General features: G+C 40.6%; 6 protein-coding genes across 9 annotated transcripts in view; 5 read left to right on the forward strand and 1 right to left on the reverse strand.

Annotated features, from left to right (window-relative positions):
• Window positions 1-6,557, forward strand: part of zpld1a (zona pellucida-like domain containing 1a) — a 14,743-nt gene extending 8,186 nt beyond the window's left edge. Inside the window, exons 7-11 of one of the 2 annotated variants that reach the window (XM_061740277.1) lie at window positions 1,720-1,800; window positions 1,912-2,083; window positions 3,247-3,349; window positions 4,918-4,947; window positions 5,363-6,557. In XM_061740277.1, the coding sequence (XP_061596261.1) occupies window positions 1,720-1,800; window positions 1,912-2,083; window positions 3,247-3,349; window positions 4,918-4,947; window positions 5,363-5,538 (562 nt within the window). In that variant the 3' untranslated portion in view covers window positions 5,539-6,557. Of the gene's footprint in view, window positions 1-1,719; window positions 1,801-1,911; window positions 2,084-3,246; window positions 3,355-4,917; window positions 4,948-5,362 lie in introns of both variants that reach the window. The other variant, XM_061740278.1, reaches the window with a different exon arrangement.
• Window positions 6,558-11,971: 5,414 nt separating this feature from the next.
• Window positions 11,972-26,932, forward strand: ska2 (spindle and kinetochore associated complex subunit 2). The gene is made up of 7 exons (XM_061739098.1): window positions 11,972-12,010; window positions 16,201-16,293; window positions 17,795-17,971; window positions 22,791-22,859; window positions 23,318-23,360; window positions 24,017-24,143; window positions 26,660-26,932. The coding sequence occupies exons 1-7, from the start codon at window positions 11,978-11,980 to the stop codon at window positions 26,784-26,786; spliced, it is 669 nt and encodes a 222-aa protein (XP_061595082.1). The 5' UTR covers window positions 11,972-11,977; the 3' UTR covers window positions 26,787-26,932.
• An 8,325-nt stretch (window positions 26,933-35,257) lies between these two features.
• On the forward strand, window positions 35,258-80,137 carry amot (angiomotin). 3 transcript variants are annotated; one of them, XM_061740271.1, is made up of 13 exons: window positions 35,258-35,488; window positions 51,571-51,631; window positions 53,911-54,898; window positions 61,938-62,505; window positions 63,004-63,148; window positions 65,137-65,229; window positions 66,617-66,762; window positions 67,872-68,021; window positions 71,245-71,441; window positions 73,025-73,159; window positions 74,383-74,621; window positions 76,299-76,553; window positions 78,930-80,137. In XM_061740271.1, the coding sequence occupies exons 2-13, from the start codon at window positions 51,571-51,573 to the stop codon at window positions 79,061-79,063; spliced, it is 3,111 nt and encodes a 1,036-aa protein (XP_061596255.1). In that variant the 5' UTR covers window positions 35,258-35,488; the 3' UTR covers window positions 79,064-80,137. The 3 variants fall into 3 exon arrangements, with proteins under 3 accessions (XP_061596255.1, XP_061596257.1, XP_061596256.1); XM_061740272.1 differs by lacking the exon at window positions 35,258-35,488 and adding an exon at window positions 48,954-49,043; XM_061740273.1 differs by lacking the exon at window positions 51,571-51,631 and having other exon boundaries at window positions 35,259-35,488.
• Window positions 80,138-82,574: 2,437 nt separating this feature from the next.
• rrp15 (ribosomal RNA processing 15 homolog) lies at window positions 82,575-90,817 on the forward strand. Its single transcript, XM_061739100.1, has 5 exons — window positions 82,575-82,694; window positions 87,650-88,026; window positions 88,482-88,579; window positions 89,685-89,874; window positions 90,107-90,817. Exons 1-5 carry the CDS (start codon window positions 82,658-82,660, stop codon window positions 90,224-90,226), a joined length of 822 nt encoding a protein of 273 aa, XP_061595084.1. The 5' UTR covers window positions 82,575-82,657; the 3' UTR covers window positions 90,227-90,817.
• Window positions 90,818-104,013: 13,196 nt separating this feature from the next.
• Window positions 104,014-106,900, forward strand: LOC133459230 (glucose-dependent insulinotropic receptor). Its single transcript, XM_061739101.1, has 2 exons — window positions 104,014-104,668; window positions 105,787-106,900. Exons 1-2 carry the CDS (start codon window positions 104,107-104,109, stop codon window positions 106,443-106,445), a joined length of 1,221 nt encoding a protein of 406 aa, XP_061595085.1. The 5' UTR covers window positions 104,014-104,106; the 3' UTR covers window positions 106,446-106,900.
• A 2,681-nt stretch (window positions 106,901-109,581) lies between these two features.
• LOC133459231 (dual specificity protein kinase CLK2-like) overlaps window positions 109,582-116,598 on the reverse strand; it is a 7,218-nt gene continuing 201 nt past the window's right edge. The window contains exons 2-12 of the mRNA XM_061739102.1: window positions 116,513-116,598; window positions 114,768-114,912; window positions 114,032-114,098; window positions 113,820-113,933; window positions 112,554-112,720; window positions 112,088-112,182; window positions 111,861-111,987; window positions 111,688-111,770; window positions 111,534-111,613; window positions 110,822-110,912; window positions 109,582-110,743 (exon numbers count right to left, since the gene is read on the reverse strand). The exon at window positions 116,513-116,598 is cut by the window's right edge and continues 9 nt beyond it. Of these exons, the coding sequence (XP_061595086.1) occupies window positions 110,588-110,743; window positions 110,822-110,912; window positions 111,534-111,613; window positions 111,688-111,770; window positions 111,861-111,987; window positions 112,088-112,182; window positions 112,554-112,720; window positions 113,820-113,933; window positions 114,032-114,098; window positions 114,768-114,912; window positions 116,513-116,598 (1,211 nt within the window). The 3' untranslated portion in view covers window positions 109,582-110,587. The remainder of the gene's footprint in view (window positions 110,744-110,821; window positions 110,913-111,533; window positions 111,614-111,687; window positions 111,771-111,860; window positions 111,988-112,087; window positions 112,183-112,553; window positions 112,721-113,819; window positions 113,934-114,031; window positions 114,099-114,767; window positions 114,913-116,512) is intronic.

The following is a 116,598-nucleotide window of genomic DNA, read 5'->3' on the forward strand; positions in this document are numbered from 1 at the left end:
AACTTTCTTTATGTAGCTCAGTCATGGAAACCAAGCAGCAACCATCAATTGTATAAAACAATGGACAAGGCATTACATTACGTGACCCATTGCTAATTGCAAAGCAGTTTTGAAACCTCTTTTCTTTGTGCAGCCATGTTGCTCAAGAAGCTAATGGCTGGGAACATGCCCACCGCATGTCAATCAAAATTAGGTTTGGCTATCAACTACTTTAGCGGATCCCTGCTGAAATATCTGCAGAGCTGCTGGCATATGTTTACAGCAGAATATATTGTTTAATATCTTGACATTGAAAAAAAAACATTAGTTGTGTTTCGATTGTAAATCAATCATATTAGAAATAAATGTATTGCTTGATATAAACTGTCCTGGCGTGGTACAAAAAAATCACCCTCCTCAGAGTTGTCATGGGTGTAAAATCAAACAATTGAGACCAAAACAGTTTTTTGAAACAGGCTGTAAATATGTTTATTTCTGCTCTAAAGTTTGACATTTTAACTTCAGTGGAGTCAGTGGAAATTGACTTGGTTTTGCAGCCAGCCTCTATCAGCCATTTGAGGAACTGCAACGAATCTTAAGTCTGCATGAGACTCAACCCTGAAGTTAGATGGTTGGCGCTTGGCTTTAGAGCAGAAATAAACATCTCAACAGTCTGGTTATTAAAAAAAAAAAACATTTTAGGTGGACATGTTCCCATTGGCTTCCTAAGCAGCATGGCTGCGCCCCATATGAGTAAAAAGAGGCTTCAAAACCGCTATACAGTCAGAGTAAAGGCGTCAAAGTTTTCTATTGTCATTACATTGTCAAAAAACAATACAATGAAACGAAGTGCTGCTCCCTCAAACAAAAACAAAACTATGTTGTAACCACAATCCTAGAGAGAAGTCATTGAAAGATATGATCTGGGTGGGAGGAGTCCTTGGTGATGGCAGCGGCTTTCTCTGCCGTGTTTCACAGTCTGCAGCAGAGCAGCCAGCATAGCGGACTGTTATGACAGTCTGCCCTCCAAAGCAGAACAGTAGAAGAAGACCTGCAGCTAAGCATCCAGGCCACTCCACTGAAGGAACTTTAGAAATGCAGATGATGTTGAGCCTTCTTCATTGTGGAGTGGTATTACATGACAAGGTGAGGTTAGCAGGAATATAAACCCCCAGATACTTAAAAGCCTGCACCTTACAAATGCACTCATTTCCTGTATACAGGGGAGGAGGCTCAATGCTGCATTTTATGTTTATGAGTTGTTTAGTTATTTTCTTTTTTATGTAATCAGTGCCACATTATTGTTGCAGCACTACCCCACGTCCCCACCAGTTTGTGGAGCTTGTCTCTGAAAACCGAATCATCTCATCCTGATATGAATCCCACTACTGTTGTGTCATCTGCAAACTTGACTATATTTGCAGGGTGGGCAGGTGCACAACCGCATGTGTACGGTGAAAACAGGGTGGGGTTCAACACACAGCCCTGTGGGGCTCCTGTGTTGAGGGGGATTGAGAAGGAGAGATGAGCTCTGAGTTTGGCAGTCGGCCAGCAGTTGTTAAGAAATCCTTAATTCCGTGACAGGTGTGAGTTGTTAGGCTGAGCTCATACAGTTTGCTTATCAGAATGTAAGGAATAATTTTATTGAATGCAGAGACACAAACAACTTGGACTTTGACTTTGACTAAAACACAGTTTGTGCTAATATCAGTCTTCTCAGTTATTTCTCATGTTGAACAGGTGGAACGTTCTCATGGACTACTGTTACACTACGCCGTCTGGAAATCCCAACGATGATCTCCGCTATGACCTTTTCCTCAGGTACCTTCCACTTACAAACAGACTCCTGAAGCCAGAACTGACAGAGTGCCGCTCAGATTTTTCACTCGCTCTTCTTTGATAATGATGACTGATCTTTGTTTACTGAGCTAGCTGTGACAAAGACCCTCAGACCACCGTCTTTGAGAATGGGAAGAGCCAGATGGGCCGGTTTGCCTTCGAAGTATTCCGTTTCGTAAAGCACAAGAATCAGAAGATGTCCACCGTCTTCCTGCACTGCGTCACCAAGCTGTGTCGAGCAGACGACTGTCCAATGCTCATGCCAGTAAGTCAACTGACCCAACACAAAACAAGCTCAAACTTTTTGTCCGTCTCAAACTCAGTTGTAATTTCTTTTTATAAGTAAGCATGTGATTAAAAGACTGAAGATTTAATCAGGATTCACATTGCCTCAATGTGTAGGTGATTAGTACATGTTTAATACCCGCCTAAATCAGAAAACGGTGCATCAAAATAAAAAGTGAAAACTAAACTATACTAAAAAAACTGCAACTCTTCTATTTCTTTTGACTTATTTATTTACAGGCAATAAAAACCACATATATTTCTATATGATTACATATTATGTTTTTTTCCTTGTTACCTTCATTTTGTATGTTAATAAACATCCATTTTAACATTTCAGACCTGCAACACATTCCAGTGATAGTTAGACCAATAAAGCTTTTACTGTCTTGTAATGCCATTCCTTCTCACAACATTTCAAGATGTTCTGTCACTGAAGATACCTGTGATGAAGTGTTATAGGTGTTACGGTAAGTGCCCATTGAACGCGACAAATCTCTATGCAAAGCAAGGAGGCATGTTTATCGCCTGCACAAGGGATCTAGGGAAGCTTTGCCTAACTTTATGCAAATGAGAGTTTCCAGTGTCAGGCAGTTTAAACTATGTTTAAACTGCATTGTCCCTATCAACTAAACCAATAAAAAAAAAAAAAAAAAAAAAAAATTCATTTCATTCCAATTTTATTTATCTAACGTCTATAACAATTCAAGTTGTCTCTAGGTGATTTTACGAGACCCCCGAGGAATTAAAACAGACGTTTTAGTAACAGAAAGAAAAAGACAAAATAATTTATGTAGTTATCCATTCAAAGTTGACATGGCTCTTTCTGTCATTGCATTTGGGAAGGTTCAGGTCTGATGCTCTAACGGTTGGAGAGTGAGTAATTAAAACATTGTGGAGGAAAAGGTTAAAAGGTGCTGCAGCAAGTTTCCCCTCCATCCTATGATCCTTCACTGCTATCAGGACAGTGAGGGGATGAATGAAGCTTGGTATAGGTGTTAGGTAGGTGGTCTCACCTGTGTTTGGATCAAGATAACATCAAGGGCTCGTTCAGTGTTCAGTATGTCACCTACAGTAACATGAGAAAGTAGACCACAGCAGGAGCATCTGTTTCTGGCTCCATCTCTCTGCCTTTTGTCATAGATCTGTGGCAGCAGGAAAAAGAGAGACGTCTCAGAGGGAAGGGATTCAAGCACTTCATCTGGAAACGCCGTTCTGACTGCTGGGCCGATCATCACTCGGAGCGGTACAGTGAGATTACTCGTTTTCTCTTCCACCCAGCCAAACTACGCTTTCACACATTCTCCAAGCAGTCTGTAACTGCACCTCAAAAAAGCTGTGATGGTCTCTGATTCTTCCTGCAATCACGTGTACAAGTGTGCACCAGTACTGGGTCATCCGCTACTTTTTTATTTCTAAAATCTTCACAAATTACCATAGTAGAGGGGTCAATACTGCAGACCAATCCAGTACCTGTACACGGTTACCGGAAAAGATGTGCTCATTAAGGCAGCAGATGTTGATGTAAAATCTCAGAGTATTTTACTGAATTAATGCTGCCATCAAAGAAGTGGAGATGAGCTTTGACAAGATCACTGATACAACCCTAGACCAGGGGTCGGCAACCCAAAATGTTGAAAGAGCCATATTGGACCCAAAACACAAAAAAACAAATTTGTCTGGAGCTGCAAAATATGAAAAGTCTTGTATAAGCCTTAGAATGAAGGCAACACATGCTGCATGTTTCTATATTAGTTATAACTGGGGGGAGATTTATTTTTCATTATGCACTTCGAGAAAAAAGTTGAAATGTCGAGAAGAAAATCGAAATGTCGAGATTATAAAGGAAAGGAAAAGGGAAGAAAAAACAAAAAAGAAAAGAAAAAAAGGAACAAAAGAGGAAAAAAAAGGAAAAAAAAGGTCAAACATTTTTGAAAAGCTGAAGCTCCAGGAGCCACTAGGGCAGCGCTAAAGAGCCGCATGCGGCTCTAGAGCCGCGGGTTGCCGACCCCTGCCCTAACCCATCACAGACTACATTCTACACTGGTCGATAGTCTGGATGATCCTTTTAGTCTATAGTTCACAGCATATGGAGCCCATTTGTTCCAAAAGGTCTTGAATACTGATTTGTAACATAAATCATCTTTATATAAACTAACATTTGTATGAGTGACCATAAGATGACTCTCAATGGGAGGATTTAGTATTAAAGAAGCAGGGGTCCTGTTACAGGGCATTGTGGTACTACTGTGTAATACAATCTGTGTTTTCATGATGATAGTCCATCCTAAATGCCTCCAAGTCAAGAGATGTCTCCTCTGAACAAGGCTGACATCAGACTTCTTTTTTATACAGTAAAATTTTAAGTGTCATTAGTGAAAGGAACTCTGTATTGTAGCTTTGATGATTTTTTCCACGCCAATCCTTGTCCATATTCTATTGTAAACCAGAACCCTTAAACCTTACACAGAAAATCTTCTAAATCTTTTGAATCATAAAATTTTGTAATGCACTTGAGAAAGAATATCCTAATTTTATCTCATTTTTAGCACAATCATTCATGCCATCCTAAACTTTTGTGAATGTGTTAAAGGCCTGAAATGCAGGAACAGATGTGTAATAACGTTTGAAATGATGATACAAAGTTTATCCTGTGTCCAGTGAAATAAAAAAAGTGAGAAGTGAAAAAAAGTAAATGTGAGAATCGCCTCTTTTTCATACTATCCTTTTTTTCTTTCTTTTGATTATGGTGATTGATTTACTGTGCACACAAGTCACACATAATATTATGTTTTCTTTGTTTGTTCTTCACAGATGAAACACCAACTAACAATTCTCAGCTGGGTAAGATATCACTTTCTAATGCATTATGTTGAATTACACCTTCAGAAACCACATTTCCAGTTGTACTGACGTGACTTATTTTGTTAAACACAGCAAAATTATGATTGAGGACATCATGAACATACCGCATGAAGCTAAGTCTAGGTTTTCATGTGAGAAAACGTGCAGAAATTGCTCTTTTCTCAGGAAGAGTTCCAGTTTTATGATACACTTTAAAAACAGCTCAACTTTCACCAAACCATGTTTTTCCATTGATATAATATACCAGGGTATTTCCAAACCAAATAGACAGGATAGAAAAACAGTCTGTGGATCACCTAATGATTTTTCAGTAATTTAGAGTAAAGTAGTGTTATAATGACATGAAGAAAGTGATTAGATTATTAGAAGATTATTTGTGTTTCTGCTGCATCAGCTCATCTGAGATCTCCAGAGTTCCAGATGAACACTGTGACCAGTGTGCTCATCTCAGGAGTGATCATCCTTGGCGTCCTCAGCGTCTGCTTCTTCATCTTCTCCCTCACCCTCCTCAAAGGAAAGAGCGTTCCTGTCAACGGCATGTCTGGAGTTCGAAATCCCGCCTTCAGCTGAGCTCTTGAACGCACTTCCTCCTCATCCTCTTCCTCAACCTCCTCCTCTCAGCGCTGAGGAGCTGTAGAGACGTGATATTTGTACATGTAGTAATTTTGCAAGAGGATGTAAATGTTGAGTTAGGAATTATTACCAAGTCTGTACATTAGAGGTACAGCACAAGTTTTTATACGTTGTTCTTTGTTTGATGTTACAACCGTGCGGTCATGGGAAAACTGCATGGCAAAAATATATAGATGAAATGAAATAATTACATGTGGGTTGAGACCTCCATGTGGTTATTTGACATGCAGCATGAACCCACATGGTTAGAGTACTTTTTAACTTAATCTTATACCTCAGATATGCAGCTGTCATTGCAGGGTACAGAATCAATAAAAGGATGAAAATATATCATAATAATGGATAATCTGAGGGTTGGACTTCACATTCTGCTATGGAACATTGTATCTATTGAAGCAATCTGAGACCTCCTACTTCTGCCATGAAGCATGAAAAAGAAAATTGATCCCGATCCGTGACTGGATCGGCTCTCAGATGCCATCAGCAAACAAAGAAGGTGTTCCAGCTTTGTGATTTCAGAAATATATATCTATATCTGTCTCTATATATATATATGTATATATACCATGTATCAAATGTAGTTTACTGATAAAAAAATTTGACACTAGAAGAAGTCTTTAATCATTTGATAGCTTTATTCTTTCTAAACATGTATTTTGTGCATTCATTTTGGATGCAGTGTGACAGCAATAAACATATTCAAGTTGAAATTGTACATGTGCATATATAATCTTCTGTAACTTTCACCTGATTAATGAAAAAAGCTGCAGAATTTCTGGAATGTATAAATTGTAAACACTTGTGCATGTTTCAAATATTGCAATTTGACTTTTGATTAAAACCCGCCCAATGTCACATTTCTAAACAGATCAAATGAATTTGCTCTTCAAAAATTACAATAAGGGCAACACGATGAATTCAGAAGTTCTTGTACAATAATGACAATACAATAATGATACTATTGATTAAAAAATAATTGTATTAATGTGCCAAGTTGATGTAAAATCCATTTTGTTCATTTGAACATTAAAGTTGTATTTCTATCATAACAGCAGAGAATTTATTGCAGCAACAATTGTGCAGCTCATTATGTGGGCCAGGTCCATTTTAATTTTGTTATATTATACTTAAATAGTGCCAGGTATGCTAAGAGAAACAACACAAAAAATTAAAATACTTTTTCGCAAGCACTTGGTGACAATACGTTTAATAAATCCCTTTAAACACAAGGAAACATTTAACAGAACCAGAGTAAAAGAGGCCTCAGCATTATTTAGTGATATTCAGTGATACCTGACTAAAGGGATAAAGGGACAGAAGCCAAGAAAAGAGAATTATCACACCGAGGGAAATAATAATGAGAACAGAGCCTTAATCACAGATAAGATATATTGATTTTGAAAGTCAAAGATACCTGCTGAAAAGTACAGAGAAAGAACAGATGTCCCACAAGATAAGGGGTAGTTTTAAGGTTTTTTTCTCTGTCACAAGGAATGGCCCAGCAATAACAATTTTCGGGAACTTGTATGTGGCTGAGATAAGTCTATGCATTGTGTTAAGGATCAAAGCCCCAGAACGGTGCTTTGTGAGTATGTTGTTGCCTCAGTGTTGTTCTGTATGTGGGAGATGTCTACGTCAAGTTCAAAGCTTAACGTTTCATTAGGAGGAAGTCTGATGTAATGTGTGAATCTGATAGCGGATTAATTCATGTTCCTCTGGACCGTGGATAGCTCAGTGGGTGGAGCCGGCACCATCTACAGAGGCCATTGCCCTCGTGCAGGTAGCACGGCTTTGAATCCCAGCCTGTTGCTTCTTCCTGCAGGTCTTCCCCTGTCTCTCTATATCCATTTCTTGTCCATCTACTTTGAATAAAGGCCACTAGTGCCAAAAATAAAAATGACCTTTTAAAAAAATGTAATGTTACTCTTTTTTGTTACACATCTTATCAATATGTATACACTATGAACATGACTGACCAAAAAGGACTTGGCAACAAGTCAAGAGTAAATAAAAAAAACATTTTGCCGACTGGTAAGTATCTGGAAAAAATGTTGACTACTGCTGAATATGGAACATAATCACACATTTCTGTAACATTAATCCAATGAGTATTATTCAAAGGCAGATACACTATTGCCACCTGTCCACACCAGGTTAATATGAGTTTGGTTAATGGGTGAATGGCTGGAATAAATTCATCAAATCAAAAAAATGTAAATACTCTCCTCTGATAGTGAGGCAAATTGTAGGTTTGCTAAGATTTTCGGCATCCCTTACTCGACAGCACGTAAGAACATACCACTTGCAAAATCTGAGCCCGACACAGATCACCTGTGTAATGGGGAGGGGATGGCTCTGCTCGGTGCGATGCTGAATTTTGGGACCCAGTCTGTAGCAGATGGCATTCCCAAAAATCATAGGTAGTGCTCATGGAGGTAATTGTAGGGAAAAGCCAGGAGACTGTGGAGTCAAGAATGCTGGAGGTTTCATGTCACTCTTGGGCAGAGGTGGGCAGAGTACTCGACCCCAGTACTTGAGTAAGAGTACAAATACTACTGTTCAAAATTTACTCCGTTACAAGTAAAAGTAGCTCAGTCAAAATATTACTCGAGTAAGAGTAGAAAAGTACTTGCTTTTAAAGGTACTTAAGTATCCAAAAGTAAATGCTTTTAAATTTACTTTAAGTAAAAGTAAGAGTAAGAGTAAGAGTACATTTCTTATTTTCCACATCAGTAAATTACTATATTTTTTCTAAATTAATATAAGGATCTTTTAACTCTTGTTTCTGAGAATTAACTCTTTGAAACCAGCTGCACTGATGTGCTGCTTTTAGAACCACAATGTTATATAAAACCTGCAGAAACACCAAAAACAAATCAAATGAATGGGATCATAAGAGGACAGCAGATGATGCAGAGTTTATTAACAATCATGAACTGAAACCAAATGAACCTGCACCATCCTATTGTCTTTTTGATTTTGTCTTTCTTCTCCTGACGCAGGCGTAGCCATTGTTGCGGCTCTGTCTTGACTTGTTGCGGCTCTGTCTTGACAAACGCAGGCTACTTTGGCGGTATCGTTTTGAGGAGGCTTGACGTATTTCCGCTTTACGTACATCCCAGTGGAGAGCGTTCACTGTGATAGGTCTCCTCCTTTGACAAAAACAGCTTGTGTCCAATAGGATTTTAGGGAAGAAGAAAAAGGAGCAGACCTGAAAGTAACGAGTACTTTTCAGCCTTCCTAGAAATTTACTCGAGTAAAAGTAAAAATATTTGTCTTGGAAATGTAAGAGAAAAAAGTAAGAGTAATAAGTACCAAAGAAATCTAATACTCAAGTAAAGTACAAATCCTCTGGATATGTACTTAAGTACAGTACTCAAGTAAATTTACTCTGTTACTGTCCACCACTGCTCTTGGGGTAATAATTCAATTCAATCCATAAAGAAAAAAAAGAAGGAACACTCATAGAAAATATCATTTATAACAGAACCGAGACGGTGTACTGCCTGAAAACATATCCAGCACATGAAGCACATGACGGAGCTGGTAATTGTCGGGAAAAAGCCAATGGGTCGGACTTGTCCCAAAACACTCTTTCTCGTCAGAAAGCCAAAGGTCCAAGGGTGTCCAGGTCAAGGGAGGGTGAGGGCATGGGGAGCCAGCTGTCCCAGCTGCCAGGGCCAGGTACAGCCTGTTATAACAGCTAACAAAGTTCACCCTTGGACCTTTACTGCTGCCTGCTGTCAAGCTGTGTTTTCCAACTCAGAGCCTTCCAGGCCAACTCACAGCTGATCAGGGTGACAATTTTCAGCAAAACATATATTTTTTAAACTGAAAATGATTGTGACAGCTCATAAGTAAAGTCAAGACAATGTTAATTGCTATGTATATGGTGTTCACTGTTCACAGCCAGCCATTAACTACAACCAACCATCAAACAAAAAGCCACGTCTCCAAAATATTGTTGCTTTACGTAATATTTCTTGTTGTGGTATAAAAAGAATACCTTCTGTACAGTTGTAATGAATTTGAAATTTAACTTTGGAGAACAAAACTGTTATATTTTTTTGTCCCAGACTGTAAATATTTCTGGTGTAAAGTTGGACATTTTAACTTGGATGTCAACGGAGATGAACTCACTGTTCCACCCAGACCCTGGTGGAAAGTAGATGAACTACAGTTCTGAATCCAGATCCAAGTAGTCAGCAAAGAAACTTTTTCTTTGCTCAGCCTTGGCCAGGTGTTAGATTGTTGTTGCTCAACACAGGAATGGTGCGTAAGTTTGCTTTCAATATTAAGAAAAAGGTAAAGGTCTAATCTGAAATAGAAAATATATTGGTTGTAAAACTGGAGATGGACTCTCGTATTGGGCTTCCAAGACAACACTTAACATCAAACATAACATATTCTTACTTATGCAGCGAGGAAGAATATTTTATTGCAGTGGATCAATGAAAAAGTACCAACTGTTAAATGCTGGCAAAGAGTGGTGCTTGATCTAGTGCCATTAGAGAACCTTACATGTATATTACATTAAAAAACAGACCAATTCTATAACGTTTGGGAGCCCTACTTGAACTATGTAGAGCCTGATGTCTCTAATATCATGTTGCAGGGATTTTCTTGACTGGTCATACTGTACATTTTTACTATAACCCAGGGTATTATTTATATGGATCTGAGCTGGTGTTTTGTTTTGTTTTTGTTTGTTTGTTCTGTTTGTTTGTTTGCCTGTTTGGCTTGTTATTTCTGTGGATCATGTTAGGTATCCATTCTTTACTTGTAAAATTGAAAAATGAATAACAATATTGTTTTAAAAAAAGAAAAAGGTTAGGAAACCTTACAGTACTAAACAAATGTTTAACTTTGTATACATACATACTAACAGTGTGGGCAGTAATTTATACTCTGTAGTAAGCAGAGGTGTCAAGTAACGAAGTACAAATACTTCGATACCTTACTTAAGTAGAAATTTTGGTTATCTATATTTCACTGGAGTAATTATTTTACTTATTATTTTACTATTTTACTTTTTACTTTTACTCCTTACATTTTCACGCAATTATCTGTACTTTTTACTCCTTACATTTAAAAAAAAGCCTTGTTACTCTATTTCATTTCGGCCTTTAAAAAAAACTATCCAGTTAAATTGCTCCATCCGGATAGAGTGAATTTGGTTGTGGTTGTTTCAGATGTTCTTGTCCAGTTTTGTTCTTACATCCGTTGCCCTCAGATTCCTGCAACTAAACTTGGATGTACATTCCAATAAAGGTTAGGATAAATGATAACGTGCCTCTGAAGTTTGACTTTTTGCACCATTACAATACTTATAGGCAACTAGTCATCATATCTTCTGCTCTCTGAAACACATGTTAATGCTCAATAGTACACATATATGGTTCTTTAATATATTTGCATTATACTAAGATGCATTCATTTTCAATGGCTTTTGTCCTTAATGGCCTTTTCCCCCTTACATTACTTTTACTTTTATACTAAGTAGTTTTGAAACCAGTACTTTTATACTTTTACTTACTGAAAACATACTGAAACCCATTGTGTATCAGTGAAGGGAGTCAAATTGTGGAATAACTGTAAAGATGAAATGAAATCATGCAAATCACTAAGTAAGTTTAAACAAATCTTTAAAAACACTACTCTGTATGGATACAAAACGAAAATGGACACATGAACTGACAGCCAATGACCAAAGTTCCCTGCTCAGCTGAACCACTTTTTCTTTTCTTTTATGCTTTTCTTTTTGAAGTTGTGTGAAATGAAGAAACGGTAAAAACAGAACATTAGAAGGGGTAGGACTAGAAAGGTTTTTTGAAACTTCATCCTACACCCTTTCAAACAGGAAATATTTATTTACATATAGATTTGTCTCTTTAATTTGCTTTGTTTTGCTTATGGTTTTCTTTGTTGTTCTTTATTTTTTGTTTTTTTTTCGGTATATATACATTTTACGTATTCTGATTATTTGGTTTTTGTTTTAACCTGTTTGAATAAATAAATAAATGAAATGAAATGAAAATGACTTGAGTAAAAAACTTGAGTTGATACTTCAACTTCTACAGGAGTATTTTTAAACTCTAGTATCTTTACTTCTACCTGAGTAATGAATGTGAATACTTTTGACACCTCTGGTAGTAAGCAGTTTTCTAAAACAGTTTTCCTTCTGTTTCAGTGCCTGTGGTTCAATCTTCAAAAGCTCATTCATTTATCCCATTTGAAAAGAAGAATTTCCGAGGTTTTCGTTGTCATTGAACGGCACAGCAGACTATTCGGAGCCCATAAAATCAGCCAATCAGCTTCCTCCGTACCGGAGAACTGGCCAATCACGGGCGTCGTATGACAGTGGAAACTATTCAACATGGAGACAACGGTCGAAAAGCTGGAGGCGATGGTAAGCTGAGCGTAACATTCTTCATTTTCCTTAAAAGACATTTTCTGAAGTATATCCTCTCCTGATCGACCATTCCGGAGAGACATACAAGCTATCTGATTATGAAGCACTAACACAGTGTCGGAATTTTGTGCAGACAGGCGCGGAAACTCCGCCGGCCTTCGCAAACCGCTGGTGTCCCTTTTTTATATTCTGCATTTTCTACTCAAGAATTGTCACAACAGTCGTCAAATGCAGTGCAATTTCTCGCAGCACTATTAAACAATATACTATGTAATAATATATATAATACAATATATACAGTATTATGAAGATTGAATAAATAGAATATACAACTTTGATACTATGAAGTTGTGACCAATTTCATAAGCCCATGTTTTATTCATAATAAAGCATGTAGAATGTTTACACCCAGTAAATGTACCATCTCATTATGAAAAGTAAGGTAATTATGTCTGATTACAGTGGCGTCAATTCAGTTAAAGCTAAGGTATGGCAAGGTTACAAGTCACAGAACTTAACTATAGTATCAATCACACATCCAGCAAATACTCATCACAGAAGTCTATGTAGCTTATCTGTGGTCAAGAAAATTGGAACTTATTCAAATGCAGTCTCGCTCACTGCAAAAACTCAAAATCTTACCAGGAATATTTGTCTTATTTCTAGTTAAAATGTCTCATTTTTAGTCAAAAAATCTCATTACACCTAAAACAAGAGTCATTACCAGAAAAATAATAAAATAAAAAAATAATATTTGACCATTTTCACCTGTTTCAAGTAAATTTTCACTTGAAATAAGTAGAAAAATCTGCCAGTGGGACAAGATTCATCTTCTCATTACAAGCAAAACAATCTTGTTCCACGGGCAGATTTTTCTACTTATTTTAAGTGAAAATCTACTTGAAACAGGTTAAAATGGTTGTTTTTGAGTATTGTCTTAAATGTAATGAGATTTAAAAAAAAAAAAAAATGAGACTAAAAATGAGATATTTTAACTAGAAATAAGACAAATATTCTTGTTAAGATTTTCAGTTTTTGCAGTGTATAATAACTAGTGAAATCGATCATGTTGTTCTGATTTGCATTTGTAGTTATTCTATATGTATTAAGTAATAGAATAATCAATACAAATAGACACAGAGTAATTCCATAAATGTATTTAAAAAACAAACATTTACATTTTCCCTTGAAGCCAAGGTGTGGCGGCTGCCATACCTTGCCATACCCAATTGACGCCCCTGTCTGATTAACAGTCCTGGATCTACTTTGTTGTATTTTTTTCTCCCATGATGTTCCAGATGTTTCATATTGGCAAAAGTTCTGTGCTGCAGACAGACCAGTTCAGCATCTGGACTCCTACTGTGAAGCCGCACTGTTGTAATGGCTTAACTTAACATCACATCCTGCTGAAAGATGCAAGGACATTGTCTGGATGGGAGCAGATGTGGCTAATAGGAAGGAAGAAACCTTGAGCAGGACGGAGATCATAAGGGGGGAACCCTCCTGTCGAAGGCCGGCTGGGTAGAGCAGGAAAAGACACCAGAGAGAGAATGAAGAACAGAGACACACAATGGTTAGTAGTTAGTGTACTACAGGGACGACTGCATCAAAGGATGTTGACAGCAGACATTTAGGTGGTCAAAGGGGCTGGGACTGCAGGTCAGGATGTTGTTAGGTATCCAACAGAGACATCTATATAGACAGGTGGAAGCAGCAGTGGGATGATCTGGGGGGGGGGGCTGCAGGGCAGCATGCAGCTCCTGAGGCTCCGGCCGGCAAACATGCACAGAAGAGAAAAGGAGAGGGCAAACCAGCACAACAAACTACAAGAACAATGGAGAACAATGATGGTTATGAGATACTTCTAATGAATAACTGTGAGTTGTTCTGAAGAAAGGAAAGAGGGGAGGAGAAGGGGTGAGGGGCACCGCTCATTGGATGATGTTGATGTCCCCCTGCAACGTAACTTCCAGCATCTCTGGGCCTCCTCCTGTGCCTGCAACAGGCATTTTGTCTTTATTTCAGCTGTAGTGTGATTAGGGCTGTTCGATTTTGCCCAAAAATAAAATCTCGATTTTTTTTCTCTCAAAATCCGATTTTCGATTACGATTACGATTATTTTGTGAATTGACAAAAGGCAAAGAAATGATTTCAAATATGCTGTTTTTTTATTGAACATTTGCCCCATTGGGCTTTAAGTGCAAACTTTGCTCTTATTAAACCGAAAATGAATGAATAAAGTGCAAAACTCTGTAAAATAAGTTGAAAAAAAGTTTTAAAAAATATAATAAAATATAAAGTTTTATCTCTGAAAAAAAAAATCAGCAAATCAGCACTTGCAAACATACAGTAAGTTATATTTCCAATTAAATAAAACAAGACATTTTCTAATTAAACTAAACTGGGTCTTTGCATGCTAAATAATAATGCAACCCATGAAGGAGGTAGAGGTGTGTAATGTCAGTCATTACATTTGCTGTTCACATTTGCAAGTTTTTTGCAAGGAACACGAGCCGGTCTACCGCATCTGGCTTGAGGGATGCCCGGTGGCATGTTACAACGCCCCCTCCTACACTAAAGAGCCTCTCCGATGGGGCACTTGTCGCAGGTATTGAGAGGTATTTCCATCAATCATTAATATGGTATCAATCATTAATATGTGTGCAGACAAGGTAAAAAAAATAAATAAATAAAAAAAAAAAAAAGTGAAAAATCGATTTTACGATTTTCATGTTTTAACATCGTTCTAATTACATAATCGCGATTACGATTTAAAATCGATTAATCGAACAGCCCTAAGTGTGATGTTCCGATCCTGCTCGTTTACAGTCTTAGTCACACATTCCCAATCAATATATTTAATGTTACTTCTTCCACCAAGGAAATGCCAACAAATAAATTATTTTTTCGTGCTTTCAATTCTCATACAAGTACATCAGTTTGATGTCTGTGATATTTTTCTTATTTTACAACATTTCTGGTGTGTTCGTCATTATTTTGAGAAAAGGCAGAGGTATGCCACATGTTTGTATTCATTTACACAGTTATTGATGTGAGGACACAAGGAGGTCCAAGTATCATGTGCTGCTGGGTTTAAATCAACGACATGTGGGATAAATTGAGGAACATGACAGGAACAAGCGTACGTAGGGATTCGTACATCTGAACACTTGTGTGCATACTTGCTTTTTTTCTAGATTTTGGCATGCGTCATATCTGGCACCAGAACTTTATTCCAGTTAGTTGGACTTTAGATGGCTCATTGAGCTTCTTCTGTTACCATGGTTACTTATCAAAGACAATTTTTTAGATAATAACGACAAACATGTCTCACTCTGTGTTAAATTTCTTTGACCAGGGATGTGAATGGTTATTTTTTTTTTTTTATTAGATTTTTATGTTCCCCAAAGCATGCACTAATGAGCATGCAACAGGAAGGCACCCTGATGAGAAACGGATTGCTCTGGTTGAGGGTCGGCTCAAATTTTCCTTTGTTATGTTTCCAGTTCGGGTCTCGATGCAGTTGGATTAAAGGTGTCAGGAGAGTTGGGGTTGGAACTGTCCAGGGCTGCTGTCTAAAGCGATGCAGGCTTGTTATGCTTTGTACTGTCAGAGGAAAAGGAATTAGTCTCACCTCATCTATTTTCCCAACTGAGACAGAAAAAGAAAAACCAGGAGCCACCACAGGCTGTTTGTTGTAACTGTTCTAAAACACAGGAAGGTTCTTGTTCCAGAAACTGAAACGGCAGCAGTTTTTCATGTTTGTGGCTTCAGCTGTTGGCAGAAGCTCTGACTTCATTGCACTACTGTATCAGACAACTAGTAGTGCAATAGTATTGTCAAAGCATCTGAAAACTGCAACCACCTGGAGACGAACACTTCATGAACACAGAAACATGAATCCATCAACGCAGGAGATTCACCGTGTAATTACACCTGGAGACAGAAGATCTGAAATAGGAGTAAATGCTGTCGAAAAAGAATATAAAATATTAAAATCAGGAGTTTCTCTTTCCCTTGTTGCTGTCGTTCTGATACGTGGTCAGTGGAAGACATCAGGATCAACCTCAACACTGGAATCCATCTCTTACAATCATATGTGGCTTCAGAAGCCTTCAGGTGCATCTATGAACAGAAGGAAGAATGTTTGTGTGTTTCCTCAAGTGTAACCATTAGTTTCTTCACAGTTCCTGAAGTCGGAGGCAGACCTGGACTTCATCGAGAGACGGCTGAAGCTGGACTTTATCAACAGCTCTGCAGAGAATGGATGTCCTGCTAAGGTCAGAACTTCTTTTACTCCGGTCATCTATAACAGTGTTTCTCAACCCTGGTCCTCGACTCCCCCTGTCCTGCATGTTTGAGATATTTCCCTGTTTCAACACATCCTGAAAGACGGGATCATGTCATTAACAGACCATGATGACCACTAGGGCTGTTCGATTTTGCCCAAAAATAAAATCTCGATTTTTTTTTCTCTCAAAATCCGATTTTCGATTACGATTACGATTATTTTGTGAATTGACAAAAGGCAAAGAAATTATTTCAAATATGCAGTTTTTTTTATTGAACATTTGCCCCATTGGGCTTTAAGTGCAAACTTTGCTCTTATTAAACCAAAAATGAATGAATAAAGTGCAAAACTCTGTAAAATAAGTTGAAAAAAAGTTTTAAAAATATAATAAAATATAAAGTTTTATCTCTGAAAAAAAAATCAGCAAATCAGCACTTGCAAACATACAGTAAGTTATATTTCCAATTAAATAAAACAAGACATTTTCTTATTAAACTAAACTGGGTCTTTGCATGCTAAATAATAATGCAACCCATGAAGGAGGTAGAGGTGTGTAATGTCAGTCATTACATTTGCTATTCACATTTGCAAGTTTTTTGCAAGGAACACGAGCCGGTCTACCGCATCAGGCTTGAGGGATGCCCGGTGGCATGTTACAACGCCCCCTCCTACACTAAAGAGCCTCTCTGATGGGGCACTTGTCGCAGGTATTGAGAGGTATTTCCATCAATCATTAATATGTGTGCAGACAAGGTGTGGAAAAAAAAAAAAAAGTGAAAAATCGATTTTACGATTTTCACGTTTTAACATCGTTCTAATTACATAATCGCGATTACGATTTGAAATCGATTAATCGAACAGCCCTAATGACCACCATTAATTAGAATCATGTTCAACTTTACAGCAGACATAAACATACGGCATTTACAGTCTGGTACAAAAACAGTTTTGGTCTGTAGTTAGAGTTCACATCCATGAGTACGATTCAAGAGGGTGAATTTTTATATACTGTATTAAACTACCAATTTATGCATGATTAGGGTTGTTTTTTGAGTGACAGCTACACTGCAGTCTATGGCGTCAAACAGCCAGCTGTCATCGCGTTAACTATTTAGCATGGTCAGTAAACTTGAAGATTTTCCAGTCTTTTTTCTGTGGAGCTGAAAGCTACAGACGTCTCAGTGCTGGTCCCTGTAGAACTGATACTTTACAGCCAGTGGCTCATTTCTGTTTACTGATAAGTAAAGAGTGTGGCTTTGTTCAAAAAGACTTGTATTGAGCTTGTGTTCTTTTTCCCTGTAAATTCACCTGAGATGTCTTTTGTTGTGAAATTTCTATCATGATGAAGACAAATGTAACTGAATGAAGTGATTGATAGAGAGCGGTCTAGGTGCATCTACAAATCCACAAAAAAAAAGACATTTCATAATATCAAAAACCACCGGCTGGGATCTGGAACACTGGCTCATAACTAGATGTTTGTGTTTCAGGAGAACATGGCGGGGATGCTGGAGAACCTGAAGTCCATCAAGGTCAAACACATGCAGCTGTTTTCTGAGGCAGCGGCCGTCACATCTGCCCAGACAGAAGTCATGCAGTCCATCAGGGGCAACTTCAGGAGTCTTGTGGATATGATGGCTGACTGCCAACAGAGCTCCGACGTGCAGGTACCAACACCCCACTCAAACCCTTTTTTTTTTAATTAATCTTATGATGATCATTCTGTTAAATGCCAACCAATAATTAGGGCTGAACGATTTTTGAAAATAATCTAATTGCGATTTTTTTCCTCAATATTGCGATTGCGATTTAATATGCGATTATTTTTTTCAAGGTCCTGTTCTCATGTATTTTTCAACTACACAAGCAATAAATCAGTCTGTTTTATAATAAACAATGCCAGATTCATTTAAAGCACAGATTACAACAATAAAGAAAACAAATTTGTGCCGTTCTGGGTCGTTCTCTCTGAACCCAAACCGGGTTAAACTTTAGCCAAAACGAGGCGTAGTTTAATAGAAAAACACAGAAAAACTCCCACAGGGAACAAAAAACCTTCCTCACAGGCAGTACTCGAGTTGTAAAAAAAAAAATCAGGGGGGGTGGTGGATTTTATCATATGGGGACAGATAATTTGTGCTGATTACAAATAATAAAATATATTACAAATAATAGCACTGACCTGCAGAAATACTGCAGGAATGACATAGCAGCAGTTAAATGCAGCCTTCTGTAAGCTTTAAATATCCACTGGACTTACATCAAATACATCAAAACACAACAATAAAAAACAGTTTTCTGAACTTATCAATATGACTCTGTCCTTCACAGGATAAGTAAAATGGATCACTGCAAAAACTCAAAATCTTAACAAGAATATTTGTCTTATTTCTAGTTAAAATGTCTCATTTTAGTAAAAAAAAAAATCTCATTACACTTAAAACAAGACTCATCACTGGAAAAAACAAATATTTTCACCCGTTTCAAGTAGATTTTCACTTAAAATAAGTAGAAAAATCTGCCAGTGGAACAAGATTTTTTTGCTTGTAATAAGAAGATAAATCTTGTCCCATTGGCAGATTTTCCTACTTATTTCAGGTGAAAATTTACTTGAAACAGGTGAAAATTGTCAAGTTATTTTTCTGGTGATGACTCTAAATGTTGAAATAGCAGTAAAACCACATTCATTGATGAAATGACATAAGGGATGGAAAGGAGGGATGGCAGTTTTACAGGGGGGATGATTTTGACCGTTTTTATTTCAGGAGGGGGTGATTTTGACCGTTTTTTATTTCATCCCTCCTCAACTTTAGTACTGCTCACAGGGAACTCAGAACTTCTTCATAAATAACTCAAAAATCACAGAGAGAAAAAAAAACACCAGCAAACTAACAAATAAATCAATAAAGCTCACAGAGTTAACAAAACGAACCAGAAATGAACAACTCACAGCCGCTCTTTAACTTCTCCTGATGAGCTGAAAGGGCTGCAGCTGGTTTAAGGCTGATTTATGGTTCCGCGTTACACCAACGCAGAGCCCTCGCCGTAAGGCACGCGGTGCGCGCATCGTACGGTGCGCGTCGCCGCGTAACTTACGGCGTAAGCTCTGCGTCGATTTAACGCGGAACCATAAATCAGGCTTCACAGCGCAACTGTCCGCCCGGCGCCGCGCGCAGCTCCTTGCCACGCCGACTCCGCGTTCATATATTTAATACATTTATAAAGCCCATATATTTATAAAGCCCTGCCTGGCCGAGCCCTAACCCTGAGGCCACGGTAGATACAGTAGTTTACAGGCGGACACGCGGCACTGTTGACTTTTTTTCTCTGCCGGCAACGTGACCAGATCACGTGACCAGATCACGTGACTGGTCAAATCGCAGCCTTTGCGGTTAGAAAATCTCGTTTTATCACATCGCGATATTATCGCAAATGCAATTAATCGTTCAGCCCTACCAATAATACATTTTACCATTCTCACAATTTTTTACTTTTAAATGTGAAAAAAATGTAAATACATTTCATACATAAATCAAAGCAAAGGTGTCTTAGGGCATCATTCGGTTTATTCAGAACACTCTCCATATATCTAAAATAACTTATTCAAAGTCCAAAAAGTGCAAACACTGTTTAAGACATCACTTTTACCCCTTTTACCATTTTGTTGGGTTTCCCCTTGAAAAAGTCCTGAACCTGATGCTCAGGTCTGGTTTTAAAAGGTAGAAGTGTAATTGATGGATTGATCATGCAGCATGCAACGTATCAACACACTATCCAAGTCGCCATGTTTACATAATCGATTACATCGACGCGTTGTTGCAACTCTCATAATTTATGAGCATTTACCAGCTAGTGATTAGAGTGGTGCAAATCACTGCCAGACTTTTCAGTTTTAATCGTCTCCATAAAATTGCCGCTCAGACCAGTTTTTTTCCGATCTTTGCCAGACAAATTCTATTTAAAAAAAGAAACAAATTAAAAGTGCAGTTTAAAGAATGGATTATAATAGCCTATTAACTAAAAAAAAAGTTTGTATAGAAGTTCAGTCATTGTCACAGTATCGGTGGCTGCAGTGAGCTTCTTGTCTGCTGTTTGGACACATCCTCACAAACTCTGAATCATGCAAACTGACTGGGATGGTGATGAACTGAGAGCACAGAAGGAAAAACATATCTGTAACTCATTAACATACTTTATATCATACGAGAAGTTTTGAAGCAAGAAAAAAATTCATAATTGTTTTGAAAACTTGAAAACTTTGAACACTTTTTTTGTCATTTGCACTATAAATTCTATTTAGATGATCCAGGTGGACAACAGAGCATTCCTGTTCTGTTGCAATCCCACTAGTTTGGGATCTCTGTCTGTCTGTCTGTCTGTGTAAGTGTCTGTGCTTCTTTGCATAAAGATATTTGATATAAAGGGATCCAAGTTGCAGTGGCAGACTGATGTTTCTGCTGCTGTTCCCCAGAGTGTGATGTTTACTGGTGTAACCTTGACAACAGAGGATATGAGACAGCTTTAGAGAAGCCAGAAGACGGCACATAGGTTCATCATTTAAACAGAAAAAAACAACCTCTTTACCTTTGTGAAAATACTGAATGGAGATTAGGGGTGGGCAAAAATATTGATATGGCAATATATCGCGATACTTTTCCAGCTGATTCAATATCGATATTCAAAATTTGAATATCGATTTTTTTTTTTTTTATTTATTTATTTATTTATTTTTTTTTTTTTTCCCCCATTATATCACCCATCATCCTACCTAAGTGACAGTCCTGGGCATTGCCACTCTCTACCAACCAGGGCCCTGCACTGGGCTCAGGTTTTATTTCACGTTTTATTTCATTTTATAATTTATTTTTTATATAACACAATTGGCTGTCCTTAAAAAATGAAAAATAATGGACAGAGGTTTATTTATTTATGGATTTATATCTATACTGACTGATCACAGTGCCTGTCCTTGGTTTTAGTACCCATCTTTCTTGTGTTTATTATCATTTGCCACATAATTAAAGCAACCTCATACTAAATTTAATGTTAATTTCATATGATGTAAATAATATGAAAAACATATACAAATATGTTGTAACTTTAGCTTGTATAGTTATCATAAAACATTGTTTTGACTCAGTTTGTCCCATGAATTGTCACTATAATCTGATGAACGTGCAACTCGGATTTTAAGATCCATCACTATCATCTGATGTACATATATACAACTTGGATTTTAAGATGTGTAATGCATTTTTAAATTTTTCGGTGAACTATGTAGAATATAATAATCGGGATATTGCATAATCGGGATATCGCAATGTGTATCGTATCGTGGCTCAAGTATCGTGATGCGTATCGTATCGTGAGGTCCTTCCCAATACCCACCCCTAATGGAGATATTTTGTCTGAGATGGCATCCTTATGTCTCACCACTGTGACCCAGACAGTCTGGTTTCTCCTTGTCTTCTGTTCTACCTACAGCCCAAACTCTTGATGTAAAACCACGCTCACCTCTTCCGGTTGTACATGTAGCCTTTCACATGAGCCCAGCATCCCGTTCCTGACTCAGAAAGGTTCTAAAATCGGGGAGACTGCGCTCCGTTCTGCTTTTATACATCTAAAATGGTGCTGAGTCCCATTATGCACTGCAGCATTTGAGACTGATGTCAACAGAGACGTGAGGGGTTTATAACAAATTAATTTCAAGATGAAAATGTTAATTAGCTCTGCTTCTATCAGCGGCTCTATAACGTCTGCAGGTTAGACATTAATTAAGTGAAATATGACTGAGTGGGGGTGTCCAACCTTTTGAGCAAAGCTCTCCAGAAGCAGAACCTGCTGCTGAAGAAGCTGATAAGACTGAAGACCTGCAGCCGTTATTGTTGGTCTCTGCTCTGGTCATTTCTAAGTTGTTTTTATGTGTTTTCGAGTTAACCTGAATCGGTTCTTATCATAAAACGATCTCATCCTGCTGGATTTATCATACAGCAGGATGAGATTGTGTTATAATAAGATGAATCTTTATGCTTAATTATCTCATAAACATTTTATAGCTGGTTACTAACATGTTTTATTTCGGAGGATTTGTTTAAATGTTACATTCCATGTTGAAGTCTGCAGATGGGATCAGACCACCTCAGGCCTGAAGATGACTGAGTTTGTTTGACGCAGGAAGACAAACATCTCCGAGCTTTTAGAGAAACTGGTGTTTACATTTTACAAACACACATCCAGAGTGTTGTTTTTCCATTTTTGGGCATCTCTATCAGTAAGAAAACTTTCCCTCACACAGCAGTTTCATGAGTGGCCTCCTGAGCAGCTTGCTGTAGGACCCTTGGCAGTAGTTTTTAGGACACGTGAAGGTCTCTGCAGTTGTTCTACAGCACATCAGTCGGAGGAGGACGAACAGCTGCTTGACTTCAACAGTGAGTGTAAAAGAGCAGTTTTTAGTTTTACACCCTTCTGTGTTCTTCAACTCCTCAGGCAGGGCCCGTCTCAGAGTTGGAGCAGGAGTCAGCTGCGCTGCTGGGTCTACCCATCACCACAGTTGAGGTGAGACACTTTTACCTCCAGAACATTCTTCATCCAAAGTAGCTGAGAAGCGTCTTCTGTTCAGATGAGATGCTGCTGCAGGGACGACCTGAGCCCTTAGCCGTGTTTGTGCAGAAGGAATTGGGTTTCAGCCGTCCTCATTTACACGGCTGTCTGGCAATAAATGTGGTTTTTGTTTTTAAGACAATTACATTCTAAGTAATTCATAAACGTTTCTTGTGTTGTAGAATTCGTACTGTTAAAATTATAAAATTGTAGTATTATAATAAGTTATAAAATTGTATTTCCTACTATGTATGTGTAACATGTCATCAAAGTTCTCCAAAGACAAGAACTATTACAGGTCATGCATTCTTGCATGACGTGGAAGTATGTTTTTGATCCACTTCAGCTGGTTCCTGTATAATGTGAAGAGGAACATGGATGCTAATTTCTGTTGTTGCTGGTTTCTTCTGCAGGCGTCTCCGGCTGCAGAGGCTCCTGTCCAAAATCAACCTCAGAGTGAGTACTTTGCCTCCTCATCTTCAGCAGTATTTAATGGTCATGCTTCCTCCCTCCTGCTGTTCTGCTAGGGCTGTGTGATTAATCGATTTTAAATCTAAATCGGATTTATTAATCACAATCGATGTTAAAAAAAGGAAAATCGATTTTCCTCTTTTGCAGCTGGCTGCATTACAGACAGAGCCCGTCTAGTCATCTTTGTTTGGTCAAGAAAATTGTAAATGTTGTAACTTTACTAAACTCAAGGAGGATTTACAGTATCTTTCAATTGCACTTCATTCCCAATAGGGAAATTTGTTTGTTATTTTTCTTTAAAAATAAAGATAAAATATTTGAAACAATTTATTCCATTGTCTTTTGTAGTTTTACCAAAAAAATCGAAATCGAAAACCGGATTTTCAGAGAAAAAAAATCGGGATTTTATTTTTGTCCAAAATCGCCCAGCCCTATGTTCTGCTAATGTGTTAAATGAACTGGTTTTGCCTGACAGCAGTATAAATGTTCTGTTACTACAAAGATCATCTCCACCAGAACCTTTTAGACTTGATTACGGATGGAAATGTGGCCATCGACTTCTGACTGTTAACCTCAGAATCTCCCTGTTGTTCATTCTCCGTACCGTCAATGATTAATCCTGTGATCCGTCTGTTTTTCAGGTTGCGAGTATGCAGAAGTGACCGCAGCCATGTTCAAAGCACTTCCAGTCAGCATGCGCTCCAAGATCAAGCTGGAAAACCTGAATACGTTGTACCTGCAGCTGCAGCAGCATCTCAGCAGTAGCAGGTCGGGGCCCCTATGAAATCTCTTATTTCCCACATTCCATTTTAATTCTTTCCATTTTCTCTGCTTTTTGTTTTTTTAATTTTTGAGAATTTGGTTTTTAACATTTTATGCAAATTTAACCCCAAGGCAGTATATAATTATGCAAAGAACTGAAAATGTTCATGTTTCATACTTTTAAACATATTTAAAGGCAAAAACATGGCACTAGTTATTCTCGTGTCCAACAAAACATTCTTTTTCTTGGATATAAACAAAAGAATGTCAGAAGTTCTTTGTATGAAATCAGTAACCTACGCCGTAGGCTCTGCGTTGGTGTAACGCGGAACCATAAATCAGCCTTTATTCTGGCGAGATCTTGGTGAATAACGAGCAAGCGAGTGATTATGTACATCCACTGAGTGAATATTACGAAAGTAAAATATATATTTCTCGCTAGAAATGTAATCAAAATGCATTTTTATGCAGAAACTTACTCAAAATATTGATTTTATTCACTAAAAAATAAGAAATGCCCGCCATGTTGTTTTTTTTTTTATTCAGTCTGCAAATGATGACGTAAAGCATTCTGGGAAGTTTTCTCAGGCCCTAGGTCGCGAAGTCAGCATCTGAAAACCCTCGCTCTGAAGGGCTAGATTGTTACCCACTAGCCCTCGATATGTGCACTACCCCTAGATGCAAAGAGGAATTGGGACACCACTACCCTCACGGGAACGCGCAAAATGTAGGGGTAGGGGGGGGATTGGGACTGGCCCGTAGTTTGTCATGACATAGCTGACATTTTTCAGGTATGTCATTACAAACTGTGTGTCTGATAACAGAAGAAATTAAATAAGCTATAGTAAATATAGATTCTATGAACTTCATTGAACTAATATAACATTTTGAAATTTAAGCGGACTTTTGACGTATCCAAAGCACTGTATGGGTGTATGAGTGCGTGTGTGTCTCTATTAGGTCTTCCACCTATTACAGACATTTCCATTGAAGTACATTATCTTCAGCCTCTTGGTGTTTTTACTTTTATCCTTTTCTCTCTGTAAGTGATCCTAACACATATCCTCTCGTGGCCAGTCAACCGTGTACTGCAAAACTTGCAGAACATTGAATCGCCAGACGCGTAGCAGTCCGGGGGAAGCTGCTCTGCCCCGTACCTGGGAGTAAGCTGGTGGTTCTGTAGCTTCTTCGCTGGTTTCTCAGGCGGCTGCTTTGAAATGTTTCTTTTGATAATGAGGGAAGCGGGAGGGTGCAGAAAAGCGCACAGTGTCCCCTCCTTTTTGAACCCACCTGTAGTAACCCCTCTTGGAGTATTTTCTCGAAAGAAAAATGAATTTAGTCCAGTAAAAAAAAAAAAAAAAACCTTTTACTCAAATTGCTGTTCAGTTCTGTTATTGCGCGTTTAAAGTGAATTCTGTTTTTAATCTCCAATTCCGTGACCGTGAGTTCCATAGGGCTCGACAGGTGACTGAAGCTCTTTGGGTCTGTTGGATCCTGCAGCCTAAGGCCACTATAGCGATTATCCTGGCAAACAATTAGCCACTCGGCTGGGTGCGGGACGGGACTTATTTTTTTAACACGCTCGGCTGGATGGATGAGTGAATGAATGAATGAATGTCCACAGCGACGTCCACTGTCGGGGGAGGTTCCCATTTATTATCGTTAATGTTAATTTCAAAGCATGTTGATATTATGGCAAAACTGTTTATGGAGATATGTGAATAATTGTGATGGTTCTGGCTGGTAGAAAAGGTTTCTTACAGAGCGGTAAAAAACCGTGCGGTCTCCCCGTCACCCATGCATTAATTGGCCGCCCAGTACACCTGCGCCTAAATACCAATTGCACCAATCATGACGTGGACCCAAACCACCATCTGAACTGCCACCTAGTGACAACTTGTAAATAAACAAAACAGACTGAAATAAGCAGACAAATAATGGCTCCTACAGCCACGTTTATACAGTATTTACAAAAACGGATATTTCCCCCTCTACGTTTTGAAAAATACCATCATTTACGCGAACCCACATAAATACGCTGTTAAGGGGTGCCATGAGCAGCCAAACCTACAGGGGGTAGTGTAACGAGAAGCATAAAGTCATACTAGCCAATCAGAATCCTGGAAAAAAACATCAACAAATGACACGAGTAACTACAGTGGCCAAACAAATTGTAAACACGGGTCGCACACATGACGCTGGTGACGTTTTTGTCACATAATGTGACGTTCTGAAGCCTAAATGTCCGTTTCCCTCTATTTACAAGCAAACTTGAAGAAGGATTTTTTGCAAATCTCCACTTTGGCCGGAGTTTTCAGAAATTATCGTTTTTGGTGACTTTGAGCTTCGTTTTCGTGTAAACGAATGGCCAAAATGCATGAAAACGCCACCGTTTTTGCCACGTGTAAACGGGGCCTAAATCTTCTGTTTACTTTGTGCTCGAGAACTTGATCAACACTCTTATTTGTACCTGGACGGATTAAGTCCAGCTTCTGATGTTCGCCTCTGTTTGTCATCCTCAGTGAATCTGTCAGCGTTCAGAAGATGAAGCAGCTCAAGATGAAGGTGAGCGACGACAAGCTGAAGGTGCTGCAGCAGCTCCGGTTGGTGGAGCTGGACCGGAGAGGCCACGTTCACCTCGTCGTCTAATGACGGGGCGCTGTCTTTTGTTTTCTCCTTCCGGAGATGTGGAACTGTTGCTTCAAGTCCAGCATGGAGGACAACTGCACTTTTTTCTAATTTTGGAAAAAACATTTCTCAGTGGAAGATCTTCACTGGATCCTGAAGAACCAGTATTTCTTATTTGAATGCTTAAAGGCACAAATACAGAATTCAACACTCACCCTTCTACGTATGGATGAGCAGCTCTGCTCTACAGGATAAGTTACTGGTAACAGATTTCTTTCCTGGTTCCAGACAGCATTTGGATGTTAGGTCCACACGAGCTAATAGCAAGTCTTGTCTGAGGTCTGTCTGGTACCAACATTGTGCCTGTTCAATCCACAGTTATCCCTCAATACTAACACCATAAGAGACCCGCTCTGGACCCACATGGACCACTTTTAACCCAGATGGTCCCGCATGGACCTGCTGGCTGGTGTCTACTGACTGATCCACGTCTGTCTGTCTTGTTTCATACTGTCCTGCTGCTAAAATGTTCTAAGTAAACCATTTCTACTTTTGAAGTATGTTTCCTTACAGATATTTAATAAATAAATGGATCAATAGAAGAGTCTGATTCCGATTACTTATTTACGTCAAGAAGAGGAACTTTACAGATGATAACCACGGTTACTCTTATTTTTTGTCATTACATTTTTTTTTCTCTCCATTTTATAAATGAATTAATTCATTTGTAATTTTATAAAATAGCAGAACTGTTTTCAAATTTATTTTTTTTTGCCTTTGAGCCAAGATTTATGTATAATGTTAAACGGTTCATTTTCCTGCAAAGATCAAAGTAAACTTCACTGATTTTTCACAGTTTTATTTTGAAATTATATAAGAGCATATAACAATTTCAGAGCAAAAAAAAAGATTTTCCCTGCTTCAACACATCCTGATACAAATGATTGTCCATAACAGACTTGTGCGGGCCCGGATCGCCGGCTGATCATGAATCAGCCGGTGATCCATTCATTTTAATTAGGTGTGTTGATGCAAGGAGACAGCTAAAACAATATACGGGACAGGAATGCCCACCTCCGCTACGGATGGATGTACTTCCAGCCAGGGGCTGAAAGATTAACTTTCCCTTTAATCTGCTGCCTCTCTGTGGTCAGAAGTGGAACTGCTTCTTAGAATGTGTTAGTTTAAACCAGTGTTTCCCAACCCTGGTCCTCAATTACCCCTGTACTGCGTGTTTCAAATGTTCCCATGTTTCAACACACCCTGGTAGACATGGCTGTGACATTAACAGACGTGTGCAGACCTTGATGACAAGCTGATAACTGGCATTAATTAGAATCAGGTGTGTTGAAACTGAACCATCTAAAACAGGGGCAGGCAACCCTGGTCCTAGAGAGCCACAGTCCTGCTCCTGATCCCTGATCTAAAACATGCAGGACAGGGGCTCGAGGAGCAGGGTGGGAAAGCACTGGTTTAAACAACACTGGCATTTATGAAATTCTAGTTTTTAAAGGATTCTGAGATTATTCTGAAAAGGATTCTAAGATTATTCTGAAAAAAGGATTCTGAGATTATTCTGAATAAACTCAGTCTTCAGTAATGCATACCCAGAGGTGGACAGAGTACTCGACCCCAGTACTTGAGTAAGAGTACAAATACTACTGGTCAAAATTTACTCCGTTAAAGTAAAACTAGCTCAGTCAAAATATTACTTGAGTAAGAGTAGAAAAGTACTTGCTTTTAAAGGTACTTAAGTATCCAAAAGTAAATGCTTTTTAATTTACTTTAAGTAAAAGTAAGAGTAAGAGTAAATTTCTTATTTTCCACATCAGTAAATTACTATATTTTTTCTAAATTAATTTAATGATCTTCTAACTCTTGTTTCTGAGAAATAACTCTTTGAAACCAGCTGCACTGATGTGCTGCTTTTAGAACCACAATGTTATATAAAACCTGCAGTCTGGACTTGTCTTGACAAACGCAGGCTACTTTGGCGGTATCGTTTTGAGGAGGCTTGACGTATTTCCGCTTTACGTACATCCCAGTGGAGAGCGTGCACTGTGATAGGTGCAACCATCCATTGACAAAAACAGCTTGTGTCCAATAGGATTTTAGGGAAGAAGAAAAAAGAGCAGACCTGAAAGTAACGAGTACTTTTCAGCCTTCCTAGAAATTTCCTCGAGTAGAAGTAAAAATATTTGTCTTGGAAATGTATTCAAGTAAGAGTAATAAGTACCAAAGAAATCTAATACTCAAGTAAAGTACAAATCCTCTGGATATGTACTTAAGTACAGTACTCAAGTACATTTACTCCGTTACTGTCCACCACTGTGCATACCTTTGGATAATTGCCTTTGGCTTGATTTTTAGAGCAGGGTTCTTCAACCCTGGTCCTCAGGACCCCCTGTCCTGCATGTTTTAGATGCTACCCTGCTTCATTGCACCATGACACAAGGAGCTGTGTCAACAACAGCGCTGTCCAGGCCTTGATTACAAGGTGGTGACGACGTTAATTTGAATCAGGTGTGTTGAAGCAGGGAAACATCTAAACATGCTGGATAGGTGGTCCTGAGGACCAGGGTTGAAGACCACTGTTTTAGAGACTGAATACTCAACATTCGAAGTGAGTCAAAATGTCAAAGTTGTCCTAAGAGAGGAACAAGTATTGTTAAATGTTCTTGCATAACGTGTGTTTTGATCCACTTCAAATGTTGACTACTGTATATTTAAAGGTTAATATTCTTGTGATTGAAGCTTTTTTACTGCTGTGACATTGATTGGCCGTTTGAACTGTTTATCCCTGTCAGAGCAGAGTCCGTCTAAAGATACTCAGGTCCTGGAGAGCACCTATCCAGCATGTTGGATGTTTCCTTGCATTAACACACCTGATTCTAATTAATGGTCATCATCAGCTTGTCATCAAGGTTTGTACATCTATGTTGATGCCTTGTATCACGGTGTGCTGAAAGCAGGGCAGCATCAAACATGCTGGATAGGTGATCTTGAGGACCAGTGACCCCTGGTTTAGACTAATGAATGTTGTTTATTTTTGACAGGTTGTGAAATCTTAATTCTTCCTATGCTGCATTTCCATCTCAAAACGGTAAACTCCTTCCAGAGGTTTGTGCTGAACCGTGAGGACGCTGTCCCTTTAAGAGCTCTTGTTTGTTTATCCAGATAAGAACATTTATTTATAGTGTTTTGGGGAAATGAACTTTCACTTGAATCTTGGTTCAAAAACCTCTCTTTTTACTTTGTTTGATTTTGACCTCATGGTAAAAGTAAATGATTTGGATAATGATCTTTTTTTTACGATTTTTATATCAATACACCGCCACAATGGATGAAATAAAAACAAAGTGAGGGTAATCAAAGTTAAGACTGTTGGATTTAATTTTAAGTGTTGCACAAGAACATAGCATTTAATCTTAAAGAATAAAAATCATATTAAACAAAACCTCAATATTAATGAGTTTTGAAAATGTCCAAATACTTGTGGATCTTTTTTTTTGGAGGCTTGTGTTCATTTTGATGTTTTAACCACTGGGTTTGTCAGATTTATGAGGAGTATTATCTTGACTCTTTGTCTCCTGAGTTATTTTACAATTAAGTAACCTTTCACAAAAAGGGTTGGTAGCCTTATAGGTCAGAGCCACATCAAGAAAGATGTAGGTCTGAAAACGATCCATCGTTCCTTCCCGTCCAAGGCAAGAGCAATACATCTGAAAAAACATCTAAAAGGATGCACATGGATCCTGAGGACCAGGGTTGGTAACTAATCTACTCTATCCCCAGGGATCCATCACTTGTCACGATGACAGAGAAGGAAAATATGTCAGCTGCTTTGCTTTTTTCTTCTGCTCTAAATCCTTGATCTAATCTGCATTTGAGGTCTCTTCTGATCGTTAGCTGGTCTTTGAAAAGCAGATTGAATCTTCAATTCAATCTGCTGCTGGCAAGTAAAAAATAAGAACACTTCATAGGTATCTGAAGGTGTAAGAGTTCCTTCTGAGATGAATAGCGAACTAACAGAACACCATCTGGGTTGACTGGAAGGGTCTAGAGACAGACAGCTCAGCCAGAGTTGCAACCTGACCTGTCATTCGTTTCAGATCTTGTTTCATCAGTGGGATAAGTAGCAATGGATGTGCAAACACAGTCAGAATGACTGTAGGTCAGCATCAACCAGACTAACAGTGGTGTGTTCCCACCAACAACCGGGCTTGGTTGTTCCAACCATTTACCCGTTTTTGGATTACGCAGTCACAACACCCGGGCCTCCAAAATCAATCTTCAGAAAACTGAAGGTGACGTCAGTTTAGGAATGTCCAGCACTGCACCTGATTTCATCCTTTGTTTTAATCTATCCCAGCAGCATATCTGAGTAGGGATAAAGTACATAACTTGCATATATCGAAGTCAATGAAGACAGCAACAAGATTCTCTACTCAGAAATCTGCAGTGATCTTTGAAGAGCAAAAATTTCAGGAAGATGACAAAGGAACATTTCTTAGACATGCTTTCTTGTTTGTGTTACATTTGAGAGCTGGAAAGGTCAGAAATACAAACCTCGCATTTTTTTTAAGAGACTGAGGACCAAAACATTGTGTTTTTGACTTTGTGGTATAAATGAATACTTGTAAAGTCCACCTGGAATGTTCCAGAATATCATCCTGGGGTCAGATTCAGATCGTGACTGAATACATTGTCATGTTGGAACATCTAGCTTCAGCAACATTCATGATAACCAGATAAGTGTATTTTACTCGCTTGACCTGAATTTGAAACTAAAGCTCTCTGAGGAGCAGATAACCTTTAAATTGAAAGAAAATCTGGGAAAAATCTAAATTCGGTCAATATTACTCCAGTAAAAAATTAATATGTGCAGGATTAGGATCCATCCCATAAATATTATATTACTACAGGGTCCTCAATTCTGGTCCTCGAAGGCCAGTGTCCAGCATGTTTTTCAGCGCACCCTGATACAAATGGCTATATCATTAACAGACTTTGATGACATGCTGATGACAAGCATTAATTTCAATCAGGTGTGTTAAAACGGAACCATTTAGACCAGGGGTCACCAACCCTGGTCCTCAAGATCACCTATCCAGCATGTTAGAGGCTACCCTGCTTCAGCACACCGTGATACAAGGAGCTGTGTCGACAAGCGTGTCCAGACCGTGATGAAAAGCTGGTGATGACCGGTAATTAGAATCAGGTGTGTTGATGCAAGGAGACATCTAAAACCTTCTGGGTAGGTGCTCTCGAGGACCATGTTGGAGACCCCTGATCCAAAACGTGCAGGACATCCGGCCGGAGTTGAAGACCCCTGTATTACTACCACCAAATGATCTGAAACTCAGCAAGTTTTTCTACGTATCCGGATCTGGATTCTACGGAAGAGTATTAGGGCAGGGGTGGCCAACCCTGGTCCTCGAGAGCCACACTCCTGCATGTTTTAGATCTTTCCCTGCTTCAGCACACCATGATACAAGTACCTGTGTCATCAACAGAATTGTGCAGACCTTGATGACAAGCTAATTAGGACCATTCATTAGAATCAGGTGTGCTGAAGCAGGGTAACATCTAAAACATGCAGGAGTGTGGCTCTCGAGGACCAGGGTTGGCCACCCCTGTATTAGGGCCATGCAGGAGAAAAAAGTATTTGAGATCGGAAGATTTTTTTGTATTGTGCACTTCGAGAAAAAAGTCGAAGTGTCGAGATTAATGTTGAAATACAATTTCAAGAAAAAAGTTGAAATTTTGTGAATAAAGTCGAAATTTCCCCTTTTTCACAAAATTTCGATTTTTTTTTCTTGAAATTGAACTTCAACAATAATCTCGACATTTCGACTTTTTTCTCGAAATTGTACTTCAACATTAATCTCGGCATTTCGACTTTTTTCTCTGCATTTTGACTTTTTTCTCTGCATTTTGACTTTTTTCTCGGCATTTCGACTTTTTTCTCGGCATTTCGACTCTTTTTCTCGGCATTTTGACTTTTTTTCTCATCATTTTGACTTTTTTTCTCGGCATTTCGACTTTTTTTTCTCTGCATTTCGACTTTTTTTCTCGGCATTTCGACTTTTTTTCTCGGCATTTCGACTTTTTTTCTCAGCATTTCGACTTTTTTTCCCGGCATTTCGACTTTTTTCTCTGCATTTCGACTTTTTTTCTCGGGATTTCGACTTTTTTCTTGGCATTTCGACTTTTTTCTCGAAACTGTACTTCAACATTAATCTCGACATTTCGACTTTTTTCTCGGCATTTCGACTTTTTTCTCGGCATTTCGACTCTTTTTCTCGGCATTTTGACTTTTTTTCTCATCATTTTGACTTTTTTTCTCGGCATTTCGACTTTTTTTTCTCTGCATTTCGACTTTTTTTCTCGGCATTTCGACTTTTTTTCTCGGCATTTCGACTTTTTTTCTCAGCATTTCGACTTTTTTTCCCGGCATTTCGACTTTTTTCTCTGCATTTCGACTTTTTTTCTCGGGATTTCGACTTTTTTCTTGGCATTTCGACTTTTTTCTCGAAACTGTACTTCAACATTAATCTCGACATTTCGACTTTTTTCTCGACATTTCGACTTTTTTCTCGACATTTCGACTTTTTTCTCGACATTTCGACTTTTTTCTCAGCATTTCGACTTTTTTTCTCGGCATTTCGACTTTTTTTCTCTGCATTTCGACTTTTTTTCTCGGCATTTCGACTTTTTTTCTCGGCATTTCGACTTTTTTTCTCTGCATTTCGACTTTTCTTTTTGACATTTCGACTTTTTTTCGAAGTGCATAATAAAAAAAAAAAACTTCCTCCTCTCCAATATTATTTTTATTTTTCTCCTGCCTGGCCGTAACTCTTCTGTAGGATTCTAACAACTGAGCATAATCCCAAACCTCAGGGGCGCGGTTTGAGTTGGAGAGTGGCTCTCACCAGTGTCCCACACTCCGGTGGGCTTGAAGGCACCACCGACTCACAAAGCCTGAGTTTGTTTTGTTTTTTTCATTTTGTATGTAGCCTACTTTGTCTTTTCTGTACTGATCCAACTTCACTTTTTTTTCCTCACAGGAACAAACAACAAAAACATCAAACTGAAGTCAGAATTACCCTTCAAAAAAACGAGTTTATTTTGTCCGCTAAAACACCCCGAAATGAATGCTGGGAAAACAAGCACTCGTGCTTAAACTTTTTTGCTTCGCCCCCTTTTCCTTTTTTCCGTCTGTTCTCCCGAGAATGTGATTGATTAGATTAGAGATGCAGAGCGGAGAGAGGAAGAGAGGAAAAAATAACTTTCGTCCAGATTCCCTGAGATGTAGGAGGTATGCCGCGTTCCATTTGTCCTCGGAAGTGGGGATTTCCCAGTTCCCAGTTAGATTTTTCAACTGGAACGCCCCTCTAAGTGGGATTTCCCACTGGGAAAGTGGGAGAGTCTTCACCACCCCCGAGTTCACATTCCGAGATGGCTGCCCCGGTTGTAAACAGTAGAAGAGAGCTCTGTAAAAATTCGTAGCACTTCATTCTAGTTTTGGTCACACTAAATCAGTCTTATACAAGTATTGTTCAGCATATATATGCTGCTATAGTGTAATTTACATTTTTCATGGTGTATATGCGCAGTACTCGAGTTGTATAAAAAAATCAGGGGGGGTGGTGGATTTTATCATATGGGGACAGATAATTTGTGCTGATTACAAATAATATAATATATTACAAATAATAGCAGTGACCAGAAATACTGCAGGAATGACATAGCAGCAGTTAAATGCAGCCTTCTGTAAGCTTTAAATATACACTGGGCTTACATCAAATACATCAAAACACAACAATAAAAAACAGTTTTCTGAACTTATCAATATGACGCTGTCCTTCACAGGATACGTAAAATGGATCACTGCAAAAACTCAAAATCTTAACAAGAATATTTGTCTTATTTCTAGTTAAAATGTCTCATTTTAGTAAAAAAAATCTCATTACACTTTAAACAAGACTCATCACTGGGAAAAAAAACAATTTTCACCTGTTTAGAGTAGATTTTCACTTAAAATAAGTAGAAAAATCTGCCAGTGGAACAAGATTTTTTTGCTTGTAATAAGAAGATAAATCTTGTCCCACTGGCAGATTTTTCTACTTATTTCAAGTGAAAATTTACTTGAAACAGGTAAAAATAGTCAAATAAGTTATTTTTCTGGTGTAATTTTTCTGGTGATGACTCTAAATGTTGAAATAGCAGTAAAACCACATTCATTGATGAAATAACATAAGTGATGGAAAGGGGGGATGGCAGTTTTACAGGGGGGATGATTTTGACTGTTTTTTATTTCAGGGGGGATGCCATCCCCCCTCAACTCGAGTACTGTATATGCGAACTACAAACTTGTTTTCCGACTTTGTAACTGGAACGCTGATAACTCGGCTGTGACGACATTCCCAGTTCCGACTTCCGAGGTAAATGGAACGCAGCAGTAGTGAGATGTGAGGAGGTTTTCCAGGAGGAGGGGGCTGGACATTCCTGCGGGAGAGTCTCAGGAGTTTCCTGCTCCGCGTCTTTCTGCTCCGCTCAACATGGACTTTGCTGGGAACGCTCTGGACGCTCTGGTGTCGCGGCGCTGCAGGCGCTCCCAGCTCTGAGCAGCCTCGTCTCAGGCTCCGTTCCCCGGCTCAGCCGCGGCTGTCCGCGGCTCTGAAGAGGAGGATGTCTGAGTGAGTTGTGGAGGAAGAAAGGTAAAAAAAGAAAAAAAAAAAAAAAAAGATTCCGACCCGAAACCCACATCTCTCCCGAGACGGCTTTGCTGCACGTCTCAGGATTATCCCGGTTTAGTGCTCAACTCTAATGCTTTGTGCGGAACAAAAAGTGTTTACAGTTGAAACTTTTCCACTTTTCTTTGTTCTGACTCCAGCTGAAATGGCTGCTGGGAAAGAACAGACTTTTTTTTTTGTTTTTTTCTTTGCTAATGTTGGGGAAACTAAAGCCTGAGTTATGGTTCAGCGTTAAATCGACGCAGAACTTACGCGTACCTTACGCCGTAGTCTCTGCGTTGGTGTAACGCGGAACCATAAATCAGCCTTAAAGCTCAGACGACAGGAAGTGAAGGCAGGCTGCTGTCAGCACCCATGGGTGGGGGTGGGGGGTCACAGGGGTCCACGAGGGTCACATGGAAGGTTTGCTCCATCCAGGGCTGGTTCTGACTTTTTGGTGGACTGGTGAGAGGTTGTTTGGGGGCCCGAACACTGTAAACCTCCAGGGTGATGCAGGAGTTTGAGCCCATTAGGATGACTTGCAGGGATGCATTCATCTGTCAAAGTTTCTCATGAGGAAAAAGTCTTTATAAACTTATCCATGGCTCTATACCAGGGGCGTCAATTGGGTATGGCAAGGTATGGCATTACATACATTAATGGAATTACTCTGTGTCTATTTGTATTGATTATTCTATTATTTAATACATACAGAATAACTACAAATGGAAATCAGAACAATATGATCGATTTCACTAGTTATTATGCACTGCAAAAACTCAAAATCTTAACAAGAATATTTGTCTCATTTCTAGTTAAAATGTCTAATTTTTAGTAAAAAAAAATCTCATTACATTTAAGACAAGACTCAAAAACAACAATTTTCACCTGTTTCAAGTAGATTTTCACTTAAAATAAGTGGAAAAATCTGCCAGTGGAACAAGATGTTTTTGCTTGTAATGAGAAGATAAATCTTGTCCCACTGGCAGATTTTTCTACTTATTTCAAGTGAAAATTTACTTGAAACAGGTGAAAATGGTCAAATAAGTTATTTTTCTGGTGATGACTCTTGTTTTAAGTGTAATGAGATTTTGTGACTAAAAATTAGACATTTTAACTAGAAATAAGACAAATATTCCTGGTAAGATTTTGAGTTTTTGCAGTGAGCAAGACTGTATTTGAAAAAGTTCAAATTTTCTTCACCACACAGATAAGCTACATAGCAGACTTCTGTGATGAGTATTTGCTGGACGTGTTGATTGATACTGTAGTTCAGTTCTGTGACTCGTAACCTTGCCATACCTTAGTTTGACTGAATTGACGCCACTGCTCTATACATGTACATTTGTATGTTCCAGATTTTTAAAAACATGCAAACTTGAGAAGAAAACCTTTTTAGATGACAACACAGATGCTGCACATCTGTGTTGCTCTTCTTGACTGCTATTTAGGTAGCTAAAAACTGAATAACGAAGAGCAGGACATGACCCCTGTGACATCACTTGCTCAGGTTTCTGAAGGGAACTTTTCCAGGCTGTTTTTCATTGAATTGCATAGTGACATGTTTGCAAGAACTGGTGCTTGAGCCCATTTAATTCAAAATGGGCAGATCTGGGAACTGAATTGAACAAGAACTTAGCTCAGTTACCACTACTTAGCTATTTTAGTTAGCTTGGCTGACTTGGTTTCTGCTAACCTATGATACTAACTAATGTTAGCTGTCGTTTATTATGATCAAACCCGTCCAAAAATCTTCATTTCAGATGTTGCTTCTGGTTCATGTGCTCCCAAAGCTGAAACCAGGACTAGCTCTGACAGTAATCCTTTCAGATGTTGTTGACTACTGATCTAGTTAAGGCGCGTTTCCACTAGCAGGAGTTCAGTATAAATCCTCGGAACCTCTGACGGGATCGAACGTCCCCTCGGCCCCTTCAGCCGGCGTGCTTCACTGTAGAGCCACACAGGAACCTTTTGAATGAAAAGATAGGGACACAGACCACCAGGTGGGCAGTAATTAGGGAAGGGCGGTATGGACTAAAAAATTTATCACGATAATTTCTGGCATTTATCCCGATAACGATAAAAATGACGATAAAAAAAATACCAATTCAACTCCACCTTTGTAACTATACATCTATCACCACATTCAGTCTTTGGAGCCCCCAAAACACTGCTCTAAAAGAATACTAAATGCTACTAAACTACACTAATTAAATTTAATTTAATAACGGGAATTTATCGTTTTTACCGGGAGATGACAAATTCTTACCGTGGGGAATTTTTTTGACGGTATATCGTGAACTGTAAAATATCGCCCATTCCTAGCGGTAATGTGCATTTGTTGCAATTTCAAAAATGGCCAGCAGAAGAATGAAAAGAAGAAATGCGTAAACAACGGATTTCACTTCCTTTTTTTGGGGGGGTGGGCTTTTTTTTGTTATACATACACCGGCTGTAGCAATTGAGATTAAAAGAAACTCAACCGCCAGACCTGTATATTGGTGTAATATGACAGCAAGTAGGGCTGTTCGATTTATCGATTTTTAAATCGTAATCGCGATTATGTAATTAGAACGATGTTAAAACGTGAAACTCGTAAAATCGATTTTTCACTTAAGAGCAAAGTTTGCACTTAAAGCCCAATGGGGCAAAGGTTCAATAAAAAAAACTGCATATTTGAAATCATTTCTTTGCCTTTTGTCAATTCACAAAATAATCGTAATCGAAAATCGGATTTTGAGAGAAAAAAATCGAGATTTTATTTTTGGGCAAAATCAAACAGCCCTAACAGCAAGACTCTCTAACTGCATCACATATACTTGTAGCTAAATGTCTCTGGTCCAAAATGCTTCAATGATTTCTGGTCACATGATTTAAGTTCACGTGAGTGGGCTCGATGTCATTTACTGCTTTTAGAATACCCAAAGAGACCACCCAACAAGTAGTCCATAAAGCCGAAAAATGGCCCTCTCCTACTACAGGTCTGTTTTTGCACCAGTAAAGGTTCCTGAAGGCCACATTACACGGCTGTTCCTGGAAATGGAGATATGCGCAAAAGGACGGGCCCAGAAAAATCTACCCGGAACTCCTGCTAGTGGAAACGTGCCTTTTGACCTGAAAGGGACCTGAATGAGGAGGAGAAGGTGTCTGGGATGCAGGATCCAGCTGCTGCTAGCATCTACAGCTGGTGATCGAGGACCAGTGCAGCTCTGATGAGACTGACCGGGCTAACAGCTTTTAAACATGGTGAAGACAGCCATTTCAGGCCGCTTTGCCCCCAAACCCTTCCAGAGTGCCCTAGTTACCCAGGGCTGGTCTGTTTGTACAATTAACAGACACACAAGACATTTACGAAAATAAGAATGAATGTGCCCTTTTTAAGCCATTATTCATGGCTCAGAAGTCGAATTAAGATGGTATGTAGGCAAAGTCATGAGAGCTAAGGGTTAATCAAATATCAAAAGTCTATGACCCTTGTATAAATATGTTAATTCTTTTAATATGATATAACCAGGGCAACATAAAAATTCCCTCGTACTGTTGTCATGGATGTGAAATCTAACTACGGAGACAAAACTATTTTTGTTCCTGTATTTCTAAATGTGTTTAACTGCTGTTGAGTTGGACATTTTAACCTGGATGTCAGTGGATATGAACTCACTGTTGCAGGCGGACCCTAGTGATCAGTAGAGGAACTACAGGTTTGGCTCCAGACTCTAGTGGTCAGTAGGTGAACTGCAGGTCTAGCTTCAGATCCTATTGGTCAGTAGAGGAATCACAGGTTTCTTCCTGGTTTGCTTCAGACCAGAAAGCTGGCTGTAGCTCCCTGGAGGCCACAAATGAAGACAGCTCATTTAATTTCTCAAATTCTAGATATTGAAGTTGACCTTTAAACTTTGGGGATCCCCGAGTAACTACAGAGACCCTCTGCATCCACTTAGGCTACATATATGAGGAAAAAGCTCAACCTCTTTGTCATCGTTTTGTAACCATAGGCCTGTGGCGAAACGTCGATGGCGTGGACTTCAAAATATCGTTGTCATATATTGTCGTCGACGCATCACCGCACACACGAGGGTCACCCAAGGGTTTCCCCATAGTCATCAAAAGTATGGGAATACTTTAAATTTAGTCCCAAACGCCTTTTGTAATTGGCATACCAGACCAGCACGACGATGTTTGAGCATCTAAAGCAGAGGCGCCCCCTTGTCTCTCGTGGATGTGACAATAATAATTGCAAAATATAATAAGCAAAATAACTGCAAAAACAAACGTCACATGATCAAATTATGGTATGCATCAGCTCCTACATTTGATGTTTTTTTTGGTCATAACTCATTTACCGAAAATAACTTTTCTTTTTTTTTTGTTCCACCAGCCATAGAAAGGTTCCTTTTGTGATTGGACATTTTTTTATGTAATAAAGATATGTAATTTAGTGTGAAACGGTGCCCTGTTTTACCCAAATGTTATTTTTTAACACGTTTGGATAAAACGCTACAGTGTTTTGCATTGCATCTTTTTAACATTTTTTTATTTTGTACAGGGGAGATTTTTTTTGGACTGTAAGAGTAAACAGGTTGGCCTTTTTATTTTGTGTAATATTATTCTATATTATTTTGCTGTGCTATATTTGTTTAGTAAACTATATTATTAAGGATTTCTATTTATTTGATACATTATAGTTTTTATTAATCGAACAAAAATAATCGTTAGAATAATCATCCAATTACTCATTAGATTAGTCGACTAATCAATAAAATAATCGCCCGGTTAATCGTTTCAAAAATAATCGTTTACCCCCAGTCCTATGTAATCGGTTGAGTAAAAAATGCTTCATTTTGAGCTTTTTACCAGATATTTATGTAATTTGACTCCACAGTGTGTTCAGTGTGTTTAAAGGATACATCATATCATCAAGGTCTGAACAAGTCTGTTAGGAACATTCATTTGAAGCAGGGAAACGTCTAAAACATGCAGGGCAGTGGTCCTCGAGGACTAGAATTGGACACCCCCACTCTAAAACCTGAATATGTATTTCAGTGTCAACATCTACTTTCTGGTTGTTCCAGCTGTCCATTTTATAGAATCCTCCACGCCATCAGGGATGCAGCATTTTGATCTGAGCTGGTATCAATTCAGAATGATTCAGAATGGTTTTCCAGTTCACCTCGCTCGGACCATTTAATTTTTTTTCCCCTTGTCTGCATATATATATATATATATATATATATATATATATATATATATATATTAATGGTTAATACCATAAGTTTGGTAAAACCTAAAGCTGTGTGTGTGTGTGTATGTATGTATGTATGTGTGCGTGCATACAGTTATGTTTAAGACAAATTTCTCTAGTCTTGTCCTGTAGCTGCAGCTATGACTACTGGCCCTAACACACTAGAGTTTACACTAACTAGAGGCTTTACTAAACAGAAAAGTTTTAAGTTTGAATTTAAAGGTGGAGGTGGTTCAGCCTCCTTAACCAAACTGGAAGTTGGTTCCATAGTAATGTTGCCTAATAGCAGAAGACCAGCCCTCCAAATTTACATAGTTATACTCTAGGAGTAAACCTTCCCTCAGAGAACGGAGAGCTCTATTAGGAACATAAGGAACTATTAGGTCTTGCAAATACTGTGGAGCTAGGCCAATTTAGGTTTTATATGCAAGTAATGACATTTTAAATTGGATTCTAAGTTTTACGGGGAGCCAATGGAGGGAGGCTAACACTGGAGAGACGTGGTCTCTCTTGCTGATTCCTGTCAGCACTCGCGCTGCTGCATTTTGCATCAGCTGGAGCTTATTCAGTTGTAGTTTGTGTTTATGTGCAAACATACATACACATCTGTACATATACCTGTATACACATACATTTACTTGTACTTTACATGTGTATATGCATATACATATACAGTAATATGATTTCAATGGTTATTCTTTCGGTAACAATAGTGGTTCTTATCACTGGTTACCACTACCAGCATCCTCGTTATATCAGGCCGTCCCAAGCCCTCCACAACAAGGCCATGACAGGAAGGGACTAGGAATGGGCGATAATCCGTCAAAAAACGGTAAGAATTTGTCATCTCGCGGTAAAAACGATAAATTCCCGTTGGTGACGTTTTTGTGTAAAACTGATTTATAGTTCTGCGTTAAATCCACGCACAACGTACGTGAAGGAAGGAAGGAAGGAAGGAAATGAGCCTAAAAGAAAGAAAGAAAGAAATGAGCCTGAAAGAAAGAAAGAAAGAAAGAAAGAAAGAAAGAAAGAAAGAAATGAGCCTGAAAGAAAGAAAGAAAGAAAGAAAGAAAGAAAGAAAGAAAGAAAGAAAGAAAGAAAGAAAGAAAGAAAGAAAGAAAGAAAGAAAGAAAGAAAGAAAGAAAGAAAGAAAGAAAGAAAGAAAGAAAGAAAGAAAGAAAGAAAGAAAGAAAGAAAGAAAAATAAATTCCCGTTGATGACGTTTTTGTATTGGTATTTTTTTATCGTTATCGGGATAAATGCCAGAAATTATCGTGATACATTTTTTAGTCCATACCGCCCAGCCCTAGAAGGGACATGCAGCCCAGCAGCCGCAGCGAAGAATCAACCCTTGCCTCCAATCAGCCCCCAATTGGGCAGAGAGAGGAGAAGCTGGTGAAGAAGCTCCCATCCCCAGTCCGCCACCTGCACGCAGCCCAGCAGCCGGCACCCTCCAGCACATCATTGGTACGCCTAGCCACTGACAGCTGCCACACCAGCTCTCCCGGAGGCCGGCACACGCACTGTACCCAGCCCCTGAGGGGCATCCCGGACCGCCGAAGCCCCAGACAGCCGGCGGTCCCTAAGCAGGGATGTGCGCCAGATATCCCAGGCACCAAGAGGCACCCACATGGCTGAAAAAGTCTGCCAACCCCCCTCCAGCCCGGTTGATACTTTTTTTTTTTCTCCCTTCCCTTTTCCCCCTCTGTGTTTTATTTTAAGTACATTTATGTTCGTCTTGGGTGCATTAAAAACAGATGGGGGGGGGGGGGGTTATGCAGGACCATATACCTTTTTATTTAACTTAATCTTTTTTATTATAGTAAGTGATTTGGGATGTGTCTTAGGTGCATTAAAAAGAGAGTGCAACGTGGGGTGGATTTTTGAATTGCATTATTACTGTGGAGTTACTGTCCAGAACCAGTACCTCAGTTTGGAATATTCTCCTAAGTTTTTCTAAGTGAACAAAGCCTCCTTAAATTTTCCACTAGTTTCCCCAGCATTTCGGAGGGCATTTGGCTTCGGTTGTGTAAGCAACCATGTGACAGGAAGTTGCATCAAGTAAAAGCTGCTGACATCCATGACTGCATGTCAGGAGAAAAATATGAGATAAGTGGACATTTTCTGGCAAAGGTCAGGTGGATTTTGTTTACTTGTCACATGACAATTATGATCCAAGAATAACATTGATAATCTATCATGAGGGATTTCAGGATTGTGGCTGTTGTGCTGACTTTGAGACAGTTCTGCATATTTTACTCTCTTACATGGGAAATTCCGGCTCACACGTCCCTTCTTCTTTTAATTATGTACAGCTGAAGTTTGCAGAGTAGGAAGAATAGACAAGTTCGCCACTAAGAGCAGATTTGTGCTCCAGCTCTGTCTCTTTGAAGCTCTGATCATCAGGGAGTAGGTGTAGTTTGGCTTGAATGCCCACATCTGTCTCCCATAGCAACCACACTACATTTGGATCCCTGTGTCATCCAGGCTGCGCTCTTCTCATGTCCTGTTAGCAGAAACTTTGTGCGCGTGTGTGTGGTGGTGGGGGGTTGACGTTCGAATTCAAGTGTAGCTGGACTCATGAATTTTGAAAAAAAAAAACCAACATTGAAGAATTCTGTCTAGTCAACTCAGCAAAATTTGACAAAAGAAAAAAATCTTAAATCAAAATTTCAGAAAGTTTTTTTTTTTTTTATTATTGCTGAGTTTGCTGAATCTGAACTTGTGGCTTTTTTCCTCAAATTAACAACCGATCTCAAACTCGGACTTTATGCAACGTATGACTTTACATCACAACTTTTAAAGTAGCTACAACTGAAACCCGCTGGTTGTATTTCTCCATAAATCCTGGATTTTGAGACTGATCTTGTAGCTAGGGGGCTCAGGTGGTCAATGCATCTGTGTAGTCTTGATCTATAGAAAGGAAGATGTCTCCTCTCAGCTGACTACTCCAGTTCCGTGGCTCTAAATGCTCCTGCTTCAAGTCACTGGTTTGAATTCTGTTCTCTTCATTAGGGGTGGGTATTGGGAAGGACCTCACGATACGATATGCATCACGATACTTGAGCCACGATACGATACAAATTGCGATATCCCGATTATGCGATATGTCGCGATATTCTACATAGTTCACCGAAAAATTTTAAAATGCATTACACATCTTAAAATCCAAGTTGTATATATGTACATCAGATGATAGTGATAATTCATTGGACAGACTGAGTCAAACTTTCCATTTTAATATGCAACATCTTTGCATGAAAAAACACACTGAAACACAATAAAAAGTGCAGTGTGTGCATTATTCTTAGATACAAAATACTCAAAATAAAATGCAGTGTCTCACCCACACTGAAATTGAAATCACAAAAATACAGTACAGCTAGGGTTGGGCAAAAATATTGATACAGCAATATATCGCGATACATACATTGAATATCGATATCGTATCGGGAGACTATGTATCGCGATATATTGCCGTATCAATATTTTTGCCCACCCCTACTCTTCATGCGACTGTGGGGTTTCATCCTCCTCCAACAGTCCAAACTATGACTGAGGACCGGTACCTGTCTGGATGTTCCCACCTCCCATCTGCTGAGAGCAGGGATAGGCTCCTTTCCCCTGATCCCGACACAGACCGACTCCAGTCTTGAAGATGACTGACCGACTGACCTCTGTAACTCTAAGACAGACTATTGATCTGAAATTGGGGAATTTTTGTCAGATAGATTCGTCGACAGCAGAGAGCCACATGTACATTGGTGTTAAAAGCAAATCACGTGTTCTTTGAATTTCAAAGTATACAGGTCTTAAATAAAAATGGTAGTAAAGAATAATGAAAACATCCACCTCCAGCAGCAGCAGACCTCGGTAGACGTTTCCTGTCTGACTTCATCAGTCTCTCATGGTTCTGCAGGACTTCTGGTCCATTTTTCTGGCCAATGTTGTCAGTTCATTGAGGTTTCATTCTAAAACTTTGATTCTTTTATTTTTCCCATGTTCTGATAGCGATCTGCTGCTATGTTTGGTATAATTTCCTGCCACATGGTCCAGTTTCAGCAGAACTGTCAGTCAGATGTCGTCACAATTGTTTGTGGAATAGTGCCCAAATTTAGGATTCAAACATAAAAAAAAAAAAATGTTATTGTATTTCTATAACAAAGTTTTGGAGGCACTTATCCAAGACGGAAGACAAACGAAACAAACAAGACGAAACAACAGCTTACGAGATAGTATAAATAAAGGTTCAAAAATAGACTTATGTAAATAAAAAAAAAACATATTGCTGAGTCACATCAGTTTGAAAGAAGCAAACTTTTAGTGACACGTTTTATTTAAAAACAACAACTTTAGAGAACCGGTTTCGTCACTGCAAATTGTATTTTAATGGTTGTTCAGACACAGTTTTGGGATATTTTAAGGATCTGGGTTTTATCTCTTAGTCATCCCATATGGTCGCCATGACGACTGAGAGATGTCCAACCTGTCAGCAGCTCCCGCTGAAAGGTTCATGTTGATCAGAACCGGAGCGTCGCTGGAACAAGTTCAGGGCAGAGATTGTGATTTGCAGGTTACATCGTTGTGCTCCAACCTTTTATATGTTCAGACCATGTGGTTAATTGTGAAATTGTCGCAATTCAGAGACTGTCGTGTTCTTCACGCGTGGTAGTGAACTTATTGTTTATGTCACGTTTCCTCATATTCTGGACATCACTGCATGGCCAGTGAGTGTCGTCAACGGACAAAACCTCAGAAATGTGTGTACCCCAGAGTTGATGTGTGCGTGAAGGACCGCACGTTTTCACGTTCGTCATCTTTTGAACACCCAACCGTGAGCGTAGAAAGTGGCGCCCCACAACTGAAGCTCATTCAGAACTCTGCTACTCGAGTCCTCACTAGGACCAAAAAAGTGGACCACATCAGTCCGGCTCTGAGGTCTTTACACCGGCTGCCTGTCCATCAGAGGATAGACTTTAAAGTTCTGATGCTGGTCTATATAGCTCTGGATGGTCCAGGACCAGAGAACATCAGTGACCTCCTGACCAAGTATGAACCTTCCAGACCCCTCAGGTCATCTGGATCTGTTTTTTTTATCAGTTCCCAGAGTCTGAACCAGACATGGAGAAGCTGCATTCAGCTTCTGTGCTCCACATGTCTGGAACAAACTCCCAGAAAGACTCAGATCAGCTGAAACACTCAGTGTATTTAAGTACAGGTTGGAGAATCACCTGTTCTCAGCTGCCTTTGAATAAAGCTCCAAACCTGCACTGATACTTTTAAACTTAAGTTTAGATCATATTTTAACAGCTGATTTTATCCGACTCATTTTTGTTCTTATTCCTTTCTTTCTTGTTTAAATTATGCTTTTTATTCCTAATGTCTCTTTAAAGCACTTTGAATCACATTGTTGTTGAATTGTGCTATACAAATTAACTTGCCTTGCCTAAGTCCTTAAGGGTCTGGATGTTTTAGATGTCTCCCTCTATAATCTCACCTGATTCTAATTAATGGTCATTGTCAGCTTCTCATCAATGTCTCGACCAGGGTTCTTCAATCACCGTCCTTAAGGCCTGGTGTCCTCCATGTTTTAGATGTTTCCCAGCTCTAACGCACCTGATTCAGATTATAGGTCATCCTTAGCATGTCACCAAGGTCTGTTAATGATGCAGTCACTTGTATCAGGGTGTGTTGAAGCGTGGAAACGGGGGTGAGGAACCCTGGTCCTCAAGAGCTGCTGCCCTGCATGTTTTAGATGTTTCCCTGCTTCAACACAACCCTGGTAGACCCAGCTGTGTGACCAGTTGTGTACACCTTGATGACCATTAACTACACTCCAGTACGTTACAACAGTCTACGTTATCAGCTTCAGGACATTGTATTGCTGTTCACATTTTATGACAACTTGATGCAGAAAACCAGTCATCTCTGAAGAGCTTTTATTTTCTTGAAGACTTTATGAGAAGCAGGTAAAGTTGAGAAGATTTGGTGCTGCTGGGTGGCGCAGCGGTTAAAGCTAGCGACCCATGTACTGAGGCTACAGTCCTCCTGCAGCAGTCGCAGGTTCAAGTCCCAGCCTGTGGCACTTAGCTGCATGTTGTCCCCATTCTCTCTTTACCCCCTTCCTGTCAACTCTTTGAATAAAGGCCACTAGAGCCACGGAATATTTAAAAAAATTGACGCATTTGAAAGACAGCCGCTCAGAAATAATTTTCGTTTCACTGTCTGATACCTCGGCATGATGACAGTGTAAACATGAGCTGGAAAAGTGACACATTTTCCATTTGGGTCAGAGCAGTCCTGGATCTGTCTCAGACAGGTGTCAGATACTGCTGGTGTCTGTCATTCCTGATTCATCAGCTCAACCCCTAATGTCATCGCAGCTGAGGATCCCGTATAAAACAACTGCAGTCATGTCAAACAGCTGGTTCCCCCTATTGGAAACCTCTGTTTTTGTCTTTTTTAATTAAACTAATCTGACTGCTGTGGGTCATAGTCTGAGGCAAGACATCAGTCAACTACCCATAACTGCCTTCACTTTGTTATTATTTATTTCATAGAAATGGACCCAAAACAAAGGCAAATCATGTGGGTAATCTTACACCTTACAGCCTCTGCAGGCTTTAAGAGGGTCTGTTTCAGTCAGGTGTTGATAATCGTCAGATCTTGATGAACTGATCATCAGCACGTGTGCAGACCTGGAGAAAAGCAGATGCTTTTTGGCAGTTTGCTAGGGGTGTAACAATATATCGTGCCACGAAATTTTGCGATACAAAAACGTCACAATACGTGTTGTGGAGGTGACAAAGTGTATCGCGATATTGGGTTATTAATATTAATCTATTGTGTTGACTTGTAATGCGCATCCGACCGCGTCTCGACCCGCGGACCAAAATCTTACTCCGCTCAGAAGAAACTAGTACCGTTTTGCGGCCCCGTTTTGAGCTCTGAACTTTTACTTATGTAAGGCTGGTGTAGAGTTAAGCCTTACCTTATTAAATTAAACCTTTTTCGGGTCGTGAGTAGGATAAACACGGGGACAACTTCTGCCGAGTTTGAGTGTACTTTAATGTCCCTCAACAGTGTAGGATTTTAGAACATCAACACAGCACCTAGTGCTGTATCACTCCGCCCAATCTAAAACCTACTTACAACTGATAAACTGACTAGTGTAATTATAGTCCCTGATTTACATCAGAATATACAGAATATATTTATAAAATAATGAACCCTGAATTACCAAAATAAACTTATTAACAAAAATAAATCTCCTCTTACACTTATAAGGTGAGCATGAATCAATCTGTTTTATGATGTAAAATTGTATGTATTTATTTACTTTTATTTATTTATTTAATTTTAGTTGTTAAATTTCTGGATAGGAAAAAAGTCAAATCACACATGAGAGAAACTATTTATATTTGTACTTGTATGAAACTGAAGATGCATAATGCAAACCTGACATTTACTTTTAGTTCAGTTTGTGGAAAATGGTTGGCCTGGCTTTCTCTTTAAAACTTAAACAGTTATAAAGCATTACAAACTGTAACAATAGGGCAAACGTGCAGTATTTTTTTTTTTGTATTTCGTGTCTTTCAAATAAAAGACAATTTTTTCCAGTCATATGTTCCTCATTCAAGGTTGTTAAAAAAATACTGCTATAATATCGTATCGTTATCGTGACCTCAATATCGTGTATCGTACCGTATCGTGAGATTAGTGTATCGTTACACCCCTACAGTTTGCCAAAGTCCATTTCTATTCATCATGGGTTGAATATATTTGGTCCTTATAGACTTCACATTTAGGGGCTATAACTCTGAAACCATTAAGGATCCCAGACCTTTACCCATTTGAAGCCCTCTGCCCCCACATGGAGCCGCTGGCTGGGTGGTTGTTCACCTGAGGGTGTTACTGAGATCCACCACCCACCAGTACCTGAACATCCTCTTCAGCTGATCACAGAAATTAAGCGCGGAGCCTTTGTTACATCCTGTTGCTCAATTCATAAGTCATGGAAGTAAAAGTTGCAGCGTGACAGATCAAATGCAGCTGAAGCGGTTACAATAATGCGCTGGTATGAAGGTGTGGCGGGAGCTGAATGGCTGCCAGTCCCACCTGTCTACTTCCCAGCCCCACCTGTTACAGCCACTGAGTCGGGATTGGGAACAGGAATGTGTTGCTTCAGATCAGCTCACGGCAGGTCGATGTTGGATACGAGACACTTCCAGTGAAAGTCTGACGCCTTATTTATCACGCCGGCGGGTTTCATTGTGATTTTCTGTGGAAACCGTACAGGTAGGAACATTTTTGGCAGCAGATTTCGTAAGAGAGAGGCAGAATTAGAGCTGAAGTCAACTTTCTGGCGTTAGTAGAAACACGAGTTGTGGAATTGTTTAAAAAGTGACCTGTCATCTGGGGTTGTGTTCTGTGAAAGCCTTGCTTTCATAAAAGGTAGATCAGTTGTTTCTGGCACACACTGTAATTGAAAAGGACTAAGATCTCCAGCACAGGTCCTTACCGTGGAGTTGAGCTTCAAGCTATTTTCATTGGGGGGGGGTCTGTACAATCCAAAGTACAGATCCGGGTTGTTCAGTTTGTTACTGCTCTGATGTTGCAGATTAAACTGAGTTCTCCCCAGCTGATTTATACATGATATACGCATTAAGAAGAAACATCTGGAGGAACATCAACAACTAATATGTTAATTATCAATAAACTATTTTTGTTGCTTAGTAGTTGACACACATCAGCACATTTAAAGGAGCTTCAGGCAGGATTTATGAAATAAATTCCTATACGTTTTAAGTTTTCTAGTAATAATGTCAGATGAAGCGTTCCAAACCAAAATGAATGAGCCCTCTAGTGTATCTCTCCGTTGCCTTGAACAGGCTGTGTGCTGCAAAATGTGCTGCAATTGTGACCGGAATTTCCCGCACTGTCCTGCGGATGTGACGTCACATGACGCTGCATGTGCGTTCTCACCGTTCTCCCGTGCCGGCTTCACTGTTGGCTGCAGTACCCCCGACGGCCGTCGTGGTGAAGGGTGGCGCTAGAGAGTCTCATTTCTTAAAAAGAGCCTCATGCTCCTTTAATATACATTTGACATACATCGCCTCCTCACACACTAAAAGGTGAAAACATGCAGTATTTATAACTATTTATAAAATACTTGAATATGAATTTTGTTTTTGTTTGTATTTGGTTGAAAAATATCAACCTGTCATTAAAGTTTTTTTTTTCTTGTGCTACAACACTGTTGACGTTTGTAAAACCAGGATTGCTACAAGAAAAATGAAAGAAAAATATGGAAAGGCAAGTTTATTTCTATACAATTTATCACAGCAGCCCCTCATATGAGCAATGTTTCAAAGATGGATACACTTTCAACTTTCCACTTTATGGCTCATATGTTGTTATTGATGCTGCATTCAGAAGTTGGATGATGAGCTAATGCTGTGCTGACATCTGGCATATTATATAATAGAAACATGCGTAAATGTAGCAGCACGGTGGCTTAGTAGTTATTACTGTTGGATCACAGCACGAAAGGTCCTGGTTTGATTTTCTTGCCCGGGATTCTTTCTGCTTGTGTGGGTTCTTTGGGTACTTCCTCCCACAGTCCAAAAACATGCTTGTTAGGTTGATTGTATTTTAAATTTGCCCGTCCAGGGGTGTATCCCTGTGATGAGCTGGGATAGATTCCAGCAGATCCCCGTGACCATGCACAGGATTAATTTATAAATATAAATAATACATTGAACTGATTAAGTTCAGCTGGTGTCCAGATCTGGATTGAACAGATTTTTAGTTCAGTTGGTGTTCACGTCTGAACCGAACCAGTTTAATTCAGCTGGTTTCCATTAGGGCTGTTCGATTAATCGATTTTAAATCGTAATCGCGATTATGTAATTAGAACGATGTTAAAACGTGAAACTCGTAAAATCGATTTTTCACTTTTTTTTTTTTTTATTTTAATTTTTTTTTTTTTTTTAATTGGAAATATAACTTACTGTATGTTTGCAAGTGCTGATTTGCAGATTTTTTTTTCAGAGATAAAACTTTATATTTTATTATATTTTTTAAAACTTTTTTTCAACTTATTTTACAGAGTTTTGCACTTTATTCATTCATTTTGGGGCAAATGTTCAATAAAAAAACAGCATATTTGAAATCATTTCTTTGCCTTTTGTCAATTCACAAAATAATCGTAATCGTAATCGAACATCGGATTTTGAGAGAAAAAAATCGAGATTTTATTTTTGGGCAAAATCGAACAGCCCTAGTTTCCATGTCTGGACTGATCCAGTTTTGTTGTGGTCACATCAGACAAAACAACACCGGCTCTTTGGTATTTTAGGAGACTAAATCAGTCCTAACAGGGTCAGAGTATTTAAAAAAAAAAAAGTTTTTGTATATGTGAAAAATTGACGAGATGCGAAACCAACAGTATTTTCACAACCTACTGATGCCCCGAGCTACAACATACTCAGTAATGTGTACATTAACGTTTGATGCTTCGAATGTGCCTCCATCTTACCTTAAACAACCAATCAAATGCCTTCCTTGTTGTTCCACATACCGGTACTTTGAAAATGCCCCACCTCCGAGTACAATTTAATTGGCTAGGACTGCACAAAGTACGACTTTATTGTGGTGCTGATCAAAATGAGAAGGAACCATATCTGCACAAATTACTCCATCATTGTCATTTATTCTCATAAATCATTGATGAATCTATTTACCTAGAGGAAAATTGATCTTCTGAAGACCTGTAAATTTACTAACATTTTTTCTCTTTGTGTCATATTTCATTTACCCACAGATGTTTCGGAAAAAAGCCTCTTCCTCCTTGAGAATGGGAAGGATAACTGAAAGCGCTGGATGTAATGATGCATTTCTTTACTTTGTAGAAAAGGGTGTAAAATGAGGGACGTTCAACTCTGTCAAAAGAAACCACAGACATAAAAACTACTCTTGCCTTAACAAAACAAACAATTTTTCTTTTTTCTCAACACTAAGATGTCTTTAGATTGAAAATATCTTGAATTTTCCCACAAAAGTGATTGTTTCTCAGGTGGTTTCAACTTTGACAGTGTTGAATGTCTAACTTTAAAATTCTGTTTAAAATATGAAAATTTCCACCTTCTTGAAATCATCTGTAGGAATATGTTCATTTGATTTTCTGTTTTTCTTGTTGTGTTTATAGAGTTCCCTGGTTATTTTTTTCCCTCTTTAGTCATTTTCATGCATGAACAGACCATTTGATCGAGAATACCGGATCTTTAATGATAGTTTGTTTATGTGTTGCTTTCAATACCAGCTACACAGTCAGGGGAAAAAAAGACAGATCTAATGCTTTACTCATCATTAAATAAAAAAACTCATGTTCTTAGCAGGATTTAAAAGCAGGTAAATATTAGATCATGAGGTAAATTACACAAACATGACATGTTACACTATGTCATTATTTATTGGTGGAAAAAAATGAAGGAACTGCAGAAGGTGTGTGGAAACGAAGTATCCCCAGACTGCTTCTTCAGGATTTAAGATGGTCAGCCACAGCCGTGTGGAGCTAATTATCAGCCCTTAATGAATTGATCATTGATCACAGTGCCGAAGGGGAAAGACGTCAGTAAAAAAGCAACTGTTGCTGCTCATTAATATGGAAAACATTATAAAAGCAAACTAGCAAACTTCTACAAGTGGAAAACACTCAAGACAGGAGTCAATCTTCCCAGAAGTGGACGTCCCAGCAAATTATCTAAACATCAGACCATACATCTTGGAGCCTACAGACCCGACTTAGCATGTGAAATAGTGACTCCCCTGACGGCACCAAACTTCTGGAACGACGTCCTATGGACAGATGAGACTTTAGCATCTAATTATTCCAAATTTTTTCTGCATTGTTTTAAGTTTGGGGATCAACAATGTATAAATCAATTTAATTCAATCTGACCAGCCGACTTCTGGAACATTATCCTATCGACGGAGGACACAAAGTGGAGAAGTTTGGTCTTGATGTCCAGAAGAAAACCAAACACAGCATTTCAGCAGAAACACCTCAGACCCACTGTCAAGCACGGTGGTGGAGGGATGATGGTCTGGAGCTGGACACCTGTCAGTCATTGAATGGGCCATGAACTTCAGTGTAGACCAGAGTCTTCCAGAGACAAATGTGAGGACATCTGTCTGATAGATAAAGCTTGGCTGAAACTGGGTCATGTGACAGGAAATGATCTCAAACACAGCAGCAAATCCACATCAATGAACTGAAGCAAAATCAGAAAGAAGAATGGACCAGAATTCCTACACAACCATTAGCGACTCTGCTGAAGTCAGGCAGGAAACATCTACTGAGAATAACTGCTGCTGAAGGTGAATCTACAAACTGTTAAATCGTGGGGTGTATGTAGTTTTTCCACACACTACTTCTGCATTTTGCTTTAGTTTTTGTCCACTGCTTTATTAATGTTTTTCCAAAATCTCCTCCTGTTGATGGAAAGTTGGATTACTCTGTGAAAGTCTTCCTCAGAACATCTCAGCAAGGTTAAGATCTGCACACAGTGAGGGGCAGTCCGTGTATCGCCACAGTAGCAACCACATTTGCCTTCTTGCATCCCCCCCCCCCCCCCCCCTCCAAAACAAATGTGTTTATACTCATCTTCGTCAGTTATTATGTTGGCATGAAGAAGTTGATCAAATGCAGTGTTTTGGGACCAAAAGGGAATATCTTTGCACTGAAACTGTTGTACCATACTGAGCTGCTTTCGACCTCTGCAGTATCAGTGTTGTTATTTCATACCATTGCCATGGTCTTCAGACTTCAGTTGGAACTGGTTGACATTTGTGGGGTGTTAGTGATTAATAATTGAGGGTGCATGGTTCTTTCTGGTGTTATTGCTCCTCAGATTTATGTATGTATTTATTTTTCTTTGTTTCCCCCAATCTTTGGGTCTTTATGAATTTCTTTTCACCAGGAAAGGTTAATCCTGAATCAGCATTTTTCATCTCTGGCCTTTTTCTGTGCTCCTTCAGTCTTTTCTCTTTGTAATGATCTGCTTTGGACTCTTGGATTTCTTCAGATTTCTTTCTTGGATATTACTCAACCATCATTTCTGATCATTCCTGACTCATCCTTGCTCTGTCTTTGTCCTCTCAGGGATTATCGACAGAGGGCGGAGCTTGTCCTTCCATGAGGTTCGTGGTCAGCGTGACAAAGACATGAGGGCAGCAGCTGACGAGTCCTCCAACAGTAGCAACAGCGTAGGAAGTGGTGGCAGCACAGTGCTGCAGCGCCTCCTGCAGGAGCAGATGAACCGGAATTATGTGCTACAACAGCAGCAACAACAACCCGGAGGAGGAGGTGGAGGGGTGGGGGGCTATTCGGTGCAGGGACAGGTGAACTCTTCTGACGATCACTCCATGGCCTCTCACATTGCTCGGCAAGAACCGCAGGGGCAGGAGCTGCAGACGGACAGTGGTCTGGAGAAGCTGGGCCCCACCCGGGGCGGGGGCGGAGGAGGGGGCGGGAGCAGCGGAGGGGGAGGCTGTGTTGGGAGTTGTGGAGGTGGTGGCAGCAGCCAGGGCCAGTGTCCAAACGCAGAAGATCTTCCCACGTATGAAGAAGCTAAAGTGCAGTCTCAGTACTTCAGGGGCCATGGCCCGCCCCCACCTCCCCAGCCTCAGCAGCAGAACCAGAACCAGCAGCCCCCCATGGGCGCCGCCTTCTACGTCACCGGGGTGACCAATGCCAAGGTGCGCACGGAGGGCCGGCCGACGCTGCAGCGGGTGAACGGTGCAGGGAAAGTGCACCAGGATGACGGCCTGAAGGACCTGAAGCAGGGACATGTCCGCTCCCTCAGCGAGAGACTCATGCAGCTGTCGTTGGCCACCAGCGGCGTCAAGGCCCACCCTCCTGTCAGCAGCACCCCACTCTCACCCCAACTGCCCCCCCCATGTCAGCCCGGCGACTACTACAAGCCTCAGCACCGCGGCCCGCCTCCAGACTACCCTTTCAAAGGGATGGGCTCTCCTGGCAAACAGCAGGAGCCTGGAGGCCATTTTTACCAGGAGCAGAGAGGGAGGGAGCACTCGAGGGAGGTGCCAAACGTTAGGTACCAGCCGCCACCCGAGTATGGCTCATTCAGGTAAGAAACACTACACGACTGTCCTAGCTTGGACATCACATTCATCGTAGATATGCTCTAAAGCCTGGTTTGAAACTTGTGGATCAAAGGTGTGAAGCCTATGGCGTACAAAGCTACAATAAATAAAACTTAACTCTAGTGATGCACCGAAATGAAAATTTGTGGCCGAAACCGAAACCGAAAATAATAATAAACACTTGGCCGAATACCGAACAATACCGACCATGGTTCTTCAGCAGTTTTTCATTTATTTTGCCAATTTTTTCACCATTGCATAAATCAAATACATTTGATTTAGGCATGCTTTTCAAAGAAAAAAATATTTTACAAAATTACAAGGTAGAAAATATTTATTGAACATAAAAAAATGAAAATGTTTTAATTTCCCAGCATTATGTTGTTTTGGTTCCACCTCCTGGTGAATGTTAGGTAAAATTCTTATTGGGTTAGTTTTTGGTTGGCCAACGATTTTATGTAGTGCGCAACGTTACGGGACGGAGCGGCCAGTCTATTTCCTTATTTTACAACGCCGTTATTAATTGTTCTGTTTTTTTGCCCACTTATTCCACCGAACACCGAAAGTGTTTTTTTGCCATTTTCGGCCGAACAATTTCGGTTACCGAACAATATGATGCCGAGACAAGTCCCTTCCTTAGAGTGGGACCTCCACACAACCAGGGGTGGACCTAGGATTGTAGGAGATCAGGGGCGTAGCCAGGTGCGAGCGCTCGTCTTGTAGAAGCGACGAGAAAGAAACACTTCTTCTTCTGAACAGGCAGGCTACATGCTGCTTTCCTGCGCGTGCTGCCACTCTGGTGAATTCCAGTACTGCACGTTATACTCAGACCAGCTCAGAAGCGAGGACCGGGGCTCTTGAGAAAACATCCTGGGCTGTAGCCCAAGTAGCCACCTCCTAGATCCGCCACTGAACACAACCCTGAAAAACTGCTGGGTAGGGAGTAGGGAGTGGTGTAAATGCTGCAGGCAGGAGATGACAGTCGGCCCTTTGAGATCCAGCCTTCTCATTTAACACCATAATGCCTGTGTATGCAGACAAAGAAAGCTTCCATCTCTGTTCCTTCCATTTTTTAGGGAACAATCGAGGAAGGTGCTAAATGTTCAATACCATGTTGATATGTCCAAACTGTTGTTTTTAAGATTTTGTGTTTCCTTTTTTTTTTAATATATAGTTTTGATTCCACTTGTGCTTAAATCATTTTTTAATCTGCATTTGTTAGCTTCATAATACTTTTTTCCTGAGAGGATAAAGTGTTTGATTGATTGATTGATTGATTGATAGATAGATACTGGACTTTTTTTGAGTTCTTGAAGAGCAGAACCCAGAAAAAGAAGTAAATGTGTCTTTTATTCAAGCCTGTGACAGGTTTTTCAAAACAATTTCATGGATCAGAAGGTCCAATAAGCTTCTTTATTGATTGTTGTGATTATAATGCTCAGATTTACGTACAACCTGAAAAGTTTAGCGTAGACTCATCAGACCAACTGGACAGGCACAGCTTGCTTTGGAAACAGTTCTGGTAGAAGCTGAGGATGGACACAGTGCTTATATGCGTGGTGGCACCTGGATGTAACCTCAACCATGATGTTTTCATGCCTGCCCTTCACCCTCAGCTTAGCCAAACTCACATTCACACATTAATCCAAACTAGGGCTGTTCGATTAATCGATTTTAAATCGTAATCGCGATTATGCAATTAGAACGATTTTTTACAACTTTTTTTATTTATTTATTTTTTTTTTTTTATAACCTTGTCTGCACACATATTAATGATTGATGGAAATACCTCTTGATACCTGCGACAAGTGCCCCATGGGAGAGGCTCTTTAGTGTAGGAGCGAGTAGTGTACGAGTGTTGGAACATGCCACCGGGTAGACCGGCTCGTGTTCCTTGATTTTTTTTTTCAGAGATAAAACTTTATATTTTATTATATTTTTTAAAACTTTTTTTCAACTTATTTTACAGAGTTTTGCACTTTATTCATTCCTTTTTGGTTTAATAAGAGCAAAGTTTGCACTTAAAGTCCAATGGGGCAAATGTTCAATAAAAAAACAGCATATTTGAAATCATTTCTTTGCCTTTTGTCAATTCACAAAATAATCGTAATCGTAATCGAAAATCGGATTTTGAGAGAAAAAAATCGAGATTTTATTTTTGGGCAAAATCGAACAGCCCTAATCCAAACCAGCAACCAGAAATGATGTCTTGTATCATAAATCTTGGACTGTGGTGCCCATAAAGTCTACTGTAGGGTCAGTGACTGTTCAAGAAAACCCCCATCTAAGAAAATGCACACGATGCATTCTAAAAACCTTGAGTAAGAACCAGCAAGGTTTCCCAGTACTGTTTTGTGAAGTATATGTGACAGATCCTGTTGGGCTGGTTTCACACTAGATATTAATGTTTACCTCACAGCAAACGGGAGTGTAACGGATTTAAATTCCACTTGATTTCAATCATCAGGGCAGGACATGTTGGAGCATGTCATGCTTGTCTTTGATGACATTACTCTGAGGACTAAAGGCAGGCATGTTTGGTCTGTAAAGAGCCAGCTGATGCTGACGTTTTTCATAAAGATTCTCAGTGACTAAGCAGACTAGACACTCTAGTTTTTTTTCTCATATAGTTGAGCAACCACCATTACTGTTTTCCATGTCAAACAGTAAGTTGTCTTTAACATAATGACATTTGGTATTCAGCTGCCCAGGATTTGGCCATCGGTTTTTCTAGTATTATTTATGTATGTCTGATATAATTTTAGATCTGTCAATTTACCCCTCTGATATCAGCTGCCGGAGAAATTGAACATATCTTCATAGAATTGTTTCACCTGCCACAGCCTGAAAAAAAGCACCACAGAGATTGTTCATAAAATCTACTTTTCTTTCTTTCATAGTTCTTTTTATTGATTTTTACTTGCACATAAACAAAACATTAAACATTCCCTCCCCACAACGAACTTCCCTTACCCCTACTGTCACTCAATGATGTTAGGCTTATTCTACTTAGTGAGATTTTACAACATATGTTTGTATAACAAAGACTTCTCAAGACTGAGTAACCCATTAATACAAGGCGTTTAGTGAAACACAGTATAATTAAAGACTAAAACATATTGTAGAAGCAGCATGACAAGGCCTGAGACGCCAGCAACCCCATACGGGTATCTGACTAAGATTAATTACTGCACTTGTGTGGAGGGTTTATCAAAAAAGGTCAAAAAAGGTCTCCATACTCTAAAAAACTTCTTCATTGGGTTAAATGATATGATGTCATCTGTGATTGATTTAGAGGGTTTATTGGGGAACTGTGGAAGAACACTCTTAACATAATCCCTTATCTGGAAGTATCTAAATAGATGGGAACTGGGTATATTAAACTTCTTGGACAGATCCGAAAAAGAAGCGGATATATTGTCGATAAAGAGATCATTAAAGCATTTCAGACCCCTTCGATGCCACAAATTAAAAGCTGTGTCAAGCTTTGAGGGTGGGAAGCAGTGAATCGAGGCCACTGGGCTGGAAAGGTTCATATCCTGCAGATTAAAACGTTTTCTAAATTGAGAGTAGATTTTGAGCGAGTGGCTGACTACAGGGTTAGTATTGGTTATGTTCATTGATAAAGGCTGTGCTGCACCCATTAGGGCTGGTAAGGAAACAGAGCCACAAGAATGTGTCTCCAATTTCACCCAGGTAGGACTTTCCTGATCTAGATGGTAATATGTCCAGTGTGACATGCAATACAAATTGGCAGCCCAGTAGTAAAACCGTAAATTTGGAAGGGCCATGCCTCCATCAAGTCTTGCTCTTTGCAAAAACTCCTTGCGCAAGCGCGGCTGTTTGCCATTCCAAATGTATGATGACACCATTGAGTCAATTTTTTTGAAAAAAGTGCCAGGAATAAATACAGGCAGCTATTGAAACAAGTACAAATATTTTGGGAGCACAGTCATCTTAATTGCATTGACTCTGCCTATAAGTGAGGTGTACATGGGGGTCCAGTTATAACATCTACTTTTAAACTAAGTTCACACTTTGAAAACATTTATGGAATGGAGATTTATGGAAATGTTTTGGGGTAATTATCAGGTTGCATGGTCTACTTCTGTGTATTCATGTATTGTTTTTTATATCTGCTTTCACATGTCATCATATAGCTAATCAAATTCATTTAAATTCAAAATACTTTATTAATGCCCCAAAGGAAATTGGTTATTGCAGTAGTTTTCATGATTTAAGTCTCTTCAAAAAGTAATGGCTGTGAGGGTCTGAAGGATCTCCTGTAGTGTAGGCTCCAGAAAAGATCCAACCTCCTTTATCAGATAGTTCAGTTCCTTTAAGTCACTCGTTCTGATGCTACTCCCCAACAGATAACTGCTCTGTCCTTTCTAATAAACAGCATCACTGTTGTATCTCCAGTAGGGCTGAAACGATTCCTCGAATAATTCGAGTAATTCGATTACAAAAATGATCGAGGAATTTTCTCTGCCTCGAGGAATCGTTTAATTTCTTCTTTTTTTTTTGTTCAATTTCACCAGCTCAAAGCAGGTATTACGCCCGGACTACATTTAATGCGACACAACGCGCTGCCACCGCGCACGTAAAAGGTAGAAGAAAGGTAGAAGAAAGGCGGCGGATAAGTTTGGTTTTAGTAACATGCTCAGGCAGTCTGCAATGGCCCAGACGGGAGACACGTGTAGCTCAGGGCTTAACTTTTATTTTTAATCCACTCTATATTCTATATTCGTCCGTTATACTATATGTTCCCCGCCAAAATTATTGTTCCGCGTAGGGCTGGGCGATATGGACCAAAAGTCATATCTCGATATTTTCTAGCTGAATGGCGATACTCGATATATATCTCGATATTTTTTGTGTGCCATAATTGGAGTTTCCCCCAAAGCATTATAGCATAGCATCTCTGTTAGCTTCATTTTTTCTGAGGCAAACCCTTAAAAAAACAGTCAGTTTTAATACAAAGCCTCGTGCCAAATGTCACACAGGTTCCTTTATTAACAGAGGTCTGCACAATATCAAAATGTATAAAACAAATGAAATAAAAATAAACTGCCTGCATATATAGAATAAATTACATAGAATAAATTACGGTACATACATAGGTTTCTCTAAACATCTGTTCCCGCTACAGTTTTAACTAAAAGAAAATGTGCTCCAATACAGCAGGTCTCAGAATTTATTTTGAACACTGCCAAAACTCTAACTTAAAACTTAACTAGAACTTAAAATGTGCTTGACACAAATGAAAGTTCAATTGAAACACGTGGGAAACACACCTAACCTTTTAAGGTATGTGTGTTATCAGCTGTAATGGCATTTTTAGGTTAGAAATAAGAACATTTCTTGGTAAGATCCTTAGTTTTTTGAGTGAAGGCAGTGAATTTGGTCGACTGGTGTAAGTTCAGGGTTTTTAAATGAACAGCCATGAACCTACTATATTATCTAATTTAGTCTTAGTAATGTCAATTAACATCTTATGTATATTTATAATTGCTCTTTAACTAAACAAAAATATGTTTTATCCGATAACTCGATTAATCGATGGAATTTTCAGTAGAATACTCGATTACTAAAATATTCGATAGCTGTAGCCCTAATCTCCAGTCCAGTCTGCTGTCCAGGTGACCACCAAGATATTTATGCTCCTCCACCACCTCCACTTCTTCTTCCACGCTGGAAAAACGATTTGACCTACTATGGCTCTCCTAACATCCACAATCATCTGCTTTGTCTTGTTCACATTCAAGATGAGATGATTGTTCCAACAACATGACACAAAACAGTCCAGCAGTTATCTGTACACAGTCTCTTGTCCATCACTGATTCACTGCAGAACTGCAGAGTTGTACTGGAGGTCTGAGGTGTACAGAGTGAAGAGGAATGGTGAGAGTATAGTTCCCTGTGGGATAACCAATGTGTTTGGCTTGATATCGGTTCGAGCATACCTGTTGATTCCAGCTGATCAGTCTGCCGATTTCTAATTACTCGTATTTTCTGGACTATAAGCCGCTACTTTTTTCCTAGGTTTTGAATCATGCGGCTTATACAAAGGTGCAGCTATTCTGTGGATTTTTCTTCCACCGCTAGGGGGAGTGCTAACCTGAATTAGAATAAAAACTTAGACAAAATAAATGCAAAGAAGAATACGCTACTTGTTCTTTAGCAGATAGAAGTAGGTAGAAGCAGATTTCAAACAGATAAATAGATAAATAAATACCGGTTCTTTTCTTGGTTCTGTCCCGTTTTAATCAGCAAAGTTGCTGCCGTGTTAAAAGACACTGTTAGGAAAGAATCTATTTAGGTACAAACATGTACATCATTTACAGTTCAAAATCCTTCTGTACATGTAGTAAATATCTAATCTAACAACAGAAATATCTGTGGCTTGCATATCTTTTTTTTTAAATAGAGCAGATGCGGCTTATATACAGGTGCGGCTTGTATATCTTTTTTTTTATTATTTAAAAAAAACAGAGCGGGTGCGGCTTATAGTCCAGAAAATACGGTACTATGATCTGTAGATGTTTTGGCTTCACATGCAGCTGTTGGAAGACTGGATGCTTAATCTTTGGCCAACTCTGGTCTGTTGTAGATGAATTTATTCTGCATTTTGGTCTATCTACTATCAATCAATCAATCAATCAACTTTATTGTCACATCATATTACTCAGTAACATGGGTAAAAAACTTGTTTGTGCAGGCTCATCATCATTTGCAGTTTAAAAGATAGACATACAAACAAAGTGCATAGTGCATGAATAAAAGCATAAAAACAGTATGTGGAATAAGAGGATAGAAAAACAAATAAATAATCTTGGGCTTCTATATATGATATAAAATATACTATAACTTCTCTTCGCCTGAGTGATGCTTTATAAATAATAATGATTTGTATGCTTTGTTTCATTGATTAGTGAGATGAAGGTCATATCATTCTGTTCTGTGTGAAATGAAGTGAAACTGAAAGTGAAAACTGTGACCATATCACTGATCTATCTTCAGATCCAGTAAGGAGGGTTTGGGCCACTACCAGAGACCAGTTCACCATCACAGTCCCACCTCCTCTGTCACCTCGGTTGGATCCTTGTCTCGCGCCCAGTCCTCCACCCTCAGTAGCATGCTCATCGCCTCCCACTCTTCACATCCGTCCTTCCCTCACCAGCATCTTCAGAGCCATGGGGAGCCTCTCCCCATGATGGGTCCTCGGAGTCCACAGGGTTCACAACACGGGGCGGACCATGGCACCATAGGGATGCTTCATCCAGCACAACAGAAAGGTCCCACCTTCCCTCCTGATCCCTACGGCTCCACCCACAGGCTGCACCACCACCACCATCAGCAGCCGCATCCCCCTTGTCAGCAGCAGCAGCACTTCCCGGGACCGCCACCGTCCCAGATGTCCGGTCAGCCTGGACATTTTCCATTACCGCACTCGTACGCTCACCTGCAGGGAGACCCCTACGCCACCATGGCCCGCGCCCAGCAGATGGTGGAAGTGGTTACGGAGGAGAACAGGATGTTAAGGCAGGAAATGGACGCCTGTCGCGACAAAGTCACCAAGCTACACAAGGTGACATCTTCTGCTGGAGGTCTTCATGTCTTCATGTTGAAGTTTATGCTTGATTGTTTATTATAAGACCAGTCAGTGCAGAGTTTCATTACTTACAATCATCTACCGATCTCATCTGTAGCTAACAAAGTGGTATTTGGTCCAGCCAAACACTTCATTAACCTCAGACCTGGCGTACACATATGTGTACGTCACACGCTGTGTATGATATTTAATTTCTAACGATGACCAAAGCAACAAGAAAAAATTGCACCAGGTCTAAGAGAGTTAAGAACTGATTATTATCAATTCCTGACTGCAACTTACCCTCTCAAACCACATGAGAACAGTAATTATTCTCAGAGCTAGCTCACTTTCATGGAACAATGATTAATCATATGTTTTGCGGCACGTTTTGTTTTGTAAAGTGTATGTTGGTAAAGCATCATGTTAGACCCGTCTACAGATATGGAGCAAACAAACTCCTGACTGTTTCCCCTTTCTTCTGTATTGGAACAGCTAGAAACGGAAATCCAGCTGGTGTCGGAGGCCTATGAAAACCTGGCCAAGTCCTCCTCCAAGAGAGAGGCCCTGGAGAAGACCATGAGGAACAAGCTGGAGCTGGAGGTCCGCCGACTGCACGACTTCAACCGAGACCTCCGAGGTGAGAAGGCTGAGCTGGGACAGATACAGATCAGAAACCGCACTGATCCACACCCAGTCTCTGTGTTCTCTGTTACACCAATGTAAACATCAACACTATTCTGAATTATTGTTGAAGAGTGCATGCAGCTAAATGTGTCCACAGATGACAAACATGGCTAAATCAAAGACTGAATGAATGTTTCTATGAGGAAGAAAAAAACCCTGTAGTACTGATTTAATTTCAGGGGCCTGAGCGGGCAACATTGAAGCAAATCTGGAGCTCCTGGCAAAGAGTAATCGTGAATTTGGTCAACTTATCATACAAGTCGGCACTAATGACACACACCCCCACACCTGTCGGAAGTCACTAAAATTAATATTGTGTCAGTGTATAACTACGCCCAAACTCCATAGGCTTCTCTGTTCCCTTTCCCAATCTGACCAGTGATGATATGTTCAGCTCCATGTCATCGCTCTGTTGCTGTTGTCTCGTGGGGTTTAGAATTCAATTCAATTCAATTTTATTTAAAAAGGGACAGTGTACAGTTAAAACATAAATGTTGCCATCTGATGCACTGTACCAGATTATAGCTTTAAGCTAATTTGCATCTGCAGTCCCTTGAAAGGTCACAATAAAAAAGAAATACAGTAACAAGTAATACAATACCAAGAAAAATACACGGATTATTTAGAACACAATTTAAAACAACATGGCTGCACACATCTGCGTGCAATCCCCCCACCCTGACACGCCCACCGACCACCCACCCACGCCAGAAGAGGGCGTGGCCTTTATTGACAATTCGAAAATGTTTTGGGGAAAGCCTGGTTTTATTACAAGAGACGGCATTTAACCGGCCCGGGATGGTGCAGCTTTTATTTCTAGAAATTTGGCTGATATTATTAGACACTCCCCCTAAGAATCCAGGGTCCATGTCGGGATGCAGAGCTGCAGTCTTACACGCTTCTCTGCTGCTTCTCGAGGACTAGCGCCGGCCAATAACAATGTACAAATGTAATGTTATTGGCGATTCTAACAAGGTGCTTAGAGAAATAGGATAGGTGTCGAACAACAATAATAATAATGCTCTGAAGTACTTTTTTCCCAGATTTCTTTGTTGGGATCACTAAAACAAATCTATTTTTCTCGTCAGCCGGTGGAGAAGAGCTGGGACCTGAGTTGTTGGACTGAGTTGTTTATGCAGTATTAGTTTTATGTTGGGAATGTGGTGGTGTGTTATTTTAGGCTTGAAAGCTCATAATGGAAGGTTTCCAGAGGTTCTTTGAGTAAAGGTTGCTGAATGTGACATGTGTGACCTCCATTCAGCAGGTCATAGAGCAGGAGTGGTGGTGTTTCTAAATGATGTTCACCGGTGTTTACTTTTATCTGCATTAGTGGGTGGTAATTGTATTTCTTAATGTTCCTGATTCCATGAACTAATGTTTATTACACAATCATGATCACTTTCTCAGACAGACAAACTTCTGTGTATCTGTACTTGAGAGAGACTGCATCTTTAAGAGGAACTTTTTTATATCATCCCACTGATCTGTTGATCTGTAGATGTTTCTCCAGGTACTACTTCTTAGTACCAGCTACTTTCCATCCTTTTGTTGTCCATGTCTCAACTCTCTTGTAGATGCTTTGCTGCCATCACATAAAAAATATATAATTCTTCTCTTTTCTGATACTTGGGTATGACTACTGATTAGACATCATGTTTGAGGTCCACATATCCACCGTAAAGTGTTTTAAAACAGATGTTTATTCTGTTCAGTGTTCATTTATGCAGTTTACTGAACTCTAATCTGGACTATGGCTGTGTAGTGGAGGTTTGTTGATGTAAAATAACTTTGATGGACGCACGCCAGAGGAGGACACCAGATACTAAAATAATAACGTGGTATTTTTTTAATCAAGCAGAAAAGTTACTGAGCTTTATCAGAGTCATGCAGGTACCAGAAATTTGTGTTTCATCCCTGCATTTATGTTGTGATGTTTTAAAGAGCGCATGGAGACAGCAAACAAGCAGCTTGCTTCCAAAGAGTGTGACGGCTCAGAGGACAACCGGAAGACCATCTCCCAGCTGCTGACACAGAGTATGACTGACACACAGACATTCATGGTTCTGTCTTTTTTGAATCCCCTTTTTTGTTTACCATTACATCAACATGTTGGTAAGAACTGACTCCATCCAAAACCCAGTTAATCCCAAACTGGATTAACTGGGTTACCTACGGTAGCTTGATTTAGCTCATGCTAAACTCATCAAGTTGCTCACTCAAGTTTTTTTTAAATAAATAATTTTATATATTTAGAATTCATCATTAAAAATAAATAAATTACAGTATATATTCTTATAAATACTACAGGAGGAGATGATAAGGGATGGAGGTGAAGTTAGCATACTAGTAAGAGAAAGATGGAGCAAAAAGCAAGAGGTAGATGGCCAAGGGAAAAAGACTGGGAGGCAGCAAAGATTTGTTGATCATTTTAGGCAGGTGTAGAGATAATTCAATAGAGATATTAGAAATATGAAACATGCCAAATATGAAGTTGATCCGATGAAATCTCTGGGAGTCAGCCAGGCAAGAGTTTTGTTGTTAAAAAGCTGCTAATGATAGGGAAATGCAGGTGGATTTAGGTGGAAAGCTGGTTGCTCTTCAGGAAATGGTTTGTATTAGTTTAAGACCTGATATAGTTTAATGGTGTTTCGTCTGTGTCGTGGCACTAACTTAAACAACACGCAGGTGAAAGGATGTTCCCACCTGTAGACACCTGAGAGATGTTAGATGTTGCCACTCAGAGGTTTATAGTTGAGTTCTAACAAGGCCTTTACTGGCTCCTAATCCTTAGTTTTTTTTTGTAATTATTTAAACAATAATGACAATTACATTATATCAATTAAAGTTGGCAGTATATAAGTTTTGAAAAGAAACAATTAATGAATTTAAATTTAAGATACATTTACAAAATGAATAGCAATACATTTAATTCAATTTGACAGAAATGAAAATAAAATTGAAGTAATACAAATTTAAATAAGGTTTCATAAAACGTTTTAAATTATAAATGAAATTAAATTTACCGGTAAGTAAAAAAGCAAAACACAAGCACTTGGCTGCTCTCTTGCGCTACTTGCTGGTGAGGACATGAAATGCAGGTGATGCTGTGATCCGTTTCTGTCAAAGAAGCTTCTTGCTGCTGCTACATAAATTAACATCTGTGATGCTGCAACAGGCTCCCAACTAAATAACTACGTGGTTATATAATCCCAATTATGTGTGCCTCAATTAAATAAATCCATAAAAATAAGGAATTCCAATAAAAATGAAAAATTCTGACAAAATCCAAATAAGAATAAAGCAATCTAAATTATTTCTAAGATATATTATGTGAGCTGGCTTATCTACTGTGATTATCACATGAACCATTTCCAAGATGATGACCTGAACCTAGATTTATCTTTTATCTTCTCTGTTTCAGACAAAGAAATGCAGCGTGAGAAGGAGAAGCTGGAGATGGAGCTCAATGCCCTGCGCTCCACATCAGACGACCAGAGGAGGCACATCGAGATCCGAGACCAGGCTCTCAACAACGCCCAGGCCAAGGTGGTCAAACTGGAGGAGGAGGTGAGAGCTCATACTGGTTATACTGGTGCTCCAGTCAGTTTGTCTGCTGTTACAGACTCGGCCTGTGTACAGGACTGTGGGGGACTGACTATAAATCTATCACCACATTCAGTCTTTGGAGCCCCCAAAACACTGCTCTAAAAGATACAAAATACTACTAAACTACACCAACGTATCAACGGGAATTTATCCTTCTTTCTTTCTTTCTTTCTTTCTTTCTTTCTTTCTTTCTTTCTTTCTTTCTTTCTGGCTCATTTCTTTCTTTCTTTTTTTCTTTCTTTCTTTCTTTCTTTTTTCTTTCTGGTTCATTTCTTTCTTTCTTTTTTTCTTTCTTTCTTTCTTTCTGGCTCATTTCTCTTTCTTTCTTTCTTTCTTTCTTTTTTCTTTCTGGTTCATTTCTTTCTTTCTTTTTTTCTTTCTTACAGGTTCATTTCTTTCTTTCTTTCTTTCTTTCTTTCTTTCTTTCTTTCTTTCTTTCTTTCTTTCTTTCTTTCTTTCTTTCTTTCTTCATTCTGGCTCATTTCTTCCTTCCTTCCGTCATCAACGGGAATTTATCGTTTTTACCACGAGATCACAAATTCTTACCGTGGAGAATTTTTTTGACGGTATATCGTGAACGGTAAAATATCGCCCATTCCTAGTGGCCAGGGACATGGGAAGTCGGGTCTTACTTGCTTGGGCGGCTGTCCCCAAAACCTGATCTCAGATCAGCTGAAATGGATGGAGGGAAAGACGGATGGATGCAGGGATGGATGTTTACAGGAGAGATCTTCCTGCTCTGTAGTGACCTTTCCATCGTGTGGTTTGGTCCATTTGGAACTGGACGGAGACCCATCTTTCCAGAGAGTCTAGTTCCCTTTGTCTGGTCCCCACCAGGATTTGAGTGGCAGCTGAGCAAACTGCACTGGCTTTAGTTGAATGAAACAGGCCAGATGGGAAAATATTCTAAGACAGTTCTTTTCTTTTACTGTATTCATCACCCTGAAAGCTGATGGAGGGATTTTTTAGGTTTTGGTTCATGTTTATATCCACATGTGTGAAATTATGTTCATTCTCCAATGTGACAGTGTGTTTTCCAGCTCAGGCTAAGTCTGTGTGTGTGTTTACAGCTGAAGAAGAAGCAGGTTTACGTGGAGAAGGTGGAAAGGATGCAGCAGGCTCTGGCTCAGCTGCAGGCAGCTTGTGAGAAGAGGGAACAGCTGGAACACCGACTGCGCACCAGATTGGAGCGAGAGCTGGAGTCACTCCGCATGCAGCAGGTAACACATCCACGTGGACAGGAAACGCTGCTTACCTGTCCTAAACCGGAGACACATTTATTAACATGTTCCCAGTGAGCCTCTTCAGACCCAGATGACACAGATCATTGAAGTCATATTTATCCACACAAAGCATGAGAGAGTATACTGTACGCACGCATTACAGCAAACTGATGAAAATGAAATGATAACTTTTTTTTAATCGTAATGTCACTGAAATTATCTCTGTCTGTAGATGTGTTCCCTTTAACACGTGAAGTTAATTTCCTGTCAGGTCACTCAGAGCATCAGTGTGGTACATAGTAGCTGATCAATAGTTATGATCACCAGGGTGAAACCTGTCTGAGTAGTTTCTTTGATTCCATCAAGCACATGAAAGCTCGTAGTAAATCATTAGTGCTTCAAACATGTGTCTGTTGTATAGGTTGTGTTTTCATATGTTTACAGTTAAAACTATTGAGTCTGAAACCAAAGAAATATGATTAGATCATAAACCCTCAAGAAATAAAACCAAAAAACCCAAGAAATATGATAAAACCATCAAACCCAAGAAATAGGATAAAATCACAAAACCCCAGAAACATGATTACCGTATTTTCTGGACTATAAGCCGCTACTTTTTTCCTAGGTTTTGAACTATGCGGCTTATACAAAGGTGCGGCTATTCTGTGGATTTTTCTTCCACCGCTAGGGGGAGTGCTAACCGGAATTAGAATAAAAACTAAGACAAAATAAATGCAAAGAAGAATACGCTACTTCTTCTTTAGCAGATAGAAGTAGAAGCAGATTTCAAACAGATAAATAGATAAATAAATAGCGGTTATTTTCTCTTGGTTCTGTCCAGTTTTAATCAGCAAAGTTGCTGCCGTGTTAAAAGACACTGTTGGGAAAGGATCTATTTAGGTACAAACATGTACATCATTCACAGTTCAAAATCCTTCTGTACATGTAGTAAATATCTAATCTAACAACATAAATATCTGCGGCTTGCATATGTTTTTTTTTTTAAATAAAAGTGGGTGCGGCTTATATACAGGTGCGGCTTGTATATCTTTTTTTTATTGTTTTTTTTAAAATAGAGCGGGTGCGGCTTATATACAGGTGCGGCTTATAGTCCAGAAAATACGGTATTCATAAAAGAAATGAGGTGAGTCTCAGTGGCTGGGAGGAATCTGCTTGTATTGGTTCCCCGCCTAAGCTTTTGTGTTAGTCGTGAATCACCTGATAGGCCACAAGTTCTACAAATGAGTCGTATGCCACAATTTACTGAAGTAAATTCACTATAATTAAGTAATTGACTTGCCTTTGGGGATCAATAATGATCATATAATGTTTTGCCTTTGAAATTAATATTTGTCAAGAAAGTCGACCAAAGTAAAGCCATTTTTTTTTTTTTTTTTTTTTAATGGCTACATTTCCAAAAATCCCTGTAACCAGACATTTTTGTGCAACATCCTCAGACATGGTTGCTTACTCTTTTCTTTTCTCCAAAATATCTCTATTTTATAACTCTACATGCTAACATACTTCCACTGACGTAGATGATTTGGCCACCAGGAACTAATCTTTGAACCAGAGCTCCAGATCTGTCATTCCAACAACATAACTTAACAACGGTGTTTAGGAAGTTTCCCAAAACGGTAGTTTTAGGAATCACCTGTGTCATTTAAGGATGATTGGACTGTGAAGGTTACCATGGTTTCAGAAGACGGGTACATCGTATGATGTACCCGTATGAAGCTGTTGGAGTAAACATCATGTTCCTGCAGACACGTCTTTGTCATTTATATACACGACCTCGTCAGAACTCATGGGTCTTCCACTTTGAGGGACCTCACATTCCCCATGATTCAACTCAATTGTATTTATATAGCGTCTATTACAACAGAAGTTGTCTCTAGGATCTTTCCAGAGACCCAGAACATGACCCCAGAGCAATTATTACATAAATTGGTAATGGGCAACTTTATTTTGATGCTATTTTGAGCCATGGCTTATAGTTAGGTGCATGGGCGACATTGAAGCAAATTGTAAATTTGTTAAAGTTATCACGTATGTTGAAGCTATTGACACCTGTCTACGCCAGTCGGAAGTCACTAAAATTAATATTGCGGTGCTGTGTAACTACACCAATGTTGGATTCAATAGGTTTCTCTGGTCCCCTCCCTAATCTGAACATGATGATATGTTTAGCTGCATGTCATCCTTCTGTTGCTGGTTTTCTCGGTGGTGTTCAGAAAATGACGTGGCCTTTGGGTTTTTAGGGAAACGAATCAAATGAACATATTCCTACAGATGATTTCAAGAAGGTGGAAATTTTCATATTTTAAACAGAATTTTAAAGTTAGACATTCAACACTGTCAAAGTTGAAACCACCTGAGAAACAATCACTTTCGTGGGAAAAATTCAAGATATTTTCAATCTAAAGACATCTTAGTGTTGAGAAAAAAGAAAAAATTGTTTGTTTTGTTAAGGCAAGAGTAGTTTTCATGTCTGTGGTTTCTTTTGACAGAGTTGAACTTCCTCATTTTACAGCCTTTTCTACAAAGTAAAGAAATGCATCATTACATCCAGCGCTTTCAGTTATCTTTGGTTTGATTACAAGAGACGGCATTCATCCCACCCAGGATGGTGCAGCTTTTATTTCTAGAAATTTGGCTGATATTATTAGACACTCCACCAGACAGTCCAGGCCAGGATGCAGAGCTGCTGTCTTACATGCTTCTCTGCTGCTTCTCCAGTAGTCTGTGAGCAGGACCTGGCTCATAAGGGGGGACCCTGCTTCTGAAGTCTAGCTGGACAGAGCTTATGGAGGAAAGGAATGGTTAAAACGCCCTCTTTTTCGTTCCTTAACTTCACCTCTGCAGCTTGTTGGGGATCAGACGCTCTTTTTTTTGGCGGTTTTGAAAACTCCACCAGCTGCTCCTACATGGAAACAAACTCCCATCAGCATCCATGTTAGTTATGACTGAGATGACAAACTGACCCGTGTTCTGGAGAGTAGCAATGAGTTGGTGTCATATCTGAAGTCATGTGACACCAAACAACAGAATCTGAAGGAAAGACGGGTGACATGTTTGCCTGTTCTGCTACCAGATGATCCCATGTTGATGTGTTACTGTCTTCATGGCAATATGTAGACATAAGTCACTTGAATTACATTTGTTAACACTTATTTCCAATGCTTTTCTCTGCTCTCTTCTGTTCTCCTACAAACCATAGCGTCAGGGGAACTCCCAGGCTAATGGTGTGGCTCCCTCGGAGTACAACGCCACAGCGTTAATGGAACACCTGAGGGAGAAGGAGGAGCGGATCCTGGCTCTGGAGGCCGACATGACCAAGTGGGAGCAGAAGTACCTGGAGGAGAGTGTCATGAGGCAGTTCGCTTTGGATGCTGCTGCATCTGTGGCCACACAGAGGTGGGTGACCTTCTGCAGCAGCAGCACGGAAATTGTGGACATCTGTTCAGATGTATATGATTATTCATAAACACATGCTCACACTTGACACATGGTGACATGAAAAGCTTTACTAGATGGGATTTGATAACACCTGAATGCAGTGTTTCAACATTACTACCGGTGAAGGGTCCTGAAATGATCTGATTATTTTGTGGTTCTTATTTACTGATGCTGGCGCTTGAAGAAAACCTGAATTAAAGTGTTTGAATTGGTCATTGTGGCTTGTTAAAGGGTTTTGATAGGTCAACAAAACTAAAAAAAGTACTGTATAAATCCATTAATCTTCAGAATGTAGTAACCTTTGATCTGTTGGAAAGGTTTTAACACCATGAACACTCCAAAAGGTTGGCTGCACACATCTGTTTTTCATTCTTCCTGGTGTCCCTGAAGAAATTGATGTAATAACAAGACCATAATTAAAGCTGCAAGCAGCGATGAACGGGCCCTCGCACTCACGGCCACCGCCCCCCATAAGCATATCAGAAAAGACACCACCCACAACTTCCTATGTCAAACCATTCAAAAGTTATAGCAGAAAAAAGGGACAACCAATCAGAAGAAGGGGCGGGGCTAATTCAGGCCAATGAAGGTCAAGGACTCCATACAGAATCTGATGACACCACCCACGACTCTCTATGTCAAACCATTCCAATGTTATAGCAGAAAAAAGGGACAACCAATCAGAAGAAGGGGCGGGGCTAATTAAGGCCAACGAAGCTTAAGAACCCAGTACAAAGTCCCATGACATCACCCACGACTTCCTATGTCAAACCATTCAAAAGTTATGGCAGATAAAAGTATTCTAGGGGGCACTGTTGAGCCGTTAGGCCACGCCCATTAATGCAAACCATGAAATATCAAATTTATCGCCAAGTCTGGCTTGCATGCAAAATTTGGTGACTTTTGGAGAACTATCAAATATGGACCAATCACATGAAGGGCGGGCGCGCCTTTTGGCGTCTAGCGTCGCCACGGTAACACTTTTGAAAGAGAAAAGTAATGCGTGGTGTCGCAGGATGTAGACGCACATTTTGATGTATAACACACCTGGGTGCACGTTACGGTTCGGGCTGAATTAACTGCCGAAGGAATGGCATAAATTTCGCCAAAATGACACAACTAATTCAAAATGGCCGACTTCCTGTTCGGTTTCGGGCATGACGCCAAGAGACTTTTCTTTCAGTTGCGCCATGATACAGGTGTGTACCGATTTTCGTGCGTGTACGACATACCGCATTCTTGGGCTTGAGGCACAAAGTTTTCAAGGGGGCGCTGTTGAGCCATTTTGCCACGCCCATTAATGCAAACCATTAAATATCAAATTTTTCGCCAGGCCTGACTTGCATGCAAAATTTGGTGACTTTTTGGGCACGTTTAGGGGGGCAAAAAGGCCCTCCTTTCGTCAGAAGAAAAAGAAAGAAAGAAAAATTCCTACAGATACAATAGGGCCTTCGCACTGAAGGTGCTCGGGCCCTAATAATAACCAAGAAGCACAAATAAATAGTCAATCTTTGACTCTGGCTCTCCTCTGTTTCCTGCAGGGATACAGGTACGTCATCTGCATACATTAGCCACTCCCCCAGCAGCAGCTACGAGACCTCTGTCGAGGCTCGAATCCAGAAGGAGGAAGAAGAGATCCTCATGGCCAACCGGAGGTGTCTGGACATGGAGAGCCGGTAAGGAACCGAACACTTACAGACGGCCTCTTTGTCAGCTGGTCGTGGAAATACAAAAGCAGCTCACAGGTAGACAGATCAATAATAATTTAATTCTTAATTAATCAGATCATCAACACTGTTTTCCACAGTTTCATCTTCTGGGCTTGAGATGGGTCTTGAGAACAGATGTTATTTTCTCTTTTGAGGAGATTTACCCTCTCATTTATTGTTTTAATGTTTCAAAAAAAGCTGAGAACATAAACGATCAGGGTTTTTCCCAGTCAGGTGGTGGTTCCTGGGAGTAGGGGGCTGTCACAAAGTTTTATTTGACCAAGATATCTTCACTTTTTATAACATTCACAAACAAGCTCACCCTCAGATTTCAGGGTCTCAGTCTTGTTTTCCACTAGGGCTGTGCGATTAATCGATTTTAAATCTAAATCGGATTTATTAATCAAGATGATGTTAAAAAAAGGAAAATCGGAGAATCGATTTTTCCTCTCTCTTTTTCATATAGCTGGAAAAGAAGAAGAGAGCTGTCTGCATTACAGACAGAGCTCGTCTAGTCATCTTTGTTTGGTCAAGAAAATTAAATGTTGTCACTTTACTAAACTCAAGGAGGATTTACAGTATCTTTCAATTGCACTTCATTCCCAATAGAGAAATTTGTTTGCTATTTTTCTTTAAAAATGAAGATAAAATATTTGAAACAATTTATTCCGTTGTCTTTTGTAGTTTTACCAAAAAAATCGAAATCGAAATCAAAAATCGGGTTTTCAGAGAAAAAAATTGGGATTTTATTTTTGTCCAAAATCACCCAGCCCTATTTTCCACTTATGAATAATCTCTCTCACTGCAGATCATGGAACTCCAAATACTTTAGAAATAGTTTTATAACTCTTTCCAGACTGTTATTCCCTCTTGACATTGTGTCATTGTGTTTTAATACTACTTACAACGTTGTGCTACGATCAGATGATTCTTATTTATATTCTTACACAAAAGATGGATTAAAAAGTACTAGGTTTTGGATGTGACAGCGCAGAGTGGTCTGTGTCCTCGTAATGATGTTGGTTTCTTTGAGATGATGTTTGCAGGTCTGTCTCTAACGTTTCTTGGCTAAGCTGTTAAAGCATCTGTGTAAACAGGAAGTAGAACTGAGAATCTTCACTGATACAGACCACCTGTAACCACGTTGATGCTGCTCTCGGTCTCTGACTCTGTCCTGCTCCTCCATCCAGGATCAAGAATCTCCACGCTCAGATCATTGAGAAGGATGCCATGATCAAGGTGCTCCACCAGCGTTCCAGGAAAGAGCCCAACAAGTCAGATGCACCGTCCGCCATGAGGCCCTCCAAGTCCCTGATGTCCATCTCCAACACGGGTTCTGGTGGCTCTAGTCTGCTGTCGCACAGCCTGGGACTCAGTAGTTCACCAATCACCGAAGAACGCAAGGACACGAGCTGGAAAGGCAGTCTGGGTAAGAACCTGTGGTTTTACAATGTGACGTTCTGAACTTAGATGGTGCTGTGGCTCCATTAGAGCATCTCATGGATGTTTCTCAGGACTGATTGCATTTACCTGCGCGCTAACTGGAACTCAATAGTCCTTCCAGAGGGAGCTTTTCATACAACAGCAGGCCATTTTCTCATATCAGGTCATCCAAGCATGACCAACTACCTGCTGAGTGAAGCAGCATGGATGGATGGATCACATGTATCAATCAGTGATGAAACAATGGTAAAGATCTGGTGGGCACCATTATTCTTTTATGAACAGAAAAGTTGGATTTCTCTAAACATCTGGACACATGAAGCCTCACATCTCATGAACATCAGATGAAACCCCGGTTATTGAGACTTTTGACAGTTCAGTCTTTTTGTAAAGAACCAGTTCACAACATAAATACATCTCAGTACAATTTATCCGGAAAGTAAACGGGTTCAGTTCGGTCAAACTAAATGCAGTGCAGTTACAGGTAGAGGTCCAGATTTGTGCCTAACGCCACGTGTATTCCGGGCCTGGTGGGGAAATTTTGAGTACCATTTTGTCAGTTGACAGTGCCCAACAATAAAGTAATGAAACTCATTTTTATACAGCAAAATATTTTCTGCTAGACTTCTAGGATTTGAAAAAGAAATCTTCACGTTGAAACACTTATGAATTACACTCGAACAATGAAAGAAAACCATGTGTAACCTAATTTAAATGCTTTAAAGTGATTGCTACAACTTAAATCTAAAGTAAACTGATACGTTTTCTCTGTGTGAAGATGATATTATATCCGTGATTGCACAACTGTGTAAGCTTTAGCACGTCTAGAAAAAAAAAAAAAGTTTCACTGCAAATCGGAGTAGCAGCCAACATTTTCTGTGACATGTTAGTTTTCTTTTAAAAAGACAACTTTACAGAACCAGTTTTTCGCTGCAAATTGTGTTTTAAATGTTTGTCTGTTCAGACACACTTAAGGATCTGGCTTTTATCTCGATTAGTATTTTATCTCGACTGAGGGATGTCCGACCTGTCAGCAGCTCTAGCTGAAAAGGTTCATGTTGCTCGAAACCAGAGCGTTGCTGCGTCCAGTTCAGCAGATCCAGAAAGATCCTCTTGGTCTTGGTGACCTAAGTCAGCTAATGATCCGGTCTTCATCCTGGACCAGCAGGTCAGGTGGTCCCTGAAGACTAGCTCCCTCAAAACTATTCAATGTCTTCCAGTTGTCCTAAAGCATCAGCAGTTGTGCGGAACACCACTTCACGCAGTCTTTTTTTTTTTTTTTTCTCAAATCCCTCCTGACTAAGTGAGTTTCACTACTTTATAGTTGGGTCCTGTCAACTGACAATGTGTATGGCAATACGTGACCCCTGATCAGATGATCTTCAACTATGAGGCTCATCCTCCTCCGAACTGTGGCTGCAGCATTCGGCATCAGCTGAGGCTCTTTTTACAACTTGCAAGGAAGTTCAATCGTCTAATTTAGAAGTAACGGTTCACATGGACTTTCTTTTTTTTTTTTGATGCATCACTCTGTGGTGCATCAAAAAAAAAGTGCATGTTTAGAGAAGAAGTCTCTAGAAACAAATGTACAAGAGGGGAACTGCTTGTTTCAGCTGACCTTCCGTTTTGTTTTTATTGAGAAGTTGTTCCTTTGGTTCTGCAGGGGTTCTGCTAGGTCCGGAGTGTCGCACGGAGTCTCTGAGGACAGAGTCGATCTCGTCCTCCCCCTCCCCGGTCCTGTCCGCCACCTCGTTGACGGCGGGCCACTCAAAGACGGGCAGCAGAGACAGCTGCACGCAGACGGACAAGGGCCAGAGTCAGGATACCGGCAAGCCCACCACGCCAGCCGTCCAGAGTATGACCCTGCCAGCCCGGCTGTCCAACCCCAGCCCCGTATACATCCCCGACCGCTTCGCAGGTTAGCGTACGCCGTCCATCACACGTACGCCATCTAAGGGCGAAGAGTAAAGAACAAACAACAAACTGGTGTTGTTTGTTGTTTGTTCTTTACTCTTTAGTCTGCAGGAACCCTTTCCTCTTTTAGACCACTTAACCACTTTCCTCAGAGTCAGTTTACGTTGACTTGGTTATGTCCTAGAATAGTCCCCCTCCTTTACTCTGAAAGTCAGCAGGTAAAGAAGAAGTGGGACGTGAACATGCCGTCCAGTGTTAGTGCCACGTCAGCGGCCTCTGATCAACACCTCTAAATTCCAGTAAACAGAACTAAACGTAGATGTCGGGATGTCATTTTAAGATTACTGCAGGCCAGAGCTTTTTTTAGTCCATATTAACAGAACATTGGAGAGTTTCTGAGAAAATCTCTAAAGAAAATGTTTTCAAAAAGTAATAAAAAAGTAATAAAAAGTTATGTTCAATTGGATTATTGATTTAAGGCTTGTCCTTCTGTTTCCATGTGATCATAACTCTTTTTGGAAGCAACAAGCAGAAATCCAGAGCAGCCCATATTTTACTGATATATTGTAGTGACTATAATTTAACCATCAAATGAAAATGTTATGGTCACGTCTTGACTTTATTCACGGCATATCTTCTAAATCTTCTTAAATCTTGTCTCAGAATTGTGTAATTTAAACACCTAGTCTGGTCTCACAGCTGTGTGTGGACAGAGAGAGACACCTTGAAGACTGTAAAACCTGTTAACTTATCCAGTTGACTAATTCTGCTAATTTAACTAGTTTTAACTTGTTACTGGCTACTCTGGCACTAAACTGTAAAACAAGTAAACGAGTTCTGTAAACAAGTTCTTGTGGAACTGTTGACTGGGTTACCACTAATTAACTAGTGTTAATATTATATATTATGCTAGTTAACACTGGTTAACTAGTCAAAGCCTTCATGTTAATTAGGCTTTAACTAGTCTGGCACCAGACTGTGAAGCCATTCTACTAGTCCTGATAACTTGACAAAATAGACTGTAACTAGACTGTAAAACCTGTTAATTAGTTCCAGTGAAACTAGTTAACTAGTCTAGTCTGGGACTAGATTGTAAACTTGTGTAAACTTGTTCAAAAATTACGACCAAAAACCTCCGTGTGTGGGTCCAGCCGACAGCGATTGTGACATGAAACACAATGGAGCCAATCCAGAGGGCGAGCTGGCCACATTTTTTTTGGCTATTGATGCATTGTATGTGGTGTGCTGTGTTGTGTGGAGTAGGGATGGTTGGTATGGACTAAAAAATGTATCACGATAATTTCTGGCATTTATCCCGATAACGATAAAAATGACAATAAAAAAATACCAATTCAACTCCACCTTTTCAACTATAAATCTATCCTTTTTTCTTTCTTTCTTTCTGGCTCAATTCTTTCTTTCTTTCTTTCTTTCTTTCTTTCTTTCTGGCTCAATTCTTTCTTTCTTTCTTTCTTTCTGGCTCAATTCTTTCTTTCTTTCTTTCTTTCTTTCTTTCTTTCTTTCTTTCTTTCTTTCTGGCTCAATTCTTTCTTTCTTTCTTTCTTTCTGGCTCAATTCTTTCTTTCTTTCTTTCTTTCTTTCTTTCAGGCTCATTTCCTTCCTTCCTCTTTTCTCCCTTCCTTCCTCCTTTCCTTGTTTTCTCCCTTCCTTCTCCCCTTTCCTTCCTTCCTTCCTTTCTTCTTTTTTCCCTCCCTTCCTTCTTTCCTCCTGCTCTCTCCTTTCTTCTTCCCTTCCCTTCCTTCCTTCCTTCCTTCCTTCCTTCCTTCCTTCCTTCCTTCCTTCCTTCCTTCCTTCCTTCCTTCCTTCCTTCCTTCCTTCCTTCCTTCCTTCCTTCCTTCCTTCCTCCTTCCTTCCTTCCTTCCTTCCTTCCTTCCTTCCTTCCTTCCTTCCTTCCTTCCTTCACGTACGTTGTGCGTTGATTTAACGCAGAACCATAAATCAGTTTTACACAAAAACATCATCAACGGGAATTTATCGTTTTTACCACGAGATGACAAATTCTTATCATGAGGAATTTTTGTGACGGTATATCGTGAACGGTAAAATATCACCCATTCCTAGTGTGGAGTCTCTACAGAGACTAAATATCTCTTCAGATGTCAAAAAATCCTTACGTGTACCCTGCTTTAGTCCGACTGAGAGAAGTCCCTGTTCCTCCTCATACACTCAAACTCAGACTGATGCAGTAATGCAACTTGAATCTAGTTTCATGTAAATGTTCTGACAGTGGTGAAGAACTACTAACTGAAATCCCAGCTTAGATCTTTGAAAAACAGAGCAGATTATTTAAATTCCACAGCAGCGCCATCATTTTAGTTTTTAATTGAATGGTCAACATTTGTTCTGCTCCTCCCTGCAGATGTTCCAGTCTTCCACAGCAGCACTCTGGAGCGACGGTTCCCCCTCCAGTCCCACCCACAGCAACCAGCGCCGCCCCCAGCGCCGCCTTCCCAGCAGGACGTAGACACAGACGTGGTGGAGATTCTCATCTGACCACACCATCTTAACCGGAACCATAGAGTGTCGTCTCCCGGTCGTCTCCCCTCCCTGTTGTCTATCCTTCATCTCCCGGCGTTCAGCTTTGTCTGCGGGGCAGCGATGTCAGCCTTCATATCTGTTTACATTTATCTTTCTCTCCCTCTGGCTGAAGGACTGCAGGGATCTGACGGTGAAGGTTCAGCTGCAGCAGTCCTGTCTTACACTTTGTTTCTGACCTAAACTAGTCACATTAAACTCTTATTTATTTGTTGACCCTATTTCATTGGTGCCTTCGATGTTGCTTCAGTTGCAGTGGTAACATACCTGTTAAACGAAAACTGAAAGAGTCGTTCTTTTTCATTTGTGTCTCTAAAAGTGACGCAGCTGGACGGTGCTGAGAGCCAAAATCCACATCTCTCTCTATCTCTTTCTCTCTCTCACACACACAGACACAAACACGGAGAGAAAAGAGAGACACAGCAAAATTTAAATTTTTGTATGTTTTCTGTCACTCCTGATGTATAATCGCACACTCTGAGCTGGCAGAGTTGGTGAATGTAATTGTGCAACAGTATTTTTTGACTTCCAAACATGTAATGAAGACAAAGCTGCCAGAAGAGAGCAGCTGTAAGTAATCCCAACCTCACCTGGACCCGTAAGAAGAAGGTAAACTTCATTGGACCAAATGTATGAGCTACCATCTGTAGTGTTTAGTGCACAATGTGCTGCATTTCTTCAAGAAGTCTGATGGTAGCTCATGTGTTTATGTTAAAACTTCAGATAAACCTGCTACCTGGGCAACCACAGATGAAGATTAATGCCATAAAACTTTCTTTATATGTAAATAGTATATCCACCAAGTGTATGTACTGCTCCGGCCTATGTAACCACAAAAAAATTAGATTTATAAAATTGTAAATTACAATCTTTGGCAGCATGTTTTATTGCTGCCGTCTTGTTTGTTATATATATAAAATCATTTCATAAATAATCAAACTCATTTCTGAGAATCAGATTTTAAGAAAAGTGCCTTCTCTTTTAATCCTGTTTTTGTTTAAAAAAATGTAATAAAAATCATTTGATCATAGTGGATGAACAACTACATCTTACTTTGTTCACTGTGTCGTTATTTATTTAACAAAAATGGAGCCCAAAATAATTGTTGACAAGTAGCCCCATGATTAATCAGCTTGTCCAGTAGATGCAGCTTCAGCAGGGGAGACTGGGCTGATGTCTCCTTCAGCGGGGAACAGCAGACCATGTTGCTGTGTGACTTTAGAAGAAACATCAGGGTCTCCTGCCCCCCCTCCTCCACTATAGATACACTTCAGTATGAGCTTTGACAGGATTATTACACACACACATACACACAGCCACATAGATATATACACACATATACATACATACATACATGCATACATACACACACATAGCCACACATATATACACGCTCACACACACATACAGTCACTCAGACATATACATATACACACGGAACATACAAATACACACAGCCACACAGACATATACATACACGCACACACACACATAGACATACACATTGGCTTGTTCACCTGCATGCTTGCTCTGTAGTTTTTGGGGTTAAGATAAGATAAGATATCCTTTATTTTATCCCTCAGTGGGGAAACTTATTTGTTGTCAGCAGTACACACATATAGGGGAGGGGTAAAAAGATTGAAAAGTCAGAAATAAAAAATACAAAAGATACGTATAAATATGTATAAACACAGGATATGAACAGTATATACAGTTAAACAGTGCAGAAAAGCAGGTGGAGTGTTGTGAGGTAGATTGGCAGATATTGCACATATTATTGTCATATTATTGTCTGTTGGCTACTGAGAGCAGGCGTTAGTTAGTCGCAGTAGTGGTAGTTTAGCTCAGATTGTGATTGGATCTCGAGATTTGGGTCGATTGCTGCTCGTGTTTTTGGTCGGTTCCGTGTCGGTTTCGTGTTTCGTTTGTGGTTTTTGTTGCGGATTTCCAGTGCTCGACGTGTGCCTCCATGTGTTCTTGCTTCCTCCAAAAAAAAATAACACCGGGTTTGTATGTGTGTATATATATATATATATGTATGTGTATGCGTATATATATATATGTAGATAAATATAGTAACAATGCACATATATATGCCTTAGGTTCCCTTTCAGCTGCCTGCTGATCAAAGCCGGGTACAAGTCACTGTCTGACCCGTAGCTAAAGCTTTCTCTTTAAATATTTTTATCCCTGATTTTTTCCCAGTTTACCACCCAGTGCTCCTACCTGAGTCAGTCCTGGGCATTGCTCCCTCTACCAACCCTGGGAGGCCCTGCACTGAGCTCAGGTCTCCTCCTTACTTGAGGAGTGAGCAGGCTGCTTCTTTCCACCAGACAGGGTGGGGTTTTCTCTGGCCAGACGTTGTGCGTGGAAGGATCACGTTATTCCGGCCAGATCCTCCCCACCCCATCTGGGGCCCCGAGGGGACAGTGTGTAGCCCAGGACTGCTGCAGGGTAGGACGGAATACCTGTCAAGTTTAGATTTAAAAATAAGGGACATTTTCCGCCACTGTCCCACCAGCCCAACCGAGGTCCAGTATCTTACATTTTAATACAGATTTACAAGAAATTTAAAATGACTACCTGTCAACTACCTAAAAAAACAACAATTATGTGCTCAGAATCTGATCTGCCAACCTCTGTTGACACTGAAATGCTGTGGACATTCTCAAGTAATTCCTATAATAGAGCCGAAAGGAAAACACCAATGGGAATTAAAGCACATGTATTTATTTAAAATATTTTCAGTTTATATATACATTGATCGTCTTCAAGTGAAACATTTACATTTTCTTTTCATTTGTAATTGTCTGTGGTGTCTGTGTCTGTGGCACCAACATGCCTTGTTGGAGATTTGCAGGGACATCTGGCATTCTGACATGATGTATTTAATAGGGGTGGGACAATACGGGTAACTCATGATTCAATACTGTGGCGATATGTGGCCCACGATAATGATAATATCACAATACACAATATCTTCGATATTTGATATATTGTAAGAAATTTCATCAACGATATGTGTGACTGAAAAAGAAAAAATACCCATAACAACGAAAACGTTTGTAGTTATGCATTTATTCAATGCCAAAACGAAGAAAGTGCATTTGTATAGTACCTCACTGCCCCCTAGGCTTGTAAATGTAAACACTGTACAGCTGGACAAATTAAAGTGCATGAACAATAGTGCGGTGACAACCTGCGTAAATCCATTATGTGTGTTGTAATAAAATATTGATATTTGCCGTCAGTTTAGCGATTATTTATTGCAACAGAGAGCGCAACAATATATTGCAATATCGATTTTTTTCCCCACCATTATTTAAGTTCATCATTAAAGTTGGTCGCTTCTCTGTTTTCGGGGCTGCTGCCTGCAGAGGGCGACGTGGTTGGACGTCTACAGGTGTGATGTGACCAGTGGGGTCCAGCAGCATGGATGTATTATATTAATCGTCCAGCAGGGGGCAGCATCCTCCACTAGGCCCAGAGGAGACGCGGAACCAATCATCTGTGTGGAGTGTAGCCTACGGAGCCGTTTCACAAACGCACACAATGGCTGTGGTGGAGACACACGTGAAACAAGAAACAGGTAAGATTTAAGTTTTATTTCCATGTGAGGTTTATTTCCAGCAGATTGTCGCGGCTTGTGGGCGCCACGAATCCTCGCTAAATGGTTGATTGTCAGTGTAATCCGATTACGTGAGCGTTTTCTGATCTGAAACCGTCGTGGCTCAACTACTCAGACTTCTGCAGTATCTGCGTATCGGCTCTTTACATCTGTCTGCGACCTGGATCTACATGCTGTCTGCAAATAAATAAATAAACAAACACAAACAAGGACAGGTATGTCATTAAACCACGAGGGAACTTTATAATGAAAAACGTCCTTATTAAATTAAGTTAAGACAGCAGAAACTGAAAACAACTATTCCCAAATATTGTTATTACAATGGGAAAAGTTCCGACGTCTGGCTATCATGATTTAGACCATTTAAATTTGATGCTGAACATCAGACAAATGTGTTCCTTACAAATGTCAGCATGTCTGGATTTTTAGCAAGCAAATGTTACTAAATAGTAAATGTATCGTCTTTCTCTGACACTTTGTAGAAGTACAACACCGGTGCAGGTAGGAAGCCTCTTTTATTTATTTATTTATTGGTTTAGTTGATAGGGACAATGCAGTTTAAACATAGTTTCAGTACAATGACAGCAACTGATGTTCTGCACACAGAGTTTATAGCTATTGCTAATTTGCAACTCCTGTCCCTAGTTGGGCTTTTCTAACAATAAAATACAATACAACAATATCTAGGACCTATAATACAAAATATAAAATTACATCTATTTAAAAACAATCACAAAATAAACAGTCACATAATCCCACAATCTCCACACATCATACACATACTCCCTCACTCATTCACTCCCTCTCAACACGCATCACAACACACAGTAACAACATTTCAAAAGTGGGTACAATCCTGTTGTGTTTTCAGCCAGTTCTTAACTATGGATGCAAAGATTCTGCTATCTGATGCCAATTTAATTTCATTCGGGAGTCCATTCCAGAGATGACCGCTCTTTACTGAGAAAGCTGATTGTCCGAATGTTGTTCTGCGGTAAGGTATTTTGGTGTGAGTTACTAAATGATCTCCCGAGTTTTGTCATCTGATCAGCTTTCGATGGAATATTGGAGATTATGATCTTTGACCCATTGATTGGAACATCGTTGGATAAAAAAGCATGTAATGAATAGCAATAATAATAATATAATAATAATAATAGTAATTAATAATGTTGTTCAAAACAGCAGAAGATTCAGAAGTCCAGTTCACACAGCTTGTAGATGGAGGTGCTGATGTGCAGCGTGTATTCAGTACAGAATAGAATAGAATTAGATGACTTTATTCATCCCCAAGTGGAAATTTTGTTGTCATAGCAGCCCAGCATAAATATAAAATAATGAAAACAAAAAAACTGAGGTAGAAAACTAAGGACACTTGGACAAAAAAAACAAAAAAAAAACAAGATAAATAAATAGGTATGGTGCTATGGCAAGAGTCAGAATGCAAGGTTACAGGCAGATTGAGTCCAGGTGTGTGATGATCATACCTCTGATGGAGGCGGATGAGTTATAGAGTTTAACTGCAGTAGGTAGGAAGGATCTGCTGCTCTTCAGCTTGTCCAGTGTTTTGTAGAGGGGGCGAGAGGGATTGCCTATCATAGCCAGCAGTTTTCCAGCATCCTCTCCCCCACCACTTCTTCCCGGGTGACAAGCTTAGGACCGACAACAGACTCTGCCTTCCTGATGCGTTTGTTCAGTCTGTTGGCGTCTTTTGCCTTCATGCCCGCCCCCCAAGACACCGCAGCAAAGACCGTGGTGCTCGCCATGACGGACTGATAGAACATATGCAACATTTAGTTGCAGACATGAAAGGAAGGGAGGAATGTTGACATGAATGTTTTCCTCCAGTGGAGTTTCGTAGTGTGGGAACCATCTTATTCTCAGTCCGTCAGAGGAGCAGCTTCAGTTACAGCAGTCTGGAGCTGTTCCTCCGCCCGGAGCTGCTGTTCCTAAAGGGGAGTTTTTCCTTGCCACTGTTTGGCTTAAGGGTTTTCTCCCACTAGGGGAGTTTTTACCTGCCATTGTTTATGTAATAATTGCTCGAGGGTCAGGTTCTGGGTCTCTGGAAAGCGCCTAGAGACAACTTTTGTTGTATTAGACGCTATATAAATAAAATTGAATTGCTTTGCAATAGGATGGTGTGGATTGTCATTGATTGACTGGAGCCTTCAACTGGGACTTTTGAAATCCTCCACCATCTCCATGGTCTTGGTGGTGCAGAGGTGGACAGGGTCGGAGTTGCAGCATGTAACTAAGTCCTGGATCAGTTTTGTGTGCCTTCCTCCTGTCCACTCCTGATACAGCCCACTATGGCAGTGTCATCTGCTCACATCTGAACATTGTAGGGCTCAGGGTTGTGCTGGAACAAACAAAACCTTAAAATTAGCTGCTCTGTAGGAGATTTTACGTAATAAGTAAGAAAAGTGGAATGTGGTCCCGGCTTTGGTGACGGAGAAGACGCCGTGGGGTAAAGGCAGGTGACTTCACACTGGGGAAGACGGAAACGGATGAAGATGTAATTAAAAAAACTACCACCCCCTAAACCAGGTGTCAGAAGTATTTACCTCCATTACAATTTCTTCTGTCTTTGCTTTTTTGTCACGTATTAAAACAAACATAACCTGAATAAATACAAAATGCAGTTTTTAAATGATGATTTCATCTATTAAGGGAAAAAGACGCTGTTCAATATTGATATCATGATAGTTTCTCCAAGTACTGAACCTGGAGGGAAACCACAAGGATTAAACTGTCTAAAGTGATGGATTCACAAACATTACTCACACTGCCGTCATCTACTAAGTACTAACAAGTACAAACAGGGCTGGACTGGGACAAAAAATCAGCCCGGGCATTTTGAGCCTAGACCGGCCCACCAGGTATTGATGGAAAGAAAATGAAACATTTCAGATATCTACAATGATATATTAACCCATTTTAAACAGGGGGAACGCATTCTGACAGCGTGAAATACTGCTGTCAGAATGCGTTCCCCCTCTGTTTATCATGAAGGGATGCTCTCACACCTTTCAAATTCATACTGCTGACTTCTTTCACCACCACAGATAAGTCCTGTGATTTTCAGGCTGATATCATCATATTTGACCATTTTAAACAGGGGGAATGCAGCGCTGCCTCTGTTTTTACTAACTAATGACCATGAATTGCCTAAACAGTGGGTTCTTCCAATATATGTATATTAATAAATTTAGTGACAATCAGGAATCCAAACACCACTGTCCCTGTCAAAAAAGCAACTTAAATTTGGAGTTGCTAATTTAGCTTTATAGAATATATAAGATATTGAATATGAACTCATCATTCTTCTAATAATATCAATAATAAGCCACGTGCTCTAATGTTGTGACTACTCCAGCCAGAGCTGCCTGGGAGACTTGCGAGGCCCTGTGTGGAATGGCTGGGGGGGGCCCTTGCGCGAAATTTTTGGGGTTTTTCGGGTCGGATCGGGTGTCTATATGCGCAATTTTAACTCTCCAATTAGCGAAATACTGGATACCTTCCCCTGCCTCATCATCATTTGGCTTGCCTCGACGCGGGGCCCCACGGCTGCTTGAGACCCGGTCGGATCGGTGATTTTTGTAACAAATGTATCAAATGAGCCTTTCAGAGAGACATCAAACTCCCCTGATGGAAATTTCCTGAATCTGTCTCGTTCTCTCGACATTGTGTGACAGTTTGTTCCAACTCCACCGTCTGGATCAGAGCACCTTGTGTCAATGCGCTTGGTCTGATCAGTTGTGTTGAACAACAGACACGCGCATCATTGCACATATATTTATTGATATGCACAGACTAGTACACATTTAGGTCTGTAATGAAACGTGACTGTTGATATTTATAAGAGAAAAAACGAAAAAAAAAATTGGAAAAAAAAAAAATGGCCCATAGCGCGAGGCCCCTTGGGGCGCGAGGCCCCTTGGGGTCACACGGTTCGCACACCCCCTGACCCTGACTCCAGCCCATAACCAATCTAACTCATCATAACCAATCGGCCAGTGGTACCAGTTGTTGTCAGGTAAAAAACTAAATCAAATGGGCCGATGGGCCTGCCCGCGCCAAAAAAAAAAAAAAAAAAAAATTTGAAAAAAAAAATAAAACAATTTTTTTTTTTTGGCCCGGCCCGGCCCGGCCCAAAATCACCATCGGCCCACCGGGCATTGCCCGGTATGCCCGATGGCCAGTCCACCCCTGAGTACAAATATGAGTGTTTGTCCTTCATCTTCTACTTTGGTGGTTGGTGCCGTTTCAAAAGAACTGGAGGAACTCTGGTACGCATATGATCTGTCGGTCTGATAAAAAAGGTTTTCTGTAGCAGATTTGTGATATATCCTCCTTTTCCATCACCAAAAACCCCACCTCATCTGAGGATATAAACCTTTTTGTAGTTTATGTAATTTTTTGTAACATTGATGTGTTTATGTTGACCCACTTCCAGTTTGTGTAAATTCAAGCATCATGGAAATACGACTGCCATGGGCTTTTTATTGAGTAATTAACACAAAGTTCTAGCTACAATATGTCTCAGTCTTCATTTGCAGCAATAATTTAGAAGACAGAAGACGACAGCCTTCTTTCAGAGACATATTGTAGCTCTACAACATGTTGTCCGGAGCTGATTTCTGTGTGAAGTGAAGTGAAAGGAGCCCTGGCTTCTACCCAGCCGTTGTCTACTTTTACAGATCTCAAACGTCCTTGTCTTGAAATTCTGGTTCTGGTTCATCACTCCAAACCTTTATACAAACATTATGAGCTCACTTTCATTCCCAAATAAATACCCACTTTCAGTTAACTTGTAGGTGGGAGTTGCTGGTTCATCACAGAGTTCTGCTTAAGCATCTCGCCTCTGTTTGTGATCAGTTCTGCTGCACTCACTCAAACCTTTGTTTGTGACTCAGGAAACGACAGCGTCGCTCATCTGGACGACGAATGGGATCAGACAGATTCTGGGGGAGAAAGTGACAACGCAGGCGAGGACAGCAGAGATGACGGTGACGATGAAGGGGATGATGCAGGGAGTGATGATGCAGGGAGTGATGATGCAGGGAGTGATGATGCAGGGAGTGATGATGCAGGCAGTGATGATGCAGGCAGTGATGGAGCAGGGAGTGATGGAGCAGTTGACGGTGGGGCTGGAGGCGGGTGGGCCGAGGCCATGGCCAAGATCCTGGGAAAGAAGAGTGCCAGCGGCGGGAGCAACATCCTGCAGAAGAACAAAGATCTGGACAAAGTGAAGGCAGCTGAGAGGGAGGAGCAGCTGAAGAGGAAGACGCAGGTAAACGCAGCCACCGCACACACTCACCACAGCTTCATCATGGGGTTCTTTGTGGAAATAGTTTAGATAGATCACAGGGATTGTATCGGTGTAGAAAAAAGCCCAGAACCGTCTCTGACCTTCAAAAAAGATGACCCAATCGAAGAATCTGGTAAATAGATCCTCTGAACCAGCAGATTCAGCTGTCCAAGCCCCTCCCTCCACATGCTTGCATGTTTTAAGCCCCTCCCTCCACATGCTTGCATGTTTTAAGCCCCTCCCAAGCCCATGTCATTTGAACATGTTAGTTCCACTCGGGGGTAAAACGTAACAGCTTTGTCTGATTCCTTAGTTTTTCTGTAGAAGTTCATCAGTGATTTATTTATTGAATCAGAACTGATCCTGCTGGTTCTAGTAGATTCAGCCATGTTTCCGTGTGAAGTTTAGCTGAATTATAACGTATTTGTATCTGGCAGGTGGACAAGAAGCGAACGTGGGAGATGATTTCCCGGGTAAAACCTGACGTTGCAAAGGACCGGGACACTGAAAGAGCTCTACAGAGAATCGCCACCAGGTGAGTGTTCCCTCCATGTGGAGATTATCAGGTTTAGGTCTCACCGGGAGCCGAAGGAACCCTGTCCAGCGTTGCTCTGCTTTAGCTCCGCTCTCAGCGGGACCTGAGCGTTTCAGAAGTGGAGTGTTTTGGGGTTCTCCCTGCTCAGCTGGTTTTGTGTGATCACAAGTTTGCACAAAGCTTTTGAGTTCATGTGAGAATCACACAAATCACTCTTTAGCATGTATAATTATGGTGAGTAGTGATGCACCGATTGTTCGGTAACCGAAATTGTTCGGCCGAAAATGGCAAAAAAACACTTTCGGTGTTCGGTGGAATAAGTGGGAAAAAAAACGAACAATTAATAACGGCGTTGTAATATAAGGAAATAGACTGGCCGCTCCCGTAAAGGTTGCGCACCACAAACATAAATCGTTGGCCAACCAAAAAGTCACCACATAAGAATTTTACCTAACTTTCACCAGGAGGTGGAACCAAAACAACATAATACGGGGAAATTTAAAAAAAAAAAATCAGTTTTTTATGTTCAATAAATATTTTCTACCTTGTAATTTTGTAAAAGATTTTTTTCTTTGAAAAGCATGCCTAAATCAAATTTATTTGATTTATGTAATGGTGAAAAAATTGGCAAAATAAATGAAAAATTGCGAAGAACCATGTTTGGTATTGTTCAGTATTTGGCCAAGTGTTTATTATTATTTTCGGTTTCGGTTCCGGCCACAAATTTTCATTTCGGTGCATCACTAATGGTGAGCATATATATCGCTTCCGTAACCCCCCCACCGGCAGTTTTCTACATGTCTGAATGTTAGTGTATGGGTCTGCTGGTGTTTTATTTTGAAAACCCACAAGAGTGTGTACGTCATTGTAGAGTCTGACTTGCTGCCAATTTCATCTTCTAATGAGGCGGTCCAGCATCACCATATACAGCACGCATCTTTAGCAGAGCAGAGTAGTTGGTCACCTCAGTGCTTCTGGTGGAACCCCTATCATTGTCTCGCATCACCAACAATCTCAGCCGTTGGCGCTGTGCTGTTGTGCCAGTTGGGACCTAGAGGTTGGACATAAATGTCATTCTGGACCTTTTCTGCTGTCTTTAACTCAGGGGGGTGGTGCAGCTGTTCAACGCTGTCCGGAAACACCAGAAAACCATGGATGAGAAGGTGAAGGAAGCTGGAGGCTCAGAGAGGAAGAAGGCCAAGATCCTTTCTTCCATCTCAAAGAAAGACTTCATCAGTGCGCTGAGAAGGACCGAGGAAGGCGGCAGAGAGTCTGTCAAGACTGAGAAGAATGTGGTGAGTCCATGTTGATTCAGTTCTGGAAGCAACGGTCCAAATCAGATGCCTGTTAAGTCAAAAAAACAACTTAAATCTCACTGAACTGTCATTTGGGCATGGTTTAACTGCAGCTGAGGTTTGTTTATGAGGCTGGTGTTTGTGGATGGGAGACTGAGTTCAGCTACTAAGCCCTTGTTTAATTGTTGTTTATAGACTTTATTAGTTAATCTCACTGCTGATGTGTGTTCAGGCCGCTGCAGCGGAGGAGAAACCTGCCTGGAGCGTCCTCCGAGACGACTACATGATGGAAGCCTCCATGAAGGACTGGGACAAAGACGGTTCTGGTGGTGATGATGCTAGTCCACAGTGAGGACGACAAGGATCCTGGTCCAGGACGAGGACGAGGGGATTCAGACCGTTATGCCTTCAGAAACAGTCTGGAGAAAAACAGGAAGCTCCGACCTGCAGATAACGTCTTTAATGTCTGCGTCTGAACTTGGCAGCTCCTGGTTCTGTTTTAAAGGATCCATGTTTGCAGGGTTAGCTGCTCTGAAAAATCTGTAAAATTGTCATGCAAAGACGCAGTTTAGTCAGTTTTAATGTGTACACACCGTTATGGTCAGTTTTGAGTTCTCCAGCAGTGACCTTCATGAATACCACTCTCCCCTGCTCTGTTGCACCTGTCTGCAGATGTTTCTGTGGAGAAACCTCCCATTTTCCTGGGTGTGGATAACCTGGAACTCCAGCTCCTCCACTGACCTCCATGTGAACCTTGACAGCAGAAAAATATTTACAACCTCGTACAAAAACAGCAAGAAGTACGGAGTGTGAAACCACCTAAATTGCTTTGTCTAAAAATTGATACAGGTGCATCAATATTATATAATAGGTGCGTTGTACCATTGTTTTTTGACTTATTGCATTTCACTGTTTTAATTAAATTTTCAAATGTATTATTCAATTTCTATTTTTTTTTTATTGTATTTATTTTTTTGTTATTGCATTCTGTTTATTCTATTTTTACACATACACCAGCACCAGGGTGTCATTGGACAGAGAACTTGCTTTCCTGTTGCATATGACGATACACACCTTGAATCAAAGATTACCCTCCACACAAAAGAAGTCAGTTTTGATGGAACCAGGAAAACGCAGATCAGCAGGGAGGAAGAGTATACAGGCTGACAGGACACATGCGCAAACAATCGGGGAAGATTGGAAACAGTGAAGTCAAACAAAGTATAACCCAAAAGAAACCAAACTTTCAAAATAAACAGGTCACTAGATTGAAACTGAAGGACCAAGTAAAACAAATGAATCTCCAAACTGTTAGGAGTTTATGAAATTGTTAAAGATGTGAAAGATTTTCTATCAGATTCTACACCAGGGAACCCAGGGAATTCCAGGTCAAACCGGGAACCTTCTTGCTGTGAGGCAGCAGTGCTAAGCACCAAGCCACCGTGCTGTCCAGTTAAAAAAAAAAACAACCTTTGTCGGGAAAAAAATAATTCACAGCTGCATAAATCCAGTAGAACAACTCGTCTCTGCACTGCAGAGTAGCTTCACAGTGATTCAAGGTGACATTGAATCCAGGCCTAGACGCTTTTACCTTCTACCCAAGATTCATAAATGGATCATATCTTTGGAAGTACCCCCCCCGGGACACCCCTAGTCTCGGATTGCGGGAGTGAAAGCTACAGTGTTGCGGAATACATTGACTTTTCAACCCGCCATCTGAGTTACCTGAACGACAGGACTTCATAGACCGGATCAAGACTATGAAGCTATGCCTGTCGTTCACCATGGACGTGAAACGTCTTTATACAAACACACTCCACTGTGCACGACTGCAATTGAGAAGAGCTTGGACAAGACCAGAGGATGGCCGACCAGATGAAGAAATACGGAGTCTCCTCAGGCTTAGTCTTACTAGAAATTATAAAAATACTACCTAGCAGATACAGGGAACCGCCATGGGAAAAAAGTTGCACCAGCCTATGCAAACATCTGCATGGCTGATTGGGAAGAGTGGGCTTTTGAGAAATGTTCCAAACTACTGCTATACTACCACTGCTTTCTAGATGACATCTGGGGTGTTTGGGCCCACATTGCTGAGGACTTCAAAAACTTTGTGTAAACACTTAATGACCACACACACGTGAAGTACACTTCCTGGACACCCACCATAACCGTAAAAAGGTAAGGACTTCCTACATAGGTATCCTGGACACAAGGATCTGTTTCAAACCAACCGACACCCACACCCCGCTACACAAAACAAGTCACCATCCCAAACATACCTTTGCAGGCATCGTCTAATCTCAGTTTATTCGTTTTGAGAGGATTTGCTCCAACACAAAAGACGGAGACCAGCCAGTAAAAACTTTGTATCAAACTTTGAGATCAAGAAATTACTCAAGATCCTTCCTTCCTTAGGGTGGGTGTTCCTCATGATGCGGGGGGCCTGTTTCCTGCATCTGGAGGTGTAAATGTCCGTGGTGGTGGCTAGGCTGTGTCCCACAGTCCTCTGTGCAGCTTTCACCACCGTCTGCAGAGCTTTCTGCTCTGGAGCAGAGTAGCTGCCGTGCCAGACGGTGATGCAGGAGCACAGGACACTTTCCACCACACAGCTGTGGAAAGATGGCAGGACTGAGCTCCCCAATCCAGCTCGCCCCTGGAAGTAGAGGTGCTGGTGTGCCTTCCCGAACAGGGTGGAAGTGTTGGTGCTCCAGGTAAGATGTGTACACCAGGTACCTGAAGCTGGAGACCACTTCCACCTCTGTCCCCTCCGATGTGGACCAAACCTCCAGGTGTTCCACCTCCTGCCTGTAGGCGGACTCATTGTTGATGCATCCAACTACAGCTGTGTCATCTGCACACTTCACAGTCAGACAGCTCGGATGCCTCGCTGAGCAGTCGTGTGTTAGCAGGGTGAACAGGAGGGGCATCAGCACACAGCCCTGGGGGGGAACCTGTGCTGAGGGTGATGGAGGAGGAGGAGACGTCCTGGACCCTCAGACTGCGGCCTGGCTGTTAAAAAAGTACAGGACTTAGTTGCAGAGGCTGGAGCTCAGTCCAAGTGTTGTGAGTTTTTGAGTCTGTGGACTGATGGTGTTAAAGTACATGTGAAATCCACAAAGAACAGACGGACATACAGTTGTGTGAAAAAGTGTTTGTCCCCTTCCTGATTTCTTATTTTTTGCATGTTTGTCACACTTAAATGTCACTTTTTCCACACAGGGTCACCTTAATAATAAAAACATTCATTTAAAAAACTGCATTTTGTGTTTACTTGTGTTTTCTTTGTCTAATATTTAAATTTGTTTGATGATCTGAAACATTTAAGTGTGACAAACATGTAAAAAAAAAAAAAAAAATCAGGAAGGGGGCAAACACTTCTTCACACAACTGAAAGTGTCCTTGTTCTCCAAGTGGGTGAGGGTTGTGTGGACCACAGAAGAGATGGCGTCCTCTTTGGATTGATTCTTCCTGTATGCGTACTGGTGCAGGTCCACGGTGGTGTCGATGCAGGCTTTCATGTTAGCCATAACCAGTCTCTCGAAACACTTCATGACAATCTTCTGAGCAGAGGACAATAGTTGGGCACCAGCATGATGGAGATGTGGTCAGAGAAGCCCAGATGGGGGTGGGGGACAGCTTTGTATGCGTTATTTCCCCGTGTAGGTATGGTGACATGCTGGTGGAACTTGGGCAGAGTGTCTGTCAAGTTTATGTGGTTGATATCACCTGCAACCAAGTAAAACGCCTCCAGGTGCTGGAGCGAGCTGATGTTGTGGTGAAGCTCCTTAAGCGCTTCCTTATCTTTAGCACCCGGCGGGATGTAAACAGCAACAACGAACACCGCCGTAAACTCACGAGGCAGATAGTGTGGCTGAAACTTTCCAGTCATATCCTCCAATGCCTCTGAGCAGTGGCTGTTCACCAGGGACGTGCAGACACCTTTGGAGGGACAAGTGCTGAAATTAAAAAAAAAAACATGGAACACGACTTTAACTTTACGACAATAACTTTGTTACAATACAAAACAGTGTTTGTATTGTAATACCTACTTTGTACTTAAACCTTACCCATGACAAATACCCTGTATTATAATAAACTAAAACTAGTGAAAAAATACAAACTATAATAACTGGATACCCACTAATCAAAACTAAAGTAATAACAGAAAAACATTACAGATCTGAATCATAACATACATACAACATAAATAACTGGTACATGTGCAACTGTACCGGCTGTGCTGTTTGCTATCCAGCTGGTGATGGATCCACGGCCTTTAGCAGCTTCACTCCACTCCTTTTCCTTCTCTCTCAACCTCATCTCCTTACGAGGCATGTCTGCACAATTGAATATCCTGATTAATAAAATAAAAATCTGATGCACATAAAACATGCGCCAATGCATGCACATGCTGCCAAGTGGGGGATTGCAAATTAATTTAAATTAAAGTCACATGATCTCTAAAACGGCGGGCAAAAAGACAGAGAGAGAGAGGGATATAAATGCAACTGCTCATCTCTCTCTGTCAGCTAGCACAGTTCCTCATCTCTCCGGGGGAAACAGGGCCAGCTTATCGTCCCGTTTGCCCCTCTTCTGCTTCCCCGCGCACCACCCTCGCTGACCTCCATCCGGGGGACACCATGACGCCAGTCCGGGGTCCCCGGGAGCTGCAGCGATCCCAGCAGGGTCGCTGCTGCTGGTTTTGATGTATTTCCAGTCAAACTAATCCTTTATTTTAATAAGTTCGGTTCGGCTGTACTTAACACGCTTGACTCAACAAGCAAGGCTGGTGAAGTTGGCCTCGGGACCAATGGAAAGAGTAAGTAAGGGAGCTTGACCCCGGGAGCACGGGAAGCCGCTGCACTGTGCCGTAGCAAAAAAATTTTATTAAAAAAAAATCAGTTAAAGTTATTCTATGCAAATTCTGAGAGCTAGCAAGATTTGAAAGTGGCGCCTCCTCTAAGCCCCGCCCCCCCGCCCCCACCCACGAGCGCTCTGTCCAAAGCCACGCCCCCACAAACACGAACGTGCATACGCAGGATTCAACAAGGCAGAGGAGAGCGATTATTAAACATTTTGGGCAGCACATTTACAACAAAACTACCTCATGTCTCATTCACTTGTAAGCGAGGCCGGTTTTAGGGGGGGCAGGGGGGGGCTGTGCCCACCCAAACGTGCATCCTGCCCACCGGCGTCTCCATCCCGGCGAGTGCTGGTGCGGCTGGCGGAGCGCTGCGGTGCCGTGCAGGCTCTAGAGCCACGGCTACGGCGTACCCTACGGCGTAGCCTACGGCATAGCTGTGGCAACAGAGCCTGCACGGTACCGCAGCGCTCCGCCAGCCGCACCGGCGCTCTCCGCTCTCGCCGGGATGGAGACGCCTACATCCCCACGGACCCCCATACAGCTTCCGAGCCGGAGCTGCTGCGGCGCTTCACGGCTGCTGCGGCTCTTCACGTGTCCCCGCGGGCTGCTGCTGCTGGGCAGAGAGTCCTGCAGCAGCAGCCCGAACTAACGGCTCTGCTTTCCGCTCACCCACACAGCGGGGACCGAGCTGCTCTGGAAATAACTACATACTGGGGGTCCGTGGCAGAGGGGAGGGAGGGGGGTTACACTGGGACACTGTGAGCCCAGGAGGACCCATGGGAAGTGGACACGGGGGGGCTGGAAGCGAGTGCGTGCATGGGACAGGGCGGGGGGGCGTGGTTTAAAATGAAGGCATCTGATTGGCTCTTTCCCTTCCTGCCAAGCCTCTGGTCCTGGACCAATCCGTTTCATTCGGACCGAATGGGCGGGGCTTAGAGGTGCCTCTTTCAAATCTTGCTAGCTTATCAGGGATCAGGGATTTGTTGCATAGAATACCTTTAATGAAAATTTTATAGATAATACAAGTCCTTTCTTTTGTGTGTTGAAACGTTGCGTGTACACACACATATATATACACACACACCTTTTTTTTCCTTCCCCTTAAAGGAGCATGAGGCCTCCTTTTAAGAAATGAGACTCTCTAGCGCCACCCTTCGCCACGACGGCCGTCGGGGTACTGCAGCCAACAGCGAAGCCGGCACGGGAAAACGGGGAGAACGTGCATGACGTCACATCCGCAGGACAGCGCGGGAAATTCGGCCCCCGGATTGCAGCACATTTTGCAGCACACAGCCTGTTCAAGGCAACGGAGAGATACACTAGAGGGCTCATTCTTTTTGGTTTGGAACGCTTCATCTGACATTATTACTAGAAAACTTAAAACGTATATGAATTTTTTTTCATAAATCCTGCCTCAATCCTGCCTCATGCTCCTTTAAAGTTTATAAAATTATATATTTTTTTTACAAAAACATCTTCATGGTGGTGGATGACGGCTGGACGACCGTCCGCTTCAATCTATCAAGGGACTGGTCCCGGGACCGCCAGTGTGGGACAGTGCAGTCAAGCCATTCGTACTTGCCTGGTTAAATCAGCCGCTCCTAGATTTCATGTGCGCTCCTATTTCGGTCTTTACGGCAAATGAATGAATGCGGCTCAAAAACAGAAAGATATGAAGTTTGAGATGATTTTTCATATCAGGTACACACACACATCTATATATATATATATATATATATATATATATATATATATATATATATGGGTCATTTCAGAATTGCGGGTGTCACAATCGGTAGGTTCTTTTCGATCCCCAATAGACCACAGAGGCAGGTGGAAAGTTACAACACTTTATTCAGTAGTGAACAACAAGTAATATATTTTCGGCTCACTGGAGTAAAAGAAATCTGGGGGTTAAGATCTGCCACCAATAATATTATTAAAATCAACAACGGGAGGAGGGGGCTCCAATTAAATAGTTTGGCCACTGGAATTTGACCGAGACCTAGATACACCACTGCACTGCAAGAAACCAATCTCAGAATCAAATAAGGATCACAGCAAAGATCAAGGCATTAGCCATTGGTAACTCAACAAGTTCCCAAAATACACGCATGCAACACCATTTAAAAGCAGGTCTCGGGAAACGTCTATGGTGGCCCCAAACCCCTTCAACCCCCCCTCCTACAATCAAATCTCATATCCCCCAGATAATGATGTCAGTCAGTGGCCCCTAAAACGAATAAAAAGGAATAAGAATTAAAAATGCTCAGCCGAGACAATATAATAAAAAGGACAATAAGTAAAACCCTATGATAAAAGTCAGTGGTAAAAACCCGTGGCCATACAATGAGCCAACAGTCTGTACTGGCCCGCCCAGGGCCTACAGTCTCTGCGCGCCTGGCTGTGTCCGCTGGGGGAGCTCTGGCGTCCCGCACCAGGAAAGCAGACGTGGGATCAGTCCGGCAGGTGAAGGGGCGGGGTCCGGCCGACTCTCACCGTCAGGAGAGAAACAGCGTCGGCCAGTCAAACCAGGCTGGAAGGCAGGGAAAGAGTGCGATCAGTGGACTGAATCATGAGACGTTAAAACTCACTGGTTCTCAAGCTCCAGGGTAGACCGTCCCTCTATGTGGGTAAATAGAGAGCGATGTTCCCAAACAGATGCGGTGATCAAGCCGGGGGTCCTGTCCACGTCCGGGAAGGCGAGCAGGAATCTCCGTCTGCGTCCAGCCTCCAGCACCTTGGCCTCTCTGCCGTGCGTCCTCTCTGCGTCCGGGAAGGCGAGCAGGAATCTCCGTCTGCATCCAGCCTCCAGCACCTTGGCTTCTCTGCCGTGCGTCCTCACTACGTCCTCTGCTGTGCCGCATCCGTTTCCTCTTTTTAATCACCGCTGTCCACCTGAGAGCCTTGATTGCAGGATTCGGTTCACCTGTGAACAGAGCACAAGGGAAGACACACCCACCCCTGTGCAATTGACAGTCAAGTCCCAGTTCAATGCTCTCCCACACACACAGTTCACTATCCACAATGTTTCCGATAAAAAACTGTTAAAATCATAGTTCAGTCGCTGTCAGCCGCGACATTTCCCCCCTGCTTTTTCCAGCGGCCGTCCCGGCCGCTACAATTGTCGGAAGCGAAGGGGGTGTATTCCAAAGTTGATCCGGTGGGACTGTCTTAAGTGGGTGTTTCTTGCCCACACCTGCAGCAGAGTTACTGGGGCCTTCTTCAGGCCCTGGGCGGCTACTAGCAGACGATTCCCCACCTGATACATGCTGGTCAGGGACATCGACATCAGTAGGCTACATAAAGAAAATCGCGGTGCATGGTCGGACGTTCCTTAATCTCCTGTTGCATCTCAGTCTGGAGGGACTCCTTGAGCTGCTCCATGTCCAGGGCTGAGGGTGTAGACCTCAGCGGTGGTGGGCCAGTCTGTGCCTGGCAACCCATGGCATCCTCACCTCTAGCATACTCCCGCTTCAGAGCCAATGCCTCATCACAGGCTGCCTCAAATGACATAGCTGGGGGATGCACATCTGAGCTCTCGTTGAAGCTCACATCTTGCTGGGCCATCCCTTGACCCTCTGGAAACCTGTGCACCCCAGACATCATTCACGGGGCCCATGTTAACTGGATCACAGCCACCTGTCGAAGGACTCACAGAATAAAGTCCTTTATGACTTCCCCAGTAGTTGCTTACAGTCAAAAAAATCTGTCCTTACTTGGTCCGAAGAATGGTTGCTCCCATACTTTTTAGTCCCAACATCCAGAATTTTCTGATTGATGTCTATCTTCTGATGACATTAACAAGATCTGTCTGCGTGCTTGGCCATCCAAAATAGTCAATATAAAATCTACTCTGTTGTACATTCAAACGTTGTGCTCACAGGAATGCTTCCACCTGAGCACGCCATTTGTTCTAAACCTCCACCCCACCTTCCCCACAGAACTTGCATACCCATGAACCACCCATGAACTATGGCAACATGGCTGCATATGCCAACTGGGAGTTGGGATCATTTTGGGGGTGAAGATCTCCTTGCTGGCTTGTGCCTGCCTTTTCTCATTGTATCGTATGCGTGGTCTATTGGGGATCCTGCCAACAACGCCAAATTATGTCACAATCGGTAGGTTCTTTTCGATCCCCAATAGACCACAGAGGCAGGTGGAAAGTTACAACACTTTATTCAGTAGTGAACAACAAGTAATATATTTTCGGCTCACTGGAGTAAAAGAAATCTGGGGGTTAAGATCTGCCACCAATAATATTATTAAAATCAACAACGGGAGGAGGGGGCTCCAATTAAATAGTTTGGCCACTGGAATTTGACCGAGACCTAGATACACCACTGCACTGCAAGAAACCAATCTCAGAATCAAATAAGGATCACAGCAAAGATCAAGGCATTAGCCATTGGTAACTCAACAAGTTCCCAAAATACACGCATGCAACACCATTTAAAAGCAGGTCTCGGGAAACGTCTATGGTGGCCCCAAACCCCTTCAACCCCCCCTCCTACAATCAAATCTCATATCCCCCAGATAATGATGTCAGTCAGTGGCCCCTAAAACGAATAAGAATTAAAAATGCTCAGCCGAGACAATATAATAAAAAGGACAATAAGTAAAACCCTATGATAAAAGTCAGTGGTAAAAACCCGTGGCCATACAATGAGCCAACAGTCTGTACTGGCCCGCCCAGGGCCTACAGTCTCTGCGCGCCTGGCTGTGTCCGCTGGGGGAGCTCTGGCGTCCCGCACCAGGAAAGCAGACGTGGGATCAGTCCGGCAGGTGAAGGGGCGGGGTCCGGCCGACTCTCACCGTCAGGAGAGAAACAGCGTCGGCCAGTCAAACCAGGCTGGAAGGCAGGGAAAGAGTGCGATCAGTGGACTGAATCATGAGACGTTAAAACTCACTGGTTCTCAAGCTCCAGGGTAGACCGTCCCTCTATGTGGGTAAATAGAGAGCGATGTTCCCAAACAGATGCGGTGATCAAGCCGGGGGACCTGTCCACGTCCGGGAAGGCGAGCAGGAATCTCCGTCTGCGTCCAGCCTCCAGCACCTTGGCCTCTCTGCCGTGCGTCCTCTCTGCGTCCGGGAAGGCGAGCAGGAATCTCCGTCTGCATCCAGCCTCCAGCACCTTGGCTTCTCTGCCGTGCGTCCTCACTACGTCCTCTGCTGTGCCGCATCCGTTTCCTCTTTTTAATCACCGCTGTCCACCTGAGAGCCTTGATTGCAGGATTCGGTTCACCTGTGAACAGAGCACAAGGGAAGACACACCCACCCCTGTGCAATTGACAGTCAAGTCCCAGTTCAATGCTCTCCCACACACACAGTTCACTATCCACAATGTTTCCGATAAAAAACTGTTAAAATCATAGTTCAGTCGCTGTCAGCCGCGACACGGGTACATTTCGCGTCTCCCAGAAAAACCTTTTGTTATCTCCCCCCCTAAAAATCTTTACTGGATCAGTTTTAAATAATATTGCTAATTATATTGAACTTTAATCAATAATAATGCTTGATGTGTATTTTAGGCACAATTTATACATAAAATATTAATTCAATGATTCCCACCCCACCCATTATTGACTGTCTTCAGCTCTATTTTTTATCTGTCCCTATGATCTGGTCAACTCTGTTATCTCTGTTATAAAACCACATAAAAAACCCTTTAGCATTCAAATAAAAACATTTGACCTGCACCCAGTGATGTCACTTCCTCTTGCAGAAAACATTTGGAGGGAGTTATGGTATGTTTTATTTCTTCTCTCATTAATTTGTACAAAATGTTGAGAATACACCGAGTAGATTAATTATATGTCAAATCTGTTATTGTGATATTATAGTGAATCTCTCATTAAATTATTTAAAAACAATATAATATGATGAAAAGTCATAAAATTATGTTTTTATACATGGCATGTGTTATCTGGTTTTAAGCTAGCACATGGAGTTAAGGGACAAAATGATGGAAAATGTCAACTCTGTTATTGTCAACTCTGTTAATCGTTCAAAGATTTGAACGATAACAGAGTTGACGATGACTAACAGAGTCAAATGTTCCCAATAAATTCTAAGCATTTTGCTTTAGTTTATAAATTTATTATGGATTCTGGGTATTTTTTTGTAAAGATTTGTGGTATAGCTTTCCAGGTCAAGAAAATTGAATTATTTTTGTTCTAGGTAGATGAAGATGAAGCAATCAGCAGCAGAAAGGCAACGGCAATACAGGGCACGGCGAGATGCCGACCCTGTAAGGAAAGCAGCAAATTTGCAAAAAGACAGGGAGAGATGGCAGAAAAGGGCAACTACAGGAGTAACAAGCAGGGTGGCTGCTCTGGGTGAAAGGGAGCAAAGATACAAGCGGAGGTATTGGAGAGAGGCTCAGCAGAGGTGCAGAGCAAGAAAGCAGAGACTTTTTGAGACACCACCACCAAGTCCCGCACCAGACCCTGAACCACAGACATCCAGGTGAGATTTGTGATTGGTCAGATGACTGCATAGGTCCATGAGTCTATAATTATATTATATGGAGTAACTACAGTAAGTCATAGATACATTGAGAAGTGTAGTTCTTTAATAATTAGGGACTGTCAGCATGATAGTATGTAAGTGTATGTTTCTGTTGAGGTGTTGTGTCTTAAAGGTACACTCCATAATTTATTCATGGTTTACTGTATTTACACATTTCAAATAAAGGTGCACTGTGTAACTTTTGTAACAATTTTGATTATATAGCCTAGTTCTATATTCTTAAACTGTAAGACTGGCCAATGTGCACTTTTTCTCACCACCATAACTTAAAATACAGACTGTTTGGCTCTATTGTTCACAAATATACATGGAAACAATTGCTTTAAAGTATATCTAAAACTCAGATTAACTCTTACAGACTGCATCAGTCCATCAATCATATCTCCTAGAGAACTCTCCATCTCCTTTTTCACAGTCATTCGGACTGGTTGTGATTCTTTCTCACTTTCTTTGTCTCTCTGAGATTAATGTTCAAGTTCAAGAGACATCAGAGGTCATGAGAGATCAGCAATTCAGATGTATTAGTTTGGATGAAATGTTTTTACATTTAAAATAGTTTTAAAAGTTGCAGAGTCAGGCAAATAGGTTACTGTTTTTGGTCTTTCAAGTATGGGTAGTCAACTCTGTTATTCATGTCAACTCTGTTACATCAGCGTCAACTCTGTTTGTTTAAGGTTTTGTTTCAAACAATGATCATTAAATATGTTTTATTGTTAACAAATTGATCAGAAGCTGTGTCATAACTAACATTCTCACTACATGAAATTTCAAAGCATTTAATTCATTTTAAAAGCTATATTTAGAGAAAATGCAAACCATTTTGGCTACTTTTCAGTTAAATGTGTTCATGTTTTTGTACTCCAGAAAAAAGAGTTTCTATCTTACAAGATTTAAGGTTGAATTAATGGATGTAAAGACAAAAGTTCTCCTAGGGAAGACATGGTTTTAAATTGTATTACATTTGAGTACTATATATATTTGACCCAATTTGTCTGCAACAGAGTTGACCGATTTTTCTGTTAGTACACTGATTTTCAGATTAAATATTTTAACTCTTACAGGTTTAAGATTAGCAAATACTGGAAATGTTCAATTAGTATGCTCTATGAGAATAAAACAAGTTTAATGGAAAAATTCATTCTTATTTTTTGTTTTCTGTCTAAACTTGAAATGTACCCGCAATTCTGAAATGGGCCATATATATATATATATATATATATATATATATATATATATATATATATATATATATATATATATATCGGAAATCGGAAAATCGATTTTCCTTTTTTGCAGCTGGCTGCATTACAGACGGAGCTCGTCTAGTCATCTTTGTTTGGTCAAGAAAATTGTAAATGTTGTCACTTTACTAAACTCAAGGAGGATTTACAGTATCTTTCAATTGCACTTCATTCCCAATAGGGAAATTTGTTTGCTATTTTTCTTTAAAAATAAAGATAAAATATTTGAAACAATTTATTCCATTGTCTTTTGTAGTTTTACCAAAAAAATCGAAATCGAAATCCAAAATCGGGTTTTCAGAGAAAAAAATTCAGGATTTTATTTTTGTCCAAAATCGCCCAGCCCTAGTTTCACCCTTTTCTTTTAAAGTAAAAGTGTGTAAATATCACGGTGGAAGTATGGGTCTAATCAAGGTAATGAAAGAAATATATGGAAAAAAAATCTGCACTATCTCAAACTCAGTACTTCATATCTTTCTGTTTTTGAGCCGCAAGTTCAATAGTAGGCCGTAAGGTGAACCGCAAAAAGTATTTCAGAAAGTGATTCCCGCTCACCTTATAAGTAAAAGTTCGGAGCTCAAAACCCCGCAAGAGTCCCGTGCATGGGGAAGGTGGGAGCGGGATGAAACGATAACGGGGGTTCACCTTACGGCCTATAGGTGAAGCACACGAGGTTAATGATTACGGCACAGGTGCAAACCATGATGAGTCACTGGGGAATCCTGGGAAGTGTAATCTAGCTGACCTGGGCGGAGGATGAGGAGCAGGCACGACAGCTTACGAGGGTTATTAGTAAGGATTCATTCTTACCTGTACATGACTGTATTCAATTGAATGCAGTTTGATATATTTTGTCACTCATTGTACAATCATGAATTATAATTTCTTAGTATATTAACTTAAGCAGTCCTGGTTAAAAAAAGAGAGGAGATAAAAAAAGCAGATTGAAAGTAATGAGTATAAAACTAAAGACTTGTCTGTTTGGCAGAGGGCCAGGTGGGTGGGACAAGGGTCAATAGCAGAGAGGCAGCTTCAGCAAGGGCAGGGCAGTGGAAGGGTGTGTTTTCTGCTGTTGTTTGTTTGCGTGTGTGTGTGGGATCTGTGTGTCAGAGGGGAGGGCGGAAGAGAGACCTGTGGATAATCTTGGGAGCTCCTCTGTCCTGTCATTTCTTGATGGAACCTAAAGGGCGCTGATGTTGAGCTCCATGCTGAGATTTGAAAGGCTGTTTTAAATGATCTTTTTTTATGTTTTGGGATCAGTCAGCGTGGAAACATTTCTACAACGCTGGATCAACATAACAGGATGTTGACTGATAAGATTCTGCATTTCTTGGCAGTTGCTTGGAAACTTTGCTATTTAACTTTGATCAGAAGTTCGGCTTTTGAATAAAGATCTCACAGGATATGCTTAATTTTTGTAACTTTTCTAAAATCATCTGCGCTCATTTTTCTTTTTTAAATTTGTCTTCTTTTACATTGAGATGGACATAACTGACTGATGACTAACTGGTGAAATACGGATTGTGATCTCAACAATGGGAACCCATCTCAGCTGTTCTCTGGAGCTGTCAATTTCATTTTGAAACCAAAATGTCATATTTGACTGAACAAATGAGCACCCAGCCTCCTGTTGGCATGACTACCGTCATTGTGGACTCCAACCGCTCAATCTTACCAAGTGGCTTAAATCCCCAGGTGATGGGTTTCATCCTGAGCGTCGCCGCCTGCCTCATCATCTCCACCAACCTGCTGGTAGCAGCTGCTTTGCTGAAGCTTCTCCTCAAGAGGAAAAGCCAGAGCTGGTGCTTTGTTCTCAACTTGTCTTTGGCTGATATCACGGTGGGCGTGGCCATCACTGGCTTGGCCACAGAGGACTTTGGCAGCAGGGTCAGTCAGAGTAACATCACGGCTGGACCTCTCACGAATGCAATGCAAACTCTTGGGTTTCCGGGCAGGACGAGATGTTTGCTGCGCATGGCTTGTTTGACGTCGACCTGCATGGCATCGATCTTGTCCATGTTCCTGATCACGCTTGACCGCTATGTGGCCATCAAGATGCCTCTGCGTTACTCACTGCTGTCCGGGAAGGGGACAGTGGCCGGGTCACTGCTGGTTCTGTGGGTCACCTCTTTCACTACGGGATTTTTGCCAGGTGATACTTCAAATTATTAATACATTGAAAATACGGAAGCTGACTTTGATGTTGCTGTGTATTAAAATGACCTAAAAAAAAGTTAGTATTTATAGAAATCATTAGGGGTGGGTATTGGGAAGGACCTCACGATACGATACGCATCACGATACTTGAGCCACGATACGATACACATTGCGATATCCCGATTATGCGATATCCCTATTATTATATTCTACATAGTTCACAGAAAAATTTAAAAATGCTTTACACATCTTAAAATCCAAGTTGTATATATGTACATCAGATGATAGTGATGGATCTTAAAATCCCAGTTGCACGTTCATCAGATTATAGTGACAATTCATGGGACAAACTGAGTCAAAACAATGTTTTATTATAACTATACAAGCTAAAGTTACAACTTATTTGTATATGTTTTTCATATTATTTACATCATATGAAATTAACATTAAATTTAGTATGAGGTTGCTTTAATTATGTGGCAAATGATAATAAACACAAGAAAGATGGGTACTAAAACCAAGGACAGGCACAGTGATCAGTCAGTATAGATATAAATCCATAAATAAATAAACCTCTGTCCATTATTTTTCATTTTTTAAGGACAGGCAATTGTGTTATATAAAAAATAAATTATAAAATGAAATAAAACGTGAAATAAAACCTGAGCTCAGTGCAGGGCCCTCCCAGGGTTGGTAGAGAGTGGCAATGCCCAGGACTGTCACTTAGGTAGGAGCACTGGGTGATAGAATGGGAAAAAAATCGGGGATAAAAAATGTTTAAAAAAAAAAAATAAAAAAAAAAAAATTGATATTCAAATTTTGAATATCGATATTGAATCAGCTGGAAAAGTATCGCGATATATTGCCATATCGATATTTTTGCCCACCCCTAGAAATCATTACTTGAATTTTGCTATTTGTCATTTCCTGGAAACATCTTGCAGTCAAAGGTCTAATTTGGTTTTTGGGTCAAACTGCTCTTTGCGTTTCTAGTTTCACTGTGACTGATGCCATAGGCAGGGTGCATCTCCTCATCCTCATGAGACCTAAACGAGGAAGATTTGGCTGTAATACTTCGGTTAATCGGTTAAACCTGTGTCTTCTGCCCCACAGTCATGGTGCGGCGGCTGCAGACGAGGGACGCCTACGACGGCTTCTGTGCCTTCTTCTCCATCATGGACAACATAAGCAACATCGTGTTGTACAGCACGCTCTTCTTCCCTGTGCTGTCTTTGTTCATCTACATGTACCTGGACATCCTGAAGATCGCCTGCAGCCACCACAAGAAGATCAGTCAAGTCAGACAAGCGAGCTTGAGGAACGCAGACCTGGAGCACGGCCACCAGCACTACCCGGATCACTCGCAGCATCACCTGCAGCTGAGGAACGGCTACTGGGCTCACGTTAAGGCCCTGAGGACGGTGGCGGTGCTTGTGGGCTGCTTCCTGTTGCTCTGGTCCCCCTTCTTCGTGGTGTGCATTGTGCACATCCTGTGCAAGAGCTGTCGACTCAAAGAGGTCCTGGAGAATTATCTATGGCTGCTGGGGCTCTCCAACTCACTCATCAACCCTCTAGTTTACGCCTTCTGGCAGAGGGAGGTGCGGCTGCAGCTCGGGACCATGTTTTCATGTGTTACTGGCACGTCATCGGCTGCTGCGCCGCCGGGTGTTGCAGAGCGATGCCAACCACCTGCGCAGACTCAAGCCTGTGTTTCGGGAGTTGTTAATTTCGAGGGTCAGATGGTGCCGCTGTCTGCCACGACAAGTGTCTGAATGAAAATAATAAATGAGGCAAACAGCACAAAATAAATCTGACATGTGAAGGAATCTTTAATGACAAATCAAACGGCGCCCAGCGGTGGATTGCCGGAAGACTGCCCCCCCTATCTTTTTCCTGAACACAGTCGGGTTAAACTCTAACAGTCAGAAGAAAGCGACAGGATAATCTGGATATGTGTTCTGCACTTCCTCATGAACCAGACCGGGTCAGAGGTCAGTGGCAGTGGGAGACAGGAAGTCCAGTGATGCCGTGGTAAATCCATGGGGACTCAGGGTCTGGCAGTGTGGAGTCCCAAACTTTCTGAGACCTTTGTGCACACTTACCGGAAGCCTGGCGGTCCACAGAGATTTTCAGAAGTGGATGGGATGGGAAGTCTGACATGACACAGGGATTACGAGAAATTAACATAAACCAAACCAAATAAAAAAAACTGATTTTTGCTGAAGAATCAGTGTCCACCTCTTTGATTGTTCCCTTGTGTTGGGAAGTTCTTTGTTAAAAAAACATAAACATGAAACTCAATCTTACAAGTTGTGCATGTGACAGTGAGTTGGCATTAACTGGACAAAGCCTCGGTGTGGCTTTGAGCTGGAGCAGCATTTTTACTGAAGGATGAGCGGAGTGAGGCTCGGACGTTGGCACCGTTGCCTCAGAGCAAGCAGGTTGGAATCGCAGCACGGTTCTCCTCACAATCAAAAAAAATCCATGTTAAGTTAAATCCAGAGCGTAATTTTCCCTGAAGAGACCTGGGATTCTCCAACAGATCCCCAACACCTTGATTAGGAATAATTAGATGTAGATGATGAATGGATGGAGGGTTCTGAGTTCTGTTGTCACCATATATGCAAGAACCAACTGCGCCTGACCCCTGTATTAATACAACGCCTGGCAGCCTGTTGGAACGTGCATATCATTCCCGTATAACCACAAGATATCTATTTCAGCTATTTCAGCTTGCCTTAGCTCAGGCTACCATTTAATGCTGACTAATGTTACCATGTGTTCATTTTGACTAATAAAATCTCTCCATCCAGAGTGCTGGAGCTGAAATAATCTCAGCCGGAGCGCATCACACGTGGAGGTCTCCGTGCCGCTCTGCACAGAAATGCCTCCTTGTGGAATTCTTTTTTCTGGACTCAAATACTGTCCAGTGTGCTCCCATCATGTGCACCCATCTTTAAAAAAAATCTGTATACAGAGTACGGTATATAAATGCGTACACATAAACTGACTTGAAATAAACGTCTATGATAACAGGATACTTTTTTTTAACATACAGCTTTGACCGTTGAAACTAGAAGTGGTCATGACAAAATGTCCTACATTTGTGAGATAACTAGAAGAAAAGAGAAAGAGATACAAGCTTTTATCTTAAGATTTGTGATGCTTCCTCTGTGCTGAGTGAACTGAAGCAGAACAGATCACAAACAACATTAAGCAAAGGTCAAACAACAGGCTGGGACCCACATTAAACGTTGGTCCCACTTTGTTTCGTGCTGCTTTATTGTATCCAGGGAATTTAAATCGATGGCTTTCAGATTGTCTTTTTATCTGAGTGGCTGCAAATGAGCATGTAATATTTTATAGGTGGATGATCGTCCAGTCATGGAAACTTCCTCTGCTGCTTGAATCATGATAACTGCTGTCCACTTTGTCAGCAGGTTTTATCAACAAGGCTTTTACACCAGCTGATGTCATGGATATCTTCCAGAGGTGAACTTTATAAACAGCACCATAAACAGCACTATTTGCGCAAATACAGAGGATCGGTTGGTTTATTTTGTGTTTCATTTATTTCTGGATGAAATTTAAAGGGCCCAGACCCTTTAGAGAATTTCATAAAATGTAGTCAGGTAGTTGTACCAGGAAACTAACAAAATTGTAATTAACCACCCAAAAAACAGTGTTTACATTATATGTAGTTCCATGGATTTTTTAATTGATTGAAGAAACAAAAAAATCCCAATGCAGATGCATTTAAACCAAAACTTTGAAGTATACCTTCTACTAAAATTCAATATAAAATTGCAGTTACTTTTTCTGAGGAATTGTATTATCTCTTTGTAGCCACTTTATGTAGCAATACCACTTCCTACCACTTGAGGGCGGCATCTCATAAGAAAGCTCAAATGTCAGCCCCAGGAATATACGCCTTTTCCACCAAGCCGGTTCCAGGGCTGGTTCCGGGCCAGTGCTGAGTTTGGAACCAGGATTTCTGTTTCCACAGACAAAGAACTGGCTCCGGGCCAGAAAAAACGGTTCCACGGTAGCACCAACTCTTTGCTGGGCCAGAGGAAAGAACCCCTTACGAGGAGGGTGGAGTTATTAAGAACAACGGTAATAGCGAGACGGCGAGATTTTCAAATAAGGAACGAATTAATATAGATGCAGCAAAGCAGCAGTGGTCTGAGGAGGAGACAACCTTCTTTTAGCGATACGGTCCACGGAGGATGCTACGCGGAGCAAGTCCGTATTAGAGCAATACGTTGTTGTTGCTTCAACTTTGACGCCAACGCATGCGCAGTGACATAACTGACGTTTACAGTGACGAAATGACGTGGCTCCCCTTAGCACCCCGAACTATGAAAAAAGTGACCGGTTCTTAGCTGGTTTGCAAATTGAATGAGTTGTCAACCAGCACCAGCACTGGGCCGGAACCAGCCCTGGAACCGGTTTGGTAGGAAAGGGGTAAATAAGGTGTGACTTGTGCAACATTTTGGTCTTAGTCGTTTGATTTCACACCCATGACAACTCTGAGGGGGGTCGATTTTTTTTTGTACCATGCCAGGAGAGTTTATATCAAGCTATACATTTATTTATAATAAGATTGATTGACAATCTGGTCATTCTGGACTGATTAACTGCAAGTTGCCATGAAATAAATATTAAGGTGTATGTGCTTATTCTATTACACACAACGTTCCAAATATGAACTATACCACAGTACCGGACATGTTGACAAAGTTATGGTTCAGGTAGCGTTTGTAATTTCTTGAAAAGGAACACCTTTAAAAATGGCAGGCAGGAAGTGCCTGCTGAGGAACCATTTAGAGCTTCTGTTTTTATGTGAAAATTGTCTGTTAATATGTGTCATAAAAATTATGGACCACTTGTTATTTCATCGCAACTTATAATTGTTTATTCTCATTTATAAGATCATTAAATCATGAAAAGTACTGTGAAAATGAGGATGAGAATGTCTGTACATGTGTAGGATGGCAAAGCACAGACTTTGATGAGCAGCCGTGTTTTATTGAAGGCCTAATTTGCTGTAGATCTTTAAACATTTACTCAAATGCTTGATGGGAAAAATAATTTTACTTCATTACAAGTTTTACTAAGCAAAAAATAATTTATGGTTCATTATACAAAACAGAATTACAGAATTACAACACTCCAAAATGCAAAACATTTATTTACAAACTGCTGACTAGACAGCAAGAATCATCAATGGAAATCACTGACTGTAAGTACACTGCAAAAACAACTCTTGTAGAAATAAGCACAAAAGTCCATGAGTCAAAAAAAAAAAAACGGAATTCCAATTTGTAAAGTCGGAGAAACCTTCTCTAAACTAACTCTGGGTTTAGTAGCTACACAGATTAACAAAGTAAATACTCAGCTATTTTTTACTGGTTATAGCAGTTTTGTCCTTTTTATTCATATTACATTTCTGTATTTTCTTATCAGAGCACGTGTTGGTACCGTGTTTGTTAGTGGTGAACAACACGTACAGCATTGCCGTTAACTCCTATTGCTAACAATGGCCAACAACTGCAAGGGTAATGTTTTCTGACTGGAGCACAGTCAACTCAGGTGTCACTTTTCTCCCAAAACTGACTTCCAACTTAATGAAACACACAAAAAACTTTGTTAATCTTTTCTAAAGTTATGTGATGGAAACTCTACTTTTGACTCAGTGATGACTGTGAAACCGTCACAGTTGCGAGTCTGTCTACTAAATCTTTTTTTAAAAAAAGGGAATGCTTTCTGAAACTATGAGTCAAACTAAAAAAATAAATACAAGCCAGAACTCAAAGCTTAAGCGGTTTAGTCACCGCTGAGATAAATTACATCCTGAGGTAGATCTGAGTGTGTGTGTATGTGTGTATGTGTGTGCGTGTATATGTGTGTGCTAGCTGTGCTGCTGTTCCTTCTCAGCCCTCAGTGGGCTGAAAAACGGGTGCCACAGCGCTTCCTCCAGAGTGATCCGTCTGCAAACGTCGTACTCCAACATGCAGCTGAGGAGGTCAAACAGCTGCCGCTCCGCCTCACTCTCACTCTGCATGTTCTACGGGAAGAGAAAGTGTTATTCCTGTTTTGTGCCGGTAACAGAAGCTGTTTGGATGATTGCAAGAGCGTTGTGCACCTTCAGAGGCTGACAGTTTTTCCTGACGTAGTCAGCGGAGCAGCTCTGCTCATCCCAGTCCAGATGCCCATTGAGAACATAATGCCGTTTCCTGTACATACAACATACACACAAAGATGGAAAATCAACGCAATTCCTTGCTGCCAGGTTTCAATGTCATGGCGAATGTATGCAGCAAATATGTAAAGAAAGGAGAATGAAAGGATCATTGTGGCAGATTTTGCTCTCAGGTGGAAGCATGAAGCAGCTGTGAACCTGGAAACCGTGAGACAGAATAGACTCATGTTTTTATGTTTCTTAATGCAATCCTAACATTTTTTCTGTCTGGTGTGTTAAATAGAACCCTGATCCTCCATGAGTCGCATCTCTTGGTCTTCTGATTAATAGTCTATAACACGTATTGCCTCATTTTAATGTGATTGATGCATCATAAATGCTACTCTTTTCCATTTTATTTACCATCGATTTCACAGTCCTACTGTTACTGAGAAGAAAATAAATAGTTTGAACTTCTTTTTCCCTGCATTTTACTAACATTTTACTTTGTTGACCTTCATAAAGCTCTGTCTGCTGCTCCTGTATGTTAAAAATTATCTTGTTATTAAAGTAAATTCCCTACTACAAAGCTTAGTAAAAGCTCAAGATGACACAAAGGAAGGTGGCAACATAAAGAGATCTAGTGCAGTGGCTGCCACTGGTACAGTGCCTTTACCTGGTTTTTTTCAGCAGGTGAGGGGGAATCGGGCCCAGGACCTTCTCCATCATGGCCAAATGCTCTTTACAGTTGTGGCTCTAGATTAACGACAAATACAGTCAGGAGGAGACTCCCTAATGTTTCTGTGAATGTGTGAGAGTCTGTGCGTTACCGGGAAGAGCGTTCGTCCCTGGTAAAACTCAGTGAGGACGCAGCCCAGACTCCAAACGTCACATGACTGGTTCCAGCCGAGATCTTCGCAGAAACCCACGTGAAAAAACGTGAGACGTGAACTTGTAGCTAAAGTATTAATTTTGTTAAAGTTCATGTGAGTGGTGAGCATACCCAGTATGATCTCTGGTGCTCGGTAGTAGCGCGTCGACACCAAGGACTCGTGGTGTTCATGGTCAAATGTGGCAGTGCCAAAGTCTGCCACCTTCACATCCAGACTCCTTGGTTTCCTCTGCTCATACTGACACACACACAAACACATATATACACACACAGATAAGCATCTATCATTGATTAATATGAATTTAAATAACATTTTGGTATCCTTAGCAGGCTCTTACGATCTCCTGGTTGATCTCCAGGTCGCAGTCGGAGCAGACAAGCAGGATGTTCTCTGGCTTCAGGTCTGTGTGGGTCAGCTTGTTACGATGCAGGACTGTGAAACACGTACAATTATGCTTTGTGCTTGTTCCTAATCTTTTTTCTTCTCCTCTAATTATATTGGCTAAGCAGCAGCGCTCTTAAGTGGTTAAAGGTGGCAAAATAGGGAAAGTTTCAAAACAACAGTGTTACTATACGTTGGTTTTGATGTCTTTCTTGACTCAGCACAGCTGATTTGTGAACATATCTCCATTTGTTCTATATCTGACCGAATGTTTCCCACTTCTGATTAATCATATAGTCTTTAATGCTTCATTGCAATTAAAATACATGTGCTTGACATGAATACAGAACCAGGACCGATCAGTTTTCTTGGATAATGTTGGGATCAGGGACAGACTTCAAAAGAGACGGAGCGTGACTCACAGCAGACTGCTCTGAAGATCTGGTAGGCCATCCGCCTGATCTGCTCCACGCTGAATGGGTGGAAGTTGTTCCGTCGGAGGAACTCGAAGGTGCTGAGACCGAGCAGCTCGAACACGATGCAGATGTGTCCTTTGTATTCAAACCAGTCCAGCATCCTAACGCAAGCACTGGGAAGAGAGCGGAAGTCATTTGCATGTAATCAAAGTTTTTCGATGACTCATTTGTTCTGCTAGTTTTTGACCAGCTACAGTCTGAAAATATGTCTTTCAGTGAGCCGTGACGTCACAGACCCAGCTAAAAAAAACATGCACCCCCGTAGGAGATGACCCCCTAACTAGGGTTGCCACCCGTCCCGTAAAATAAGGAATTGTCCTTTATTTGAGAAAAAAAGGTTGCGTCCCGTATTGAACTAATACGGGACGCGATTTGTCCCGTATTTTCATAAATTTTCACACCATATTCTAGTTGAATTATTGAAATAAATTAACTTTTACACCATATTCTAGTTGAATTATTGAAATAAGTTAACTTTTACACCATATTCTAGTTGAATTATTGAAATAAGTTAACTTTTACACCATATTCTAGTTGAATTATTGAAATAAATTAACTTTTACACCATATTCTAGTTGAATTATTGAAATAAATTAACTTTTACACCATATTCTAGTAGAATTATTGAAATAAATTAACTTTTACACCATATTCTAGTTGAATTATTGAAATAAATTAACTTTTACACCATATTCTTCACCTGTAGCTATATTATACATCTTGGCTGATGTGGACATACGTAGCATAGGATGCTATTTCAGTTGCTAGTATGGTTGTCTGTCTCTACAGTCATGAAAGTTCAATGCTATTAAAGCACTTTAAACTTTAAATCAAAGCATTTTGTTTTTCATATAAAATAAACAAATTTTTATTCAGTTTAGAAGTTTTAGGGCTTTTTTTTTTTGGCTCCTGCGTTGCTGAAATCAGGGCGTCCCTTATTTCTATTTCTGAAAGGTGGCAACCCTACCCCTAACCCTTTTAAATTAGTTGCTATGAACAGAACTGTGAAGACATGTTCAAAAGAGAGCAGTTGTATTGCATCTGTATTTGATGCTATGCAATTTGTGCTAATTTGGCAACATGGGTAAAATGTTTCTCTTCTAAAGATTTAAAGACAAAAGGATGAAAATGTGAAACCATCTTATGCTAATGAGATGAACAATGACACGAAACATTAAAGTAAACACTTAACAAGGAAGCAGTGACTCTTACAATCTGTTGTCGTCATCCAGGCTCTTGATCTCCTCCAGCACAGCAATCTCAGATCTGGCTACTTTAGAGAAGCTCTCGAAGTTCCTCACAATCTTCACAGCTACGAGCTCATCTCTGAACAAACGGATAAAACAGAAAAAAAGGAGAGAGGAATTGATGCTCCTTGTTATATTCTCCTGGATTCAACTGCTGATGGTGGGAAAGCAGCTTACGTGTCTCTGTCAATGCACTCCACCACTCGTCCGAACGCTCCCTCTCCCAGCGTGGAGACCACCTCATCTAGCAAGCACAAAGAGAGATTAGGTGGAGTCCACAGACATGACTCAAATTTGAAAACTATGACACTGTATGAAAAACAAAACAGCACTACAAAAAGTGAAAAGTATTTTTTTAAGAAAATTGAAGACTATTTTAGAATATTTTACAATTCTAGCTAAGAATACATTTTTTTACGCAGCTGGCAAAGGTATTGCCGCTTAAAATAAGGCAGTTTTGACCAGATTCATGGAATATTAGGCTTCTTTCCCGAGGGCTTATCTTTGCAGCGTGTCAGTTTTGTTTTTTAGCTTATAAAGGCTTTTACTTTCCTCTTGCATCCCAGTTCAATGTCCTTCCTGTTTTGACCTTCCCTACCTGTAATCAACCCAGACCTGTTTTTGTGCAGTTGATCATTCTTTTTTTTTTCCTTGCCAGACATTCTTCTTGCCTCTACAATTGAACTTTTTTACAATTTTTTTTCTTCTTCCACTTTAACTGGTCTGGATTGATGCATCTGGTATTTCCCATTTCCTTTTAATCAAGGCTAGTTATCATAAACTGGAACTGGTCAATCACCAATGGACATTTAATCTGAAATTATTTGCTAAAACTTTGCACCAACAAAGCTCTGACACCTTTAGAAACTCTGCACATCAAAGATGAGGATGACAAAAAAAACCTCTTAATTACATCTTTCTTTCATTCTGAGGCCGATGTGATAGTCCAGGTGTCCATCTTCGTCGTCGTCGCAGGCCTCGACGTCCTGGAAGCCATTACTCCCATCGTCATCAGTGCAGAGAAGAACTGATTCCAGCCGAAGTGAAGCATCGTCAGACTGTTGGAAGCGAGAGAGAAACGGTAACAGTTTGAATTTAAACTAAATAAAAGGAAAATCTGAACCCCCCTCATATAAAAGAGAGAACAAAGTGGCCGAGGAGACTAAAAGACTCGAGAAAGTAATGAAGGAAGAGAATGAATGAGGAGAAGACTGAACAAGAGAAAAGTTATCATCAAGCACCCCAAATGTCAAAATAATCCTGTCTGTGGTTACAAGAGAAACATTGAAATTTGACCAAACAGTTCTCAAGCTATCTGTTGTTTATCACAGTGAGAATTGAGGAAGAATACTTAAAAAATAAGAAAGACAAGCTAAGTGTGATTGGCCTGTTTCAAACCGAGAAAGTAATCACAGGGGGATTATGTCGTCACGTGTTGATTGAAAGGCAGAAAGTTGATACGCCAGCAGAGTATGTCTGTGCACATTCAAGGAGTTAAGCATTTTCAACCAACATTATGCACTAAATTTCCCAATTTCGGAAAAAGGGAGTATTATTTAGTATTTTAACGAAGCAGTTACAGAATGAAGCTAACTCATTTGACAGCCTCGACATGTTGTCTTTCTGGTTTTCTTGTGTTTTGTGCTCAGTGTGTCTCTTACGACGGAGTATTAGGGCCAAACTAAGACAAAAAAAATTGGAAATTACGAGAATAAAGTCATAATATAATGAGAATAAAGTCATAAAATTACGAGAATAAAGTCGTAATGTTGTGAGAATAAAGTCGTAATAGAATAAAGTCATAATATTATGAGAATAAAGTCGTAATATTACGAGAATAAAGTCGTAAAATTATGAGAATAAAGTCGTAACATTACGAGAATAAAGTCGTAATGTTGCGAGAATAAAGTCGTAATAGAATAAAGTCGTAATATTATGAGAATAAAGTCGTAATATTATGAGAATAAAGTTGTAATATTACGAGAATAAAGTCGTAAAATTCCGAGAATAAAGTCGTAAAATTCCGAGAATAAAGTTGTGACATTACGAGAATAAAGTAGTAATGAATAAAGTGGTAATTTATGAGAATAAAGTCATAATATTATGAAAATAAAGTGGTAATTTATGAGAACTCTAACAGGAAGAGCTTCTTCTCCCTGTGTTAAAATGAAGAATATTGAGCATCTTGTGAAGTTATATTTATATATTTATAATATATTACAACTTTATTCTCGTAATATTACGACTTTATTCTCGTAATATTATGACTTTATTCTCATAATTTTACGACTTTATTCTCATTACATTATGACTTTATTCTCGTAATTTCCTTTTTTTGTTTTTTTGTTTGGCCCTAATACTCCGTCGTAGTCTCTTGATGAGTATCTTAATAATATTTATATAAAATATTTATCATTTTCTTGAGCTTGATTATTTTGAGCTCGTAAAGCACTCTACAGTCTCTTGGTTGTTTTATCTGGATTATAAATAAACACTTCAAAGACATTTGAAGTGTTTACCCGATTACTAGTGCCCCCCCTCCCCCCCACATGAGAGGACTGATATGTTAAGGGTTCTTCTCTGACAGGGAACACACACTGACACAGTGCAGGCCAGAGAGGGATGCTGGGAACAGGAACAGGGAGGAAACCATCGTACCGAGTCATACGTTCCCACGGCAGGTTGTTGTGTTCGTTGCTTGACGCTTCCAGACTTTGTATCGGAGTGAAAGTTGGTTTCAGGGA

The sequence above is a fragment of the Cololabis saira genome, chromosome 14, assembly GCF_033807715.1.
Source record: "Cololabis saira isolate AMF1-May2022 chromosome 14, fColSai1.1, whole genome shotgun sequence".
In the NCBI taxonomy this organism is placed as follows: Eukaryota; Metazoa; Chordata; class Actinopteri; order Beloniformes; family Belonidae; genus Cololabis; species Cololabis saira.

Coding starts and splice junctions, on each gene's coding strand:
- ska2 (XM_061739098.1), top strand. CDS start 11,978: ATGGAGACAACGGTCGAAAAGCTGGAGGCGATG. Junction 12,011..16,200: donor TCGAAAAGCTGGAGGCGATG/GTAAGCTGAGCG, acceptor GTTTCTTCACAG/TTCCTGAAGTCGGAGGCAGA. Junction 16,294..17,794: donor AGAATGGATGTCCTGCTAAG/GTCAGAACTTCT, acceptor TTTGTGTTTCAG/GAGAACATGGCGGGGATGCT.
- amot (XM_061740271.1), top strand. CDS start 51,571: ATGTTTCGGAAAAAAGCCTCTTCCTCCTTGAGAATGGGAAGGATAACT. Junction 68,022..71,244: donor AGTCACTCCGCATGCAGCAG/GTAACACATCCA, acceptor TACAAACCATAG/CGTCAGGGGAACTCCCAGGC. Junction 71,442..73,024: donor GCATCTGTGGCCACACAGAG/GTGGGTGACCTT, acceptor TGTTTCCTGCAG/GGATACAGGTACGTCATCTG.
- rrp15 (XM_061739100.1), top strand. CDS start 82,658: ATGGCTGTGGTGGAGACACACGTGAAACAAGAAACAG. Junction 82,695..87,649: donor ACACGTGAAACAAGAAACAG/GTAAGATTTAAG, acceptor TTTGTGACTCAG/GAAACGACAGCGTCGCTCAT. Junction 88,580..89,684: donor CTACAGAGAATCGCCACCAG/GTGAGTGTTCCC, acceptor TCTTTAACTCAG/GGGGGTGGTGCAGCTGTTCA.
- LOC133459230 (XM_061739101.1), top strand. CDS start 104,107: ATGTCATATTTGACTGAACAAATGAGCACCCAGCCTCCTGTTGGCATG. Junction 104,669..105,786: donor CACTACGGGATTTTTGCCAG/GTGATACTTCAA, acceptor TCTGCCCCACAG/TCATGGTGCGGCGGCTGCAG.